Source organism: Periophthalmus magnuspinnatus, chromosome 7 (genome assembly GCF_009829125.3).
Source record: "Periophthalmus magnuspinnatus isolate fPerMag1 chromosome 7, fPerMag1.2.pri, whole genome shotgun sequence".
NCBI classification, from domain to species: Eukaryota; Metazoa; Chordata; class Actinopteri; order Gobiiformes; family Gobiidae; genus Periophthalmus; species Periophthalmus magnuspinnatus.
Window position 1 is genome coordinate 26,990,445 of NC_047132.1, and position 144,179 is coordinate 27,134,623.

At 39.3% G+C, this 144,179-nt stretch overlaps 10 protein-coding genes across 10 annotated transcripts; 4 read left to right on the plus strand and 6 right to left on the minus strand.

Moving 5' to 3' along the window:
• The first annotated feature begins 2,074 nt into the window (after positions 1-2,074).
• On the plus strand, positions 2,075-6,081 carry rbm15 (RNA binding motif protein 15). Its single transcript, XM_033969136.2, has one exon. It carries the CDS (start codon positions 2,223-2,225, stop codon positions 4,737-4,739), a length of 2,517 nt encoding a protein of 838 aa, XP_033825027.1. The 5' UTR covers positions 2,075-2,222; the 3' UTR covers positions 4,740-6,081.
• A 3,045-nt stretch (positions 6,082-9,126) lies between these two features.
• Positions 9,127-28,957, minus strand: slc16a4 (solute carrier family 16 member 4). Its single transcript, XM_033969653.2, has 11 exons — positions 28,607-28,957; positions 28,358-28,416; positions 26,545-26,633; positions 22,952-23,078; positions 22,720-22,852; positions 22,488-22,631; positions 22,251-22,412; positions 21,521-22,177; positions 17,125-17,336; positions 13,050-13,143; positions 9,127-10,916 (listed from the first exon to the last, which is right to left on the minus strand). The coding sequence occupies exons 4-11, from the start codon at positions 23,060-23,062 to the stop codon at positions 10,705-10,707; spliced, it is 1,725 nt and encodes a 574-aa protein (XP_033825544.1). The 5' UTR covers positions 23,063-23,078; positions 26,545-26,633; positions 28,358-28,416; positions 28,607-28,957; the 3' UTR covers positions 9,127-10,704.
• Positions 28,958-29,540: 583 nt separating this feature from the next.
• lamtor5 (late endosomal/lysosomal adaptor, MAPK and MTOR activator 5) lies at positions 29,541-31,444 on the minus strand. The gene is made up of 4 exons (XM_033970230.2): positions 31,330-31,444; positions 31,177-31,238; positions 30,144-30,261; positions 29,541-29,616 (listed from the first exon to the last, which is right to left on the minus strand). The coding sequence occupies exons 1-4, from the start codon at positions 31,362-31,364 to the stop codon at positions 29,556-29,558; spliced, it is 276 nt and encodes a 91-aa protein (XP_033826121.1). The 5' UTR covers positions 31,365-31,444; the 3' UTR covers positions 29,541-29,555.
• A 2,153-nt stretch (positions 31,445-33,597) lies between these two features.
• Positions 33,598-35,327, plus strand: prok1 (prokineticin 1). The gene is made up of 3 exons (XM_033970229.2): positions 33,598-33,733; positions 34,527-34,652; positions 35,082-35,327. The coding sequence occupies exons 1-3, from the start codon at positions 33,659-33,661 to the stop codon at positions 35,199-35,201; spliced, it is 321 nt and encodes a 106-aa protein (XP_033826120.1). The 5' UTR covers positions 33,598-33,658; the 3' UTR covers positions 35,202-35,327.
• A 1,267-nt stretch (positions 35,328-36,594) lies between these two features.
• LOC117374079 (pepsin A-like) lies at positions 36,595-40,438 on the plus strand. Its single transcript, XM_033970228.2, has 9 exons — positions 36,595-36,696; positions 36,959-37,100; positions 37,177-37,297; positions 37,811-37,929; positions 38,204-38,400; positions 38,806-38,922; positions 38,995-39,139; positions 39,351-39,449; positions 40,211-40,438. The coding sequence occupies exons 1-9, from the start codon at positions 36,638-36,640 to the stop codon at positions 40,346-40,348; spliced, it is 1,137 nt and encodes a 378-aa protein (XP_033826119.1). The 5' UTR covers positions 36,595-36,637; the 3' UTR covers positions 40,349-40,438.
• On the minus strand, positions 39,779-42,993 carry LOC129456390 (uncharacterized). The gene is made up of 6 exons (XM_055223069.1): positions 42,936-42,993; positions 42,540-42,845; positions 42,363-42,474; positions 41,818-41,930; positions 41,667-41,731; positions 39,779-41,195 (listed from the first exon to the last, which is right to left on the minus strand). The coding sequence occupies exons 1-6, from the start codon at positions 42,979-42,981 to the stop codon at positions 41,031-41,033; spliced, it is 807 nt and encodes a 268-aa protein (XP_055079044.1). The 5' UTR covers positions 42,982-42,993; the 3' UTR covers positions 39,779-41,030.
• A 681-nt stretch (positions 42,994-43,674) lies between these two features.
• Positions 43,675-54,375, minus strand: LOC117374077 (zinc finger protein 335-like). Its single transcript, XM_033970225.2, has 28 exons — positions 54,187-54,375; positions 52,793-52,986; positions 52,431-52,707; positions 52,278-52,355; positions 51,037-52,128; positions 49,986-50,162; positions 49,758-49,919; positions 49,428-49,683; positions 49,175-49,352; positions 48,997-49,106; positions 48,888-48,906; positions 48,688-48,804; positions 48,535-48,611; positions 48,291-48,451; positions 47,921-48,141; positions 47,749-47,845; positions 47,572-47,660; positions 47,258-47,508; positions 47,083-47,176; positions 46,800-46,997; positions 46,574-46,716; positions 45,925-46,058; positions 45,756-45,850; positions 45,604-45,678; positions 45,436-45,519; positions 45,300-45,362; positions 45,115-45,220; positions 43,675-44,275 (listed from the first exon to the last, which is right to left on the minus strand). Exons 2-28 carry the CDS (start codon positions 52,982-52,984, stop codon positions 44,154-44,156), a joined length of 4,668 nt encoding a protein of 1,555 aa, XP_033826116.1. The 5' UTR covers positions 52,985-52,986; positions 54,187-54,375; the 3' UTR covers positions 43,675-44,153.
• Positions 54,376-55,497: 1,122 nt separating this feature from the next.
• mmp9 (matrix metallopeptidase 9) lies at positions 55,498-59,249 on the minus strand. Its single transcript, XM_055222930.1, has 13 exons — positions 59,037-59,249; positions 58,690-58,928; positions 58,426-58,574; positions 58,223-58,351; positions 57,961-58,134; positions 57,703-57,876; positions 57,441-57,614; positions 57,191-57,346; positions 56,899-57,112; positions 56,681-56,817; positions 56,425-56,575; positions 56,239-56,342; positions 55,498-56,153 (listed from the first exon to the last, which is right to left on the minus strand). Exons 1-13 carry the CDS (start codon positions 59,172-59,174, stop codon positions 56,023-56,025), a joined length of 2,070 nt encoding a protein of 689 aa, XP_055078905.1. The 5' UTR covers positions 59,175-59,249; the 3' UTR covers positions 55,498-56,022.
• Positions 59,250-71,078: 11,829 nt separating this feature from the next.
• On the minus strand, positions 71,079-78,629 carry adora1b (adenosine A1 receptor b). Its single transcript, XM_033970365.2, has 2 exons — positions 77,731-78,629; positions 71,079-73,429 (listed from the first exon to the last, which is right to left on the minus strand). The coding sequence occupies exons 1-2, from the start codon at positions 78,069-78,071 to the stop codon at positions 72,667-72,669; spliced, it is 1,104 nt and encodes a 367-aa protein (XP_033826256.1). The 5' UTR covers positions 78,072-78,629; the 3' UTR covers positions 71,079-72,666.
• Positions 78,630-128,004: 49,375 nt separating this feature from the next.
• On the plus strand, positions 128,005-132,090 carry dclre1b (DNA cross-link repair 1B). Its single transcript, XM_033970250.2, has 4 exons — positions 128,005-128,551; positions 128,936-129,101; positions 129,197-129,379; positions 130,210-132,090. Exons 1-4 carry the CDS (start codon positions 128,360-128,362, stop codon positions 131,478-131,480), a joined length of 1,812 nt encoding a protein of 603 aa, XP_033826141.1. The 5' UTR covers positions 128,005-128,359; the 3' UTR covers positions 131,481-132,090.
• The last annotated feature ends 12,089 nt before the right edge of the window (positions 132,091-144,179 follow it).

Consider the following 144,179-nt stretch of genomic DNA (forward strand, 5'->3'; position numbering starts at 1 on the left):
ATTGGCAAACATTTCAATTTTTCTGACTTAAAAGAAACATCTTGTATCCAAAAATGCAAAAGTTGTGGTGGACAGAGCCTTCCCGAACTTCAAATATCTCCCCTGCAGTTTTCATTGCTTACGGGGGAATAGATCGGTTGGTCCCTTAAAGTCTTGTGTGATAGACTTGACATGTGTTTCCAATAGAGACGAACCAAAACGCTCTCCACACCCACTGCCTCGAATTCCAGCGCTGCCCGGAGAGACGGCAGCCTTACTGCAGTTACATAGCCCTGATTAGGTCCCAGATTAAGTGGACGAGATAAGGAGAGCTGTCAGTGCAATGAGGGACTATGGAGATGGACAAAATAGGAAAGAAATTTAGACTGGTGTTCAATTTAATTAGAAAAGTCATTGAGTATCATGCTGAGATTACGATTTTCAGATAAATGAACTCTAAAAAGCTTGTTTACATTGGTAACATTTTAAATACAAGTTTTACATTACCCATCCACCACTTGCCACTAATTGTCCCTATAACGTTTTTTGACAACAGGAGAATTTGGACATTATTTAATGTTATTCCTATTACTCCTATTACTGCTTAGATATAAATGCTGTGTGCTCTTGCTCACAAAATACTTCTACAGTATTATAAATCATACAATTATACTCTTAATTGAGTTTTTTTGCTATTGTAACCACATCTGTGTACAGAAGCATTTTTGTTCCATTGAACAACGGGGAAGAAAGACTTGCTTAAATATATAACCATATATTTTCTGTTTTTTAATAAAGATAAAACAGGTCATTGGCTTTGATCTGGATACACATATGTCAAGCTGCATACAAGACACTACAATATCAAGTAAATGAAAAAATGCTTTGGCCTGTTAATAACAAAGTGTCACCAAGTTAGGGTCAATAGGTGAAGACTGTCACAGGAAACTTGCGCCTAGCCTGATTATTAGACAGAAATATGACTTAATGCTCAATAAAACTACAGAGCTGCCGCTGGCCATTGTTAGAGCTTTGATCTCTACAAGATTTATCCAGTCGAGTGCAGTTGTCAAGGGCTGAAGAAGGATTGCTTTATTTGAAGTAGTTAAACTGCAGAACAATGGTCACACAAAGCAACTAATACACCTAAAACACCCAGTGAAGCAAGAGAAACCCGGTCCATTCATACTCACAGCCGTTTGTGCCATTTGTATTTCTTAAAGAGTAAACCTTCTGAACCTGGACTGAGCCTCTGTCATTTTTACCGCTACCCCCAGAACACAACGTAGAGACGTAGAGCCATATCAAAAGAGGTGGACCAGTTACATACACATCAGGTAAAACTAGTAATAGCCTTCTGCCTGAGGGATGCCTGCCAGCCTGCAGCAATGGCCTCTCCAATCACCATCAATAACACTGCATACATAAGACCTACACAAGTGAGGTCAGTGAAATGTCTTGCTCAAGGGCACAATTTAAACCTCCAACCTATACCTGCAAGTTGGCACTAATAAATAACTAGTAATTAAGTAGGCCTAGGACTAATCATAATTTATTCCCCAAAAACACAGCCCTGGCATCAGCAGCTTAACAGTGTTAGTTAGTTATGAATGTTTACTTTCATTTATCACCCTGCCAAAGAATCGTTGGAGACACACAACTATATCTACAGAGAGAGAGAGAGAGAGAGAGAGAGAGAGAGAGAGAGAGAGAGAGAGAGAGAGAGAGAGAGAGAGAGAGAGAGAGAGAGAGAGAGAGAGAGAGAGAGAGAGAGAGAGAGAGAGAGAGAGAGAGAGAGAGAGAGAGAGAAATGCAAAGTGTCTTTTAGTTTATGTTAAAATACTGCCCTCTTCTGGCCCTATTTTACAATGGCCCACACAGAGTTACAGAACATCAGTGACAATCAACACGTTTATCTGTGCAAGTCCCCTGCTGTAGTAATAGTTATAATGTTATTATGGTAATGTGTAAGTTTTATGTTATTTATTTTTTAGGACAGTAAATGAAGATAGTGTTCCACTTCGTGCAGATGATGGACATCCACCTCACGGCTCCCCTCCCTCATTTACACCAATCACAGCGGAAGGGCGGGATCACACAGTAGTTTTTACAAAATGGCGACTGTTGTTGTTTTTCCGTAGAGTCGGTCAAAAAAACGCGTATAATCCTTATTATTACGGCACAGTTTAGCAAAAAACATCTTAGATTTTGTGTCCCTGAAAGACACCGCGGCGTCACGTGAGATGAAAGGAAAGGACCGGTCGCCCATTAAAAAGCGCTCACGGGCCTTGGACGAGATCCGAGACCGGGGAGGATGCCACCTAAGCAGCAAGAAAATGGGGGTCGGCTCGGTCTCCGGCGGCAGCAATAACGGCACCAGCACAGCTAAAGGCGACGGTGGCTCAACCAGAAGAAGTTTAATGGGTGAAAAACGAGACAGAGACTTTGATGGCCACGGCCGGGTTGGTAATAATCATGGCTGCCCGGCGGGCGCTAGCTCCGGAGCTAAAAACCACAACCTGAGCCTCTCGCTCGATTTGACCGCCCCACGGAGCGCCTCGAGGGGCGAGCAGCGGGTCCAGGCGCCCGGCGCCGAGAGTGAGTACAAAACTCTCAAAATAAGCGACCTAGGCTCCCAGCTCAGCGACGAAGACATCGAGGACGGACTATTTCACGAGTTTAAGAAATTTGGAGACGTCAGCATTAAGATTAGCCGTAGCAACGAGGAACGTATAGCATTTGTCAATTTCAGAAAACCTGAGGACGCACGCGCTGCTAAGCACGCGCGTGGACGTCTGGTTCTTTATGATCGTCCTCTGAAGATCGAGCCCGTGTACATTAACAGGAGGAGAAGCCGTTCCCCGGTGGAGAGAGAGCTGTATGCAGCAGCGCCAGGCCACAGACACATGCAGAGGCCGCTGTCGCCCACGGGCCTCGGGTACAGGGACTACCGCCTGCAGCAGCTCGCTCTTGGACGCCTACCCCCGCCGCCGCCCCTGCCCCGGGAACTGGACCGGGACCGAGAGTTCGCCCTGCTTGAGGCCAGAGCACGCCCCGCTTTTGTCCCAGAGAGAGCCACTTTTCGTGAGGAGGACTTTATATCTCCAGAGGATGACCAAAGGGCCAACAGGACGTTGTTTTTAGGGAACCTGGACATTACCATTACTGAGCCAGACATAAGGAGGGCTTTTGACCGGTTCGGGGTCATCACAGAAGTGGACATTAAAAGGCCCAGTCGGGGCCAAACCAGCACATATGGATTTTTGAAATTTGAGAACCTTGACATGGCTCATCGTGCTAAACTTAGTATGTCTGGCAAGATAGTAGGTCGTAACCCTATAAAGATAGGCTATGGGAAAGCCACCCCCTCCACTCGCCTCTGGGTGGGTGGACTTGGACCCTGGGTGCCTGTAGCTGCCTTGGCCAGAGAGTTTGATCGCTTTGGCACCATAAGGACCATTGACTATAGAAAAGGGGACTCTTGGGCCTACATCCAATATGAAAGCTTAGATGCTGCACAGGCTGCATGCACACACATGAGGGGCTTCCCTTTGGGGGGTCATGACAGAAGACTGAGAGTAGACTTTGCTGAAACTGAGCATCGTTACCAACAGCAGTTCTTGCAGCCTCTCCCTATACCCCCCTTTGACATGGTAGCAGAGTCCTTTGTGCACAGGGCCACTGCGGAGCCCTTCAGGGTCCGAGAACGAACTCCTCCGCCTGTCCACTTCAGAGAAAGGGAACTGTTTCCTGCCAATGACTGGCCCAACCCTGCCTTTCGGGAGCGGGTCAGAGCCTCGCCCTTTGAACCGTTGGAACACTTGGACCGTGAGCGGAGAGCACGGGAGTCCTGGTCTTTGGAGAGGGAGCTGCAAAGTCGTGAACAAAGCAGGAAGCGGCGCACTATGGAGGACGGGCGGCATTTAGATCATTCTCCTGACAGCACTGAAAGGACAGCAAGGCGCAGACGTGCCTCTCCAGAGGGCAGCCCAGGGGGCAGCAGCAGAGACGGGGGGCGCTTCAGTGACTCGGAGCGCCCTCTACGGCCCGACAGACCCTCTCCAGCTCGAGAGTGCCACAGCAGCCTGGAGCGGGTCGGGGCCGAGCGGAGACTCAAAGGCCAGAGTGTCTCTGAGAAGTCGTCTGGCAGTGCGGCTCCTGTCGAACGCAAACGTAAATCTGGTGAGAGCAGCAAAGGCTCTGCTAAGCGTGAGCGCATGGACAACTCCAAGAGCCAGCTCTCCAAACAGGACAGCAAACAGAGTCCTGTGTGGAGCGGCATGCTGCTGCTCAAGAACAGCCACTTCCCTGCCCACATGCACCTCCTGGAGGGGGACCACAGCGTGCCCACCGACCTACTCCTGGACGCCTCTGCACGACCGCTGAGCGAGCTGAAGATCACCCAGCGTCTACGTCTGGACCAGCCCAAACTGGATGAGGTCTCCCGTCGGATCAAGGTGGCAGGACCCGGAGGATATGCCATTCTGTTAGCAGTGCCCGGGACCACGGAGGAGTCCACCTCTGATGCTGCATCAACTCAACGGCCACTTCGAAACCTGGTGTCCTACCTCAACCAAAAGCAGGCTGCTGGGGTCATCAGCCTGCCTGTAGGGGGCAGCAGAGAGAAGGACAGCACAGGGGTCCTTCATGCTTTCCCTCCCTGTGAATTCTCCAAGCAGTTCCTGGATTCCTCTGCTAAAGCTTTGGCTAAAAGTGAAGAGGACTATTTAGTAATGATTGTGGTCCGAGGAGCATCTTAAAAAAAAAAAAGAAAAAAGACCACACTAATTTGAAGTTGTTAACTATTGCATGCTGTGTGATCTGCATTATGGGGTACACTAGTACTTGATTTTCCAGTGTGTTTGTTGCCATGGCACCTAAGTTTAAGTATTTTCCCCAAAGATTGTGTGTTTAAATTTCATTGGCAGAACAAATTTAAAAGTGAGTTGTTTCACATTTACACTGAGTTTCAAGGTAAAAGGCAAGTCTGATTTTCTCTCATGTCAATAGCTAAATATTTTGGTTTCATGCAACATTAAAATCCTCATCACTTTAAATGACAATGCTGCTTGAAAAAAACATTACATTGGAGACAGCAGTCTAAATTGATATTGATCTGAATTAATCTGGTTAAAGAATAACAAATACCTGTAGCATATAAGAAACAGGACATGTTTTTCTTGTGTTTGGATGTGGCTTTGAGGTCAAATGAAAAGTTCCATAGAAATGTGTAGTCTAATTACTAAAAAGGTTACAATTTCTGCAGTTTTTGGTCAAAGTGTTTTGCATACGTTTGTTTTCTGTTCAAATGAATGTTCTTAACTAAACTAAACACAGAGTAGAGGATGGACACTTGCTCCTGGTAACACTAGACTGTGGGATCTTTGACCAGGTTGCAGACTATAAAACACTACACCAGACAAAGTACTAACTATTGTTTAATCTGTACAGCCGAACTCCTGATGTGGTTGTGGAATGTGATAAAAACTACAGTAGTGACTGATTCACATCTGAGGAGTGTGTGTTCATGTTCTGACAGTCCTTTTATTTCAGGTTTTCAATCATCAATATTTACTATCAGTAAAATGTCTGCAAAGTAACCAATCCCTGCTAATTGGCCAGCACCTTTGGCTCAGTTTGATATTTTTGGAGACATTTTTTATGTTTAAATTTTATTTGTATAAAATCGGACAGTGTTACACTTGCCTGTCCTTTCCCCTGGCCTATTGCAGTGGTTGGTTACATCCTTGTTTATCAAGCCTCACAGTCTGGCCTTTGTTTTGAGTTGTTTTGATTTTATCTGTCCTGAAGACGTTGATGTGAACGTGCTCCATGTGCAGCTCCTCTCTGGACTCAGGGGAGTCCTGACTGAGGCTCCTGACTGAGGCCTAGTGTGTGTTTGTTTCTGCTCACGGCCCTCTACATCTCACATGAGCTCTGTTTAAATGGAAAAGTCAGCACTGTACCTTTTGATCTCATGGGAAAGGAAGCCTATAGACCTGCAGCTGTTCTGCAAGTACACCTGGCACTTTCTGTGACCCATTATCAATAAATTGTTCATGTGAAGGAAACATGTTTCTTCGATGGATGTGATTGAAGAAACAGGCTGCCATACCTTATTGTGTTTCGAGGAGTTGTCACTTGTTTCTGCTCAGGAAAAGGGAGTTTTATTAGCCAAGAACACAGACCACTGTTTGATTTGAGGATCGCTCTTTGGTTCAGGCCTGTTCACTTCTGCTAAGATGCACATGTTTATTTACATTGACATGTTTAACACTGCTCGTGTGCGGCTCGATGCTTCAGAAGGAGCTTCTGCTGTTCAGACCAGAGTATGAGAGGCTCGGGTCCAGACAGAGACACCCACCTGACCTGATCAGGTCTGTCTCCACATGCCTCCACACGCCTCCACACTGGAAGCTGTGTGTTCGCTTTGAAGCTCGTGTTTTTGTGCTCCTCAGATCTGATGTGATTCACCTTTACACAGCTCAGAAGAGGATTGATTGACCCTTGACCACAGATAGGAATACGGTTTTCCAGTGTTTTGCGTTAGTGTTACCAGACCTTTAGGAGCTGCTGCTACTATACTTGCTCACCTGAGTCCTGCTCTAGGATGGAAGTGATTTGAACAGACGGCGTGATTTGTTTTTGTTATTTTTCAAACTGCTGTGAGGAATCCTCGCGCTGGACCTGGCCTCTCCAAGATTCCTCTGCATCAGACCTTTTTGTTCAGTCTAGTTCCAGTCCCACAGGAAATGGCTGTGAGTGTTTTCTACACCTTAGTGTTGTGAAGACAGTAGGTGTCCCGAGGAGGCTTCACTTCACACTGGCCTGAGGACCAGGGTGGGCCACGCTGATGACTGAAGAGCTCTGTCGTCATGGTGAGTACGAAGATGACATTCTGCCTGCCAGCTCTGTATCGATGGCATGGGCAGTTGGGTAAGTATCAGGTGTCAAAAACACTTGTCTGACAGAAGAACCACAAAAGCACGTTTGTTTTACAAACAACATGATTGGAACAGTGATCACAAACATTTAAATATTTACAATGATACATTTTGAAGATGATAGTTTTATAATAAATGTGTTTGCAGAATCCCTTTGTAACAATTAAGGTAAAACTAGTGCAGACTAGTCTAATATTTAAAAACTAGGCTTCTCTTAAAACAAAGGCATTCTATGGAATAAACTAGAGCTAACCCAAAATATATGTTCTTTCCTATGCAATAAATAAACTTAGTATTAGCAACATTTGCAACACAGTGCTACATTTATTCCCGGTTTCCAGAAACTAACGATGCATAAATATATAATGAAATAAGGAAAAGTTGCAATGGACCACATTGATCAATGGCATGTATCTGTCACATACAGACCAACAATTGCAAAGTAATTCAACATACTTGTCTCTTTCTTGCATACGTTTCCTCACAGCAATACAGAGGATTAATTGAAGCTAAAGATCACTAGCTCCAGTGGCCCACATGCAAATATTTGTCATTATGTCAAGAGATGGATGGTTGGCAAACATGAACCCCTCACCACAGTAGCCTACAGTGTTGAAATCTGCCCTGTGTTTATAGTACAGCTCGCTGGGATTATGCACGGCAGTAATATTTACACTACAAGTACTACCCAGAACATACTTAAATATTCAAACTGAGCTAGATAAGAAATTAGTAATCCAAAATAAATCCAGAAATGCATTATCAGATGCACACTGACAACAGGCAGGGGTCATGGTACAGATTTGCAGTTCAACCATAAGGCTGTAAAAAGCTAGGCAACAAGACAATCTAAATCATGACTTCACACCTCGAGGTGCATGCACTGCTAATATAAAACATGCACTGCTATGGTTATCCTCACAAGTCTAAGATCAATATCTAGATGGGTCCCCGAGTGCTGCACTGTGGTGCCCACTGTTGCTGGCAGGTTGCCCCCTGGGCATCCAGGGGTAAGTCAAATGCAAAAGCAAATGCAAAAACCTTAATTAATTGTTTAGAATAAAGGTGTACCATATTGTAGCCAGTAGGTCTCAAAACACTGTAGGGCTACTCCTATGTTAATTCATCTTGGCCTTTTTATGCCCAGATATCAGCCCTCCAGCAAGATATTTATTAAGGAAGAAATTGTATCCTTGATATGATTGAATAGTTCTCTTGAGAACTATAATAAAACTTGTTAACATAAACCACTTTTATGCTATGTTAAACCTTATCAACTAACTTTATAAATATTACATAAATTGTTATTCTATTTGATTTCAGATGCTTCATATCTGCAGACTCAGTTAGGCCTATCTATCAAAGTATGTTTTACTTATGACCAGTTTTTTGGTCATATGTAATAGAAAACAAACATAATGTGCACAGTAGTGTGATATTGTCATTTCAGTTTGTCTTTACTTGCAATACTTGTCTTTTGCCTTATTTCATAGGTTAAGCAGTGATTCAGCAGGACGACATGGTGAGAACAAACCAATGAGCCTCACTGCGACCACATTCTACTTCCAGTGTCATTATTAGCTCCCCATTAATATAAACATAATTGTCCACTGTCAGTAAATCACAATCAAATTTTTTTATTTTTATTTTTTTACAGTTTTCTCTGGTTGTGCAATCAGCTGTGGACTGATATTAGGCTGCAAATACCCCTCTGAATGTAAGTAAGAATCTTTTATTATTAGCTTTTAAAAGTGCACTATTCTGGTGGGTGTCTGACTCACAAATTTGAGCTTGAATTTTCAGCAGTATGGCATTAAACATATATGTCACATTTATTCAATTACAAGTGCTGTGAGGGGTGATTCATAGATCCCACTAGTAACTTGGCCTTTAAAGTTTAATGTCATACTGTGAAACATTCCAGGAAAAGCAATAACATCTCCATTGAGACAAACAGGTGGCACACCCTCGTACCAGAAAAGGTACATATTGCATGTTTAAGTTGACCTTGCATTAAACTGCATACTTTGGATGATTTTATGACAAAGCTGTATAATGTTTTGAGTTTTCTTGTATGTTCCAATAAAAATGCTAAAAGACTTCATGTGTATGGTTTCTTCTTAGAAACAAAGCTTAAGTAACAAGTGCTGAAAACAGTGCAGGAAAAGCAGACTGAGAAACAGGTCAGTTTATTGTAGTGGATCATTTTGATAAATATTTGAACTCTAAGGGACCAGGAGTGCTTAATCTCTGAACTTGAACATATTCAAAGTGGTAACAAAAATATTGCTCAAACCAAATGCAACTTTAGCAGCAGAAATATTTGAGTGATCCATTATAAACAAGAGCCCATTTTCCATTGAAGTATTTCTTTAACCAAATATCTAAGGAAAACCCCAAACCAAGACTACTTCAAAGCCTCATAAGTTTCATAGATGTGCTCTGGTATAAAATATTCAGTGTATTGAATAAACAGATGAACTCCTGACCCAATGGGCTTTTGTCCATGGCTCTCATTGACACAAAACAAAGAACCCTGCTCAGTATTGTGAAAGTGAGCTGAAGGGAACTAATTTGATGCTAATTGGAACAGAATTCTTTGTGAACAAACCTTTTAAGGCCACAAGAGGGCGCTGCAGCAAAGTGCTTCACCTTATGCTAGACTTGTCTAAATCCTCCAGGTCATGGCGAATGGCTTTGTGTCACAAATTTGACACCTTAAAATCACTATTTGATCAAATCGATTAAGGTGAACATAATGTGTCTTTGGCTGGCATCACAGTATACAAAAAGATACACTCCAGTATCTTAAGGCAAATAGTGGTGACAAACAAACATAATATTGATTTGACAAACAATAAGAGTCTTAAGTATTACACAACAACATGAGTTGCATAGCCAATAGTTGGCTGCCTGCAGGCACTGAGGAGGCTGTGCAACGATTCACCACAAAGTCCAGTCAGAGCACCGTAAAGAATATCGTTCACATAATTCAGCTACTCAATAAAACTTGGTCAGATTCACCAAAGCAAACATTGTAAAGAAAGAAAAAAATGGTTGTTGGCCATTGGCTAAAACAAGCCTCATAAAAACGCCATGGGCAAAAATGCCAAAACAGTTGTGTGTAGCAACTAACAAGTTAATCTTCTCAAACCACTATCAACATTGAGGTTTCCAGCTGAAGTTTAGAAAATGCTTGTTCATATGTTTCAAATGTGAGGCAACTTTTTGGCTTTTTGCTGATTACCACTTTCATTGTCTTCACTACTAGCAGAGTGAGGGAGCATGCAGCATTATAAAAGTTGGCTCAAAGTGCATATTTATAAGCACAGGCTTTCTTAGTGAAGAGGTTAAAAACATGTGCTATCTTAGGTTATATGTATGCATAGCTACTAGTTATCAGCAATACTATGTGCGTTATTACTATTACTGTATATAAACTTGCAGCTTAGTTACATTGTGCTGATGTAAAATGTACTTTTGCAGCATGTGCCTTTGAAGATAGATCTATAATATATTTATAATGATCTAAATACGTGTTTTCCAAAGAGATTCTCGCAAAAGGTTTGGCTTCAAGAGTTCAATCAGGATACTTATTGCCCCATACATGTATTCATAACAATCATGCAGCCAGCTTCTTGTTTCTGTTAAGACTGTGTATGACTGAAGGATGTTCTCCAGTTCTGACCCTACACCGGGGCCACATTCAAGTCTCAAGTCTCCAGTCCAAATAGAGTCTGAGCTGGTTTCATATAAAAGGCATTCCCTGGTTTTCGGAGGTCTACACGGCCCCATTGTGTGCCCGGTCGGGGGTGAAGCAGCCGTTGGTCCTGCAGCTGCTGCTCTCAGCTTTGGGAGACTGGACTCGTCTCTTGCGGGCCTTCCAGCGCTGGGCGAGGGGCTCCATGAAGAGGGACAGAGAAGAGAGCAAGTAGCACAGCCCGGCCAGGTAGAAGGAGCAGTCGTAGGTCTGTGTGTAATCATACAGGAAGCCTGAAACATATAGTTTAAAGGTAAGGTACGTTTCAGGGTAATGATAATATTACAGATCCGACTCAAACACTTATGTTTTTAGTGAAAGTCTATCATCCATTTACCAGAAGCAACCTTTGGGTTTAAAAATTACAGTGGTGACATTGGTGTTCTCCAATAATCATTTAACTGCATTTGAGTAAATGGTTTATATGATTTATTTATGATTTATACATTGTGTACAACAAAAATGACTCCCAGGAATACAGTTAATATTCACAAGGGTGCTTAAGTCATTCAGGGCAAAGTTAACTCAGCAACCTGTAACAATGTATAGTGAACAAGACTCCAGTCTCACAACCAGTCTATCAGGGTACACTCCTTTGTATCTTAATATGACAGTGTTATTACCATGTCAAATGTGTATCCAGGCACAATAGCCTTAGTGGGACTTCATGCTATAAAGCCTTTGTGGTTAGTCTGTACTTCTTTCAAAAACAATGTCTTTCCCAGCATCACTGAAGGATGAGTCAAATGCAGGGGACACATTTCTCCACTAAGACACTAAAGTTCACACAATATCTTGGACAGATAGTATACTTTTGCCTCAGTTTTATGAGACGGTGTATTTTCTCATTCGTCCAAGGGTGGTTCAATGTAGAGACTTTCAACGGTGGTCATCTGGACAAAAAAACACTGTCCAGATGACCATCGCTGAAACCATCTCTACATTACCTCAGCTGTAGTTAAAGGCAGACTAGTGATTTTGAGCTTGCACAAGTTGAACCAGGTAGAAAGAGCCCAGAGCCCCAGATAGTTGCTGACAGTTTTCTTTTTTTCTTTCTATATCTTTATTTATACAGGGAGAGCACAATTATAGTCTTTTTCATGAGCGCCCTATTAAAATACAGAACAATGCAAACAAAAAAAGCAAATAAAACAAATAACGACTTAGGCCCGTTTAAAACATTAACAAACATTTAAAACTAAATATTAAAAAGACGTGCAGGTGTGAAAGTACAGTTACAGTTACAGTTAAAGTACAGTTGGAGTGACTTGTGAGTGGACAGACAGATCGAAGAGTAAATCCCTTCACCTCAGACACGGAGCTTAGAGCCCAGAGCCCAGAGCCCAGAGCCTTAGCCTAATTTTGTGTGTTTGACAGTAACTGCAGGCAAGGTAAGAATGTAAACAGACCCTCATCCTATTTCCATACCAGCCTGAAGGGGCTCTTTGGTCACGTTTCAACACAATCCTCCACTCAGACATGGCCTAATACTGTCAAAATGGACCCCATCAGGAGGTTCAGGGGAGCCCCAACCACAAATATGTTAAGTAGGGCCAAATGTTGAGAAAATGTACACCTTTTGTAGAAGACTTATAGAAGAAATGGGGTTTGTGCAAAATACGCCATCAAATTCAAACTCAACAGGTGGAGATAAATTGAACAAAAAACCAAAAAAACAAAAACAAAACATGTGTATATTAAAACTTGTGTGTGTTTCAGTGTGTTATAACTAGGCCTAATATTACTACAACTTCAACACCACTGCTAACTTTAAGTAGACAGAGCACAAATTTCACTAAGCGTGCGTATGTCTCTGCAGAATCATATACGTTTAACCTATAAACACAAATCCAGTCAAACATGTAGCAACATTTATTGCCTTTCGTTCCTACACTTATCCTTCTAGTTGCGCATGAAAACAACCTGGTCTAACCCCTGACCTTGACATAGAAAAACACGCTCTATGCACATGAAGAATTTGGACTGACTTGCAAAGCAAGTGAAAATTGACCCAGTAACCTCTGTACACCTTTTCATCCCCAAATCTCAGCCGGTGTTGAAGGCTGCACTAACTATAGCTTGTTTTTCCCCTCTCTGCTGCACTTTCCCCACATTTCAGGCATGTTAAGGCAATGAAATCTGGGGCCTTCAGTGCAAAACATAGATGATCATTACAAAAGCATATCAGCCACTTGAGTACATTGCACATATATGCTACCTAGACTACAAAGTCCAGACAATAGTTAAAGCATACTAAACATTCCAACTTCCAATACTCACAGCTACAAATCAGTTCCAAAGATTTTTACATAATCCCCAATTGTAATTCTTTTCCATTGATGTGGTGCTTTCTCCCTGTTACTTACCAGCTAAAGGAGGCCCTGTGAGGCAGCCCAGTCCCACAAAGAACATAGAGAAACCCATGGAGTTATTGAGTTTGTCCGCTCCCACCAGGTCCACCTGCAGGACACAAACAATTAAACCATGAAGCTGTTTTTACAATCACACTTGTCTAAAATTCATAATATCTAAAGGTGCACTGTGTAACCTTTCTGAAGGGATGTTTGCTACCTTTTTGTTTCCATGCTTTACTAGGAATATTTCACAGTATGGAATAAATGTATCTATTTTGCTTTTATTAAATTACATGTGTTTTTTGCTCAAAAATACACATAAATAAAAAACAAGGTGCATTTGTATGGTGAGTGGGGTTACCTGTTTAACAGATCCAACCTCTAAGTTGGCCTGTGGACATCCTCTGCTTGTCTCCATACAAATGGAGTTTAATGCCGTACATTCCAAGCAAAGCAATAACAAGCAGGTAGCTGACACACCACTAGAAAAGTGCTCCTTTAAATAATATTGAATGATATAAGTTCAGTCCTTTTGTTCAAGTTATCTGGATTGTCTAAAACACATTCATCAAATTGTGGAACAGTCACAGCGTGTCAATGTTTCAACACACATTTCATGTCACATATTTGTCACATATATGCAGGTGTGCCTCTATAGAAACAATACTCTCAACAGTCCTGAACCTACTTTTTTCTAGATTTGATCAAAGCCTCCAACAGACTGAAATCCAAACATAGTTCAACCGACATTTTCCTGTCTGATCTGTCATGACCAAACTATGATGTCATTAGTTTGTGCTAGTGAGAGGGTTCATTTGTGCCCTGTGCGTTTTCTACTGGCCATATCGAGTTTGTCCAGCTGAAAATACACGACCGCCCGTTTACTGTTAAAGCCCGAGGCACATCCTAACCTTTGAGATCTCTAGACTTCGTTTGTGTGCAGGAGATGACCTCAAGACACTGGATATGCGCTGAAGTAATATGTAGTCCCACCCAATAAGGCAATGCTGTAAGCCTCTACAATGGTCTGCTCAGAGGATACCTTTCTCTGTCGTGTGGGACTGGGTGAGGTAATGAAAGCTCCTCACCTTTACCTGTGTCCCACCACACGCACATTCAAAAATAATCCCAGAACTGTGCGCCCATATCTGTACACTGACGTAATGGTTTGGGTCAAATGACTGACAGGACATTCAGTTGCTTTAGTATGAACGCACGAATACTGCTGGATGTTATTGCTTAAAGTGTATGGCAGGTTTTCATGATTTTAGAGTTATTTTAATTGTATTTTAACATCAGTAAGGGCAGTCTGAGATGACACACTGAAAGAAAAAAAGTTGAAAACTACAGGAAGTAATGCTGAATTCTAGAAAATAACTCCAACTATGTCCTCGACACATAAAGTTCCATCCAAAAGGCACTTTACGCACAAGGAAAACTTAAAAGTCAACAGAACTATTGTTTAATTTAGAAAGGAGGTCATGGAATTACTTCTACTTCTGTCACATAACACAACCAGGAAGTAAATGATAAACTATAAAATCAAACTTGAGAAAACTATATCTATGTTTTAGGTAAATGTGCAGTTTAGCCTGTCGCATACAGTTCAGTTGTACAATACATAGTAGAGTACCTGACTACATACAATGTTTTTTCCCTTGCCTTGAGGAAAACTGGTTGTCTTGTAGTTGCCTTGAGGCTTCTCCACCCTCTGAGGAGAGTGGAGCAAACAGGTCATAAGTGGGTAAGGTTTTGCATGATTTAACTACTCATCTCCTGCTGTGCATAGTAAGTCATAAAGCAGAATCCAACGGTGGTGGAAAATGTCATTCTCAGCTTTTTCACCATTTCCATAACTGCTCCTCCTTAGGGTTTGGAGATATGACAAAACAATTAATCATTCAGTCTTAATTGCTTGAACATTAACAATATAAAGCTGTAAATATGGCTGTTTAACACAAAATTGTTACATTTCTTCTTCCAAAGTCTTAACTCTGCTCCAGACCCCATGCTTTTCCTGACAGACTGGCTGTAGTTCTCTCAAATAAAAAAAAATCTTAGTTGATCACTAACAAGAAATTAACCTTGAAACTAGAAAACCTAATCTCACTTAAAATTTGATTAATTGCACAGCCATCTTCCACACCAAAGAGAACAATGTTTTATGTCTTTCCTGATACCAATTGTTACTTTGGGTTGACACCAACAGACTCTCTCGACTCTTTGGCTACAAACTCCGGTCAGAGTCATAGAGTCCTCACAATAACATGTGTTTGTACCTCCAACTATGGCTTGACATTATTAGTTATCAAATACTGATTACCTTCACTAAAATGTATTCTGTAACATATTCTATTATATGGCTGAATCTGTACTGTACAGTTCTGAATACTTTCACATTGAGCTGCATTATATTACATAAAAAGACAATATAAGATTATAAACAGCTTTATGCATTCTGAATACCACCAAATGAAACTTATTCTTAATATGTATTTTTGATACAAGTATTTAATTACACTGATTGTATAAAAAAGCAAGTGTTAAGAGAGAATAAAATTCTTATGAATTTTCTCTACCAGCATTTGGCAGCTTGAACTGAATTCATACTTCCTGGCTTGGTCCTAGTTTGATCCCAGTTTAATTCTGATGCAGAATTGGATTCATTCTAGTTCCAGTCAGGGACGTCACTAGACCCTTTTCAGTATAAATCAGCTGTGCCCCAGAATGGAAAGATCCAGTCCAACACTACACAGCAGGCAAGTGCCAAGAGCACATACTGATGTGAGGAGTGCCCTGCCCCTGTGTGCAGGTCACAGTATAAACTATACTATACATAGGTACAGATTATAGGTTACAGTTCTGTGATGTCGACTGTATCAGCATGTGGGTCAGATACAGCGTGTGCAGGTGGGCGGGGTCAGACCAATCCTCCTCTTTATTGTGGCAAGTCAGCACAATAAGCATCACCTGAAGCTTTGGAGCCAACTTACATGAACTTTCTTTAAGCAGTCAAGTGCATTTTAATAAAATGAAGGTCAAAACACAATAAAAATGAAATATTTTCTTGTTTCAAAACACAATAAAAATGAAATATTTTCTTGTTTTAGCCATAATTACTACAGATAATACTCAGATCAATCATGGGGCGCCCCAGCACAACAGTAGAGACAGCACCAGGGAAAGCTTTGTAAGTTCTGGATCTTGGTGGTGGAGTTTCAGGGGTGATTCGGCCCTTAATGATCATCCTAAATAACAGATGATTCACTTGGCCTTCATAATTCACATGTTTGAATGACTGTTGACGCATAAACACTTAACGCTTTTCTTTTGCAGAAGAATTTATTTTTATTAAAATTCTGAATGCTAGCACATTTGAGCTGGTCACAACACTCCAACTGTGACTATAAAAGTGACGCTCCAGCATGAAAAAACAAGTCACAGAACAAAGTCTGCTTGTGCACAGAGCATATAGTCAGGTCTCTCACCTGGACTCTAGAGCACGTTCACGCTGCATCAGGTTGGCTCCTACATGATCCAGGCTGCTACTCTCACACTCCTAAAAGCTTTAGCACTGTTTCCGGTGTGTGCGTCTACAGTTTCAAACAAGTCCATGGCCAGAGCTGCACTACTATGTACGACCTAGGTCCTATGGTACAGCAGAGAGCAGGAGAGGAGCTGGCACTGTGCTCGCTCTGAATGCATTAACACATGTTAAGTTTAATAAGAGTATCCTATAGTTTTACTATTAACAAAATAGGTAAAAGCCTATCTTGAGAGATAATTCTCAGTTAGACTGTTTATTCATCTGAAATCCACCAGATTGCAGGAAATTACATCTGTTTTCCTGTTTTCCCTATTAATTTCCTAATGGGAAATGCGATTGCACACAAAAAGGTATGCTACATCAGACTTTTGAGAACATTTTTTATATAAACCAAAGAGGTCGGTCCCAGCTGTAGGTCTAGTGATGTCCCTGGTCCCGGTGTAGTCTATACATATTTTTTTCTATTTGAACAACTATATCACTACACACAAGTATTTCAGTGTACACAGCTACTGTATTTAAATATGAACTGTAAAGTACCAGGACGGGCAGCAGCAGTGCCATGTATCCCCCACAGAAGATGGCAAAGAAGATGGCATACACCATGAGCAGGATGTAGGAGGTTGCTAGGGGTGACAGCAGGTTGACGAGCCCACACAGGATCAGGTAGGCTTTGTGGTAATGGTACTTGTGGAAAAGGTTTCTATCAGTGACCCAGCCCGAGGCCAGCTGAGCAATTGTCTCTGTAATACCTATAAAACAGACAACAGATGCTGAATAAGACATTTAAAAAGATAGTTGTCAAGTTAACGTCAAGTTAACATTTTAGTATTTATCAAATTAAAAACAATAACAGATTATCTGCTTATATCTACAATACATTTCAAATCAATACAAAGATAGTGGAACAACCTGCGCTTTTGTCTCTTAAGAGTATTATTAGTAAAATATGTATACATTTTTGGTTTTGATGGTAAAAGTGACAATTGTAAAGACAGCTTTAAAGGTAGGCTATGTAGGATGCACTGGTTTAAAAAAATACAATCACCACTAAACCAGGGTTGCCAGAGCAAGGTCTTTAGGGTTTATTTCCAGCTGGTTTTAGACATTCAAACTGGCAACCCAAAGTGAGGAGCTCATCATGTTTTATGCAGAGCCAAAACACTATTTTATTAGAATAGCTGAAATAATTTTTTAAGTTCAGAAAGGATGCAGAAAAGAACAAACAGAGACACAGTTGTTCAGTCTGAAGGTTGTTTAGTAAATGTAGCAGGAAGGATCTGAAGTCACAGTGGGAGCTAACACAATGAAATATTCAGGTTGCTACAGGAGGCTGCTCTGGTAATGGAGTTTGGATGGCCCCATGGTCTCCTCACATCTCGTCCTTAAATAAAGCTTCCTTGAATAATCCAAAGCACATTTATCATTTAGAAATTTGGCTTAAGAGAAGAGGTGGATGATATTGACAAAAAGGAATCTTGATTTTTTCTTTTTTTAAATTATCTTAACCATGATAGTCAGATGATATTTTAACATGGTATTAGACATGTGCTACAATGTGCCTGTAAATGTCGCAACACAACGTGGACTGAATGAAGCATACAATGAATCAAGAAGTGTAGAAATATCACTTTATACCTTTGTTTATTTCTGTTAATTTTATTTTTACTCGTCTTTTTTGCTGTAATGTTATTTTTTTCATTTATAGGCATATACTACTTAAAAGATACATGAGCATAACCACTAGTGAGCTAATAATATTATTCTGGTGGTTACAGTCATCTGTGGTTTTCAAATGAGGGCTATGGGAAGGTCAAGGGGAAAATGATTTTAGAAAAAATAAAGATTTGATGAGAGGATGGCTGTAATCTTTAGTGTTACAAATAGTTGTTGCGTAAATGACCAGACTTGTTACTTGACTATCTAAGAATTTGTGTGGGCTTACAATAACACAGCAGACAGGCAGGTACGTGTCCTTTGCAGACATGAGCGTACATATCCACTCTCTACATGTGAAGTTAGTCACAAAATCAGTTGGACTTATTTTAATTTGACCTCTTTCCCTTGTCACTACAGGGTGCGTTCTCACTTGTACACATACCACAGGAACTAAATGTGGACACTACCAGGATTAAACCAGGATTAAACCAGGGTTAGATGAAAAGAAAAACAGGACTGTGAGCACACCCTCTTCACTGTATCTTATATATTTACATGCTCAAGGACTCAAGGTGTAGCGGCTCACATTAAGATTCAAAGGCAGAGCAAAGTCAAGTGTACGTTTACCCCCAGGAGACTCAATTTGAGCTATCGACAACCTGTTTCTGATTCTGATGGGGTTGTTGTGTATCTCTTTGCAGAGGTATAGATGACCGAATAAGCTACTACTACAACTACTACCACTACTGCCACTACTACTATTTTTTGTTTTTTTAGATACTAGTCCAGAGTTACCCAGTGAGAAAAAAAGCTATGCCTCACTGTCGACTAATCACCTGATAAAAAGCTTAGGGATATGCCAACAGTGCTTCAAGAAACGTGATCCATTCTTCATTTGTTACTACTACTACTACTACTACTAATGGTGTCTGTTTTAATCTTTACATTGTGCTAGTGTATATGTATGTGTAAAACAGGTCTAGTTTATCCCTCAGAAGAGCTCCCAGTCCTCTGTGATATGAGCCCCATGCTGCCCATTGCAGACAGAGATGACAGGGAAGGCACATAGAGTATGCAGCCTTCTGTGCTGAGGTCAACGGGAATGTGAGAGGCAATGCGGAAACTGCATCGCTCTATTGACTGCTGCAGGAATAGCTCCAGGCATGCAACACTGAGCCCTGAATCAATGAAACAAACTGGTTCTAGGCAGACCTGTGTTATCTATCCCTTCAGCCTTTGCACCAAAACACAAGAGTAAATTTAGATACTGCAGTAATATCGAGGAGAGCGGCAAACTCTACTTCTATTTTTATCCAAGGCCCAATGTCCTTTTGTGACTGGCTGACAGGTAAGCATTAATTAACCATGACTGCACATGTTTCGCAGCTCATTCATCTAACTTACCAACCACTGCAACTATGGTTTAAATTAAATAACTTCACTGACCTTATAAAAAACTGCAAAATGCCTACCAATAAAGAAATAACTGAACTACATGTATAAATTGTGATGAACAAAATAATGATGTAATGTAAGATATTTCTGATATGACTCTAACTGAACAGTATTAACTATCTTCTTTTTGTTTATTTTAAGTAAGTTGAAATAATGTCCAGTTCGGCTCAGTACCTCCATATGTCTTATGTAATGCTGCAGTCTGGGTGACACCTTTGGCTCAGTGGGTCTGGGGGACACGGCTGAGGCAGCTGTGTAGTGTTTGTCTGTGCTCCAGGCCGACCCGCGCCGGTGGCCTGTGGAGTCTCATACACTCTGTTTATGTGTTTAAGCTCAGCAGGCTCATCCATGTCTGCAGCTGTGACAAAGGCCCTGCCCTACAGCCCCACAAGTTTAAAATGCACTTACAGGCCACACATCTGTATGCAAATATGAACATCAGCTCAACAGAAACACCGGACTAAATGACTTTTCGCACATATGTTGAACTTAACTGACAAACTATCACAGTAAAAAGCACACAGTGCTGCAATAATCATTGGTATTTGCTGCATTGGTAAGATAGATGTCAAAACAGATTTTGTCAAATTATTTCAAACCAGTTACTCTGTTTGAGTCTCAAATGTAAATCACAGAGCTTTGTTTACATTGAATTTGTATATAGACTGATATCAAACCATTGACAGTTAATATGATGATTCTTGTAGACAGAATGCTTCCAATGCTGTGCAGCCCACATTTCACATGACTTAAAAACATCAACCACTTCTCTACTCAACATCCACAAACTGAGACCCTCCATGCTGGTTGCTTAGTGACAGTGGTGGCATCACAGTGAGGGGATGTGGGTTTAGGAGGAGGCCATCCGGACGATAGCGCCCCCTGCATCAGCAGCACAGTCAATGAGATGACCAGAGCTATCCCAGAGAGAGGAGACATTAGGCCACAGCGGGACATGGAGAGGGGCTTTGTGCTGGGGGTGTTCCCCTGTGTCCACAGCTCTCTCTCTGTTCAGTCCTCTGAAAGCTCACATGGCAACACCAACATGTCTGAATTAAAATCGGCTTAGTTTCATTGACTTAAAGAGTTTATGTGGGGTACACATTCATGTACTAGTGGATGTTTTGATAAACATGTTAATATTATAATTTCGAAGTTTCCACATGAACCAATAGCATAAGATATAAATATAATATTTGCAGTACAGTGCATATTATCTCGCAAAATTTTGTTACAGTACTAATCAAAATCAAATATTTGTAGTTATGAAAATATTGTAAATTACATGTTTGTTAAAGCTTAATATTTTCAAGGCATATTTTTTATAGGCTTAATTAGGCTGTTGAACTACTAAATGCAAATTATTATATATGATGTCGCCTTGAAAATGATGATTAGAAATGACTAAATGGTGAATTATGTAGGAGCACATGTGTATATGACTTTCTATGGATGTCTGTAGCATTTGAGTAAATCCTGAGCATGTGTGTGCACACACTTTTATGACATTCGCATTGAGGGGCCTCATCAGTGGCACACAGCTGAACTCACCAGCTCTGACCAGTGGACCAAAGTTCAGCATTTATGTAAGCAGCACATTCATTACATAAGACTGCAGTCTGAGCAGCTCGCTTATTATTAATGCTTCAAAGTTGAGGAGTTTTTGAATGTTCCCCCATCTCAGGGGACGTAAGGACCTCCCCTGTCACTCCCACTGCACCACAAACCTGTCTGTGTCAGCACTCATGGGTAAGAGCTTTTCCTAACACTTAAGCTTTAACTTGTACATACTGATGTTGAATTAGCAGACTGTGAGGCTCACCTGCAACAGAGATGATGAAGGAAGCGTCCATGGCGTCGATGCCCAAGTTCCTGGCGCGAGCCGATAAGTGGAAATATGGTATGAAATAGGCCAGCTGACTGAAGACTAAGGACCAGGTGTAGATGCAAAAGAAAGGGTCTTTAAGCAGTGACCAATCCAGTACTTTGGTCTCTTTGATGGTCACCTCTGTGGGTGTACTGGCATGGGAAGGCAATCCCACTATTGTGGATCCGTTCAGGCTGTTGTTGAGTTCAGAGGTGTCCGGAGGAGAGCACTTTTCCTGGTGGGGCTCAAGTCCATTCAATCCATTTAGGACCAGTGGGTTCATCTCAGGGTTTGCCGGGTCATGAGAGCCTTGTTTCTGATAATAGTCTATGGTGGGGCAGGGGGAAGGTGGGGGGCACTTGGTGTTTCCGTTGGCAGAGATCCCGTTTGGGGAGATCCCATTTGAGGACACCCCATTTGAGGACACCCCATTGGACAAAGATCCGTTCACACAGGTTTTAGAGCAGTCCTTCTGTGAGGCGCTCCGAAGGGATAGGGCTGGGCTCTTTTGGACTGAGGTGTTGGGGGCTGCTGACTTCACTTTTATGGGTCTCAGTAACATCCCAGTGGCCACCAGGTTCAGCATTAGACCACCGAGAATCAGCAGTGCCCCTGTGGAACACATGGAGCTTAGGATATAACAATCATGCATTATATCAATAGTCTATCAGAGAGGTGGTGGTACCTTGCCAAGCATACTGGTCCAAAAGCAGCTGTGTGAAAGGAGCCAGAGCAAATGTCAGTCCCATCCCAGATCGGCCTATAGCGTATGCAGTCGCCAAACGTTTCTTAAAGTACATCGCCGTGACGACTGAGAAGGACTGGTACAGAAGTGCAAAGCCCATTCCTAACAGTTAAAATGTTATTACTGGAGCATGGATGGACAACTTCTCTTTAGCTATATAATCTGTAAATCACTCACCAACTACAACTCCCATGCTCAAGTAGAGGTACACAACGCTGTTGGCAAAGATACTCAAAAGGAAACCCCCACTGACCAGCAGCGCTCCAGTGATGGAGGTCACTCTGGTGCCCACTTTGGCACAGGCCACTGATGCAATGGGTGCTTTAAGGAAGAGAGGGATTATTAGGATTAGGAATTTTAAAGTCACAATACATTTTAATATATTAAAATGTAATGAGTGTAAATGTACCTCCAGAGAGTCGAAGGCTGGACATGATGGAACCAATCCAACTGATGCTCTCTGCTGAGCCCCCAAACTCATCTTGGAAAGCCACAAAGAAAATGCCAAAGCTCTTCAGTGTGCCCATAACAAGGACATTCACCTGCATTTGGAACATAGAACACAATCTGTTTTAGTTTATCAAGAAAGAAATAATAGAGATTAAATAAAGTATGCACGCAGAGTGAGTGAGTATACAGACCAGGAAACAGTGCAGCACAACCAGCCATCCCCAGCCACCATCCGGAGGGTCATCATACTGGACCACTTTCTCCTTCTTGGAGCTCATGGCGTCTTTCCTGAAAAGGTTCATCGTTGTCTCCAGGTTACTAAAAAGAAGAAAAGCTTGTCACAACAACATCTTTCTATCAGACATACAGTATATATAATTATAGTACTATTGTTTGCAGTCCACAGTATCAATTAACTTAGCTGAACTCTTGCACCTATTACAAGTGATACACAAAGCTAAAAGCACCATTAGGGTTTGCTGTAAGTACCTCTGTGGTTGCAACAGTGCAAATATTTAATGAAGTGAGTCTCAGGTCTCTATGTCAGCCTGTCCTTCTGATGCAACTGACTGTCTGCCATCACCATGCTTTGTTACTAATATAGATCATTCAAATCAGTAACTATGCAATATGTAAAGTAGTACAAATTTATCTATAGGACTGTACCCATGTCTCATACTGTCTAATATCACTACTGCTAATGTCTCATCAAGGTGCTCCTATAGGAGGACCAAGAACGTTTCTCTTACAGTGTACAGTGTAGTTTAAGGACTTGAAGAATGATTTGACCATTTATGCCATTTATGTTATTGTGAAATTTGAAATTATGAGTTTTGTAACCCAATGCTATATATTGTAATCATGCCCTTGGTCAGTATTTGGGGACAGGTTTGGATGAGTGGACGCTTTGACAACCATGCTACTAATGAAGATACAAACAGATAGATAATCCATTGCAGGATAAAGGTGGGAGCCAAGATAATCACTATACTAAAAACAATAAAACCACCTAATTTAATATTTGCACAATTATAGGGGGTTGTATCACAAACTGCCTGTGACAAGCTGTATAAACTTATTAAGTACAATGTTTGTTAGCTGTGCCAACATAATATATTCATTTAAATTTACATTCTTAGGGATTAGAGAACTTTGAACACAGGAAACGACAAGCTTTACCAGTCACAGGCAATGGCCACTGACTGATGGCTTTCATGTTGGCAGGTGTAACTGCACTCATTTACACACTAGAATATGAACTCTGCAATAACACTAATGAATTATTAGCAAAAAATTTAAAAAAAAAGTTAGAGAAATGTCATTGAAGGAGGAACAAACTACTATAGCACTGCATTATCTTTCTGTGATCCAAAGTAATGAGAAATTTGATTGTGAAAATGTTCAAATGTTACAATGTCACCTGTAACCAGTGCCACTTCTATAAATATGTTATTTAGTCTGCAATGGTTAGTTCACAGTGGAGTCTATTCGCACTCTCCAATACAATTTCTGTCTCTTGTTTTGATCTGCTGCCCTCAATGGAGACAGAGACACAAATTCACCACAGCTCATCTCAGCATCACAGTTCAAAACACACTCTAATTTTTAATGCAAAAAAAGCTTCTAGTAAAGATTGTATTAAATTTGTGGTATTGCACTGCTTAATGGACCTTCTACCACATGTATAAAGCACTACACTGGGCTCTTAAATAAATTATATTCAAATTTGCTAAGAGTTATCTTGTTTATTTCTGTTTCATGACTCATATTTATGTTTGAAAAAGGATAAAAGCAAAAGCACTATTTTATATTTTGGTCCTCAGACACTAATGGTACATTCGCATTTTTTATAAATGGCAAAGGAGGGTTAGATAGTTATTACTGTTGAATGAAAAAGCATTAAAAAATAAACATAGCTTGAATATTATTATCACTGAGTATATGTTTTAAAATGCCAAAAGCACACCTCAGTGTGACTATGTATAAGGATCCGGGACTAAAGCAGTTGGGGGCACAGAGCGGATTAAAAGTGAATGAATTGGGCCAGTGTACTGTGAGGAAACCATGTGCTGTTCACAGGTTGTCCTCAGAGTTTCTGTTAGTGAGTGTGCTGAGGGTCTAAGCATCAGACAACAATAGACCCCCAAATATCAACACAGCTCTGCACACCTGGACACTTCAAATATGTAGACCTGTAAGCCCTAAAATACATGGTTATAGACCAACGCAAAAGCTGTTTTACCAGTAGCAGGTGGCAAATGTGACATTAAAATATTTATCATTGTGCAAAGGTAAAATACATTTTAAAAACCCTGAATGTTGGCCAGTATGTCTAACAGCAGATCACTAAATGAATATGCTTTGGTGCAGGTTAAAACCCTAGACTTGACCAGACTTGAAGTGGTAATATTTTGGTCTCCTGGGTGCAGAAGTATCTGTATTTATATCCTACACAGTGGAGGGTAATGTAGCTGTTCATTAATGTTTTAAGAAGAACTCAATAGTGTTACACAAGGCACACTCGCCATACTTTTCTAAACATGAAAGCCTTGTGTTTTCTAGGAATGACACACTTTTTTTGGGCAGTTAACGTCACTGTGGTAGTTAACTTTGCCCAAATGAGAACGCAGAGGTCAACAGTAAAGCTACAGATATCCTACACTGAGGTGAAAGTCATTACCAACCAGTCTTTTCCTTTTGAGAATGACTCTATCAGCTAAATCAGAGAGGCAAATTCTTGTGTCTGGTGTGTGGCTGCTTAACCTCGCAAAACCTCATGAGGTGGGTTGAGAAGATACACACCTTTTAGAATTTAGGTCAGGAATCAATCATATGGAATCCTGTCAGTGGGAATTTCCTTTGCATTGCTAACTACATAATACTTCAGAGTTCAAAGAGAAATGAATGGTCTGCCCAACACTGTTTTATGTTCTGTTGTGTCTGAACAGGTTTTTCATGGAAAGGAGTGTCTGGTACTATCATTGAGCTTTAATCCCAATATCACGCTATTTTCAAGTTATAATTTTGTTCCAAAAACATACCCAGAGTTGTGTTTTGTTTCATTCACACATTTTAACACACAAACCCTGCATATTTAGGCTGAAATAATAATAATAAATCAAATGAAAAACACTCCATCTTGTGATGTCATGTGGTAAAACAGGAAGTGCTCCACTGTGTTTTTAAAATTCATACACCTTCACTAGAATATTTGGATGGTTTCAGTACTGGAATTGCCAATCACTACTGAAATAAAGGTAAAGGGTAGCTGTTAACGTGAAAGCTACCACTTCATGACATCACAAGGTGGAACGGAGTATTTTGAGCTTTGGAGATGTAAACTAAAGGGTTACTCAAACATGTGTGAATGAAAACAAAACACAATTCTGTGTATGTTTTTGATGAGGTAACAACATTATTACATGGCTTAAAACTCACAAGAATCCAATTTGTGTAATATTGTACCTTTGACTGTATAGAAAAAGATAAAAAAAAAAAAAAACAACAATAAAAATAAAGAGAAAAGATCTGGATGCCAATATATAAGAGATACGTTTTTTGTTAAAATTATGTTAAATATGTGTACATTTCTTAAAAGGAAGCCAAAGTTAACAGCTCTTCTTTTGGAATTTTAACTACCCAGTTTACTACTACTAGTTGCGCTAAATGAGTGGCGTCCTGGAGTCTAAAAGCATCATTAATTTTATGGGGTCTTTCTTCACTAGTTACAAGCGCTCCTTACATATGACCACAGAATAACAGTTCAGAGCAGAATTCCATTCACCTGTTTGTGGATTGAGCCTGAAAGAAGTAGAGATCAAGACCAACTTCTCATTCTCCCAAAATTATGCAACAAAATGTTGGTCTTCACACCTGAAATGACAAAATCAGATATTGGTGAGAAACCAAGGGATGTAAGATGATGGAATGGAGACAAAAGATGACAAAATATAAACAGCATTTAGACTGAGACCAGGGTTTGTGGCCAAATTTTCTTCTCAAATAAGGAACAAAACCAACTGTGCTGGGTCCAGGGCAGAGGGTGGACAGTCAGAAGAGCAAGGGATTGTGACGACAAACATCAAAAACAAGATGGGGCTGCACAATTTTGAAAACATACCTTGATTTTTCTGACTCATTGAGATTGAGATTAAATTTGTTTTTGATTTGATTTAGAGGGACATAACATAGCCTTTAATAACTATTACGTGCATACAAATATATCAACAATCACTGTTTGAATTTATTGAAAATTTGCCACTAACGAACAGCTGGCAATACTCTTGTAGTTTAATAATTATTTTATTACATTTTAAGGACATACATATTAAATAACACTGCTGTGTGAAACACTGAAAACAAATCTCCACTTGGTTCCAATAATTGCCTTACCCTAAATTCTTTGCCTTCTTTCTATGGCATTACACCTTAAAGAACTGATCAGCTTTAGTTGGACCCAGATGTCGCTCCGTTCTGACTCCTCCACACCTGCTCCAGCCAGGATACCCGTGCCCCCCCCTGCTGGCCCACTGCACATGGCTTTATGCACAGCTGCGCATTATAAAACTTTTCAAAAGCTATTGGATCACACACTGTGTGTACATTACAGAGATGCTTCACCATATGCTGCATATGATTAAATTGGATGGGTAAATGAATACAACCTTTACAGATGGAACTGTTAAAATGTTCTTGTTTGACACAGTTTCTGTGGAAGGCTGGTTTTTGATTTAGAGCTTAAGTGTGAAGTGGGTCAAATAAAGATCACTTACTGAAAAGTAGTTATACATTTGCAAGGTCGAGAGGTTTGTTTAATTTTGTTAGGTGCTTATTTATGACACCCAATCACATTATAAACTACTATTATTCATACACACTGTCTGTAATACTATCTGACCGCAATGGTTCAATAAATGCAATGTTATTCTTACATTGTGTACATTTACGTAAAATAAAACGGCTTGACAGAAAGAGCTGATGTGCTGTAACTCATCTTTGAGACAAAGTGAGGTAATTGATACTCATACTACATCTATTGCACCACGAGGATTTAGTCCTTCCATGTGCACACAATGATGATCTTAGCAGAACCCGATCCACCTTAAAGGATTACATTATTGTAGGTACTGATTTACCACTGGTTGAGTATATAGGTTTAACCCTGTCTCTGGGTGAACAGCTTAAAAATTACTTTATAGCAAACATATTTTCAGGAATTATTAAAAATCCCTGGTCAGTTTTATCATGGCCCTCTATTTAGGCCAAGGCTATAAATTTCAGACAAACTAAAAATATAGTATACGGGGAATGTGATATTGGTTTCTGTTAATTGGTCGTTAATGTTGGCACTTAGCTGAAGGGATTTCAGTTCACTGACACCAGGTTCAAACATAAATAATCTACAACTGTCGGCCAAAACATTTAAATGTACCTTTAATTTACAACCACCAGTGGCCTGACACAGAGGGCAAGTTTAAAACACAGAACATGCCACAGGTCTTGAGATTATATAGTAAATGTTAAAGCTTTTGGCCAAGACAGTACGCAAAAAAATGCGTACAGATCAAGTAGCGTGAAAGAAGTAAAGGTGTCCTTACCGTGTATCACTGAGCTGATATCCGCACTTGACAGGCCTGTTGCATCAGTCAAATTTATCCTGAGCAAGGAAACAAATATAAGAAACCTGACCATGCTTATAAATAGGCTCCAAATAACACTGACATTAGCTTATTCTAAAGTAGCACGACACATTCCTCAAGGGAGGGGCGACAAACACTGGACAATATTGAATAACGAATTTTAAACTTTTTTTTAAAACTTGCTCCAACTTGCCATCAACAACATACCTTTAGTTTTAACTGTAAAAAAAAAAAGAAAATTTAAAAAAACCCAAACAAACTTGTGCGTTTGAGCCGCACGTCCTGAATAGTCTTCAGCCGTCAGCAATCAAACGGGAAGATGCGCGGTGAGGACTTGTGGCACGGAGAAAGAGCAGCGAAAGGCGCGTTATAGTCCAAGGATGAACGGGCCATAACTTGCCTCTAGTGCAGAGTCCTTGTGCGCTCCCGCTCTCGCCTCTCAAAGCGTCACCATCGCAGACTGCATTGAGGAGGCGCTCGGCGCGGCCACGGCATTGAGGAGACACGTGACCCACCCGAGCGAGCTGCTGCAAACTTCAACTGAGGGCCCAGGGGAAAAGTAGGGAGTATAAACCTCTGCAGTTACTTTGGTCCGGACCTGGAGGAGGGAGGGAGGTGCCCCAACCAACAAGATGCAGTGCTGCGCTTAGGCATGGGAGGAGACACCGCAGAGGAGAGGTGTCTGTTTGCTCATTACAGGAGGCGCTTGTTCACTTGTACAATGCATAAGAAAAGCACTTAAGACTTGAGAGTATACGCCCATGCGCTATCTTTGTATCGTGTCAGTCTCAGACACCGGTGAGGGCTTTGATAGTTGACAGCAAAACCCCGCCCCAAAGGAAACACAAATACAAAAGCCTTCAACATGGTATTGACAACACAAACAAGCTGCGGGATGTAAAACTCAAAAATTGTGCAGTCAAAGAATCTCATTTCAGATTTTATTCAACACACTCACACTCATTTAAGAATCACTTTAAACAAAATACATAAAATAAAATACATTTCAAGTGTTATAAAGGCATAAACCATGAACCTGACCTGACCCAAGACTTGATGGAACAGATGTATTATTTACACTTTACAGAGCACAGCACACACATTTTTGTCAACTGCACTTGTTGACATGTTTATAACCGTGTTTGTTGGACAGTTCTCATGATGCAATCTTATGTACTGCCACTGTGATGGTCCCATGACTCCTAATCAGGATGTTTCTGAAAAAATAAAACACAGAGGTTTGAATTTTCAAAGGTATTTAGTCCAGGGTATGTCAAACTATGGCAGGTTGAACTCCTTTGGCTGGCACCTGGAATAGTTCTAATTTAGACTTGGTTTTAATTATTAAGTACTTGGAAAGCATACGATTTGTAAGATTGTACGAGTTGTGAATATTTTGTGATGCCTATGTTTGTCGACATTTGCAGCTCTCAAACCCCTCAAAAGGGCAAAATTGGTGCAATATCATGGAAAATTTTATTCAAGGTGAATGTCCAAACAATGTCATTTACCAGCTTATAAAGTGTTAAATTGAATGTCATACTAATCTCCAAGTAATTCATTTACAGTACGTTTTACTCTATTTTAATTATTGCTCAAGGTGAAGTAAGCCAGTGAACTGTGTACTTTTTTAAGAGAGAAAATAAACATCCAGTAGGTGGCAGCATGGTCACAGTGGTACAAATTTACCAATGAAGGCATTTCTCAAAAGTGTTATAAATGCTGCAATCAAACAGTGTCTTACCCGGACTCAGATTCCAGGCAAACTGTGGGGGTGTCTGTCGGGTCTCGGGTCAAACATGAAGCCTGTTTGGCCAAAACTGACACCACTCCTCCATGCTCATCTGACAGTGAACCACGGCCTGGAGATGAGGCAGAGCACAGAAGTAACAGTTAAATATTTGGCAAATGTATTGTTATAAGTGCACTATATATCTTATATATGTTTTTGTTGGAGGGTCCACCACCTGCTTGCCCCAAGGAGCTGCCTGGAATGTTGAACAGAACACTTTCACATCCATTTGGATTTCCTCAATTTAAAATAACTTAAAAAGCATGCATGAGTGGCTTGGTCTGTTGGCGTCACTTGCTTGCCGCCACGGATATATAGGTGCACATTTTAATAGTGTACTGTGGAACATTACAGGTAAAAAAAAAATAGCATCTCCTCTGACACAAACGGCACCCCACAAAAAATTACCTTTTCACCATAGTCTATCATAATTCAAGATTTATGGGGAAAATAGAACAGAAACCGCCTAAATAAAAAAAAAAAAAAAAAAAAGACTGATGGTAGTTGGTGCTTATTGGCTGTACAAATATTTCTGATTGGCATAGGGTGGAGCCAATTACACCTACAGATGCAGCAGGGTCTGGAAAATAGAGCGAGGTAGACTCAATTAGGCCAAATAGAGTTATGGTGTAAGGTTGACAAAATGTAAAACTTATTTTAAACTGTCCAGTGGTACATTACACCTGTTACCCTTCAAAGAATACAATGTCAGAGAATTTGCTGGCTCATGCAATTACAAAAATCAAGGGAGAGTGGATATTATGTGTGTATTAAAATGTGCTAAAAGACCACATTTTCTAGTTAATAAACGTTAATACTAAAGGAAAATTTATATAACTCTGAAAACATTTTAAATTGACAAAGTACGGGGACTGAAATGCGCGTTGATAGTAAATGTTGATAGTTAAATTAAAAGCAACCTGGCTCAATGGATTATATGGATATAACATAATCCCATACAATAAAATAAATAATAAAATCTTACACCCCAGATTATGGCCTTGTTGGTCCGTACAGAGCACTCCGACCACAGAGGGGTTTTTCATCCTGTAACGTAAACAGATGAGGAACACATTTAGTGAATTTAATATACGAAAAAAATGTGCACAGCCACTGATATACTTTTAAATCAACTTACGTATCATCCAAGTGCTGTTCGAGTGTCCATTCCATGGTTAAACTGGAAGGAAAAGTATTTTTGTTGTGTAATGTATTTTGTTTTGATCCGCTTCCCCTTTACTTCCGGTTAGAGTCAGCTGACTGTCATGTGATCTACGGAGTCCGTGAAGAAGAAAACGCGAACGTTTTTTTTTTAATCGATTTCTCCCCCCCCCCCCCCCACCGTCTCCCACGCATTTCCGTTTGGATCATTTTGTCAAGGTATGAGACATGGTGAGTGTGAAATAGGTCAGATGGCGAACAAACAATAGGCCTATATAATACTCCAATTCAGCAAATATAATTGGTGACTAAAGTGCCATGACTATATATGATAATAAAAAGTAGCCAATAGACACATTCATTTGTTTAGTCTTGAGAAATCTAGTTTTATAGTGTGTGCTGCTAAAATTGATACATAAGAACACCTCTTCACATCCTAGTACATCATTCACTTTCACGTGTCACTTTCTGATTTAATTATTTAGTGCTGCATAAATACAAAATGAGATTACAGAAGCAATTTTTTCCCATGAATATACTGCTAATGATCCAGTGCCAGAGCACACAAGGTCACAGTGAAATGAAACAAGATACTTCCTATAGTTTCTCATTATACATTTTGATTTTATAAACTTTTTTTTTTTTTATCATCAGTCTAGTTTATTAAGTTCTATTGTTAAGGCCTACTCTCTTGACTTCTTTATTCACTGTAGTTATTTGTAGAAATATTAAGTGCCTATTTGTTACAAAACACCAGCTGATTATGTTTTATCATAACTTATAAATTATTTATCAACTGGTATTTAGGCAGAATTTTGTCATATTTATTTTATTTATATATTTTTAGTATAGTAAGGGCTTAGTATAGCCTTTTGTGGATGCTTTTAATTAATATCAAAGTTGTGTGCAGGCTTCTCTTCCTGTTGGATGGTCCTAAAGCAGATGCTGACAGGGCAGAATTGAAGGGGTGTAATTATGGGCCCAGGCGTCACAGAGATCCATCACCTGCACACTAGCGTACAGCCCGCTGACTGGCCCATGAGGTACACTGCACTCTCTCCTCTCTCTCTCATATTTCTCCCTCAAACCTTAAATCACAGCCGGGCTATGGGTGCTGACAGACCCCTTCTTGTCACTGTTTCCCAACATGCACGAAGGCAAACACCCAGCTGCACGTGTTTCTCTAAAGGATGTGTCCCGTTCAAACAAATGACCAAATACTGTTTGAGAGAAAACCTGGCATATATTAAGTGGCAAAATTTACTGCAGATGGCTTTGAAAATGACAACAAATATAGAGGAAGTGTGAGCCAGATGTAGTCATCGCTCAGACTCTGTCCATGTTCTGCACTGTAGCCCATTTTTTATTTTTATTGAGCAGAACAACAAAGTTTAAACTTTCCAATGACGTACTGTGCAGTACTGTATTTTATTATTTAAATGCGCAATGTGGGTCAGGGCAGCTTGATTCCTTTTTCTGTAAAATAGATGCTAATTAATAAGTTTTTCCACATCATTTACTGCATGTAAGTATACAAATCTGGTCCCTTGTGTTCCAGTATTTCTAAGTATTAAATCTGTCCTGTCAACCACAGCACAGAGCTGTTCACCTCCACATCATGGACATCTCTTTAGCTCCAATTTTATGCAGGAACATGTCTTTGTGAATTGGAGGCAATGTATTAAGGCAATTTAATGCGTAAATAAAGTTTATAAAGTACTGTCAACCTTTTTATTTGGCTGGCTGGAAGAAATGTAAAGGTTAAAAACTATGCTGAATATACTGATCTAAACTTCAAGTAATTACATTTAAGCAAGTACAATAATTGAGATTAGCTCTTTTGACTTTATGTGCTCTTCAGTATATTTTTATCTAACCTTAGGTTGCCACACAATTCACAATTTTTTTTATTTATTTAAAAAAATTCTACATTCTGTTCGATGGTTTAACCTTTCTGAGGCCAATTTGTTCTACTGGTTATAGAATAGAAATGAGCTATCACGATTAAATTTATAAACCTATAAAATTATTGTCTTGTCACTAACTAACCTGGCTGAAGCTGACGCAAGTTTGTGACGACTGAGGTCCTGCAATCGTCATCATGTGAAGGGAGCTTGCATTGAGTCTTCCCAGGAGATAGAGAGGGGCGTGGGAAGATGGGGGAGCGAGGTGTGGGGGGGAGGGGGGTCGAGGTGGATAAAGGCAGGGGAGGGGTGTGTGTCTGCCCCTTTAGTTTTGGAGAGGCGCATGACACAGACTGGATCTGATCTGAGCAGTACCAGTCCAGTTCTCCTCCTGTTGCTGCAATGGGCTTCAGGGCCATGCTGCTGTCCGTGCTCCTGCTGTCCCTCCACTTGTCCAGGGCGGCTGTCATCACAGGGGTGAGTCCAGACCCACCTGGGTCACATGCATGTTCTGTGTCCTCACTATAAAATAGAAGACTAACATGCACCTTAAAAGTCATTGTTAAGGTGTTAAAGAAGAGAAAAATACTGTTCAGTAGTTCAAACCAAATAAAATAACAATCAAAAAACAAAAGTTACACCTGTGTGGGATGCTGCAGTCAGCTTTGAAATCTAACAGTATCACTGCAAACTGGCCACCACTTTAGATTAGCACATGCACAGATTTAACCAGCATTAGTAATCAGAGTGTTGAATATTGATTATTCTGTTGAATTTAACAGAAAATGTGTAGCATTTTGAATTGCATAACATGCGGTCAAACTCATTAAAACATTTATGCATTTGATGATAACAGTTATAGATAGTTATAATCAGTCATTTCTTACAGCTCTATTAATTAGGTGTGTTACCTCTGATGAACGTTGTAATTCTGGAGTAATAGAGCTGCCAATGGCCATATTCTCTGAAGTTTCTGCAGCAGAATCAGTTGTATATGGTAACTGTAGCATAGAAGAAGCATTGGCATCATCATTTGTAAGTGATCTGAATAGTTCAGGTCAATATAACTGCTGATTATTTCTAATTGGATAATAAATGATTGATGACAGAGCCCACATCCTCCTCCACTTCAGGGACTCTAGAGGAAATTATGCCATGGCCCGGACTGATCGTCATTACTAATTAGATTACAGAAATGATGGGCAGCAGATCACAAGTGTATGTTCATAAGTGCCATTATCTCATTATGTTTAAATGATGTGTATTTCAGGCATGTGAGCGGGACCTCCAGTGCGGGCTGGGTCTGTGCTGTGCCGTGAGTCTGTGGCTGAGGGGGCTCAGGATGTGTGTCCCGAGAGGAGTGGAGGGTGACGAGTGCCACCCCTTCAGCCACAAGGTAAAGACTGTACTATCTGTACTATCTAGTTTTGGTTCAGTTTGAGTTTTGATATGCTTTATGCTAAGGCTGTGCAGGGGATGTCATAATGTCATTCTCATAATCTTTGGAGTTAACCCTGCTAGGACGAGGGCACTGTTACATCTTACATTTTTAGTCTTTAAATTTTTAGTTCTATGTCCCAAAACAAGCAGTCTTGCTGGCAGGGTTCCACTAAAGCTTTCGTAAACTTGCTGATAACTGCAGAGGCTATTGATCGTCAGAGGGCAATCAGGGCTATGAATCAGGACTAACACCACATCCGTCTCTCAAATGTGTCGTTAAAAGAGCTGCTTTCTTACAGCTGCCCCTCAGCCTGTTAGCGCACTTGATGAACGGGTTTAAGCTGCCAGATTACACCTCCTCTTATATTGGGTTTCTGCATTTCAGGTGCCCTATCATGGAAAACGACTGCACCACACCTGCCCCTGCCTCCCTCACCTGGTCTGTACAAGATATGCCGACAACAAATACAAATGCACCGAGGACTTCAAAAACCTAGACTTTTGAGAAAAGCTTCATGGAATCTCCTGAGGAAACCGTCTCACTGACAACATGCCTCTATGCACTAAAGTCTACTGTATCAAAGAGCAAAAGTGCCACACATTCAGACTAGACACTTTATTTTTCTGTAAAATAAACATGTATACCTATAGCAAAAGAAAGATATTACATCTGTTAACCGGACAAAACGTAGGAGTTAAAACGCATTTTATCCAATTGACAGATTTAATATTTTTCTTTTGCTATGGATCAGACCTGAACGACTGAGGGATTACACAGATGTATACCTACGATATTCTTTTCACAATCATTTAATTTATTGAAAGAAGTGTACACATTATATTACAGTAAAACATTAATAAAATTGTGTTATGTGTGGATTTTTTTTTTGTGATTACATAAGAAAGATCATATGCATGTCCTTTCACCTTCAAAGTAAGTTATCTAAACCACGTGTCTAATTTTACCTAGAATATTATCAGCGTCGTTTCTTGTGAGGGACCAACATGAACAGCTATGACTGTAAATAATTTCTTGTTGCAAATTTGATAATCAAGTTATTTAGTCCTTTTCTTACAAGAGACAGTGCAAGCAGCGGATCTGGATAAATATTTTATGTAATTATAAGAATAACAATTTTCAATATTAAAAGTCTGATCAAGGAATAACTGGGAACGCATGGGCACTGACTGATGGGACTGAGCTTAGGAGATATTTTTCTTTACCAATATATGAAAAAAATGTATTTATTTATTCAATGTTTAACCAGGTGGGTCAATTGAGAACAACTTCTCATTTACAATGATGACCTGGATAGGCAGCAACAATAAAACACATAAAACACAAACGCAATTCACAAATCAAAGAATAAAACATTAAAAGGGGAAGGTAAAATAGTGGTTAAAAACATGTGCAATGATCTTTTAAAATTAAACAAATTGAGCTTTTAAAAACAGAGAGAGAAACAAAAGAACCAAGTTTTAAATCCTGCTGTAGATAGTTCCAGTCACTTGCTGAAAATCACCCAATATCAATGACATTGAAATAACCACCCATGTTTTGTTCATCACAATAAAACCTATACTTGTGTTGTGTAAGATTCCTCTCAGGTTCCAAATTTCCACAGCCAATCAAACAAAAGCTCTCAGTAAGGTCGACACACTGTAAATAACTTATCTCAAGGTTTGTTACACCTACAGTTAATGTGTGTATTTCCACTAACAATGTGACTTGTTTAACTGGTTGTGATAAGATGTAGATAAGAGCTTATGTTTCATTATGACACCCATACATTCACTAATTTTAATCTCAGGCTGATTTCATATCAAAGGGGAAGGAGACCGCAGTGTAAATAGAACCTTGGTGTGTCTTGGTGTATAAGGGGCGAAAGCAGTGGGAGAAACTTCACTCTTCTGAGTCCAACACTGAAGTCGCCCAACGCAATGAAGTGCCTAGTGATTGTGCTCCTGGCCCTCGTGACTCTGTCCGAATGCCTTCACAGGTCAGTAATACCTTATTGAGTGTCTGCACAGATAGATTTTTCTAAACCTCTTAAACCTGTTGCCATATTTGAACTTCTGCTGTATTTCAATCTTTTCAAAAATGTAACTATAACTTCTGAACACGCCACAAGCATGCTCCACAGCTGACAGTCCAAACCTGACAGTCCAAATGTTTCTGTGCTAGTGGTAGTGTAGTGAGTAGATGTATTAGATGTTTTCCACTGATTGTTGCAAAAAAACTGTTGCTGTTTCTGTGATTAGAATGCCGCTGATGAAGGGAAAGACTGCTCGGGAGCGTCTGATGGAGAGGGGTAAATGGGATGAGTACAGACGAAAGCATCCGTACAGCCCAATGGCCAAGTTCATGCAGACGGGAACCGAGCCAATGACCAACGATGCAGATGTGAGTGCATTTCATATACGCATTTCACAGCAGCAGTTTAAGACCTGTGACCTGTTCTAATACTGGCCCGTTACAGCTGTCCTACTATGGTGTGATCTCCATTGGCACCCCACCCCAGTCCTTCTCTGTCATCTTTGATACTGGCTCCTCCAACCTGTGGGTGCCATCTGTCTACTGCACCTCCAGCACAGCCTGTCGTATGTACTACCCGTAAACTGTATGCAAAGTATTTCTATATATAGTTTATGGTACTGTAGCACACATTGTATGGGTGTCATAATGAAACATAAGCTCTCAAATCCTTGGAAATGGTTGGAAATTTCATTGATTTCTGTTAGTATGCAAACATTTAACTGATAAAAAAAAAAAACACCTGGATTTCTGAAGGTGAAATGTAAATTTACCAACACCTCTGATGATGAGATTTAATAGGACTGGGCAATATAGGAATAAAAATGTCATTGGGATCTGATCAGATATTTTGGTGATATTATTATTTTGTGATTCACTGCTACCCTGTTTAATACAGCTCTATGTCCCTACACACTTTTCCCCATCCTTTCTTCCCATTGGTCGGTCTCTATCATACCAAGATACTACTACAAATGTTTGGCATATATCCTACCCCTAAGTGCTGCTGACTAAACACAATTGAAAAAGTTTACTGTGGACATAAATACTTTCCCTTTGCTCCTCTTTTTCTGTTGCAGAGAACCACAATCAGTTCAATCCCTCTAAGTCATCTACCTTTACTTGGGGAGGCCAGTCTCTTTCCATCCAGTACGGCACTGGGAGCATGAATGGATATTTGGGCAGCGATAATGTTGAGGTAACTCTATCCACAGGAGGGAGTAATAAATTACATTTTCTCCTATAATTTTAGGCTTGTTTTTTAATTTGTACATTTGATTAAGTATTCAGGCAACAGTTTCTGCTGTCCAGTGGACTACTAGGGAAATGACTATCGAATTTAATATACACTTCAGATATGACATTATATTTGCTAATACTTTATTAACACTTGATAGCAATTTGCATACATTGATGTCTAATAGCATTTCACAGTACAGTTTGAAACCAGTCTTGTCCCTGTGTTGCATTAGGTTGGGGGCATCACTGTGAAAAATCAAGTGTTTGGGTTGAGTCAGAGTGAGGCAGACTTCATGGCTGAGATGGCGGCAGACGGTATCCTGGGCCTGGCCTTCCAGTCCATTGCCTCTGACAACGTGATGCCAGTCTTCAAAAACATGGTCTCACAGAGCCTGGTGGCACAGCCCCTGTTCTCTGTCTATCTGAGCAGGTAATACTAACTTGCATACTCCAAATACTCTTCATGATAGAAGTCACTGCAGTGCAGATAGCCCCTCCTCTTCATAGTACAATTTCACCATAGAAAAGAGTGGAGTTTTATTTACATATTTATTGTTGACTACGTGACATGTCTGAAATGTACATGTATGACTCAGACTCTGAATTTGTTTTGCGACTATGTACAGAGCAGTGGGCAGAGATAAGGGGTAGGTGAAAACAGAACATTTTCAAGCACTCAAGCCTTGAATGCAGGACAATGCAGGATCACATGCATGAATCAATCAAAACTTTGAGTAAGGTAACGATAAGGGAACACTGTTATAACTAGGATAAAAGTTCACTGAAATAGATTTGACATATGCCTCCTATAATGTGCCATTTTTGTCACTGATAGCAATGATCAGCAGGGCAGTGAGGTGATCTTTGGAGGAGTTGACAGCACCCACTACACTGGGTCAATCACCTGGATCCCCCTGAGCTCTGCTACTTACTGGCAGATTAACATGGACAGGTACTCAGTGAAAATCCACCTCCAACATCGACCCGTTAAATGACCTCACTAATATGGTCTATTTGTTTTAAGTGTGACCATTAATGGACAGACCGTTGCCTGTTCCGGAGGCTGCCAGGCCATCATCGACACAGGCACCTCCCTCATCGTCGGCCCAAACACGGACATCAACAACATCAACTCCTGGGTCGGAGCATCAGTCAACCAGTACGGAGAGGTGAGTCATCCCATTATACCAGAACACTGACCACAATTTTCCATCGTTTCCTGGACCCAAAGTAAGCAAAAATCTTTACTCTGACGTCAAAAGTTTCAAATGAAAATAACTAATAAGACCTGGTAACTTGTGGTGGGGCTGGAAAGTTAAAGACACAAATAAATATATGAAAGGGCTTTAACACAGAGATCTTCTGTGCTTCATGTTATAGGCCATCGTGAACTGCCAGAACATCCAGAGCATGCCTGATGTTACCTTCAGTCTGAATGGAAGCTCCTTCACGGTCCCTGCCTCTGCCTACGTCTCCCAGGTGAAAACACTTAACTATCACGAGTTCCTCTTAACTGTGCAAAAAAATGGTTTAAATAATGTGGGTTTACTGCTTCTTTTTAGACCTTCTATATGACTGGGTTATTCTTGGTTAAATCCTGTTTTAGACTTGGATTTAAGCTTGATTACCTCTGGTGTAGAACTTGTTTCTACCTGGTCTGGTTTTGGCCCGGTTAAGTCTTTACTAGTTTATGAGTGTGTTGTTAGTTTGTTTCAACTTGATCTACTTGATCTGTCTCACCAAAACTTAGCCTGGTAACTAGTGTCAGCTGCTTGTCTCTAGGTTGGAAAAAATAAATACAACTTCATCGTGACAATTTTGCTTTAAATGCTTACTTTAAATCAGGGCTGTCCAAAAGTTTTGTCATTCAGGGCCACATATAAACATGCATGACGCAGAGTGCAACACCATTCTAAATGTTGCATTTGATGTAGGTTTGACTGAGCAACTGCACTTTTAATAAGGCACACAACATTAAAGTTATGTCAGTATCACATCACAATGTGTGTTATTTAGGTATCATATCATCCATCCATCCATCAATTTTCTTCCATCATATCATATCATTATTCAAACATTCAAGTACTACTATCACTACTACTACTTTGGATTATTTAGGCCAATTAAACAGGAAGCCTAAGGGCCAACAAAATGGGCCATAGTTTGTATACCACTGCTTTTAATTAATGAATAATGTAGTCAGTGTAAAAAAATACTGATTTTGCTATGCCTTTGTACAGAGCTCCAATAGCTGCTCCACTGGTTTTGGTCAAGGCGGAACTGAACCTCTCTGGATCCTGGGAGATGTCTTCATCAGGGAATACTATGCCATCTTTGACACACAGACCCAGTACATCGGATTGGCCAAGTCTGTGTAATCTGTTGGAGACTCTTAAACGTCTTTATGCAAATCATGGAACTGGACTGCATCTGTAGTGGTAGATTATATCAAATAAAAGCATTGGAAAAAAGTGAGTTCTCTGTTTGAATGTGAGTGGAGATACTAGAGGAAAATCTTTAGAAATCCTTTATCTTGTGTTGAAATGTCACACAATAATAAGTCTAGTCCAGCCTGGTCTTAAGAGACACCCACACCTCACCTCAGATTCATAATACTTCACTATCAGATTTAGGCGTAAAGAAAGACCAAGAATAGACTATATCATGTGGCTTTTGAGAACACCTCCCAGGGGGTCCAGAAGTTAAGAGAAGAGATGAACCAAAAAACAGATTTAACTAGAACTAGACTTAATTTTACATTCATAAAATCACTACTACAACTGGTTGCACAAAATATAAATTCTCACTATTTCAAAATAAAGGCCTAAACTGATCGGACTATGCATGCTCTGAACAAAGGCAAGATACAACAGAGAAGAAAAATAGGACTAGATAAGTCCCTAACAAAAAAAAACCAAAACAAAACAAAACACAAAAAAACACACAAAAACCAAAACAAAACACTGAATCACTCTACCATAAAAAATGTTCCTGTTCCTGTGGTTTCTGCACCCCATTGTAGAACCACTGATCCAGAGACAATGAAAAACTACCACTAAGTCATGGATGTTGATGGACTGCCAGTGTCGAGTACTCAACGTTGCCAGGATGTTGCGGGGCACGGTGACCTTCTTGTATTTTGGGCGCTCTCAAGTTTTCATATATTTGTGTGGGACTTTCGTGAGCTTTGAAATCCACTGTGGTGTAAACGATTGAACTGATTTCCTGAAACAGACAGAATGTCATCAGTTGGTATGGACAATTATCAATATAAAAAGATGCAAATTTCAATATCAGCCTTTAAAAAGAATTCAAACTTGTATTTATCCAGTACAGTATAGAATCAGAGTTAAAATAGACATAAAAGGACTGGGAATCCAAATATGTGGCTGGATGGTTACACACACTAAACACAACTAATTATATTATATCCCAAATAGATACATTATGTGATTATTACTATTATTTTACAAAAGTGAAAAGTTAATTTGTGAAGTTTATGGTTCCTGCAATAGAAAAAAAATATATTAATAACAACATCAGCAAATATAGCTTATTCCTAAAAGTAAGACAAATATTATACAATATAATGTAAATCATATAGGAGTATCTATGTGTCAGCTAACATTCTGAACCAAAAATAAGTGTATACATACTAGCACGTGTTTATGGTCAGATGATTGTGACTGCACTCACCACATGTTCCTGTTTCACACTCACTGAGGCTGTGTCTGTTAGAGGTGACTCAGCGTGCTTTGTATCTATAAAAACAACAGCTTGATAAGTGCTATTGGAAGTTGAATTATTTTGTGACAAACTTCAAACTCTATGTGTACATTGTGCTTACTGGACTGTTTCTGTTTTGCCTTCACGCAGCAGAAAACCAAAGCAGTCAGTGAAGAGATACAAATCACCGCTGCCATAGAGACAACAGCAGGGAGAGGGAAACTCCAGGGATCTCTTAAAACAAAATAATAGATCTTTTTAGTGCCAGATTAATACCTATGTTTAATATTTACATACAGCTTATGTGGAAATCCAGCTGATTTGATTTCAATGTGTTTTTTTATGTGACTGGACAATATTTGAATCACTCTTTTTGCTGCTATGACTGGTTTAGTAGAGGTACTCAATGTAACTTTTCTGGTGGGGGTCTGTTTGCAACGTAATGCAATTCCTTTGCCTGGAATGTCCCACCTTACAGCATTAACCATATCTATCTTTTATTTATTCAGCAAGTGTTTTTATTGCTCAAAATATGGGTTTCCTCTCCACAGATGGCCTTGTTGCTTCACCTGCTTGTTTTCAGGCAAACATTTCCATGAAAACAGGTTATCCCCACCAGCAATGTTCTGTATTGGACCTTTAAATAAAATTATATTCAGTAGACACCTGGGCAGATCACTCATGTCTTCATCCATGACAGGTTCAGTTGGCTCCAGGTCTGTAGCGATGCCATGAGCTTTAGTAGTGGTTTTATGGGATAGCAGATGATCAGAAGTATCTAACAAAACATATACAGATATTTAAATGAATAAATCAGTTTAAATAAAGAAATGGCATGCTTACCTTTCACTTCTACATAATAGTCTATGTAGATTGGGGTCCCCATAACAGTGCACCTGTAAAATCCCTGGTCACTGAACTGTGCATTTGAAATAGTGAACTGGAGCCAGCCGTCGCCCTGGCTCTGGGTCACTCTGCCTCTCAGAAAATCACACACGTATCCAGCACTGTTCAGCAGCAAGTAGCATCCTCCTGGATACAGCTTACAGCACGATTTGGAGTACGAGTTGTAAAATGGAGGAAAAGACAGTCTCAACGAAATGTTTGTGGCCTCCTCAAGGCTCTGCTGTCCATGTGCATAGGAAATGTCTACAGTAAAAGAAAAATACAAGATATAAAATGATTGTAGGAACATGGTAATTTTAAGAACCATTACAACATAGCCTGCAATATACTCACTCAGTAAAAGAAGGAAAACAAGAAGGAAAACAGAAGCAGACTTCATCTTGAATCGGCTACTTCTGTTTTTCAGTCTCATCTGCTCTGCCTTTAGTGTGCCGAGGTCTGAGGCCCCTCCTAAAAGGTTCAGAGAGCAAATATATTCTGCAGAAATAATCAAATATCATGTATATACCAATCCATGTATTTTTTCTCTTGGTGATAAGGTGTCATGGTACTCCCTTTTCCAAGTATTGTAAAACTCAAAAGCCTGTCATGATAACACATTTGGAAGGGCATTATATTGCTTAAGTAAATATAGATGATACAAAAAATATTCTTGATGTAAAATCCGTACAAAACACAAGCTGCAATAAATACATAACAGAATGCAACACTTACGAAGTCAGTTGATATTTATACAGTCATAGAAGTTTATAATTCAACTCTCTACAACTCAAATCTCATGATAGTACACAAATACTGTAACTCAATGAACCCACGATAACTACTGACCCCCAAAAAGTATTGTTCCACCTGTCCTGTACTGAACAATAAGTTGATATAGTAATTATCATGACAGGCCTAATAGTTTCTAACATGTTGAGTACATGTGAATGGTGGCATGAGGCTCTTTGATTCCTTGATTAGATTGGGCATTTCTTACAGTATTCCAGTCAAGTGTAGTGCACAAAATGTGTTTCAGATTTTACTCTCTCAGTTGATGAACATTACACAGCAATAATCAAGTCAATTGTCTACATAAAATGATTTATTTGGCATCATCTCTCCGGTTCTTATGAGTATGGACTAACTCAAACATATTTTCCCCCCCTTGAATAAATGAAAATGCAAAATCTATGTACATTATAATTAGCCAACACATTATCTTTCCACAATTAACATAAATAATCTTCTTATAAATCAAATATAAACACTCCTTTTGAGAACTTAAAAATCGCATATAGCCCATTTCTAAAACATTTCATCTCCTTTCAAAACATTGTCTTGCAAATGAAATCGTCCGAGGCACATAAACTCTTCATTAATTAAAAACAAGTTAAACAGCCCCATGATTAAGAGTAACAGGTGCAACATTTTCATTACAAAAGGCGATTTGTATTTTAACCAGTGCAACGCCCCCAGCAGGCGTGGAGGAGGCCCTTTAGTTCACAGTTTGTAGATGCATACGTAACAGGAGGTCTCTGCAGCTCTAGTGTTGTATGTTGTAGAAGTGGATCATTCGTCGGTGAAGGTGATGACATCATAGTGGATGCCTTGTCGCTGCAGCTGCTCCAGTTGTTCAGGTGTGGCCTCTGTGTAGACGGTCTGTGCCTGGGCCATAGCTGCATCTGCCACTGCTGAAATACACGATCACTTACAATGACCTGTGACCAATGTGACAATGACTCTGCTTAAAGAGCCTATATTATTCTATTTTCTGATCCATGTTATAATGTTGTTTCCTCAACAAAAACATTCCTGGAGTTGTGTTTTGTTTCATTCACACATGTAAAACACACAAACCCTGTGTGTTTAGGCTGAGTTCTTCTCTACACCTTATGACATCATGTGGTAAAACAGGAATTCTCCAATGTGTTTTAAACTCCATACACCTTGAGTAGAATCATTTGGATAATTTCACCCTGAATTGCCAATCTCTCCTGAACAAAAAGGAAATGGTAGCCATGCTGTATGCCCATTATTCAGAATAACAATAAGCAGATAAGCAGAGAACACTGGCCAGTTGTGAATGAAAGTGAAACATATTTTAGTTGAGTTGATAACACAAGCAACTGAGATAATATCCCACCAAACACTGGAACATTGGCAGAGGATAAATCCTGTTTTCTGATACTGTTATATGACATGAATTAAATAATGTATTAATGATATCTTCAGTACAATAAATTTTGCCTACAATGGTGAGAAAATGTGCACAGTTAAACAAATACAATTGATTTCTAGAATGATGATATAGTCCCAGATAGGGGTCAAGAGCTAGTTTTATTGTTGAATATGGTATTATTCATGATGAATACCCAAAAGAAAAATCCACCAATGTCTTTCTGAGGCCCTTGAACTCACTATATTAACAATTTTACTCAACCCTTAGCATTCTATTGGCTTATAATATTTAATGGAGATGAGATGTAAACCTGAAACTCAATAATAGTTGTACGATGCAGACAAATCTCACCTGTGACAGCCGAATGAGCTGCTGCCTCCAGTTCTTCTGCACTGACGACCTGCTGCTCTGACGTGACAGGAAGGTACTGGATCTGACCACCGTGACTCACCGCAATCTAAGCCAGAGCCATATCAGAATGAACGAGTATTTATTTACAATACCATAGCAACAACAACATATATATATTATCCCACCTTCTGCCCTTGCACAAAAGCTCTGTCCTGTTCTGAATACTGAATGATGTGTCCATCTGGCAGCTGACAGACAGAAACAGTTCAATCGCAGACACACTACATGATGACACTGGAGTGTAATTTCTCTAAAACAAACCTGGATCTGGTTCCCATCAGCTACCACAACATACTCCTGAGGAATTAAGTGCGAAACTCCATCTTGTGCAATGATGTATTGAACCTTTTGTTAGGCAAAAACAGGATTTTTTTTTTTTTTTTGTCAATTTAAAAATGAAACACAAACAAACAATGTAAAGTTATGTACCTCAGTCACTTGGTTGTCATCCGTCACTAGATGCTGAACTGCCTGCCCATCAATGGTTATGTATGGGCCTTCCTCCTGAACAAAAGCACTACACATTTAGGATTTGTTGGCTTTAATTGAAAGGTTATTAAAAATACAGAGCTCTTATACACCTGGTCCGATCCTGCCTGTTCCTGGGAGACAATGATGTGATCCTGTCCCAAAGCCTGGAGCCGCTCCGGAGAAATGACTGTCTGAGTCTGCAATGCTGTTTATCACACCACACAGGGAGATTAGCATTAGAGAGCTTATCAAATTGCAAATATGTTTATATGTTCTTACATTGAAGAGTGGCCAGAGCTTCCTCATCACTGTTAACTATTATTGTCTGTGTACTGGAGTTGCTCTTGCGAGTGTGATTGTCCTGGCTGTGGAGGCGCTCCATATGAAATTTCAGATGACCATTGCGTTTGAACCTAGGACATCAAAACCCTTTTTAACTATTCAAACAACTGATTTCAGACCAGTTTGAGTAAAATATATCAAAATGACAAGCTTTTCCAGGAAAACAAATTCTTGATTTTGTGAGTTCACAAACTCTTTCCTGTTTTGCACTCACCTGTGTGTTTCATAGTCATGTGGGAGACCAGAAACTCCTCTTTAGCTGTGGAATATTCATAGTAGTCGCATTTGAAGAATGTATTATTGGTGTGGGAGGGAAATGCTTTGTGTATTTGTGGACGAGTAAAATCCCTGTGCTTTTCCTTCAACTGGATTTAACTAAAATTTGATTTTTCAGCTTGTTCCACTGTTAGGACGCTTCAACCAAACAACATAAAACATTTGTTTGAACACTCCAATCATTGGTACCAATCACTTTCAGCAAGAGTTGTCACAGATTGATGTGTAGAACTCTATTCAGAGGGCTACACATGTCAATCTCGCGACAGCCAGGTTATAAAATGCCTGGAGGATTTACAATGATGCTTACCTTTGCCCACACTGATTACAAGAAAATGGTTTCTCATTGGTGTGAGTCATTATATGTCTCCGTAGGTCTTTCTTGTTTTTGGAGGCAAAGCTGCAGCTGGGACATTTGTGAGGACGTAAATAAGAATGCAGCTCCATGTGACTCTGAAATTATCAACATAAAAATGAATTAAGTAACTGCTAAACATTTAAAAGCCATAGCTGCTTACCGAAAGTGTAAACCATACCTTGACGTCCAACCAAGAGGCCGATGTAAAGTCACAGTCTGCACACTTAAATGTGTTGGGGTCTATGTGCGCCCTCTTGTGGTTCTCCATGTCAGAACGCCCTTGGAAGGACTCCATGCAGATGCGACAGGAAAACCTTTTGGTATTGAGACCTGGTGAGCTCACAGTTGAAGGGGAGACTGGGGCATCACTGCTCAACTGACAGAAAAAAACAAAAATAGGTTTGCGTATTTGATCTACACTTAATTGATGACTACAATGAAACAAAACAGCAATACAATACCTCAACTTGTTGCAAAACTCCTTCAGGCAGAGCTGCAGTGAGGTAGAACTTTTCATTTTTTGCATTGTCTTGTGATGGAGTCTTCTCATTAGCACTTAAAGAATATGATTCACAGTTAATGTCAATATGAAACTAATATGACATATTGCACTTTAAATGTTTAAATCTGACTGACCCAGAACTCTGAATGTCCTCAGCTGATTGCTCCACCACATTGTAGTCTTCGCTTTCATAGTCCCCGATCGTAATCTGAGTGATTTCTCCAGACTGGGAGGAAGTTTCTTCATAGGCTTCCTGTAGCACAGTCTCGCCATTCTCAGACACATGGACAGTGACGATCTTTGGTGCTAAACCAGAGGCTGTACCTGGAGCTGAAGTAACTGTCCATGTACCTTTTTCTTTACCATCAGGATTTAACACAGCAACCTACAAAAGATGGCCAATATTACACCCAGATATTGTCTAGGTAAAAAATTTAAAAAGACTTACCTGTAAGGAGTTTCCCACCAGTTCTCGTGCATTACTCATGTTAAGCAGCAGGTCAAGAGCATTCTGAGCTGAAAGGTCCCCAGATTCACCTAAAAAAGAAAGTGGATTAATCATAGTTACAAATGCAATTTTATCCTTTTTTAATTTTATGTATTTCTTTATTTTGTTTTTACAAACCTTGCTCATAGATAATAGTGTTTCCTAAAGCATCCTGGGTAACAGCAGCATTTTCCATGCCTTGTATTGCTTGTAGAGTTGATGGATCCACCGCAACCTTCAAATTTGTAGTAATAAGTAATTCATTGTAGGATTTGTATATATAGTGTTTCTTTATGCAGGAGACACTTACAATAGTGTTTTGCAGACCCTGTACATTCTCGTGCTGCTGTTTGAGCTCCTCAATTTGCTGCAGGGTAAAGAAGGGTTTGCGTCGTTTCTGGGTGGGCTCCTCGGGGTGAGCCTGGGACCACTCCTCAAATGCCTCTGGGTGCCGACACTGCACATGCAAACGCAGGTTCTTTCTGTGTTTGGTCATGAAGTGGCACATGCTGCAGGAGAAAGGCTTCTCCCCTAAAGAAATATGTTTGTTAACATCCACTTGGGCCAACCTTTTGAAAACTTTATTATGTTTATTCATTTGTTTCATGAGCTAATTATTAACAAACTTAAACCCAATTTTCCTGTGGCGCACACTATGGGCATTTTCCCCATGCACTCACCTGTGTGTTTGATAGCCATATGAGAGACCAGAAACTCCTCTTTAGCTGTGGCATATTTGCAGTAGTCACATTTGAAGGGTCTATCATTGGTGTGTGACAACTGATGGTTGAGAAGCATCTTCTTATTGTCACAGGTGTATTCGCAAAACTCACATTTGAATCTGAAAACAGACATGTGGCTAGACAAACCATGTGATGAAAGTAAAGCAAAATATATATAAAATATATATACACAATTCCTTACTTGTTCTCTCCAAGACTTTGGATGTGAGTCAGAAGGTGCATCTTAAATGTGTATCGTTTCTTAAAAGATTTCCCACACTAAAAAAAAAACAACAAAAACCGATGTATCATTAAATCATTATTAGAAATGTTACGTTAAGTCTTAAACACGGACCTTGTCACACATGTGAGGCTTCTCAGAGCTATGTGTCTTCATGTGCTGGGTCAGCCTCTTTTGCAGTGGATAAACCTTGTGACAGATAGGGCAGGGGAACTCTGATGTCTTTGAACCCTGTGAAAGTGTGATTTTTAATAAACATTTCCAAATTTAAAAGCAACAAAAGGTTCTGACCCTGAAGCAAAACATAACGTTACCATATCTGGTTTCTTTTTTCTGTAAAAAATAAACAAAAAAGATAAAATGCTATTAGTGTTGAAATTTTTTGTGTAAAATGTAACAGTATATTGTTGTAGAAGGAATTACACTTTTCTGTGGACAGCTGCATGACGAAGCACATCCTTCTTGTAGACACTTGTATAATCACACTCGTCACACTTGAAGGGCTTTGTACCTTCATGATTAAACATGTGTTCCTGCAATTTTAAAATGTTACACACTGTAGAAAAAAAATTCATAATATCTCAAAAACGTAATGGCGGACCTTTAGAGATGTCCACCGTTTGCAATGGTAGTTGCATTGGAGACATTTGAACAGCTCAGGATCATTGCCTTCATGGGAGTCTACATGGAATCTCAAATCTTCTTGAGTGAGGAACCGTGAACCACAAATCCAACAGTTGTGAGGTCTTTGCAGTGGCTTTAGGGATTTGTAGTACCGACTAAAGGGAAATAGAAACAGTGAATATGTAGATGCTCCATAAATTCAGAGTTAAAACGATAGCTTTTAAACTCACTTGCGATTAATATACTTCTTGTATTTCTTTCGCAGAAAATGTTTTGAGGGTCGTCCTCGTTTCTTTGGAAGGAATTCCTCCCCAGCCTGTGAGATGGAGGAAGGATCTTTGTTCTCAGAGTCTGACTGGCTTATGGCCATTTCTGCTGAATCTTCTGTAATCACTTCAGCAGGTCCATTGTCAACACCAGAGGAGCTAGCCTCTTCAGGGGCACTAGTGTCCATATGGCTCGACACTTTAGCAATACTGTCTGCTTCTGAAACAAATAGCATAAAATAATGAAAAAAACATAAATATATATTTAAGTTTAATGGATACAAGGAATCAAACCTTTGCTATTACAGCCTTCCTCTGGCGGAGTGTACTTTCGTGGTCGTCCCACTTTGCGTTTGGGACGGCCCTCAGTGGAGGATTTTGGTTGTGTAGGCCTTTTAAGCAGGGCAGGTGGTCTTCCTTTGCAGTCTTCGTCAACTGGGTTATAGTCACTATCCTCTGAAAGACAATACAATTTGTAAATGCACATGTGTTATATTTGGCAGTTCTGTCAGATCAAGCTACCTTCAGAATCATCTATGGCGCCAGCATCCACAATGTCATCGTCCTCCTCCTCTGCTGCCTGAGCCGCCTGCTCTTGCTTCGCCTTCATCTGCTCCACTCGCTCCAGCTCCGCCTGACGTCGGGCCAATGTTTCACTCTTTGAGGGCCGCCCACGTTTACGTTTCTTTGGCATATCTCCTTTACATCAAATATAGCAACACAACAATTATCATTACTTCATGTTTATAATAATCACTTGTATTTATATTACTACACAAGCTTGATAAGCTTCTCAAAGCTTATCAAGCCTCTACAGTATCACTATTGTAATATCTTAAGTAAATATAATATTCTGGATCTTGAAAGTTATCAGGTATTTGTGGATGATTGCCTTATTTTTAAAGTTTTAAATGGACTTGCTCCTCCACCATTAATGGATTTTATAAGTAAAAAAATGACTGACTGAGTTAATACCAGAGCATTGACCAGAGGAGACTGACATACAGAGACGCAGGACCAAATTTGGCCAAATGGTGACATCTGTCAGAGTATCACAGTCATGGAACGCATTACCGGCCCATGTCAGGAACTGTGGGTCCTTTTCAACCTTCAAGAACACTCTTAAACATTGGTTGAAAAATAATCAAACATGCTCACACATGTAGATTATTTTTCTCTTGGGGCATCTTAAACTCAGAATATGGTCTATTGTGGTTAACTTGCCGTCATGTCTATGTGCACTTTTGTCTCATCTGTGTGTTTCTCTAAATGTTCTGTTTCTGACCTGCCTTAGGACAATGGATGTAAAGTAGCTATTCTGCTAATTCCGGCATATTTACATTGATGCTGTTTGTTGACATGTTGATTAATATGCACTGTCCTAATTAAAATAAATAAATAAAATAAATAAAGTGTGAAGTTGTAGGTAATTACTTACTACCTCCCTGCACTGTGGTCTTAAGTTATTTCAGTAACCAAAGCTGCCTTGGGTCTTACTGATGGAAATGGCTGCTAATCTGTACTGGCTTCAACTACTACACTCTTCTCACCCCAAACTTTAAAACATTTTTACCTGCATTATTGAAGTGCTTGTCCCGCATGTGGTTAATGAGTGTATTTCTGGACGTACTTTTGTATGGACACATTTTGCATTTAAACTGTTGTACAATCACAACTTCCATCATGTCTTCCAGGTTAAGTGGCTGGTACCCTGAACCCTGTGCCATTGTGGATGTGTCTGTTTGCTGGGGTATCTCAGCCTCATGCTGTGGTCCTTGGGTGCCCTGATGTCCTTCTTGACTATATGAGCACTGAGGCGTGGGCTCCGGCTCTGTATGAGGGGTGTATGTGCAGCTGCTGCTGATGTAAGGTCCAGATTGGCTCTCGCTGCATTCAAGCGCCTCGGGAAGGCCACGGGAGCTGGCCGTGTCCGCCACAGGATGATCTGAAGAGGAGCTCTCCTCAGCATACAGAGAGGCCTCTGGGTCATTGCTGTTCTCAGTGTAACCGGAGTGCTGTGGTGGCTGCTGGGAGTGCTGGGGCTGGTCAGGGCCATCCATTTGCTCATCATCATCATCATCATCATCATCTTCATCTCGAGACTGGTACCGAGAACAGCCAGGTTGCTCTGAGTCCACACACCCCACTCCATATTCAGCTCCATACTGGCGACTGGAAGGAGCTTTGTGGTCCGCACTGCTGTCAATGTAACCGCGCAAATGGGTTTGCTCCTGATAACCCCTACTGCACTCCACCACATAGTGACTACGGCTGGTGGGGTTTGAGTCAGCTCCACTGCATTCTACATATCCAGGTAAGTCCTGGTCACTGTTATCTCCGCTGTAGTCAGGGAAACTAGACTGAGAGCGGGTCTGGTCCGGCTCCTGACCTGAACACCCTACATAGGAAGAGGAGGACTCTCCAGTCTGATCAGGGCCATCTGTGCTGCATTCTATGTACAGGGAGGGGTGAGAGTGTCCCGGCTGGTCCGGTTGACTGCTACTGTCCTCTGGGTAGCTCGAAGGTCCCGGCTGGTCGTCTGGTTCCAGGTTACGCTGCAGGTCTCTCTGGTCCAAACATGTGGATGTAGGGCCTTCACTGAGAGCTTCTATGGCTATGCGACCTGATAAGGCAGACGATGACATCTGGGTTGCCATAGGAGCACCTAATTAATTAAGAAACATAAAACAAATTTTAGTAATATGAATAATTAATAATAGTTATGTAAATATATACCATAGATTCCCTGAAAATGTCATGTCTAAAGTAATTTACAGTAGTCAAAGGATTTAAGGAAAAGATCAAAGTTCACACCATCATCTGGTCCTTGTAAAATTAAATACTGTGTTGTTTCTGCATCACCATCTTCAGCACTGGTGACAGCGATACAGCCTAAAAGTAAAAAGAATAAACTATATTTTGCTGGAAAAAGAATAAAAATTACATAAACATATTTTATCCTCATACCATTCATAATGTCAGGGCCAATGGTGGACTCTATGATCTTGTCGATGGCAGAGCCCAGGTCTGATGAGGTAGAAGCAGTTGAATCTGAAACCATCATGGCTCCATCTGGGACAGCGCTAGAGTGGACAAGGACCTGGGCCGACTCTGATACCAGCACAGACTGAGTGACTGTGGACACACTGGACACACTGGTGGACTGGGCGACCGACGAGGAGTCCGGAAGGTGCACTGACGATACTCGGGCATCTGTGCTGGAGCTTGTCTCTGGTATAAATACCTTCACAAAACAATAATGATTTAACTCCTCAGAATCATAGACATTGTGTGCAATACTGTTGATTTCCTATGAATCCGTTTCTAACCTCAAGCCCCTCTGAGCTCTGCCCTACATGGCAGTCAGACTCTGGGGCAGGTGTGTGGGAGGCAGCGGCATCACTGCTGTCTGCAGACATGGCCTCTGATGACTCCATGCCCATGCCACTCTCAGATGGCTCCTCCATCCCAGATGGCCCAGCATCACTACTGCTCTCCACCTCATTCTCCTCTGAATCCATCACTATCAGAAACACAAAACAGGACCTCATCATCAAGAATACATTTGCTGTTGCTTATACTTATGCAGCTGATGTAACATTATGTATTGTCTTCAATTATTGTCTACTGTGCTTAGATGTGAATAACATTTTTAAAAGGTCCTATATTAAACAAAACTGACTCTTATACCTTTAAACCATACCATAATGCTGTTGTGTTTGTGTTCTCTCTACAACTCCAAAGCTCAAAATGTTCTGTTCTACCCGGTGATGTCACGAAGCAGTGATTTTCAAGCTAACAGCAACCTTTTACCTTTAGTTCAGTAGAGATTGGCATTTGGGCTGAAATGATTCTAGTGAAGGTGTAAGGAGTTTAAAAACTCAGTGAAGCTTTTCTGTATTATCACATGACATCACAAGGTGGAACAGTGTTTTCAGTTTGAGAGAAGAACTTATCCTAAATATGCAGGGTTTGTGTGAAACAAAACACAACTTCAGGTATGTTTATGATGAGAAAACAACTTTATATATATCACAAAATTGTGTAATATGGGGCCTTTAAATTGTCCCACATCATCCTAATTAGATACATGGTTGAGCCCATTTCAAAGACTGTTAAAACAGTTTATGGAGTTGCGTTTTCCCATAGTGATGCGGTTTTGTGTTTCTTAGTTTGTTGCATTGTTCATGGGAAAGTCTCATTCGGGCATTGACAACATAAAATGTGGCCAAGTGCTCGCACAACAAAGTCAGCACAGTACAATGGAAACTGGTTTGTTGTTTTGTCTTTCGTGACAAATAAGGCTGAGGCTAGTGGTGGTAGATCCATGGTTAAAATGCTGAATGGGTGGTTGTTGTTGTTGTTGTTAGCCTTTAAGCTAGTCGTTGGCAGCTTTGTTGTTTGCTGCGGGTCCACGGATAGAAACCATACAACCAAAGAATAACACGACATGGATTTAGGAGCTTGTTCAGTGTTGTTAGCTGTAACCACATCAACACCAAACTACAGTGAGTGTGCTTGGAGAAAGGGGCCTAGCTGCCCTTCACCCTGCCTGCTCCGTGTCGCCATTTTACTCGGCTCCGTTTTCCACTCAGGCAATCTGAGAGTTCTACTGGGGACCTCAAGGGCCCGAGCGAGCTAACAGACCGCCCAAATACCGCCCCTGAAGAAAACTATTCATTATTCTCTCCGCGGCACAAGATGCACTGTTCTTTTATCTTACCGTGTATATAAAACTCGGCTGATCCTTTATGCAGAAGGTTGAAATTCAGCGGTTGTCTGTATAAGAAAATACTTGCTTCTTTCTAGTCGGTCGCCATGAGTATCCCCTAGCTTCCTGTGCGTGTAGCCGGATCTTATTTATGATTTTGTGTTTACATCGCTCAACTGTGGTTTATATAAGGGTCGGTTTAAGTAGAACACTCCGAGAGATGTCTCTGTAAACTTAGATAGTTGATCCGGTTGTTAAAACGGTTGTAATTTAAATTCAAACACACCAAAAGGACTATTGTTTTTAGTGGAAGGCGAATGACGCAATTGTTTGCGGAGTAATACTGTTGTGTCCGCTCGTTGCAGGACTTGAGTCTGTTACTTCTCAGTCAATAAAATAAAGATAACTCGCAGAATATTAGTGTAATTTTTATTTTAGGTACACTACAAACAGAAAGGTTAGCTTGTTTGTGGACAATAGCCAACTTTGTGTAAGACCATATTACAGAAAATATAAATTGTATGTTTTTATTAAATAATTCTGTGTTTTTTTGGCATTAGACCACATGCCGTCTGGTTACACAGTTACATAAAAGCTTGTTTGCAAAGATTTGGGCAGTTGATGTATTTTATAACAGTATTTTATAGCATTTTTTAAAATCTTGAAAATTAAATACAGTGTAATACAATTCACGAACACTGCATAATGCAGAATTTTATTTGTGCCAAAATGTATATTATGTTTAATAGGTAAAAACATAGTATAACAGCACCCATGTGTTCTAGCACAAGAAGAATCACCACAATCAATGCACATGGAGGAGGTGAGACCAACAGGCTTACTCAAGACTTGACTTCCCTTACTCCAGGTGCAGAGGTAAAATACTTACCTAACATGAGCAGCATTTCAAATGTTGTATTACATTACAGATATTCATAACACACATATGTTAACCTAAAATGCAATGAAAAAGAAAGAAACAAGGCTTGTTAATGTAGTTTCTTGTATTCTGTGGTAGAGGCTGTGTTCAAGCTGGTCTTAACCACAGAAAAAGGTGTAATTGTTTCACAAATCCTCAGTTTATGTAGTAGACAAGCCTATTGTAATATAAAACAATATTGAGAAATTTCAAATTTTCGAATCTTTGACCAACAGAGGTCGCCATTTTCTACAGAATATGAAAAATAATGTTTAATGTTAGCCCATTTGAGAGAAAATTGGTTAAAATAATAAAATATACACCAGATGCAATCAACTACAAATTAAGTGTTAAATGGTCATGTATTTGGGGAAGATTTATATTGAATACAAGTGTCAAGCTGCTTCATTTGTTAAATGTTTATTGCAATGAAACTTTAACATTTCATAAAAAAAAATCTGTGTCTTAAATACATTTGAAGGAGACACACATTGTCATCCAGTGCAAGTAACAGGTATCTGCCAGAAATACACAAACAAACAAACAAACACAAGATGGACACAATAAAATTAATAATCTTTTCCAGTTATAAATATTAACAATATTTCAATACTGTTTAGTCTGAACCCGGCAGACATTCTTAGTCAATCTGGACATGGCCAGAAATTATAAATATAAATTAGATTTTAGTTTGTACTTTTTGTAGCCACATCCAATAAATTCACAGATTACTAGGTAGAAAAGGGAGTATTGGTAGAACTGAAAATCTGCTTCTTGTTCCAGTTCTCGTTTTGGCCACTAGGGGTGTTCACATCCCAGAGGGCACACACGTCTTCAGGTGGTTACATTAATGGCATCACATTCTCCCAGTCTCCTACACATTGATGAAAAAGGCTTTGCCCCACAGTGGTGACAGTAGATTAAGCCTTTTAAGCCTCCCAGTAATGTCTTGAGGGGCTTGGGCACTGGAGCAGATCATACTTCACATATCCAACACGGTCCACCTGTCTCCTTGGGTTCATGCGCCAGTAGAAACTTTCACGGCAGAAATAGAAATGACCTAAGAGAAAAACAAAACGAAGGTGTAATTTCTCAATGACAAATGAAACATATAATAATCATTTGACCAAAGAGCAACAATGTACCTTTGTAGAGGAAAACATCATGTGCGTCATTGGGAACACCACCGAAAACTGAGTCTATGTAACGTGGGTATCCTTTGTCAATCTTCTGGGCCTTAACGTCAAGCCTGGAGCATACAGCAAACCATTACAGTTAATATATTTCCTCATATTGGGATTATAGGTGCCATATAAGTAGTCCTTTCTTACCTCCAGAAGTTCTCTCCACTGAACAGCAGGACTTTCCCTTTACCCCTCTGCAGAGCACCTTCAACCTTCTGTACGCTGTTGGGGAGACCAAGTTTCTCCACGCTTCGGGGGCCATGGGCATCCTTCCCGGTGTATACCCAGAACTGCCGACCTACAAAGAAAGGTACATTTTTAGAGCAATTCTTCTGCAAACCTTAGATATTATTTATTTAAAAGTGATTGCCTATGCTATACAAAATCTAATTTTATTGTGTACCTGAGAAGAAGTAGATTTTCTTGGTTAGAAGGTCCTCAAAGGCAGAATCAACTGAAGCTGGGAGTTTGGGCCATGTCTCAGAGGTAACAAATGGTCCCATGAGCTTTTTATGTTTACTGGACATTTTCCAATAATGTCTGTAAAGAAATGGATTTCAGTAACATTTGTAATGATTTTAATCTAGTAGAAAATGTAGGAATAAGTAGAAGTTTTCTTACCCATTGCTAAAGAAATGCAGGTCTCCTTCGATCACAGTAATGGTGTCAAACTTGTTGAGCTTGCAGGCATCCAGTGTGGGGTCCACGGAGGGAGTGGTGGTGGTGATTGTGGGCTCTGTGGGCTCCTCTGTCTCGTCTGTTTCGTCAGTGTCAGGGTAGTCTGTGGTGGTGGGAGTGGGCTGAGGAGTAGTAGGTTCTGGGCCTGTTCTGCCGCCTGGAGATGAAGCAATACACTTTGAGTTAAATACTGTGTGACAAGTTATATTGGTTTTGTATGTTGTCTAGAGCATACCATAGAGATACTGTATGCCTTCAATGTCATCTTCGTGCAGTGAGAAGTCCTCCACGTAGCTGTACATGGGGTACATGAGTGCCTCCCTGATGTTGGAGTGATCAAGACCAAGAGCATGTCCAAACTCATGAGCTGCCACAAGGAACAAACTGTAACCTGTAACATAGTAAAATCAAATTCAATAAAATTGAGTCCAAAAGACTAAAATAAAAAAATGTCATTATAAACATGCATTTTTGAAAAACCTTACCCTGGTCGGGACAGAATCCCCATTTCTGGTCCTGATCATAGCTGGCTGTGGTAGCACACCACAGTTTACCATCAGCGCGCCCCTCACTCGTGCAAGAGTCGTACTCTTTCCCCAAAAACACAAACGGAAAGTGGCATGGCTCTCCTTCAGCATTTCCGCCTGTTACAGCGGTATCTGCCAAAACAAAGACATATCAACATAAGCAACAAAACAACCGTGGCAGCACCCAACTGTGTTTACGAGGTGTGGTTTTGAGGCTCACCACGACTGGGACAGAAGCCATATTTCTTGTCCTTGTCAAAGTTGTCAGTGGTTGCACACCAGCGGTACTCATCACTGCGCCCCTCTGTGGTACAACTGTTGTATTCTTTTCCCAAAAAGACAAAGGGGAAGACACACTGTTTCCCATCCGAATTTCCTCCAATAGTATACAGCACTGTCAAACAGAGTAGTTTGTTTAGTTGAAAATTTGCATTTGAATAAATCCATATGAGCTCTATAACAGTGAAGTCAGACTCACATTCACTTGGACAAAAGCCATATTTCTTGTCCTTGTCATAGTCTTCCGTGGTGCCGCACCAGGGAAGATTGTCTGTCCGCCCCTCTGTGGTACAAGTGGTGTAGGCTTTGCCCTCAAATATGAAGGGAAAATGGCACAAGGCGCCATTGGCATTCCCATAACTTGTCTTTACAACTAGAATGAAAAATTTGTAATGTAGTTACTGAAACAAAACGTAATTGGAGAGCCCCCTTTTTAACCTGAAAGTCTTTGGCTCACTCACCTGCGCCTCTCCCCAGAGTCCAGTGCTCGTCATCATCAAAGTGTGCGTCTCCCTGCAGACCCTCACCCGGAGGATAAGCATGAGCCAGCAGGCCGTCCTTTCCATCAAAAGGGTACGGGTCTCCATGGTCTGTACAATAATAGCCCCACATTTACACTTATTCAAAAGAGCAGAGACTATGCTGTCTCATGGTAAACACTCACCCTTTTTCCCAAATGAGATCATGATATCTGCTGTTCCATCAAAGAGCCGTGTGAAACTCAGGGGGGTCACTGCGCTCCAAACTTTAAAAGCTCTGGCAAAAGCATCATCGATCAGAGAGCTCTCCATGTCTGGGGAATAGTTCAGGATCCTGGGGTAAACAAGAGGATATAATTTATTACATAGTCAATTGACACTGCTTTCACTGAGATACACTGTGCAATAATTGTCAGATATTAAAAGCTGTCATGCAGTATAATACTAGCCTGTAAGTGATGTCATGATGGTCCCATTTCAGATCCCCATCAAAGGTCTTGTAGTTGGCAACATCAGGGACTCCACAGCGAGGTCTCTTCATGGCGTCCAGGGTGGCTGGGTCCAGTTCTCCTGTTTCCTCCAATCCCATCTGTCTCTGCATGCGCTTCAGAGCTTTAGACGCAGACACCACTGGCTGAAAACCACTGCGCTTCACCGACTCCATGTAGCCAAATCTCTGCAGGTAATTCTGGAGTAGGATATACAATTAGTTAACGTAAAAAAAAAGAATATGAGGAAAACAAAAGCTAATCTCATCCTTTAGTTCTTATCTACACAAACTATCTAGTCTACTCACCTCTGCCAGCTCCATATCTGTCACGTTTTTGACAATGTCTCCAGGGAAGGTCACAAACACAGACTTGAGGGGAATGGTCCATCCATTCTGCAGACAGACTCCCAACAGTACGCACACAGCGAAAGCACGGCACCTCATGATGAGAGGTACAGGTCACTACTAAATGTTCAAATTAGGATCTTCTTCAACTGTCTCCTGGGTTTGTTGTTGTTCTGCTTGAAATGAGGCTGTGGACCTTGTATTTATGCCACACAACATCTTAGTCACTTAACACCGCCTCCCTCAAACCTCAGCCCTCCCTCTACGTCTGATTGTTTACACTTGCAAGGAAATTGGGGAATTTCCAAAATATCCACATTCAGCTTTACCAGGTAGTAAGTGTCACAGTTGATCTAGCATCATTTCACACAGGAAGCTGTACAGCACTCATTTCACCATCACTGCAATTACTCTTAATGTGACAAGCTTCTTTAAAAATATTAAATAAAATTTTAATGTTTTAACCAAAGACAATCATATAAAGTTATTATTGAAATCCTTCACTTAAACACATTATCTTTCATAAGGTTGTAAAAAAAAAAAACCTGATCAATACTCAAATTAGAATCAGACCTAGATAGTAATTTGTACTAATATTGATAAAAAAAAAAAAAAAAAAAAAAAAGTTTTACGATGGTTGTTCTATTTATAACAGAGCAAGTATAAGAGCGCGCATTAATATTGAAGAAACTTTTCAAATTTTGTTTATTTAGTATTATTTATTTATTGTATTTATTGTTTTGTATTTTTATCCATATCAAATCATAGTGTTGTGTCTTATCATATATAGAGTGTAAAGGTTGAAATGTTATTTTTGTGACAACACTAGGCCATTTATTAGTTTAATCAAGTTTCATAATGATCATTAATGGTGTAATTGTGCTATTGCATTTGATTTCCTGCCTGACATCTTGTGTAAATAATGCTTGTAAATGTCCCATAAATTTCATGTAAACCATACAAGGGATTTGCAGAACTTCAGAGTCCTAACACAGTGGAAGTGACTGCTATGTTGATATTTTGAGGCAAGCTTCAGCCTCTTTGTGGGCTGTGACGCTAAAACCAACACGCCCTGAGTCACTCTGACATGAAGCTGCACATCAGGGACTTTTTTACAATGAGCACACTGCTGACAGCTCCTCTTCAAACCCAAACATGGTCTGGAGGACTCATCTATAGCATCAATGGACTCTATTCAACACCACTATTCAATGGTTTCTAAAAATTTTAACATCAGGAAATTCCCCTGTATAATTAGAATTTGTCTAAACAAAACAATAATATGGATGATAATATAATAATAATATAATATGGATGCTAAAATGTTTTATCCTTGTATATTTCCCCCAATCATGTCTACTCTTGCCTTTTAGTGCGCAGTACATATATTAATATTTAGCATTGGTCTACTTGCCAGATGCCCCCATACTATTGCTATATGGACAAAGTTAAAATGAGTTAAGAATGTTTTATAATTGTATTAGTTCTAAGGGAGTCACCATCAATCTTTTACATTTTATTGACTTGCTTGCTTAAATTTCTTTCATTGCCAGTAGACTAATATTCTTTTACATCCTGCATATATTTACAGCAACTACTTCAAATACAATATTTTGTCTGTAAATTGGCATAAAAATAAATTGGCTAGTGAATAATTAAGCTCAGTTGAGTGTTTTTCCATTGAGCACAAATGGTGTTTATTCGCCCCAGATTAATGTCCTAATAAAGCCTGTTGTAATGTAATGGTGTAATGGTGTTTTGATGGAGATGTCATACTTCCTTAAATCTGAATTTGTGGTTTCCCGTTGTGGTCATATTCTATCCTGTATCTGACAAAAACATCACTAATCGCTCTTGAAAAAAACACTTTGGACTAATTTGACATGTTGTCATTCTTGGACCATTCACAGTGTGACCATAAAAATGTTCCTCTCATTTGTAGAGAGTAGCTTTTATTTATTGGTTACTACTTTGGTTGACCAAGATTACTATATGGACTCTCTAATAGTTTTATAATGCATAATACGGTGTTGACAAGTCTGCTGCTATTTTTAGAGCACATTGTATTTGGATAAGCAGGCTTTATTTACGCCTTTTAGCAACAGCCCAGAGTAGTTCCAGTCCATGTCTATATTATGGTCATGTTTTTGGATTCATGGATAATGTTTCACTTTGCGCTTTCCATCTTCAAACACCAGCTCTCTTTCATTTCATGCTTTTTATACTTATTCAGACACAATCCTAAGGTTATGTATGTTTATTTTTGGCTGCTCTGAGGATCCTTAGGCGTCCTTTGAAAACATCTGTCTTTGATTTTATATGGCGTCAAAGCCTTAATGAATACGGCTCCATGCATTTTAACAAATGCCACATTTCATTTGCCCTCACTGCCTCACTCCCTGAAAGACGCCTGGCACAAGACCCTGAAAATACATGGACTTAAGTGGTATTCTTCACCCAGTACTATAGACCTGTTGGCACTGCTGGGTTGTTCTCCATTTCATTTTCTCAGCGTTTGAAAATAATGTCTTGAACCCACAAAATGTATGTCTTGGAAGAGTGTTTTGGACATTTTCTAAATTAATCCTTTACTTGAGAACATAATACAGTAGACATAGTGTTACAGTTGTGTTTCTATGAGGAATAGTACGAGTAGCAGTGACGTTACATGTTTCACTTGAACATGAAATAGTAATATTACCCTCCTCCTTTTGAGTGTCTGTGAGCATTTTTGGTCATTTTAATAATAAAAAAATACCACTACTCAACAAAATTGAACAACCTATTTATCGTATATAGGTTTGGTTATGGGAGTTTTTTTTTAAGGAATTTTTGATTCTCTATCCTGGCACTCCCTCACTAGAAGAGATGCAGTGCTATGGTTGATACAACATTAATCAACATCATTCGCTGACACAGCTGAACTTATTCTAACCATCCCATTTTATGTCTTTTGAAGTATAAACAAAGGTGTCAGCACATAGACGGCTAACCATGGTGTTTTTGGCCCAACAAATCAAGCAGTTGTAGTGCTGGTTGTAGTCATAGTTTTTTTCCCTTGTCTGTTGGCACATGTAGTGCTGTGAGGTAGACACCTGCGTCATACTATTGAATAATATCAAATTTAAGCAACATCCAGTCTGATCTTCACGGCTAATTACTCTTTGATGATTCATAAACATCATATCTGAGGTGTGTGAGCCATCAACTACAGACATTTATTCTTTAGGTTTGCTCTAAGTATAAATCTTACAATTCACTGATGGTTAGTGAAAAAAGTTATTTTTCCAAGACTTCCAGCTAAACTCCTGGCCTTGTTTTCTTGGCCTACATTTCAGTGTTTGTTAACACTTTGGATCAGTTTTTTGCAATACTGTGCTTCTGCTTCTGCATATTGTGACATGGCCTGTTTAGATTGAAAGTGTCTCGTTAAAGAATAACTGTTTTGGTCTCATGGTATGCTTATAAATGCAAAAGTCACTTCCTGTCTGCTGTAGTTGATGTGGTTCTTGAGCCAAACCTGCTTCCTGAGCTGCGCACTTTTACAGTGACTGGTTTGTTGACTTTGTGGTGGGACAAAAAGCCTGGATAGTATGGGACTGTAACTGAGTTTGATGTGGGTTAAATAACCCCATCCAGGTACTTTATTTTTGCCTTGCAGCCATTTTAGACCCCATAAACCAGTAATATTCAAAATTGCTTTGGTGGGACTTTGGTGTTAGATTAGGCTCATATTTATTCTTGTTTAAATTTGAACTTCAGTGTGGATTAATGTAGTGCAGTGTTGTTGTTAGTTTAAACCTGTTCTGGTCCTATTTGAACCTATAGATTGTGTCCTTGTTTAGGCCTGGTTTAGTTTTGGATAAGTACAGTTACATTAGGTTTGAAGTCCTGATGCATCCTTCATGCAGTAATATGATACATATTGGTCCACTGACGCTCAATTGATCAGATTCTTTTTTCAGACCGATGTTTACTTTGTTTTCATACATGAGCATTTGAACTACTCTCTCACAGACTTCCTCAGAGTGGTGAAAACTTTGGAATGATAAAAGAATCTGTTAAAAAAAGCTACTGAAGCCCAAATTAACTTCATTGGACTTATGTATACTCAAGTCATGGATAACAAGAGAAAATATAATGATATACATATTTAGCTATGAATTGATTATTAATTATTTATTATTAAGAAGCAAAAGTTTTTGCATCTGTTTTAACTTGTTCAGTTTGGACAATGTAACCAACACAGCTGTGCTTAAGCAATGACTCCTTTATAACATTTTAATTTGCCGACAGATATGCAAACATGTGGTTGAGGACACTGGCATACAGACAAAACAAACATTCAACCAAACTCATTCATATATAACTGAGTGAATATTAGTCATAAGAGGCCTGATAACTTATATAAATATCCCACAATATAAAAGGCAGTCACCTGAATAGGAGAAGGATATGCCACTTCTGCTTCAGCATTAGAGCGAGACTATTACTCACATTTGGAAAGAAATCAGGCTAAATGTGTTGGACCATAAAATATATGCCACAGAATAACAAACCATAAATGTCTTGGCACGTGAGACGCTCATAATGAAAAGCAGTGCAGCTTAAACAGGCAACTGCTCAAGTTTGTACTGCCCACTGTGGCTGCTGCGATCGTACAAAATAAGAGATGGAAGGGGTTTTTTTTTAGGTTAAAATATTGCCCCTTGACTTATACGGCATCATTATGAACACGAAGTTGTCACCATAATTTCATTTGTTAAATATAGTCAGTGGTGGAAAGTACTGAAAGTATGTACTCGCTTGAGTTTACATGGTTCTAAAATTATTAAATTAAAAATACTACTGACAAAATTGTACTCAAGTAAAAGTACACAGTATGTATGAAAAGTTGTAGTCCTACTTTTAACATAATTTTACAAGCTCAAATGCAGTGCTTTAAAATCTACTCTTAGACAGTACAATACTCAACAAATCACAGGAGTCAAATCCCTTTATCTCTTGTGATTAAATAACCAGTTTCCTTTGCATTTTCACTATGTGTACAAAACAGTATTAAACTCTACATTGAAAAGAGCAAGGCAGTCTAAATCTGACTATGTAACTAGGACGCTAGCATAAAAGATGATATTGTGCCATACTATGCTAATAACATGCAGGCCAGTAGGAGCAGAGGGTTTGCTGTAGTGATTCCAGGTAGAACCAGCCCAAATGCTGAAGCAGCCAGTGACATGACAGACACTCACTCGGCCTCCAGGTACTCTACAGGATTGGGACATTTTGGTGTTTGGATACAGGATATGATAGAGTTGATTCTGTGTTTGTGTGTGTGTGTGTGTGTGTGGGGGGGGGTGTGTGTGTGTGTGTGGGGGGGGGTGGGTGTGTGTGTGTGTGTATACATATATATACACACACACACACACACCCCCACACACCCACACACACACACACACACACAGTCAATATTGGATTCTTATCATGGCATCTGACCTTTAGTTGAGCAATAGTACGGAGATGAGAGGAGCTCTATATCAAAAAATTACAATTGTGACGTTGTGGTTGATCTCTGACGTCAAAAACCAAACCCACAAGTGCACTCCAGAGACATCTGAGTCAAAACATTTGTCAATCCTACGAGAGATTTAATTATGTAATGTGGATGAGAAGGAGCAGGCCCGGAGCTGGAGGCGTGGGCTGGCAAAGGTCTGTGTTGACTTTATGGACAGCCATCTTTCACCGACTCTGTTAAAAGCTAATTACCAACACCCCACAGCAGTGGTCTCTCTAGGCGTGCCCTCCAAGTCTCCGCCACAAGGCCTGATGGGAAATCTGACTCGACCAAATATTGTTATTGCCTTTAAACTGCGTAGAGAGCAACGCCTTGAGAGTTATTTTTAAATGAGACACAATAACAGCAGTACTGTACTTCAAAACACAAAGGCAGGGTCAAACATCTTTTATGTCAATATTATATTTAAAAGTGAATGTAACTTTTCTGGTGAGAGAGTCTTTTTATGGTTTTCCTGTGAGAGGGGTTGCCTCTCCACAGATCTGACCAGTCCAGATCAAATTGACTGAGGGTCGTCAAAATAAATACAATCCTCTCACCAAGTTGAATTATTTTACCTGCTTAAAAAATTATATAAACCCTTTTAAATGAGGTTGCAAGGCACCCTGGAGACCTGGGCCTGGGTCTGACCTGTGATTTTGGCCCGGTGCCTGTAATCCCTCATCAACCAGGCAGGGTCCATAGCAAAAGAAAACTGAATTCTGTCTTTTTTCCACTTATTCAAGTAGCTGCTTCAGTTTGCCTCAGGCCATCACCCAGTTAATGCAATACTGTGGCACATTCCACGCAGAGCAATAACATCTGTATGGAGTCAAGTAGATGGCAGAACCTCTACCAGAAAAGTTACATAGTTCACCTTTAAAATTCCCTCTGATTTACAAAACCTGACCCAAATAGTTGCTCTAAAACTGTTGGAGGTCATGTACAGAGATGTCCATTCAAAAACATAGACAGAGAAGTGGGATTTTCCCCGTGTGATAAGGGACAGCAGCTGCTAGAACGAGGAAGTGAGTCAGCCTCAGCCTCGGAGCGCTCCTCAGACTTGTTGAGGCAGCACCATTCACCTTTCATGTGTCTGCATTGTGGTTTGAGTTCACCATAAATGCAATTCACTGGGTCAGCTTAAACTAACATCACATTAACATTATTTACCTGAAGTGGTGGGAAATGTTAGATCATTTGAACCCAAAACACAGTGTCATTTCCCTGTTGAAATGTAGTCCTCATCTTTGCTGTTAAACTTTCTAAAAATACCACATACATAGAGAAATAACACACAAATATATATGTATTCGGTTAAATCATTGTTGAATCCTACTGCTGTTGCTTTGTGCATGTGTTGGACTGGTTCAAAATCTCACTGAGCAATAAAAACTGCTCAAGTGTTTTTGAGGCAATTAATCTCCCTCTGGTACTTTGAAAAATATAAATTTAAATATAAAGAGTTAATGTTGAGCCAAGGAAGCATGCAGTTCTATAAGAGATTACAGTATTTGGAAACATTTGAACCCAACACAAACCCTTTCACTTTTCACTACATTCATTACATTTCATTACATTCAAGATTAGTTTGCATAATGTATATTTTACAGATTAATAGTAGTCAGTTTCTATTCCAGTTTTTGATCTAGTTCTAAAAAAGGGCTTTGGTCAGAGTATTTTTTTTTTCTCCAAAATAACCTAACAAGTGTTTTTCATCAAAAGTCTGTCTGAAGTGAAAAAAGTGACCTTGGTTACACTCTGCCCCAGTGTTTGGTTTGGCATCATCAACTAAAACCCCCTCTCTCCACCATCAGGGGGCACTGTTTCATAAATCCTAGTCCTTGATATCAGGCACTGAGGCTGAGGGAATTACTGCCAGGAGGAAAGAGAGCATTATCAAGCCCTAACAGCTACACAGTGTATGGTGGAAATCTGTGACATTCCCCAGGAAGCCAATAATGCACTAACGCAGCACAATGCCATCTCTGCCTCATAAAGCCTTTCTTCTTGTACATGAAATTCAATGAAGATTTTTATAGCCTTCTCTTGTCGAATGTGGGTTCACACTCGAGTCACTCCTCCCAGCGCCTGACAAGCGTGCACCGGGCCTATGTTTACCTCCCCGGGCGGTGATCTGATAGGAAAAGCAGATAAAATATTGATGTAGCTCTAATTTTGTGAGCTTGTTTGGTGAATAATTGATTGTCAGGGAAATTAGTTTGTTTTATTTGCAGCACTTAAATGTGGTCTCAATAAAGGTTATTTTACAAAGCCTCACTGAATAGAAGAAAGCTGGAGGATTTGTTAACACAATTGATCTCAAGGTCCGTTAGGTGCAATTCCCAGCATCCACTTTAGTTCAAAATCTGAGAAATCAGATCATTTGTAAATCTCTGTATCTATAGGTGTCTGCATTGGACTCAGATGCATTATAGGCATGCTTATGTCTTCTTAAATAATCTTGAATCGCCTTGAGAATAACTGCATGTTTCACAAACTGAAATTAAAAAAAACTTTCCAATAATGAGCTCTCAGAAAAAGTAAATGGATGAGGGGTTCTTGCTTGTTTAGTGCTTCCTGCAGTGGATGTTTTTGTGTAACTGAGGTCCCTGAAAATCAGAATTTAAGCCATGTTTTTGTTGGTGTCAAGAGCATCACTGTATCTGCCTGTTAAAATTTAGTATCTTTTATGATCGCACTCCAAAGTCACTTCAGAGACATGTACGAGCTGTTACCAAAGACACATCTTAATGGTGCAGTGTATATAGTGCAGTGACAGGAGGCCTGTACCTCGCTGCACTGGGGGCAACAACCTGGTTGCTTATTCATAACCTCTGATCAGAGCTCAGGTAGATCAAATCGCTCCTCCATATTTAATGAAAAAAGCCCTTCTGTGTGACATAAATATCATGCATGTTGCCTCTGCAGCACGCTCCTGCAGCTCAAAGAGCCTGAGAGTGCTAACTGGAGCTGTTGCAGCAAATGTGAGCAGGAAATTGAAGTACAACAAGGCAGAAGCCTCACACAGGTGCATTAGGACAGGCACATAATGGAGGTCATGCTTTTACTGCTCCAACACCAGCTATTCACCTTGTATTCAACAACAACATCCAAGAATTTCCTTTCAAAGTAAATACACAATCTGCCATATCCAACACAAAAATATACATTTCTCCCCTTTTATCTTCTTGTTTTTGAAAATGTGATTTACCACACATTTTTACACCTGATGCCCTTGCCACTGCAGCCTTTTCTCAACAGTTTTATTATGACTTTTTTGACAAAATTGACAGTATATCTTTATATGTTGAATCACCCAGCTAATCAGGCAGGACAACATTCTTCAATGATTTAAATAACAAATTTCATTCATAGATTTTGGATTAAATTTAATATTTGTTGACTCATTTGCATTTGCATCGGTCCCACTCGCCAGGAACAGTGACTGACCACAGGGTGGACCCATGTTTTGGGATTGAATAGAGATGATGTAGATACTTTATTCAAACAATTCAATAAAACTAATGAACATATTTTATGTTAGGTTTGCTTGTAAACAAAACCAAAGATCCTGCTGCCCCCTACTGTATGCACACACAATTAGTGAAAGTGTCTGTGTAATCCCTCAGTCGTCCAGGTCTGATCCATAGCAAAAGATGATGTTTAAATCTATCAACTGGACAAATTGTTGTAGGGGTGAAGACAGTTCAGTCAGAACTGAAGAAGCGGCTTGGATGAGCAGCAAAACATCTTCACTCCTACAACTGTCCAGTTGACAGATTTAAACTTCTATTTAACGTCTATTAATTATACATCTTATTGTATGCTGTAACTACTTTCATTACTGGACAGTGCAGTCGGCATTTGTGCGACAGAAGCAATTCCCTGAGGATCTATTGTTAATACTGTCAAGAGGCACAAGGACAACAGGTCGCAGTGAGGAAAGGTCACCTCTGTTACACAGCCACACAAGTATTTCCTTTCCTCCTATTTGTACTCCTTATCTCACTCTGCACCCACTTGATATTTAATCCAGGTCCTCTGTATCTCTGCCCGGAAAATACAAACAGTAATAGTAACCTATAGATCGCCATGTTTTTTTATAAGCATCTGTTTTTAAATATACAGTAAGATGCCTGGTCTGCATCCTATAGTAGTGATCAGGAGGCTTGATTGTGAGTTAGTGGAAAAAACACAATATTGATAATTGGGCTGCCACTGATTTACAAAAAAATTTACAAAATTCTTAAGTGAACCTAACACCAAATTTACCTCATGGTGTAATGAATTATGAATAGATTTAGCTATCATGAATGGACAGACCATGAAAATAAAAAAGAAGCTAGCAGCTGCACTTGGATTAAAGTCACTAGAAGAACTTTGTAAAAAAAAAAAAAATTTCTAAGAAGAGAAATGGGGCGTAAGAGCAGAGACGACTCTTAGCCTTATCTGGAGAGCACTAGCTGCATTATTGCACCGTGGTAATGAGGAATCCGCTGACTCCTTAGAGCTGCACATTGAGGCAGAGTACCACAGATACAATCCAGGCTGGTGGAATATAAGGAGCAATTATGATTTAGTGAACAGTGGCTTGGCAGGGTAACAGCGTAAGCCCTGTGCATTAATACTATTGGACAATATTGCACAAGGGTCCCCTCTTAAGTGCAGTTTCATTCAAATTTAATATTGTTTACATTTTGGATGCAATGTTTTCAAGTAGTTCAGTATATTATAAGGGGTTTAAGCTTACTTGTTATGGCCAAGGAAAACTATACAGAATTGATGACGCCCCTCAAGGTTGCTCAGGGAAACGCTTAACTAGTGATTTGGGACTGAAAATTGGTTATAAGTCACTTGAATGGAGTTTAAACATACCCAGAGTTGTGGGGGTTTTTTTTCATTCAAACATGATTAAAACACAAACCCTGCATGTTTAGGCTGAGTTCTTCTCTCAAACAGAAAACATGACATCACAAGGTGGAACAGAGCATTTGAGCTTTGGAGATATAGACAGACTTATAACAAAGTATTACTCAAACGTGTGAATGAAGCACATGTTTTTGATGAAGTAACAACATTATAACATGGGACCTTTAAACCTTCAGCCTTTTAAGTCATTGGAAGTGGTAATGAGGTAATCACTAAATGCATTATGAAAGGACAAAGAGATGAGATCTAAGTTGATATACAAGATACGGTAACAGAAAGTGATTATGACCTCTAATTATGTTTAATAAATAAACTGCATTTAATTTGATGTGAAACAAATTGGGTTGTTAGTGACATGGGGGCAGCATGTCAGTATTTATAGTGTCTTCTTTGCCCGAGTTACTGGTCATATATAATTCAAAATGGACTCTTTTTAGCTTTTAATCATGTTATAATGCTGTTACCTCCTCAAAAACCTCCCCAGAGTTATGTTTCTTTTTTTTTTCTTTTTTTTTTTTTTTTCTTTTTTTTACACATGTTTGAATAATACTCAAAATGCTCTGTTTCACCTTGTGATGTCATGAAGCGGTAGTTTTTATGTTAGCAACTGCCTCTTACCTTTAGTTCAATAGATTGGCAATTTCAGGGCTGAAATCATCCAAATTATTCTAGTGAAGCAATATGGAGTTTAAAAAGACAGTGGAGCACTTTGTTTATTACCACATGACGTCACAAGGTGGAACAGAGTGTTTTCTATTTGAGAGAAGAACTCAAGCCTAAATATGCAGGATTTTTGTGTTAAACATGAAACAAAACACAACTCTGGGTATGTTTTTGATGCAGAAACAACATTATAACATAGAAATGAAATGTACTGTCTGAACCAAGTGTATTGTTAGACGAAGACATTAGCCATTTAGTGTGTAATTAGAAGTTATCCACCTTGGTGATTTCACTTATCAACTCCTACCGCGCTTACTGGGATGCTTAGCTGCTTCAAACTAATGTACACTAAATATGCATGCACCTGGCATCTGTTTGCTGCACTGTTGGGAATTCAGTCGTCCTCTTCGGGGCCTCATTAGTTGCATTTCTGGCTGCAGCACAGACAGTTCATAATCTGTAAAGCTTTTCACCTTTGTCCTTTTTCTGGCGCAAAAATAAAAATAATAAAAAATAAAAAAATAAAATAAAAAATAGAAAATACGACAAGCTGAGGAGGTTGACAAAGGCGGACATTCAGCCAAGCTCCATAAACCAAATCCAGACACAAACAGAAGACAGACTGGTGTGTGGAGCTCGCATAGTAGAGACTGGAGCTGGCACTGCACAAGAATAATGCTCCAGTGGAGGTAAGATCCAATGGGATGACCAAGGGGAGCGAAGATAGACCAGGCTATAATTTAGGAAGTAAAATATATTCAGAGAGTTACAACCTTATTTTTTAAAGTCATTTGTAAAGTTGTATGTATGTTTTGATCATTTTAGCTATGCCAAAATTCACTCACACAAGGAATCTTCCAGCATGTAAAACTATATTTCAGTATTTATATAGCATTACATGTACAGTAGAAAGCACATTGTTACAGTATCATAATTATACATGTATTTTTCCAAGTTTAAATTTTTATCTCACTCCACTCTACACTGTGGTCACATCTGAGCTAATTACTGCAGTTAAGATTTGTTCATATACAGGCATAACACAATCCCTGTCTGTACCTGCCAGAGGTTGATATAAGTAAAAAAAAAAAAGAGATTGTCTTTTACTCAAGATAATGTAAATAATAAACTTAAGTTCTTACAAGAGACAAACCAAAAGTAATGTACATTCTCATAATAATAGTGGCTAGCGCTGGCAACATGACATCTACGCCCTATGTGGCAAAATGCAAAATAGAGGTCCCACAGTTAATATAATATACTCACAATCTTCATGTTTTTCTCTGTGGATTTTCACAAATAGATCACTTCAAAAATGTAAAATGAAAATGCCTCAGACTAAACAGTCTCTTGGTAAACTGCAAAATGTTTGAAGCACCACTTCCTTTCATATAAATAAGACAGAGATGATCTGATTAGCAGTGTGGACAAGACTAATGGCCCGTGATGGTACTGCAGTGCAATAAAACTAAATATATCTTCATTGACCATAACGAGATGGTTAGATGGGAACAACTTGCAGCTTCCACAGTGGCATTCTTTTAGCAAGACCCATTACTGTGATGTAGGATTTATAAATCCAATGAAGCGCAAAACAATTATGAAAACTGACAACTTCAAAAATATCTTTATGTTGTTACATTTGCTGTTTGTAATGCCACTTATGTGGGGAAAACATAATTGTTCAAATGATTTGTTCTGTAAACGACATTAATCTGAATTGAACCATGTTGCAGTTACTTTTCCGCTTTCTGATTCAAAACATTTTGCGTCCATTTTGGATCCACTCCCCTGTTTCATAATAGAGCCGTGGTCCCATTGCCAGCTGGCACTGGGAATGTGTAGATCAAGTCTTCTTAAGTGCATCATGTTCTGTGTTTCCCACGAGGAGCTGTCATCCTCACAGACTCTCCAGCAGGCAGAATGTCCTAAAGCTGCTGTAGTCTCCAGCTGCCTGCATGCTTATCCTTGTCCATCTTCTTCATAATGGATCCAGCACTGGGAATTTTCTGCTTCACTGGTGTTACCGGATTAGTCCATTCCATCACTCCTCCTCCAACTAAATATCTTTGCCTCACAAGTGTTGTGCGAATAGACCCTGAAAAAGCCATTAGTAAAAGTCTATTTACATAATTGTTACATTCAATCCATCCCAAACTCAGTAGTACGATCTTCAACACACATTATGCTGCCCTCATAATTTGTTCTAAACTTAATACTGACAATCCACCCACAATAACGTCATGCTACACTGCACCTGACTTCATGTGTTAGTCTTTTACTAAGAGTTGAACACAGTAGATAGTGAAATTGTAAAAGAAAATCTTATTACTGGCCACAGTTGGAGGAAATCCATTGCTCCTGAGTATTGGCAACTTTCCATTAGCTTTTGTAGCAGCCATTTTCACATCCTCATCGCAAAAAATGAGGTCTGGTTACAAAGGCCTATACAGCATTCTGTTCCAGTGCTTGCTCTTTGGGTTCTTGTTGTTCCTGGTTCCCCTTATCTCGTTGCCCGTTGTGGGGAGGGATGTCCAACTTGAGCATGGGTTTCTGCATGGAAGGAGGCGACTGGGGCATGTCTTTCCTGTCACTCGGCTGGATTTCTAAAATAGGGAGGTTCTTGCAACAGAAATACTGCTGCAAAATTTTCTGGAATGCTGTACGGAACTTTTTGATCCGGAACGCGTATATGATAGGGTTGACAGCGGAGTTGCCGTGAGTTAACAAGATGGCGACGTAGAGCAAAGCAATTGGTTTCTTGCACTCGGGACAGAAGAGGGTGATACAGTTGATGATGTGTAAGGGCAGCCAACTGATTGCGAACAAGAACAGGACAAGTGCCAAAGATTTTGCGAGGTTCAACTCTTTGTCGTAATACTTGTTTGGATCTGCGTGGCTTGTGTTGATCTTCTTGTTGTTGAGCTGCTTGTGGATCATGTAGAAGATCTCTGCATAGATAACAAGCATGAGGACCAGCGGGGGCAGAACCCATCCGAAAAAGTTGAAATACACCATGTAGTCCATACTGATGACTGTTTCAAACTGGCAGGTGATGATGAGGTCCGAGGAGATGTTAGAGGAATTTTGCTGCAGACGCCACAGGTTGTTCCAGCCCAACATCGGTGTCAGTCCCACGATGAAGGAGACGGTCCAGCAGAGAACTACGGCCAGTCCGGCTCTGCGAGGAGTCACCACGCGCTTGTACCTGCAGAGGACAAGAAAACACTTCAGATCACAGCTAGAGCTACATAGGACGGCAGCAGGTGAGGTGTAGGTCCTGGCTCATTTTTCATCTGGACACATGACAGAAGCAGTGCAGCTTTAGAATCCCTGTACACTCCAAGTACACCATTTAATTAACTATCCCTGTCATTTATTTCTGCATGAATTTCAATAACATGCTATTGCTGTTTTCATGAAAGTCTTTTATCAACTGTAAAATGTATTTAAACGGCATCTAATGTTCAATTCACTTTCCTCAGTGAGTGTTTTTAATATCAACAATGAGAGATTACATCAACTACTATTTATTCTAACTTTATTCTCTAATTCTATTGTATTGTTTAACTAATTTCCTCTTATTGTTTCCTTTTTTTACTATGCCTAAATGCCCATATTGGATGTAACGTGAGCTCTCCTGTTGATAATCGAATCCATCTTTGTCTCGAACAACAGCGTCATCAATGTCTGTCTATCTCTGTTACCTCCAGCTTTGGCTCTGACACAAAAGGCATAGGATGTTCTTATTTTTGACATTGTCTCATACAACTGACATTTAATATGAATGAATGTGAGATTTCATCAACTATGAATGTCTGGCATTTAATACGAGCTAGACAGGATATCTTGGTGTTTTAATGTTCTTTTTCTGTGTATTGTGTTGTCTGTATATTTGTTTTTTGTTGACTTTTATGTGAGGTACTTTGGGCAGCACAAGTTGTTTTAAATGTGCTATATAAATAAACTTGAATTGATTGCTCATTCTAACTATCCCCTTTTGTTCTCACTCTCTCAAATTTGAACTATTTTCATGTTGTTTAAAATGCCGTATCCATGTTGGATGTTCATCTTTCCTTCTTAACATCAAACATATGTCATTTTTTTGCAATATTTTTTTTTGTGTGATAGCAAAATCAAAATGATCTAAATCTAAAATATATATCCTGTTGTTAATCGTATCCATGCTTTGTTCATCACAAACAAAGCAGACATCAGTATCTTTTTAACTCTATTACTCTATTTCTCCATCTTTGACTCTAAGGAGGCTCCAGGCTCTTAAGCTTCAAGAAAAGCTGCTCTTATTTCTGACATAGTCTCATACACACTTGACATTTTCCCTTCACAGTCCCACCTGCCGTACACGCCTCTTCTACACTCTCCTCTGCGCTAGACTAATGACCCATGGTACTTATAATTCTGCACCTTCTTTCTCAAACCCTGCTTTCACTCGGGAATATAAATAACATTAAAATGACTGCCTTATCCAATTGTACACTTTGTAGATACTAAGGTTTTTATCTTATTCTAAATATTGAAGACAGACTTAAGCAAAAGACCACTTTTTGCCTGTGGTTATAGTGGATTATCCTCAACTGAAAACTAGCTCTATTATACAACACTTCATGGCCTCAGCTAACCCCAAAAGGCAACTCATATTTTATCATTTTAGGTGTTTAAAACTCAGACATTTTTTCTTGGGATTAATAATAAATGAATCACCTGCAACTATAAAAGTTTGGCTCAATAATTCTAATGGAACATCGATCACTTGAAGAAGAGTAGTTTGAGTATCCAATTAAAGGCATTTGATTTCTAGAGATAGGCATCTTAGTCCATCAGCGACCCAATGACACAAGAAGGCTCACTTTAATCCTTGCTTGCAGCGGGGATGAGAAAGTTGTTTAATGTGTTCTCGCTGTGGCTACTCAGATCAAGATGGCCACATTAGTTGACATTTATTAGGTGTAACACTGCTAATTGCCAGAGAACTCTTGGCTTTACTCCACCCTGACCTTTGATGGGAATACGCCCCTAGCCAAACAAATACTCTGACTTATCTGACCAATGGCAGTTGCGGTGGTACTATTGATTAGGGGATGTGTTTGTAGAAGTAGGCTGAATTATCGTGGTGAGATCGTTATTCTCACACTGAGACGGAGTAAGAAGAAAGAAATCAGATAATGTCTCAAACAGAGATGAGTGCATACGAACATTTAGCCAGACATGTGTTCTGCAACTAACTGTAACGCACAGTACATTTAGTCAGAGGGAAGAATCTATTGCAATCATGTTACAAAACACTGTCCCACTTAAGACTGGGAAGAGTCTGGGAGTGGCAGCTCTGACTCCCTTCTGGGGACAAGTCGTATTTTAAGATAGTGAGGAGGATGGAGCAGATGTTGAGAATATTTAAACAATACTGAACAATATTTCAAAACTGAACTTTGGATTGCACTGACTGCTGGTCCACTGAGGATATGTTGTGATGATAAACTGCCCTCTTCATTAAGCCTATCAGTGAGTGCCTCAGTCTCAGCGCTCCAGCTTTTGTTTCAGACTTAAGTGATAAATGCAACGAGAAACAAAACTGAACATGAAGATTTTGTAATACCCTTTAGGACATTAGTTGCAGTCAATCATTTGCCAGCTTCTATATAAATGATTTTAGTTCAAGTAACATTCAGTTGACATTCATGGCATAAAGCATATTATGATTATTGGCTATATTTAATTTACTGTTTTTAATGAAAACAAGCAGGTTTCCACAGTAAAAAACAAAAGCACCAATTTCCACTCATATCTCATGTGTGAAACCCGTATGGTTATTTGCAATCCAACCATTCGAAAAGGTCCCAAAATTGTCCCTTTAACTGCAGTATTAACTATTAAGGATGCAAGAGCACTGTGAAATCAGATTTAGCTTGCAATCATGAAATGAATATGCAAACTGCAAATGTTAATGCTCCTGGGCATGTCTCAAATTTAATCACAATGAAAACTCACAATTAGACATTTCCAAACAACTGCACAATACACTTCATAACAAGAGCATTGAAATCTCTGTCTTGGTACAAATCAGCCTCTAGGAGCCTATTCAGCTGTGCTTAGCAGAACAAGTGTTTACTACTTATAACACATATCTGACTCTCCATTACTGCTCAGCAGTTTCTGTTAACTGTGAAACATAAGGCTGACAAAGTGAGCCAAAACAGGGATTTTAGATTCCAGACTGACCCAATTCACTGAGCTGTAAAATCTAAGAATCTAACAAAAGCAGTCTATTGCAGTTTTTCATGATTCCTTTTAATACACAATATCTTCTGCACTGCATAGCTCACATTTGAGCTCTAGTGTAACTGATAGACACAGCTGCTCGATGAGGCTTTATTCTGTATCAGTATTTTAGTGCCATACTGTATCTACATGTTGTGACTGGGCTGGCACAGAGCGGGGGCAGGAAACAAGGCCCATGAGAAAATCAATGCCCAGATTCACAGAGAGGTGACTTCTAGTGAGTGTGAGCAGAGGGGGCTAGAAGAACAACTATCCACTATCTGATCAGGACTCTGGCAACTGATATGGTCTCCAAGATAATAACAAGCCTTTCATAGTGTTTCTCAGTTGGGAAAATAAATGATAATTTATGTTTTAAAAGACTGAAATATGAACAGCTAAACTATAACAATCTCCTGCATATCAGAACATGCACGATAAGGTCTACAGTAGGGTTAGCAGTTTAGACCCCAAAGAGACCACATGTTTTCATGTTTGCAGAGGCAATTATTTTACATAATAAATTGCAGTCTTTATGATTTTCTGATTGCCAATGTTCAAATTGTGTTTTTCGTAACTCTAAGATTAAAGCCCAATCTCCGTCTGTCAATCTGTTTAAATTGTGATGATAATGAGTAGTTTGAACACCCGCTCCCCACAGGGACCAAAACAGCTAATTATTTACTAAATCATTTTGATGACTGAGTTTTATCTGGTGCGTTAATATTGTTCTACTTTGATGTATGTGCCAAATGTTGTTAACAGCTGTTTGATTAGACACTGACTCTACAGTTAGTCTGAAGACGACATCCCAGCGCACACTATTCCCAATTATAAACAGACAATAGACTATACTTCCCACAAACATCCAATATTTCATCCCTAAGAGCAAAAACTTGCAGTCCTTGTGTTAAAAGTGAGTCTGTTGCAAGGTGATAAAGGATGTTGATTTGGTGTCTGAAAATGACATGTTGGTCTCCAGGCTGTAGATCCCCTGGAACAATGTCTCAGCATGTTAGCTGCTGTGGTGGCAGAAACTGATTAAGTGGTTTTGTAGTTCACAACCTAAAGGCACAGATGATGAAGGCCAACAGGGGATAGCACTTTGGGAGCTTTCCATCAATATACCACCAATATAACACACGTGCAGTAAATATGTAATAAAGGTTGCACTCTAGGAACCAGTCAAGAGAACATGCATGCTCCCATCTGTAGGTGATCTCTGTGTCCTACCTGGTGGGGATCTTGACCCTGAGGTAACGGTCAATAGCGATGGCCAGCAGCGCCAGGATTGAACTTTGTGTGAGCACCAGCACCGTGCACGCCACGAGCAGGCAGCTGTAGAAATGAGTTTGGAGTCCGATACTGATAGTGATTGCGAGGGGTATCACGAGGGCTCCTACTGCGATGTCCGCGAGCGCCAGAGACACAATGAAACAAAACGTGGTGTCTCTGAGTGATTTGTTTATCTTCACTGCCCAAACCACCATCACATTCCCGAGCACGGAGGAGACTGCGATCAGCACCTCCATCCCGATGTAGAAGGACTGCGCTGCTGTGAGTGTCCCGGGCATCCTGGCTACTGGAGGGGCGCCTGTGTCCTTGATCAGATTTTAAAGCTGTCCCGTCTTTTCCAAACGAGCGTCCATATGCGTCACGATGCCCACATTGCCGCTTGACAAATATGAGGTTAAACTTTGTGGTCTAATCCATGGAGAGTCCTAGTTTTAAACAGCATTTTGGATGTGAGCGTCTTCTCTTCTGGAGCAGGTGGCTATTGTGCGCTGCGCGTCTCCCCTCGCTTCATTACACCTGCCTCCATGGTGAGCTGGGCATCCTCTGGCGCAACGTCAACAGAAGCTGTGGTTAAAGCTTGGGGAGTAACAGAAGCGAAAGCGGCGATGTTTTGGATGAAACGCTGTGAGGAATGGTGTCAGCGCATTGATGGCTCCGCTCCCCTTCTTTCTCCGTCTTTCTCTCCCTCCTCTCCACCCCCTTCTCCACTCTTACAATAATGCAGCCTCCGAAAATAACTCTGATATTTGCCTTCTGTTGTTTATAAATGATCTATCGTCAGCGCCTGTGGTCTCATTCCAGTTCCCTTTCCCCCTGTTCTTCGTTGGAGCTTTGCGCAGCTTTACGCGGGACCGTCCCAAGAAACACACTGTTAGTGCAGAGGTCACAACGCCACACACGCCTTTCTCCCACGCCCTTTCTAATGCTAATGGACTTTGCTCTGTTTCCCATTATTCTGATAAGAGATGAGGCGGTGCATGGCATACTGTCGCTAAAAGCATATAAACCTGTTAATGTTTCATTTGGAACAATTTTGAAAACAATTAGATTAGCGAATCTCGCATTAGCTCTGAGAACAAACACATATTCAGGTCATTCTAAATATATCTGAAAACTTCAAAGATCTGCGTTTAGAAGCCTCAGGCCAGCCCCAGATCTTCCTAAATAATGAGAAATCTGCGTCAGCCAAACAGCAGTGCAGCCTATAGTGCCCATAGTCTTATTTTGTATCTCCACACAGTTTTAAAAGGACTTCAACATCTTTGACACCGCAACAACAACCATAAAGAGCAAAGGGTGCAGCACTGGAATGCTTTTGGGTCACTTTAGTTATGGGTAAGAAGTGAAAGTTAAGGATATATGCAAACCGTTAAACACAAACAACTTAGACAGAAATGTTTATTAAGATAAATATTATAGTTCACAAAACAATCTGTTCTTGTCCCAAAGATTTAATCCACTATATCCCGTCTTGTGTCTTGGTAAATCCTTATAAAGTCACTCTCTGGGGACAAATGCAGGTTGCACTTGAAAGAATTAAGGATTATGGAGATGTTTTCTAATCCCACTGTCTGCAAAAAATAATGTGATGCTGAGACTTGGAGTGTTTCAGAACTATGTGTTCATGTTCAAGAATCTCATCATTTCTAATGGAGGGTATTACATTACTGTTTTAATGCAGTCATTGCCAGAGATAAAAAATAAAAATAAAAATGGTGCCAGTTCCAGTCTGGCAGAAATGAAATGCAAAGGGTTCAGTCTGGAAGAATGTGTAAAATAATCTGTGCCAAATTTATCTGCACACCGCACATAAGGAAACACAGACAGGAAATCTGTCTAAAACTGTCTAATTGGAAGTTTTATTTATGCACAACTCCAACATGTAAACACACAATATAACCCTCATAAACATGCCCCATCCCAGGATTGAGAGATTCTTTGTGGTGAGGAAGTGGTCCCAGATGGTTCCCCCTGCTACATATATCACAAGATTTCTATAGAAGGAGATGGAGAGACTGATGGTATCTATAATGTCAGAGGCTGAGGATATTCTCAACAGGAGACCAGTGAAAAGGCTTTTTCCATGTGAATGTTCCATGTGTTTGAGTCACACTCATCACTGTGCAGCTCGGAGGTCAGTCACAGTGAGCAGCAGTAGACGAGCTGCCATATGGGCTAAAGCTGTGACTGGGATTTGATCCACTTGTGACGGTTTAATGAGCGCAACACATGAGGAATCAATCATTATAGAGCTCAGGGTGTAAGCTCAGACTCTGTACTACACTGAAACTGACTGAGACGGTCAAATGATGTTGGTAGTGAGCTGTCAGACTAGGGCTACTGTGTATTCTGCCTCTTAAAATCATACAGATGTTAATGCTTTTGTAAAAAGGCTTTGAGCAGCAGAAGATGTGAGTCCACACTGACTTTTAAGATGTGAGTCCTCTTCATTTTTCATTGTGCTTGGCTTTTGCACGTTTCAGCATGTAATGGGTATTAGAAGGTATTAGCTCATTAATGTTTAACAGGGAAATATATTGATTTACTAATCATTTTGACACGGTTGCAAATGTAATGAGAAAAAAAAATCAATTCAACTTGCAATTTTCAATATATTTAAGTGATACAATGCCCTGTTAAATGTGTGAAACCTGCTCAGACATCTATAAACACATGAATGTACATTAGTTAAACAGTTCTGTATCAAATCAGTGACAGTGTTTGGAGCACTTACCAACTCAAAGGTTGGTGGTTTGACCCCATGGACCAGTGAATGTTGTTGTTGTGTTACTGGATAAGCACTTCAGCCACCAACCCAGAGTATGTGTGAATGTGGTGAGTGAATGAGTGATCCGTGGATGTTGGTGGGACTAATGGTGCAGATTGGCAGCCTCACATTTGTCTGTCTGCCCCAGGGCAGCTGTAACAACAGTAGTTAATAGTAAGTTATTATTTACACCACCAGTCTATTATTTGGACACACCATCTCATTCAATGTTTTTGTTTTTTTTCTTATGTTTACTACTTTTTACTACTTTCTATAAAATATATGAAGCAAGATATGCAGAATTATGAACTAAAGAACAAATTTAAATAACTTTTCTAAGAATTTGAATATAAAATATATTTTAAAAATGTATTAAAGTTATTAAACTTTTTCCTTTGCTTTCTAATTGTATAGATCTTACTTCATACAGTCGATGTCTTCTGTATGTGTATTAAATGTAGAAAGAAACTAAGGAAAAAACCCCAAAAACAAAACATGGAATGAAGGTGTGTCCAAACTTTTGACTGGTAGTGTATATTACTTTAAGGATCTACTTTTTTACCAAGAACAACATTTAGCCTTTGACAGTGACAATATTCAGTTTATGTTGAGTAAACTGAATATTGTCACACATCACCAGTGTCTTGTTTGTGTAGTGTTACTCTGTTTCTCCAGTGTCTTGTTTGTGCAGTGTTACTCTGTTTCTTTGACATGTGTTTGAGTGGCTGTAGTAATAGTGTCAATCCTCAGTCGACAGTGACTTTAGGATGTGACTCTGCTGCTCTTGTTGTTATTGTAGTACTGAGCTGCTTAGCGGGAGTCCTGTCAAGAATAACACCAAATAAGACCTGGGAATGCAGCACTTTCTCTTTATAAGTTGTATTTTAAACACTTCTCCCAGAAATAGCCTGACATTTTTCAAGTACAGAAGCCTCTGGTGTGAGTTACAACAGGCCTGAGGTGCTGTGTTCTGACAGCTGAGTTTGGCTTGATAAAATGTAGCCCGTCCATAAGAGTGTGTGGTTTGAGAGACGTTCCCTTTTGGGGCGGTGTGACCAGTGAAGTGCACTCAGTTTTGTGACACTTGGCTGCACTCTCCCTACAGGAACTGGTGCACACGTCGTTACTACTGCCCACATCTACTGCTGTGTTTCTCAGTCACAGGAGACCAACTCTGATCTGACAGAAAGACTCACTAATAGGTGCTGCCGTGTACTGACTGCACCTCGGACTAAACACTTTATCAGACCCTTAAGTCCTGACAAAGCAGAGAGTGTCACTGCTCAGCGAAGCATGTCCATAAAATTCAAATGAGGAGATCACATCGTGTCCATGTCCCCAGTGTGGTGTCAGCTAAAAGGTCATGAAAAACAATATGGTGCAGTAATTAAGAGGGGCTCGAGCCATGAACTTCAGCAAATGCTCTCAGAGGAGCATTGAACGGCACGCGACAGCATGATTAAAACTGACAAAGAGAAGGGCTATGTCCTATTAGCCAGGAAGCCTCGAGGAAAACAGTTTAGACATTTCAAACAAGACCGGGTCCAACAAGGACCTAAAACACTATGCTATTACAAGCCACATTTCAGAGAAATAACAGGAGATGTATGGACCGAGCTGAGCAAAGACCTTCAATGAAAATTTCAGATAGGAAACAATATTGTGCGGTGCATTCAAGTGTCCTCTAGACAATCAAACAAGCTTTCAAACAGCGTATAAACTATTATAGCAGCTAGGGAATGAGTCGGGCATGCAGCCATTTACATGAGTCTCTGCAGAGCAGCGCACCATCAAGCACTTCAAAAAGGTCGTTATAGGACAATGTAAAACTACCTCACATATTCTATATTTTAATGAAAATCTGGAATGAGGCCTGCCTTAACACCCTCATTTTCTCTGCATAATTAAATCTGATCAAATTAGAGCTGCTATTATGCTGCGAGTCACAGTAAACTGCTGTACACAAGAGAATAGGAGACATTTGTATACTGCTGGATCTAAATTATCATTTAAACTAACCCACGGGCGACGTTGAAAGCAATACTGTGTGTCATTATCACAGAAAACCTCCAGCAACACCACTGCAGTGTGCTTTACTGTATGAATAAAATGCACATAAATTAGAAAACAAATCTATAGAAGAGCGTTAAAAACACTAGCTGTAACTCATAGTGGTAAATATTTAAATGAGCCACAAAACCCTCACATATCACTATGGTAAATATTCTGTCAAAATAGCATTTTAGTAGGCTATTTTCCCTGTCGCAAAATGGCATAACATTTCTGAAAACACTGCTGGATCTAAATGGACTAAATATATTCTTTTTAAACATTTTTTAATTTACGTATTTCACACTCTATCAGTGGAATCAACCAGCCAATCAGCCAATCAGTCAATATCTGTTCTGCGACTCAGTTTATCAATATCTGCCAGCGCTTTCACCTCTAATTGGCTGCTCTGCTCCTGTCCCTCTGGACCCTCAGTGCCTTGGACATTAGCACCGCACCCACTTGAGTCTATGGGGCAGAAGGAGGTGTCAGTTTTCCGCTAACCCTGTTTTCTCAATGGATGCTTTTGGCCCTCATAATAATGTGCATCATGAATGTGTTGTTTACTAGATTATATGGAGGCATCAGCCCTCTCAGCTCACCCCTCCGCTTACATGATAACCCTCCTTCCTAATGCAGGGTACACAGAAAACAAATGCATTATGGGATATCCAGTGAGCACGATCCATCCATGTTATTTTATAGGCTTGTCTCTTTGTAATATAAACTAGCGTATGCATAATTCATGGCATTTTATCTATTGAATCAATGAAAAGGTTGCTACTTATCTTTTTATCTTCCTTTTATCAGTTGGCCTGTTAATTTACTATGGACTTATGGTCGTCTATAGACAGCCATCACAGTATGGGCAGGTCTTTAGGCAAAATCCATCTTGGAGATTAGCAGAGAAAGCAGTACACTATTGAACTCATCCATGTTGGCTTTGCTAAACCAACAAAAACGAACTAATTGGCCAACAAAAAAAAATCTTTATTTCAATATATTTAAATCACTCTTGTTTACATTTGTATAAGATTAAGTTGAATAAGTAATAGTTAATTTGCTATATACAATATTTGTCCTAAACGTTAATTCAATTTGTCAGAAAAATGTTGCCAAGAAATAAATGTATTTTAGTGTAAAGTGTAAACCAGCATGTTACTTGGCTTATATGAAAATTTACCCTTTGATATTTTAGCCAAGTCATGAATAAAAAACAAAACAAAAAACAATGTCTTTGCAGTTGGCTACTTCAATAAAGACATTTTTAGCACGTTTCACGTTGCCATATGTTACAGTGACTGTGCCTTATGTTATGTCGTTTCATTCTGTAGAACCATGTCCTCGCTTCACTTGCACTTTACCTTAGGACACAGTAAAATGGTTTTCCCCTTTACATTGTTGTCTCTCTCTCTGTAGGAGCGCTACGTATAATCAAAGCGAAACCAACCAAAAAAAAAAAAAAAAAAAACACCAACTGCATCCTTCTTTCCTGCCTCTTGTAGGTGAGCTGTGAGCTGGGTCCCTCCACGTCAGCTGCTCCTCCACAAACAAGATTACCGAGCAAAAAATACTCGGCCTGTCAGAAACTGCACCCCATCCCCGCGGCTCCACTCGGCAACTGTCAACACTGAGAGAGGCAGACGGCGGCACAACGGCCTCATAACCCTCCAGACACCAAGGTTAGAATACAATGCTGTTGTGCAATCCCAGGCAGGTTTTTAGAAGACTCAGGGTCTGGCCCTATCTCGCAATCATAATGATATGGTGATCAGATGTGACACTTAATTACAGTGACATAATCATACAGGCATGGTGGGTGATGTCTTGCTCAAGGACATAATGAACGCTGGAGAGCAAGATTTGAACTAGTGACTCTACGTAAATTGGACAATCACATTAATTTCGGAGGACTGTTTTTTCAGTTCAGTTTCAGTTTTAATTCAACTAAAAATATTTAAAAACTCATAATCTGAATGCACTATATGTAGCCGGTGGTGCGTTGTTTCTATGCTGTGAACAACAAGTAACTACACGTGTTTTTTAATAAAGAACTCTTTGCTTATCTCACCTTCAAACCTATAAATCAAGTCTATTTAAAGCCTCTACCTACACAACTGTTACTGGATTCTGTATTGAAACAACACCTCCTCTTTTTGACTATTTATACTAACAGGTGCAAAGTAACTGAGTAAAAACTCCCCCTCCCCCTCAAAGGTGGCTGCTATATTTGGATCATGCTAATTTTGCGCTTCAAAGCTCACTAAGCCTAACAGTGTCTAAAGCAGTTGATCATGTGTGTGTTTTTTTTTTCTCTTGTAGTAGCACGCACATCACCTTTCTCTAATGACATGGAGTGTTCAATTCATTATTCCAACATATGATCCTATTAGGATAATTGGCTTCACTTTTGACAGCTGTGTATGCTATAACATAACGTAACATTACACATCTGATCCAAAGCCAGATGGAGCATTAACTATTGACAGTATGTGTTACATCCATTTATGGTATTCTTATTTGTTGCAATAATTAGAGAGGAAGGATGTTGTGCATATGCTTGTTAGTGCAGAAGAGGTACAGGGTAATTAGGTGAGTTTGTATTCGAATAGTGGAGTAAAAGAGACCTGAATAATTACTTCAAAACACAAGTCAGCATTCTCCTTTGAAAGCATTATCTAAACTCAGCTCTGGAGAAAGAGGCAGCACAAAGAGGGAATATCTAACAAAGGGAGAAAATAATGGAATTGAGGCATAGAACAATATCAGTTTGAACTACAGCAAGACACACATGATTAGAGGTGCTGGAAAACAGTGATAGACGGATGAGTAGCGAATCTCAATATATCAATGGTATCAAGAAGTATTGATTCTCTAACAAAAATATCGATACTTTAAATTTCTCCAAAAATTGCATTTTAACTCGAAAAGTCTATTTTTGAAAAACATAGTTATTATACCAAACACTTTGAAAAAGAGGGTATCGTACCAAAACAAGTCCATAAGAAGATGTTTCCAGTGTTCATGAAGCAACTGTTTACATAAATGGATAGCCACCGCATTCCAGTGAGCATGGGTGTGCTTCTGGGTCTAGTTCACTTCACATGGAAAAATGTCACCCCTCTTTCCGTAACTACTGCTGTCAGCCTCATCATTTTGCTCTTAAAATGTTCTCATTAACCCGCTCTACATGATCCTGGTATTTTTATTTCACTGTTGTGTCCGTAAATCAAGATATGAACATTAATAACAGAGAAATCAGGTGGTTTCTTTCCCTGAGGTTGCTCCCAGTAGCATTAGTAACAGCTTTGATAAACATCGTTGCTAAGTGTCCATTCTGTGCTAAAGCAGTGGTGCGGGCAGGAATGGGTGTTCTTCACCTGTTTCGCTCTGGATTGGCTCTTTGGTTGCTATGACACTTGTGGTCAGAAATCCAAATATGGAACTTGGCTCCAAATTCGCCCCAATAACTACTAGCCTCAATGTCGATAATATCAATTTAATTTTTAATCTTACTGCTATTAAAAAAGCAATGTGAATATTAAATTTGTAGTGCCCTGAGTCATGTCTGACCTCTAGCTTTTCATTAGGAACTATTAGCATAAAAAAAAAAAACTGTCCGTCTTTGAACGACTGCAGCACAATAGTCAAAGTACTTCTTAAAAATAGCAGATATGAATAAATACTTAATGATGCATGTCAGCACAGGCCTTTGAAAACAACTGAACTAAGCACTGAAGAAATCACAACATCACGACACAGAAGAGAAAATATAATTAGACTGAGATGTACAGGAGACCAACATCTGCCTAAAGCACGATGACACAAAAGATGAAAGAGAGGTGCTGGGGTATGTGTGAGTTAATGGATGAAATCTAGCTCAGGTGTGGTCCATGCTGCTTAAATCAAACGACTTAATATGGCCTCTTGTGCATTATCTTTTAAGTGGCGTCTGTTGTGGGCCCAGTCTGCTCTGATGTTTCAAGGCGTGTGAAAAGTGGGTCAAATGCACGGTTTGGGCTGGCACAGGAGGAGAATCCACTCCAGCCCCGGCGTCTTTGATCTCACCGCGGCCGTTTTTTGAAGATTGTCAGGCCCAGTCTTTGGGAAAAAAAGAATTAATAATCAAGCCTAATTCTGAAACGGGACACTTCAAAAGCCCACCAACTTAGATTGTCTGCATACCAAACACTGTAGGAGGATGTTCATTCTCATCACAGAAGTTCAGAGCCAAATTGGGCCTGGACTGAGGACTGGAGGTGGGTCCTGTGATCTGTCAGAGACACACACATGCTGCTAATCAGACAGTCACACTTGGGGGAGCAATGCATCAGACACAAACAAATCTCAGATGCAGATGAATAGACGGCACATTTCATCTCTTAATTAAATCTGATCACTCCACCATATGCAGCTCCTCCAATAATTACCTATCACCAGTCATGCATTATGCATTGTTGTTTGTTGATTTTCTGTTTCCACATTCACAGAACATTTAACACAGTCTTACTGTTGTTAACGCTTTCTACAATGATTCATTTGTATTGATTGATTGACCTTTTGTACCCTTCTATTGAACACCTTCATGTGTTTAAATGATCAACTCTTTTGTGAGCACATTAATATTGCTGAAAGGAAGAAATGTAATGATTCAAGACCCTTTGACCTCTAGGTTTTATAAGTTGCAGCATCAGTGGATGAAGCGCTGACTCCAGAAATCATTTGATTGTACAACATAAAATGACACGGCAAAAGTAGCGTTTGCTGTTACGTTGACATAATTTGCTCTATATCCTAATACATGGTGATGCTTCATTTTACAATGATCTGCAGTCTATTGACGGACACTTTCCAGTCTCCTCCAGATTTTCCTTTTGCCATTCTTGGAGTCACTGCCTTTTTTGTGAGACTGGTTGTAGCTAAAGTTGTCTTGATGTGTCTGAGCAGCAGCTCTACTCTGAGCTAAATTCTGCAGAGGACAACCTTGTAGATGCTTGTTGTGGGGCTCTTCCTTTCTGTTGTCACTGTAAATACAGTTGTTTTACTTGGCAAAAGCTAAATAATAAAACATGTGCCTTATGCAGGAGCTGTCTTTCCAGCCTGTTATTGTGCAATGAGATTTCTATTGTACTCCTGTTGAATTATTTTGATTCAGCCTGTGTTATTTCTATTGCTCCGATATCAGAATCCCCAAAGCTCTAGGAGGATTGGGAATATACACGTTGTGTTTGTCAGAAACATTTAAAATCTGTCAAATAGTGTTTAAAAAGGTACTAGTTATTTCTCAGCTCTGAGCAAAAGATCTGAATATGTTTTGCACTGTTTTGAGTTGTCCTTGCACAAAGGTGCAACCAAAACTAAATATTTTAAGGTCAAAACGCCTGTTAGTCATAATTACAAATGCCTGACGTGTGTGTTGTTTAAAATTCAACAGGCCTTCGGCTAAACAGAGATATGCACAACGGGGGGGAGGAGAGAAGCAGGCTCTGGAATATATTGTAGAAACATATTTGCAGCTTGTTCGATTCTGGTTTGGAGATGAATTTTAAAGTGCTCCAGTACAAACAGTTGAATAATGACACAAATCCCAGTGCTCTGTGGACACTTGCCATTTCAATGCCAGAGCAATTTGGCAAATGAAGAAAATGCCTGGTGGATCTGGGATTATAAATCACCATTTGGAGAGTGCTGCAAGCATGTTTACACAAATGGAGAGAGCTAGATTGGACAGAGTGCTGTAATAATAATTATACCAAATGTGGAATGCATATTTTAGTGCTTTGCAAATTTCTATAAATGCTCTCAAACATTCATGGTAGTTGCATAATAGCAGATGTTAATACCCCAGTATATACAGGTACTTTGCAACACATCAATACAAATCCAAATGTACGTTAATATATTTCCAGCATAAGCAGTTGCAGTCCCAGTTAACACACAATAAATACATTTGGAGATGAAATATGTATTCCAAAATAAACTTAAAGGTGTACTTTGGAACTTTATGTAGGACAGTCCATGACGGGCTTTTCTCATGAAGATATTATGGCTTTTTATTGTTAAAAATACTTGGTTTGCTGGTGTCACCTATATGTCTCCAAGGAAATTACTTTTTATGTCATTCTCTGGAACATACCAGGAAAAAACTATAGCATAGTATCTTTAAATGAAAAGTTAAAAATACAAATATTTAAAGGTAAAGTAAAAATGACTTTGATTACTAGACTGTCTTTCAGGATAGAGCACATTGCATTATTCAGTCAAGTATAAGCTGCACTGCAGTTGCAGCTTCCCTCCGGGCGAGGTTGCCAATCTGTGGCTCTGGCCCCTCCGGCCACCACCTGCCACTCACACACTACATTCTTACTCGGTGGATGAAGTGTCTTGCTTATGGAGACAGAGTCTGTATGCACAAATTTGAACAGGATTCGAACCAGTGAGCTACTGTCACTCTCAAAAAGCATTGCTTAATAAAGTTTAAGTTTACAGTAAGTGAAGTTTTGTCCTCTACAGGGCCCTCTGCAGGGCACTCTACAGTAGCATTTGATCACGCCTCATGACAGACTGTAATGAGACAGACCTGATTGATACGACTCACTCGACTTCACTATGAGCTGTGATGTTATGCTGCACTTTCCTTCAAAGCATAATGGAGTTTTAATGCCACAAAAGAGCCATATGTTTTAATAGTGTATTGTAATGTCATCTGTGGTTGATTGTTGTTGTTTTTCATCTAGGACTAATTGCATTCTTTCCTTCCTTATATCTATCATTTCTTCCTTCTGTTTATTTAATCCCATGCATTTAAGATTACACAACAATGCTGTTCTTTATCCAGCAGTAAATGAAGCATACAAAATAATTATAAATCCAAAAAAGCCGTTGACGTTGGCATTGAAGTTGAAGTGAAGGAAGCCACTTTTCCTCTTTGATAACTTGCCCAAAGTAGACACAGGTAGAGAACTACTTATTACTACTTATAAAAAACATACAAATAAAGGTTCTAAACTTAAATCAAATCGTTTCTAATATTAGATAAAAGATAGAAAAACTGTGATTGGTTTGTTCAAAATACTCAGATAAACACGAAGACAAAAAAGCAACTGCACTATTTACAAGGATACAGACTGCTTTATCTGAATTGTAAAGCCCATCATTTCTTTGTCTCACCGTACGATCATTGGGTCCTTGCCATGATTGCCCCATTCATTCATCTGCGCTGGGCCACTCTCCTTAAAGAACCTTTGTGCTGTCATTGATTTAAGTGGACACATCCCTAAGTCACTCCGTCCTGTTTGTATACTCACGGCTAGCTCTATTTACCACCTGGCACTTTGATAGATTGCAATATTCCACATAAGAGGTTAATATATATGCTCAAGTACTTATAGACCTCTCTGCACATATGCGTTTGGGGTTAGTGGTTTTATTTCCAGTACAAATACTCGGCGGTGGCATCTTGACCTGTTGGTTGAACCGTTGTGGAATGGAAAAGCCTTTGATTAACATGCTTTCTTCGGCGCTAAATGAATTTTGTTTATGCATGATCCATCATATGCATCCGTGTGGGAATTCATGTTACTATGGAAACGGATATCAATGTGGGAAGCAATGTATGGAGAACAAATAGCACTCGGGCAGAAGGAAATTAGAAAAGCACACAATATGAATAGTGGTATTTCAATCATCATATGACTAACAATATCTATATTACAATTTGTGGAATAATTATGATGTTTTTTTATTTAAATGTTGAAAATAAAATAAACATGTTACAGCCCTATTGGACCCTCTCGCTCCTATGGTACATTGGCCTTATGTTAATGGAGGTGAAGTGAAGCTGAAAGCTGTACTTTAGTAGGACATGGACAGTAAACATTGGGAACAGCTGTGATTTCCAGCACTGAACCACCTACAGTGCATTCGTTTGGCCTTAATCCTTTTAACCTCAGCATCTGGAGCATGGTTATAGCTCACCTTAAATGTTTAATGGCCGAGCCGAAGTCAATTGCAAAGAGGTGTAGACTTTGAGTAGATCCAGTGAAAAGTGGAAAGAAACATAAAGATTGCCCGAGGGGAACCTCTGCACACAGGTGAGTTGTGTGTTCAAATCAAATCACGGCTAACAGGGTCAGCTCGGAGCAGTGGGCTTCTGGATTAAAGATTCATTCTGGTTTAATTCAATTCATGAAAAAGCTTATTGGTCCTTGAGGCGTTCCTCCAAATCACTCAGGCTTCAAAACCCAAGGCACTGGAGGTCTGACCAGGTCCAGATATCAGCTACACAGGGCCAGGGGGTTGGTAAGGCCAAGGTGAAGCTTATGTTATTGTTCCAGTAGTGAATCGATTCTCTGTGTTTGAGTGGTCCTCTAATGCTGTTAGGTCAATCTGCAGGTGGCAATGAGAAACTGCACTATAGAAACCAGGGACGCTTATCACTAGTGCTGCTTCTCTGTGGTCCTGATATCAGCGTAGGGTTCACTCAGTGTCAGCTCTTACCTCATGTATGTAGGTTTGTTTGTGTTGTTTGTTTTGGTGTATCATTTGTTGTCAGTATCTATTGAGTATTGCGCTCTCAGATCAGCTGAAGCCAACCTCCTGTCTCCCCCCATCAGGACTAAACATCAGACCTGGGGGGACAGGGCCTTCTCCGTTGCCGCCCCCACCTTCTAGAAGTCTCTGCCCAAACACATCAGACACACATCCACACTCACTGTTTTCAAAAAAGACCTGAAAACTCACCTGTGCAAAACTTCACATAACTGTATCTCTGGTTCTTACATTTGTGTTTTGTCGTGAATTGTGTGAAGCATCTTTGAGTCTCATGAAAAGTGCTGTACAAGTGTTATGTATTATTATTATTACAAGTTAACATTCAGCAATGGAACTGTTTGGGTGGATGCGTAATGCCTTGGCATGGCTCTGTTTCTATAGCTGCTTATAATTGAGTAGTCCTGAATCTAATCACACACACAGGATAGACTGAACAAAAATTGCACAAAGAAGAGTGGACTAGTGCCTTACAAAAAAAAAGATTTATTCTCAAAATCCATGAATTTATGAACACTTGGGTGAGTTATAGAATTGAATTTTTCCAACTGCATTCCATCATCCAGAGGTGTTGTATTTTCATTTTCTTCAGATATATTCAGCTCCACTCTCAACAAAACAGCACATACAAACCTCAGTTTTAATCTTGCAGCAGATGTTGTCCAGGTGCACTCACTGGGTTTCAATAATACATGTTGATTTTGTTCTTTGTCGATGGTCCCACTTTTTCCAGCTTCTTCAAAAAGTCAACTTGAAGTCAGTGCACTTTCTGGCCGTGATGTTATTACAGTTTTGCAGAGCCTGTTTTATTCCTTCTATTGTTGGTGATACACTAGTGACACAGCATGGAGTAATTTGGCTTTTAACATGCCTTGATTGGACAGAAACGCTCCACTGTGAAAGATATAAGTGGTCTTTTCACTGAATGGACAATGGAGTCCTGTTTCATTACTTTGAAAAGTGCCACTACCCTGGAGAGTTTATCTGTCAGAGATGGTGTGAAGCGCATTAACTGCACTTCAGACCTCCGGACCATTTTCTGTGCCTCACTCTTAGGTGTTGGGGAACGGTAAAACAGCCAGTGGCGCCTTCCTTCTATATTAACATATTCATGCACAAGAATTTATTTCATTGGACACAGGCTGTGGCATCTAGCCCACACCACGTGATATAGTTGCACTTATTACAGAAATGCGCCTCTCAGATGAAATGTGCTTTGATGCATATGCACAAGCACTGAGGACAATTAAAAACCAGGCCTTTAATGTGTTTTGATCCAGATGAAGTAAATGACCCACTTAACTGCAGACTGGAACACCAAGCACTCTTTTGCACAAAGGTACGAAGGATGGATGACATCAGAGGCATTAGTTAGAGACCTAGGTCACAGCGTGTGCATGACAAAGAGCTGGCAAAACAGCTTTATTTCAATTACAGATCAAGGAACTTAACATTTTTCCACCTTTAAGCTAATTTGGACCAATTAGATGCTGTTTTTTATTCTGTCAGAGTGCCCATAATGAGTTGTTGTTTGTTGGTAAGACAAAAAAAAATATCACAGAAAAATGTCAAATTTTGATTAGTTCAGTATTTATTTCCCAGGGGATTCTGTTTCCTTATCAATTTGCAATTTATTTTACATCAGATGCCTTTTCATCTGACAAACCTTTATATTTAGCCCCTGCGGACCACACTTAAGAGACTTTAGTCTGCTTGTTGTTTTGTTATTATGTATTGCAGTAAGTCTTGTATGAGCAGTATATTTGGACGTGTGATGGCTGTTGTAGAGGTACATTTGTCAAAGCAGAAAAGGCATATTTGACCTTACCTATATCTGGCCTTATTTATACCATATATATTTTTCTGTAGTTGTCAGTAGTTGTCAGTAGTTTGCAGCTTACAACACCCAAGACCCACTTTTCTATTCTAACATTTATTGTTATTTCTACTTTCCTATAAAATACCACAAGTGAATCTGACCTCACAATAACTGTTGCTAACACTTTTGTAACATTATTCAAATCTTTGTTTTGTTATGTGTAGGTCTTAAAACATCTGTTGCCTGTATTTTAAAACAGGTCAATTATGCAAAACCAACTTTTCACAGCTTTTAATCATGTTCTCATGGACTTTTAACCATGTTCTCATTGACCTTCTCAAAGTTGTATTTGGGGTGATTCGTGCATGTTTGAGCAATCTTTAATCGATTATTTTCTAGATGCCATATTGCCGATCAAGTCCCACTTTTACTGCTACTGGCACACACCCACTGCTCTTATACACTTATATGCTTTTATTTTCTTAATCGATGATACCTATAGAATTTGGCAGTGTCGTGTTGTCATTTTGGTACAAATGAAAATAAAATCTGCTACTCGCTAGCGTGCATCTATCCACCGGCATCTGCTCCCATTGGGCACAATATGTCTGTTTTAATTCATTTTCGTACTATAGGTTGGTATTGCAATTTTCACTTTAGGTTGGTAATTTTGTGCTGAGAATATATTATTGGCTGTTTTTCTTACTCTCGACTAATGAGTTGGAAAAGTGCAGTTTCATTATTTTGTTTATTTTGACGAGGTAGAGTCCCTGAGAGGCCGAGACTGTGTATGAAGCGGTATAATTGCAAAGTGTTCAAGAGTGTCTTCATTATAAGTTAGAACACTCCTGGACACCTACCCAGACGCCAACATAAGATTAATAGAGGGGAAATTGATTTTTTTCTTTTTCTTTTTTACTTCAACCTGTGATGCCCCATTATTTATCAAAATTCAGCCCATCCTTATAAATCATTTTAGGATAAAGATAAATCACTCTGGTGCAGTGTGGCAGAAGGGTCTAAATAATCAGAAAAATACTGAGTGAATACTATCTGTCCTTGTTGTGCCTCTGCCATTTTACATTGTGAATGTTTAAAGGCTCCCCATCTGTTTCTCTCCATGGATATATTAATGCCTGGAAAGCTCAATAGTCTGCCAATAAACTTAACTATTTCCATGGTGACAAGTATACAATAGTTAATGCTGCCAGGCACCAGGTCAGATCTATAGAGAGGGGCACCTGCTCATAATATGAATGCATGTTTTCAAGGTATTTTTCCAGTGAATGAAAACACCTGTTATTGAATTAATGGAAGATGGATATGTTTAATGCCATACCATGGAGCATTCCTTTAGGGCTGTAGGTCCTTAATCTTTTAGTCGATTAATGGGCCATTGGAGTCTCAAGTAATCATTTTATTTAGATTACAAGGATTTATATGAGCAGATAACAACGGAAGGAGTGAGTTTAATAAGCATTTTTACACATAAATGCAGTTTCTTCTTACTTTTTCAGCATAAATAGTTGTTTTTAGATTAACTCTCGTGCAGATGTAGTCTTGTGAGTGCCGTTGGGGTCAGATACATGGAGATACGTAATAGTTTTCAGAGCTTTTGCCATGCTCCCTTTTTGGACTACAGCTCTATATTCCATGGGGATAAGCAGGTTACAGACCATCAGATACAAAACTTACATAGTGCAGAACATAAGTCTCTGGGAACAAGCCATCTACAAATTATGATTGAAATAAGTAGGGCGAGATGAGGAAAAAAAAAAAAGGTTAGTTCCAAATGAAATTGGACACATGGGCATGACAAGTCTCCAGTCGCTTCTATGTGAACTAATTTCATTGACTTGCCCATGTGACAGTGTGAGCTCATACAAAGACACGCTTCATATCTTCTTTGTGTAAACTGCAGAGATTTATAGCTGCTATCTCAATGAAGGTCGCTAGCTTCATGTTGGACTGAATATAAAGTGCACTATGTTTCTTTGTCATACACTGAGTTCAGGGCTGGTATAGCACATCCTAATGATCACTTAGGGCCACATATCCACAGTATAATGACTTGGCTTTTAACCCTGCAGGCAATCTTAGAAAGACAGGGATAAAAAATGGCGGCTGCGGAGGTGTGTGACGTTAACGACTGTCACAGAGAATGGATCCAGTCAGTACTAGCCATTATCTGATTCTTGTGGTGCATTAAACTGTGTCAGTGGAGTAGGCATTTACATACTTTGAAATGAAATTAATAGCCAAATATGTCGATCATCCATAACTCTATTCAATGCACACATCAGGGGGTCTTGACTAATAACTGGGCGATTAAATTAGATCTGCATCGCAGAGAACTCAACCCAATTAACCTAATTATCCCGTTAATGAGACAAATTACATGTTAACATACTAGCATGTATGGATGAGAAAATTACTCAAGTCAAGGTAAGATTATTTGTATAGCACAATCCGTACACAAAGTGATTCAGAATGCTTTACAGATTTAGCATAAATAATGATCATAAAAGTAACATTAAAAGAGAAAAGTGCAGAATATAAACCTTTCAGTCGTATGCACAGCTAAACACAACCTGTTTGAGCCTGGATTTAAACATTGTCAAAGTAAAGGTCTGTCTCACATCTTCAGGAAGCCTGTTCTAGGTTTTAGCTGCATAAAACTGAAACGCTGATTCTCCATGTTTAGTTCTGACTTTGGGAACCAGCAGGAGGCCGGTCCCTGAAGTCCTCAGAGCGCCAGACGGTTCATATGGCACTAACATGTCAGAGATGTACTTTGGAGTTAGGCCATGGAGAGATTTGAACTAATTAGCTGGCATGAGTAAGTGTGTGTGCAAAGATATAGCAACGACTTTACTTTCTTATGAGATTAGGGATGTTCAGTGTTAGCCAAGATATTATGGTGACTTTTTACAGAGCCACTATAAAATAAGGCCTACTGTGCTGGTGTCTGCTAAATAGTTTTAATCTATGACACCCATGGAGCATTATGTTAAAATTTGCACATTTAAATCACAGTTAAGTTGGCTGACTTCGTGTTAGAAAACTGCTGTGTCCAATGAGAGCAGATGTCGTCGTAAGCGTCATTGCAGCAAAGAGCTGTGAAGTTGTTTGTGTTATGGTCCTTCTACAGCCATGTGTCAAGTCTTTACTGCCGATCCCTCTTGTTTTTGTGTGCCAGCCTTGATCTGACAGCCCCTGCCGCTCCTTGCTGCTGATTTCTGTCTGTGAACAGCATGCCACGTTAGCTCAGTGTCTCCTGTTTAGTTTTTTGTAACCTTGTAAGCTGAGGCACTTGTAGTCTTTGTTCTGAGACTGGTTGGTTTTTGTGTTATTGTAATTTATATACGGAAGTTTGTTTACTTTATTACTTTTAGTTATGCATTTTACTACTATGTTAATCCTCATTTTTGTTTTTACCTTAACTTTCCTGTTAAATAAATTCTAACTTTAATTTGATCATTTTCTATTTTGGTTTGTTACTTCCCCTGTCACTTGCTCAGCTGGGATGTAACAGTCAGCTCTATGGATAGCGGCACATCACTGTAGCAAGTAGCAGATTTTTTTTTCATTTCATACCAAATGACTACACGATGCTGCCAAATCCTACATTTATCACTTATTAAGAAAATAAAACTGGAGAACTGGAGAAAAGTATGTTACGGTGGGCGTGGGCGTATGCTGGTGGCTGTAAAAACGGGGGTTGGAGTCTTGAAAATAAGTGATTAAAGATTGCTCAAGCATGCACGAATAACTCCAAAATACAAATTCAGAGGCTCAATGAGAAGGGTAAAAACTAAAACCTCTGAAAAGTCAATTTTGGTGAATAGATCTGCTTTAAGTCTAAGATATAGTTAGGAATGAATACTGTAGTTAGTTGATAAAACTGGCTGGTAATCACAATCAGAATACATTTTATGGACCATTGTCAGTGAACAAAATTCACAAACTAGAATTTGCTTCAACGAAATGCTGCCACAGAAAACAATGAATAATAATAATAACAGTGGATATAAGCTACAATGAAATAAAATGAAAACAGTGAGGTGTTACGTAAAAATAGACGTGAATGACTAATCGACTGCCGGAGATATATGGTTACTGTAAAACGCAGTACAGAAATAGGTTTAAACAGGTATAGAAACGTGATACTCCAGTCCATAAAATGATTTAACAGCATGGGCTGAGTCTGCAGAACTGTGTCAAGCCTGAGTGACATCGGAAATTGTTCAGATGTGATTCATGGTGGTTTTTGGCTTATGATGTCTTTTTTATGTATGGTTTATATGTTGTTTATATCTTGTCTTGTTTTCGGGAATGTAAATTACCCCTCCTCCAAGATAAATGTGTCAATAAAGAGACAAATTTCGCTTCAAAACGGGATAACCTTGAAACGTAAAATATCTCTGGATAGCTTATGCAACAGACTTTACAGTGTACATGAATAGATGCAATTGTTATCATCAAAATCATTCTATTGACAAAAGAGATTAACTAGCAGGAGATTTGACTGGGCAGCCAAAATGATTTACTTGTTGTCTATTCCATATCAAGGAAATCACTGACTTCCTCCATATGGAATACACGGGACATGGGACTAGAGTTTCTGAATATATGCAGTTATGTGCTGACTGTATATTTAAATGGACATAGCTAACCTGCTAGCCACAGCGTTCCAAATAGGAAGTGAGCATGGGCGCGGTTCCAGCTCCATCGGCTCCAATTCACTTTACATTGAAAAACTGTCACCCCTCTCTCTGTAATTGCTGCAGTGAGCCTGTTCCTTTTGGTCTTAAAATGTTCATATTAACCCGCTCTACGTGGTCCTGACATTTTTATTCATTATTGTAAATCAAGATATGAGCATTAATAACAGACAAATCAGGTGCCTACTTTCCCCAAGGTCGCTGCCAGTAGCATTAGCAACAGGTTTGAGTGACAGTATTGCTAAGCGCCTGCTCCCTACTAAACCAAGCGTGCAACAGCCTGGCTTCGGATTGGCTCTTTGGTTCATGATACTCACGGTCGGCACTTGATGAGCTTCATTTGACTGGAGCCGAACCGCGTCTTTATACAGTCTATGGTTGGTTTGCATGTAAGGACAAAGATAATTGAATCTATTGAGTTATAATTAAGATTGACGATGATTTGTTTATTTCAAGCACTGATCTAGGAACATTTTTAATACTTGTCCAAGGAGGGAAAAAAAAATGCATGAATACACTCGTATGTATGTATCTACAAAATGTCTTTAGACTAAATTCTGAGTGGGATGAAGTAATACTTATTTATTCCACCCTCGTGTTATGCAGGTAAAATACATTTCTAGTATGCTTCCTGTACATGCATTATAAAGTCACGCAAATCTCATAATATTAATATTCACACATTAAGGTTAAGCAAAAGTTTTGTTTCATTATTTTGTATCATCATCTGAACTAGTACACTGTTTTGAACTCCACAGCACAAACCACACTAAATGACTGAGGCAGATGCATGAACGTATTTTATTGTATATTGTTTTGAGGCATGAAGAAGTCACCTCAATACAAAAATCTATAATCAGGAAATTGTTTACAGTATCAGGGTAATTCTAATTATTATTACATTGCATCTACCAATCGATCTCAAACTGTTTTCCGAATATAGCCATTTTAATGAAACCTGGTAGATTTGAGGTTATGGGGGGAAACAGAGAATTATTATAATCCTGGACCTTGTCTCATTGTAAACTAATTGGATATAGATTATTCAGTATCCACCAATCACACTATAGGCTCAACAGATTATATTTCTTGCCTCCAGTGTCCTGGTGTTTGAGGTATTGATCATGCAAACAATATTTCAATACTCAATAGGCAATATTTCTCCCAAATGTAAAAACAAGCACTTCCTCTTTCATCAATACCCATCCAACCCTCATAGTGGCTTATATTATGGTCACGCTCACTATCAATCATTTTTAAAGCTTTGTGACAGTCCGGGTTGAGCAGCGATGGGCTTTTCCCGACGGGATTCATGTCCAAAGGTTTTCTGACAAATGAGGCGGCAGATTAAAACAGAGCAGACATGATGCTGGGATCCGCGTAATCCACTGGTGTTGAGGTATTGGCACGTTCCTTTGACCTGATACTGCCTTTGTGCTTCACTGTTGCGGTAATACAATGTAAATGTATGAAAACAAGCCCTCCTGAGTTATTGGCTGTTCCTTGTGGGATGATTGAAATGGTGTACTGGTTTGGATGCGCATGAATAATACATATCAAGGTCAAGGTCTAATATCAATATCAATTTGTTCTTAAGGACCTGCTCAAGTGCCCAGGTGCAGCGTCAAGGGCGACACAAGAAAATACAGCGAGAATACGCAATCCCAGGCTGATTGTAGAATGCATCAGCTATTCATGAGCTAACAGAGCAAGTTTTCCTCCCAGAGCCAAAATGTAGATAATATTAGAAGTTTAAGAGCTATTGTACTTGTGGCTATAGGAGCAGAAGGCCGGATTGAATGTGTTTTGTGGCCATGGGTGGATAGGACCATATTTCCCAGCTGCCACTGCTCCGCACTGGTCTTGATTACTTTCAGATAAACATTTTACAGCTCTGTGTGAATGTTCTCTCCCAGGGGCCCTGCACAGAAAAGACACATAATAGACACATTTACAGCGCTGAATTAAAATGTTTAGTGTAGATGGGGTTTTTTTGGGTTTTTTTTCCAGACCAAGGTTTAGTTTGTTTTCATATCTGACACTTGACTGCTCACTAATGGTCTTTCTCAGAGTGGTCACGTGATGTTGCTCTGATATATCCAGTTAGCTGACTTAAACAAGTTTTGGCCCTGTCTTTCTACCAGTGGAGGCAGGGCGACAGCGCCATCTGCAGTCGGACTTCTTCAGGACAGAATCCCAGGTGTGTGAGAGCACAAAGGCCCCCTCGTCCCGGTTTAAAGTCCTATAGGCATGTTTATGTATTTCAATTGCCTCCTTAATCCAGCAACTCTGTCCCAATGACGTTTGCTCCGTCCCAGATGGCGCTGTCGTCCTGCCTCCCCTGGTAGGAAGACAGCACCAAAACCAGCTGACCGGACGCATCACATCACGTGACCGCTAGTGAGCAGTCCAAACTGTCAGGTATCAAAACAAACTAAACCTTGGTCCGGATAAAGAATCTTTTAAAATAAATTAACCGAACAACCAGATGACCCTCGCTGGACTGTTTAGTGGAGGTGTTTTCATTGTATTTATTTATGTCCAAATAGATGTCATATTTTTCCTTTATAAGATTAAAAATTTTTGCTTTTCAGTGAATTGCGCCTCTTTTTGATAAAATAAGCCCTTAATGGACTCTGGATAATACATTTATGTTGCTGAGAGCCATTATTGTCACTGTGTTAGTCATCTCAAAACTCACTTTATATCAGCGCTCTTATATCCTCATTAGTGGCACATTTTATTAGAGAACATTAGATTATGAAAAAAGTGAGGGAATAATGAATCTAAATTAAAAAGGAGGGAACTTGGACTCCTCCTTTAGACTTGAAAATGTGAAACTGTAACTGTAGAATTAATTAAAAGATAACTCACGTGTTCTTTCCCATTTTGTGTTCATCTTAGGTAATCATCCTTTAACTGTGGTTATCCCTTTATTTGTCCAGACACACTGAATGATAGTGATTTGACTATAATGTTTGTACCTGATTCTCTTTCAGATGCATCCTTTTCCCTTTGTGATTGTATGAGGCCCTAATGGACAATTTTACAGTTATATCATTATTTAACCAGCAGCAAGTGTGTGTGTGTGTGTGTGTGTGTGTGTGTGTGTTTGCAGATACCCAAAGGTCAAATAGAGTTAATTAGCTCTTTACCAAAGAGAGCTGCATAGTGCACCTGATCCAAACCACTCTCCACAGCCCTGACCTGTCCACTGTGCCCGCTGCAGCCAGTCGCCCTGACAACAGGCCTGTGCAGAACAGGACTGGCTGATAAATTATAGATATTGGAACAACCCAGAGTACAGGTCTTGTCCTAATGGAGAACTTTTTACTGATGGGAAAGAGAGGAAGTTAAGAAAACACATTTATTTTGCAACAGAAAGATGATGGTTTAAAAGTACCACCACAGCCTACATACCATAACAAAAAGCTTTCTGAAGTACTTCTACAAATGACTTATATAGGGAAAACGGTCAGCTATATTTTTTTATGCCTGACAAAGTGACCATATACTAAGTATTTCTTTTTCATCATGGTACAAATCCCAAAAGGTAAGTCTTTTACCACTTGTTGACTTGTTTTTTCACCATATGCCAAAAACACTGGAATAAATGTGTTATTTTATAGTCCCTGCTGTGAAAGTTGTACGTTAAGCTACAAGTTCCTACAGTGCATAGGTCCTAAAATTTGAGTGCTTCCTCCACCCCGTATTGTAGCTATCGCCTTCATCTCATCTGTCAAAGTGTCTGCTCCAGCGTTCTGACCAATCACAGGTCTATAAGAGCCTCTGGCCTCAACACCCTCCAAACTGTAGACTGACACTGAAGGAGGAGGTTTTTTTCATTATTTCCAATTCCCATCTCCAGTGTCACTCTCTTCCGCCTTTGATTCCTCTCCTCAACATCACTATTTCATTTGACTTTTGCAGCTCTATAGATCCCTCTATTGCACTTGACTACCCGTCCTCCTTTGTGCATGCTAGTCTTTGATATTTTTCTATACTCTGTGCTATACTTCTAGCAGGCAGCAGCCATCCACCCACCACTGCCTAATATTTCACCACTCTCTAGTGCTATAACCTCCCTTCAGCTTAACTTTAGGTGTGGAAAGAACATGAAAAACTAAAAATCACATGTATTATTCACAATAGAATGATGGTATTATTATAAATTAGATGGTAACGAAGCATTTGAATAAAGGACACAAAAAAGAGTCCTAGTGTGATTCCCAGTACTTGTAAGATTAGGGTGTGTTCTGCCTAGTAGTAGAGTGGTTTAGGGTGCTGTACATATGTGGTTGTATCATGGGTACAACTCCTGAGCCTTTGCCAAATGTTGAGAGTGAATAATTAAAACTATACAAAAAATATTATAATTGTTTGTGTACTATCTTTCTATCTATCTGTGTTTATAGTATATGCAGTGTCCCAATAGACAAAGTGTGTATTCCAGCTCTACCCACACATATATTCTCCTTTTGTTGCATTTCAGGACCCTATATTTTCCTCCTTCCTTTCCCACGATTCCTTCTTTGGTTCTCTCTCCTACGTTCTCATACATCCTCCATCTCCCACAGCCCCCCCTTTACTCTCCTGTGTTTTATATTTTACCAGCTGCTGCCACTCACGCTAAGCACCGCACTCACACTGCCACGAGAGTAACGTAAATTAGACGGCAGCTGTAGCACAAAACTCTAAAGGGCGCTCAATGAGATGCTAAGTATAATTTTCTTCAGAATACAATCAGCGGTAACACTTGGCACGAAATGACATCCCTGAGATCCCTCATCTGAATGCCAAGTCAACGGTAATGGCAAAATATACTCGTCTTTGAAAATATTTGGAGATGGATGTTGCGATTCTCGTGTCAACATGTCTATCAAACGCCACTCGCTAATAGGTGCTAACATTTTCATCCTTGACATGCTGGCAGGTGTTATGCTCGCCTTTATTCCTGTGGCGCTGGTTGGTATGAGCACTCGGAGATGTGCCTGGCTGCCTCGCTAACCTTCTGCTACAAACCGACTGAGACATTTCCCCAGGGTCGCAGAGGCATCTTTGGACCAATGGCGTGTCATCACCTCAACATGCGGTGACTCTTTTAACCTTTCACCTGCACTTCATGTCCATTTACCAAACAGCCGGAAAAAACACTGCTCTGGTCTACTGCTCTGCACAGAAAGAAGAGGGTAGAGATGTTTAGGCCTGACAGGATAAATGCTGTATCGGCTTCAATACACAACAGATGGAAGGATTATTTTTGGTGGTTAATATTTATTTTCGGCACTTTTTTGTTATTTTTCTGTACTGTGATGAAATTTGAGCTGTAGAACGGTGAATTATGAACTTCTATCTTCATTATACTCACTAGCTACTGCATTCTGTTATTTATTACTGCTATTTTTTTAACAATTTTGTACATTTAAAATACTTTTGAGGGATAATTCAGCTCTTTGTTTTGGTTTCAATATTATCGTTAGTCATCTATATTTACTACAGCAATATATCGCACTTCAACATTTGTTATTGTGACTAGCCTAGATAAGTGTGAAAGCATTTAAGGCTGGCAAAAGATAATCCGATTTGACATGGAAAATACAGTGACTGACGGAGGGACCAAAGATACAGACTCAGGAAACAGTTCAGCAGAGTTTATTTGCAGATGCAGGAATGTGAATGAAGGTAGACAGAGCAGACAGTTGGGAGCGGTGTTGTAGGAAATAGTCTTGGAACAGGTTGTGGGTCGCAAGGTCAGAGGCTGGGGTGTTTGTACCGGTCGTGGAGAGCTGGGTCAGAGACGGAGGTGCAGAAGGGCTCCAAGGAGGGGGATCACGGTGGATACACGGACAAATAAACTGGAACTGCAACCCATGACATGAAGAAAATACTAGAAGGTGCCAAGACAATCTGGCCCAGAGTGTCGAGTCCTCAGTCCTTTAGTACTCACAGGTGGAGGCTTGATTGTTTGATCAGAAGCAGGTGTGTGGAGGTGGTGCCAGAGTCTCCGCCCAGCTCTGGGCTCAAACACAGAAGGGAGGGGGGAAAATAACACAGAACACACACACACACACACACACACAACAAATCCTGACACTGCCATTACTATTATGATTACTGTTTATTTATATCTCAATGTATCTACAATGTATCCAGTATCTGATAGTATGAGTATGATCAGTGGTGGATGAAGTACTCAGTTTTGTTACTTAAGTGAAAGTTCGCGAACAGGGGCAAAAATTTAAGTAAAAGTATGAAGTACCCTTTTAAAAATGTACTTAAAGAGATTATACATATTTTTGGTCAACAATAGTAATATGAATACATTTTGTGTATTTTTGTTCGCTCAACTCAAAAACTTTAGTCAGGATGTCACCACGAACATGGTAAAAATAACTCCTCAAATCATATGAAACTTATTTTTTACTTTTCAGTCCTATTCAAAAATGTAGTTCAGTATAAAGTACAGATACCGGCTCTAAAATGTAGTGAAGTAAAAGTAAGTAAGTACCCACTTTAAAATGTACTAAAAATACATATACTATACACAAAAATTCAACTTAAGTGCAGTACTTTGCTACTTTTACTTTGTTACCTTCTACCACTGACTATTATTATTGTGCTACTACTACATTTATAATTCACAATAATAAGTAGTAAGTATTTTCGATCCCACCACTGCTCCTGCTTCTGCTTACTTGACCTGCTGCATTTTTTCTGTAGAAATAGTTTTAGGCTACAGTAGTTAAATTAGACTTATCACTTAACAGCTTATCAGCAGCCAATTATAAGCTCAGGGCTAAGTGAATTGTAATGGGTGAATGGCTCCCTTTTTATGCTTCGTAACTTTATCAACCTTTTCTGCAAAAGACTCAGAGCTCAGACTAGAGATAAGCAAAATACCCAAACTAATCAAAGTGGCTTTAATCTGTTTAGGGGCAGATTATGTGAGAGCAGCCGACTCTTTACAAAGTAGTCTCCATTCGTTCTGAAAGGTGCTCTCAAATTCACATTTCACAGCATAATCCAGTGTGAATGCCCCCAGTAATACAAGCCTGGCACAGGTTTAGCCAGGTGTGGATCTCCATAGCAATGTTCAGTTCTTGAAATTGTTCAGACCTGAGAAATATAACTGTTTTTGTAGATCTGATTCAGTAGGGATCATCCATGCTCAGACTATACATGGACCATTGGGTTATAAAAGAATAGGTTTCAAACACTGAATTTGATTTTATGTTTAAAAAAGTCAACTGGCTGTGAAGACTATCAAGGCTGTTTTGCTTTGCTTGTTTTGTGGAACATATTTCAAGGACAAACAAAACTGGATACTTTAGTGCCACAAATGCAATTTAATAATCTGGTGATAAACATTTATATTCTCATCTGCTCCTGTTTTTAATGTTTTAAATGGACCTATATACTTATTAGTTTTGTTTGTTTTGTATTTTTTCTGTATTTGAACAGGGCACCCATGAAAAGGAGAGTGCTCTCAATGGGCTCTCCCTGTATAAATAAAGATAAGATAAAGTAAGTTAGAAGGATGTTGCATATAAAAGACGTTTTATTTACATCTGTTGCTTTCCTTGGAAATGGCAAGGCCTTCCCTGAGAGTAATAATTAAACCATTTATGCCATGTCTGTGAGGACTGGCTCTGGGCTCAAAATACCAGGTTTCAGATAACATCACAACATCTGTAGGGCAATAATATTTAATACAGGTGGGGGAAACTAAAATTAATATTGTTAAAATGCAGATTTTGTGGTAATACAGTGAGTTCTTGGATTTAGTCATGAATACAAATGATCTGGTTCAACATTTGTGCACTTGCCTTTTGGATATTCAACAGAAAGTACAATGTTATCAATAAGGAAATCTGACTTTTGCCCCCTGTGTGGGACAATGACATCATCACATTATAGCTTCTGAAAACCACCTACACTTACTCTCTCAGGACAATTACATAGAAGTGGCTAATTACTTACACATAACACGCACATATCACAAGCTGTTCTTATCACACATGCCACATAGATCTATACATCAAGGAAAGATAAGTGCTGCTGATCTCATGAATAATAAATGCACTCTCACGCCACTCTCAAAATAGTCCGTTGTGGATGTGGACATGGGGATATATATTCGATACAGGACACCGTCTCTTGTTTCCATGATCGATATCAGCCATGTCAGCAACTTCAGCCCCGTCACATCTGACACAGACGTGTACACAGCAAACTCAGGATTCAAGGTTAAGTGCAGGTGTACACTTTCAGCATTTTCTACTTGCAAAATTACTGAAATTATAAGTAAACTTTATTAAGCCTGTCACAATAATTACTATATCGACTTATTGTTCAGTACATGACAGATGGAACAACTATTTTTTGGGTCAATGTGTATCGTGGGGACTTTTTCCTTGTACTTGTGGGGAACTTTTTATTACTTTTCTGTTATACAATAAGAATTGACCTCTAGACGGTTGAATAAATAACTTCTATAGATATAAACGAACTACTGTTATCGTGTTATCATGACCTAGACTTCATAAAGATGATAAAGATGCATAAATAGACATGGGAGTTCTCTGCAAGGCAATCAGCCCTGCAGCTATTATTCACAATGGGCGAAATGTGTCTTTGTGGAGTTCTGATTAAGTACAAGCCGCCCTCCCTCGTGACCATTCTGGCTGTGGTTATAATAGGAGCTCTTAATGAGTGCAAGTGTGTGGGTTATAGCAAAAAAATAAATCCCTCCGTTCAAATAGAGAATAGTTGTGACCATTAAAGCCGAGACCAAGGCCAAGTTGGTGAAGTAATAAATGACTATGCTTGTTTGTGATCACAGGGCTGGCTGCTTTTAATCAGTCATCAGCTTGAAGGAAAATATGCTGCTGACGTTGAGTTAAAAAAAAAATTAAAACAGCCCATTTTTAAACTTGAGCATTACTTAAATCTCTTATATTACACAAAATTGTTTCTTGCGAGCTATAAGCGATGTTGTAATGTTGTATAATGTTTGAGTAATCTTTTATTGTTAGTCTGTCTACATCTCCAAAGCTCAAAATGCTCTGTTCCACTTCACAATATCATGTAGTGGTGGCTTTCGAGTTAACGTCCACCTTTTAGCTGTTCAGTCGAGATTGGCAATTCCAGGGCTGAAACCAACCAACAATCTACGGAGTTTTAAAATGTCCCGTATTACCACATGTCATCACAAGGTGGAACAGAGTGTTTCCCGTTTGAGAAAAGAACTTAGTCTAAACATGCAGGATTTGTCTGTTAAACATGTGAATGAAACAAAACACAACTCCAGGTATTTATTGATGAGGAAACAACATCGATCAGAAAATAGCGTAATACCTATGAATGCTTCACTGGTCATCTGCAAGACAAGATCACTTTGAATCTTCAAACCGCACCCTCAGATCTTCAGGTGGCATGCTCCTTCAGACCCCCCCCCACTAGGCTCCGTACAATGGGGGGCTGAGCCTTCTGTTCTGCTGCACCACGACTCTGGAATTGCCTCCCTGCACAACAGAACCTGGACTTTTTTTAAAGCTAATCTAAAGACCTTTATATTTAGAAAAGCTTATTGTTGAAGTTTTTTAGCATTTAGCAATTAGTATTGGTTTAAAGTTCTTGTTTTATTGTAGCACTTTGAGATTCTATGGAATGAAGAGTGCATTATACATAACCTTCTTCTTCTTCTTCTTCTTCTTCTTCTTCTTCTTCTTCTTCTTCTTCGTAGTAGTAGTAGTAGTAGTAGTAGTAGTAGTAGTAGTAGTAGTAGTAGTAGTAGTAGTAGTAGTAGTAGTAGTAGTAGTAGTAGTAGTAGTAGTAGTAGTAGTAGTAGTGGCCCTTTAATTCTTAGCAATCTCCACATGATCATGTTTTAGGCTGTGTGCTCTGTCTTGTTCGTTTCACTTTTCACACCCTTCCAGCATTCAAAAGAAACCTGAATATATTTGGTGATTGCTTTATTACTTGATTGCTTACTCTTATGCATTTCAAGCTGTATAGACTTTATCTAGATTGGCTGTTTCATTTTGCAAAGTTCTGGTGTAAGGTTGTTTATTTTTTTTGAACACAAGGGCTACTGTAGGACATAACTCATAAAAAAGCAGGAGCATTAACAACAAAAGGTGTCGACTCCGAACTAAACACAAAATATCAGTTCATTACAATATAAGAAAAGAAGGATCTCCACGCATTTAGACACAAATAGGCAGTGGTGATGTAATGCTTAAGTGGCCCACTCTTTTTCAGCTTGCGCTCTATTTCTGTTTTTATTGAACTGGTATAAAACTACGATTCAGCTACAATGCAGTGCAGGGGGGGGCGGTCCAGACCAAAAAGTCCAGAGCCATTTCTTGTCCCAGTCCAGCCCTGTTTCCACCATGCCAAATAGGTCAGACTGGAGTTAACTGAACAAAAATGAACGCTTTGTGAAATCACTTACATAAGCTACGGTTATTAAATTGGTTTCCTCTCCCCATGCAGAATGTATGTGTATATAACAGTGGGTTAACTAGCAAGAACAGAGCAAAGCAAGTCTAGAGAGATTCAGCTTGCCCTTTTCAAGTTACAAAATGGCAATGAGAGTGACCTAGATAACAGGTCTATCTCCACAGCCTCTGTACGTGACCTAATCCATTCTGTTCTCACACCCTCATATTAGTCCTGAAGATTGGAAAGGATCTGTCAGCATGGCACACACTTCAATTTGTGGAAAGCATTCTATAAACGCTTATATAATGTCATTTAGCCAGGCTTCTGTCAACTGAATAATAAGTGAGACTTTTGCTCATAGAGATAGGGTTCACTCTGCTCCCACAAAAATGCTGAAGGATCATTTTCTATTTTGGGTTTTTCTCACATTCTAGTTTCTTATCTGTTTCTGCACAGGAAGACATTCACGAAATATAACAATGACTTGAAGAGTTTGATCCTGTCGTGTTTGTTTTCCATTTTATTATGCTAACCTGTTCTTATTTTGTGATTTCTGTACCCATGTTTGAGTTTTGAGTTTTACTTCCTGTCATGTTGGCTGTTTGCCCCGCCCACATGTGTCTCACCTGTGTCACCTGTGTCTCACCATTAAGGATTTTTGCATTTGGTTTTACTTCAGGTTGTTGTTTTTGTTGCATTAAAGCACTTTTCAAGAGCAGTCCTGCATTTTGGGTCCTCCTTCTGTTTAAAATGTGACAGATCTGTAATTTTCTGTACTATCGCAACGGGATACACTATGAGCATAAACAGTTTTTCCTGGTTTTCTTATTCTGTAAAGCACTTAGAATTACTTTGTGTACAAATTGTGCTCTACAAATAAACTTGCCTTGCCTTGCCTAGTATAAAAGCCACATATTTAATGTCACACTGTGAAAACACTGTGGGTAGAACATTAACTTCTACATATTTTGGATTATTAACAGTTTTTTGGTTGAGTTAAGTTGAGTTTTTGGGTGTACCAGCTTAACACTATGAGTAATTCATTGAAATAAACAGCATAAATGACCTAGAGGCTTACTATAATGTTGTACCAGACTGCATGAAAAATAATTCCAGGGCCTTATTAGAAAATACTGTTCCTGTCGTACTACTAGGAATAGCTTCTAAAATAGTCTTCAGTTTCATACTCATTGATTTTTCCTTGCCCAATCAATACCAACTTTCAAGGTCCTATACCGGTGATATCTTCGTGACCAGATGTTGTGAAGGTGGAATTTTTCGTTCCTTTTAAAGTTAGAATGAATTAAGCTGAGGTGTAGCCTAATCTGATATCCTTTTCTATTTCTAGGACATTCTGCTGTCCAAGTCCCGGTGGAGAGGAGATCTGGAGGAGCGGGTGGGTACGGATGTGTTCCTAAGTTAATTCACTCCGGCAGCAGCAGCAGTAGTTGTAGGTGTGCAGGTCTGTGCCAAACACCTCTGCCAACTGGGGCTCATAAAAACATAATGAGAGCTGTGCTGTGCTCACAGTGATAGACCCACTAATACTGGCAGCACATCCAATCAGCTTATTTGACTGGTCCAAAAACGATGCATATGGAGACACAATTGGACCAGCAAAATATATTTCTGGTTCTGGTTTGATTCCAATCTGGCGAAATATGAGGTAAAAATTTTTTTAAAAGTGTTAATCGTTATTCTGAGTTTACCGTGGCATATTAGAAGTATCAATACTCTAAAAGTTTAAGCATTACTTCTTACAGTGGCCTTGCTTCTCAACAGATAACCAGTTTATGCCAACGGAGGTACAGTATAATACCGTACTGTGGAACACTCCAGACAACATTTTCTTAGAAACAGCCAGATAGTGGAAAAGTTCCCTAGCGTAGATTTAATTAGCGAATACTGCTTTAGTGCAAGTCTAGCTTCTCTCCACTTCAGCACTATTTTCTTGACAATCTCCATGACTTGATGAACACGCTGCTTGAAAATGACATGATCTTAACCTCTCTAAATTGGTCTTGAGCCCAAATGCATGTTCCCTGTTACCCGTGTTCATGTAGGCTTCAGACATATGCCAACAGCTCAGAAATCTCTTTTGCAGTCCCCAGTGTGCAGCCTTTTGTTAACACTAAGAACCTTGTGTAAGACCCGGGCCCCCTAGAGGTTTGCGGAGGTATTAATATTTCAGCCTCTGTACACAAGATCAAAGTAAAGAGCGCATCCATCTGACAGGGGCTGCTTACTCAAAGGGTTAGCAAATAACACTTGAGCTTGCTGTCTCCAATTGGCCTGATATACTCACTAGCACCTTTTTAGCTTCTTACAAAAGTACATAGTAGTACAACAAATTGAAAGTTAAGTTTGTGTATTGTAACCATAAACTGTGCATATAAATGGACATAGCTAGCCACTGTGTTTCAAATAAGAATTGAGCATGGGCACACTTCACTTTCTATTGAAAAACTGTCACCCCTCCCTCTTTAACTACTGCTGTCAGGCTCGTCATTTTTGGTCTTAAAATGTTCATATTAATCTGTGCTACATGATGCTGGTGTTTTTATTTGTCTCCTTTGTTCATAAATTAAGACAGGAACATTAATATTAGACAAGTGAGGCACCTTCATTCCCTGAGGGCTCTCCCGCTAGCATTAGCAATATGTTTGATTGACAACATTGCTAGGCTTTGCGAGCGGAAAGGGGCATTACCTTGAACAGCCTCCCTCAGGATTGGATCTCGGCTCCAAATTCTCCCTCATAACTGCCTCAACGAGCTCCATTTGGCTCGAGCCGAACACTATGGGTCGCGTCACACTCCCTTAGTCCACGTCTTTATACAGTCTATGGCAGGGCTGAGCAAACCAGGCCTTCAGTATATATATATATATATATATATATATATATATATATATATATATATATATATATATATATATATATATATATATATATATATATATATATATATATATATATATATATATATATATATATATAGTTATAACCTAAAACTAGTTAGACTATGGTATTCTTTTTATATATACGTGGGGAAAATTTACCTTCTACAAAGTAAGATTCTATCAAAAATGGTTTGGAAAATTGTATGAGAAAGCATGAATTGCATGAAATGCAACAGTATGTTTCTAGTCACCACCAACCTCTGAATCTTAAAATGCAGTTATGTAAAATGTTGCATAAAGTGGCTGTGGTGTTGTCATTTGGGGAGTACACTCTGTGATCCTTATACAGTGTAATTCCCAGTTCAACTCTCAGCTCAACCATTCCTCTTTCTTTGGTAGAAAAAATGTGCAAATAAGCCTGCACCACCCGCTGCTTTGGTTTAATCTGAACTCACTGAGTGTACACTCTGAACAGTAACTAGAAAATACCATTGAGTTTGAATATGTGGAGATCCCTGCAGCAGGACAAACCCAGGCTCCACCTGCCTATAAATAGCACCTGGTGGTATTGTCATTTCTATGCACCTCTGCTTCTCTGTCACCTCCACTGTCTAACTCTCAGCGGGAGATGGGAGTAGGAGGACATTAATCATCTTGTACTGTATTTCGCTATTACTGGTCAGAAATGAAGATGTTTTACTAAATCTAAAAAAGGCACTACTATTGTACAGTCATGTGGCCAGTGTTTAAGCCATAATGGAGAGGTTTGAATTAGGAAGGGCATCTGACTTAAAACTTATAACTTATAACATCAACAAATATGTCACTGCATACAAAATGGAGGTTAACTCTACAGCAAAATAATGGGAGCAACTACTGGACTAAAAAAGTTTGCATACAGTATTAGTTTAATAAAGATGTACTACATATCTTTTCTGGTAAGTGCGCCACATGTTTGTCTCCATGGAGATGCTATTGCTTTGTTATACTTTGGAACATTCCTGGCAATGCAATAATACTTCAGTAGAGACAAGTTACATAAAGAGGCGGTTTTAGAAAACTTTTTCAATTTCGTTATGACTTAGAACTTCATTTGATCCCCAGACAGACAAACAGACAGTCATATCAATTTCATTCACTTCATTTTAATAGAACTTAGTTTTCTATTTGTGTTTTTCCATGTATTTTCACTTGACATGTAGCACATCATATCATTAGTGCAAAGTATTTAGGAGTGAGTTTTGATACAAGATGCCTCATTGTGCTTTTTGTTTTTGCATTACCACTTTAATTTTGTATTTCAAAACCCAATGACGCAATTACAAGACGATAGCGCAACACTACCGTCCTAATAGAGTCTTTTTGGAGAGAAGTGATGCAAGATTTTCAGCTCAGTGCCACAGCCCCATCTTGTATAACTTGTATTTTAAAACCACACATTCTGCTGCCTGTCAAAATGGCAACCTTCTCATGAACGGACAAAAAGTGCTCACCTCCATTTTAACTTGGATTTTAGAGCAGGCAGACTAATGGAAGATGTACCAGGGAGCTGCAGTGCATTATGGTCCTTTAAGTGAGTTTATGGTGCTTTTAAACAACACAGCGAACATTTTCACTTAGTCCAATGTGAAACGCTAATTTGTATCTGGGGCATTTTAGGTTGAACATTTGTGTGAAAGATGGACCTCTCCAGCTCATTAAATACAAAACAGCAATGCAACCCAATGCAATCATTGGGCAATAAAAGCTAAAAGCAGAATTTGTCCTAGGAGATACATACATTTAAGCGAGTGGAAGGCACTGGTGGACATAGTCACTTACATTCAGGGGGCAGAGTGCAGACAGGCGTAACAAACAGCTGTAAGTAAATGCTGTAAAGGCTGTGGTCATGGGTTTTAAACATACATTTTAACCACAAAAGCAACAGAAACTACACATTCTGAACATGCCACTTGGATGAATGGCATTTAGCTTCAAAACTGTTTTAGATTCAAGCTGTGATATAAAAAAATATAAAAAATCAAACAAAACTCAATGCATTACACCACAGGATTGAACTTAAAGATGATCAATTGGTGTTTGCTATATAGTTATAATATATGACACAGATGTATCATTATGTTATCATTTGCACACTAAAAGAATGAAAGAAACAAGTCCATTAACTTTCCCCATGGAGAGCTGCACATCACACTAGCGAGCAGTGATTTTTTTTCCATTTGTTCCAAAATGACTATTGACAATACAATGTGTCATGACAATGCTGCCAAATCCTGCGCGTATCATCGATTAAGAAAATAAAATTGGAGAATGAAGTAAGTACAGAGCAGCGGGTTTATGCTGGTGGAGGTGAAAACAAGGATTGATTGGCGAAATGACATCTTGAAAATAAGCAATCAAAGATGACTCAAACATGCAGGAATCACTCCAAATACAACTTTGGGTGAGTAAATGTGAGGTGAAACGACTATAACACAGTTAAAAGCTCTGAAATGTTGATTTTGCATAATAGATCTGCTTTAAAGGGGACATATTATGCAAAATAACATTTAATGAGATTTTAACCTTGTTACCGTTCCCTTGTCGTTATCTTAAATTTGCATTTTAATTCATTCATGCATGTTTGAATAATCCTCAGAAAATTGCTGTTGTCACCTGCGCCTATCATCGCCCACATCCCCTGTACTTGATTATTATTATTATATGAAAGATTAAGACTCCGAGTCACATATGGCTCTAAAATGTCAAAAATAAAAGTAGCATTTCAGCGTAGTAAATGAAAATCTTACTGTGTTGAAATGCTACTTTGAAGAGGCAGGGCGAGTAGCAAAGAATCTGGTTTTCAGTTTGGAAGTCAGTGTTCCAATGTTAATAGTTAAGCAGTTTTAGATAAATTTTTACAAAGAACAAAATGTAAAATGATCTACCCATGAACAGTTTACCTCAATACTGTGCGCCTGTACCAGAAATTATCCACCAAACATCTTGTGAATGGATTGGGAATAATAATAATACAACTTTGCTTCCCAAATTCTACTGTGTAACCAAACACGAGCAGCAGACTACACACGCTTTATCTATTTTTTCCAGCAGCCATTAATTTAACAGCCCTAATTGCTCAGGGCAAAATGATGAAAATTGGTGTTTACAGGTTTGAATACGAGTCAAAGCAGGTCATTTTCTTGGAAGCAGTCCTCACTCCCTCATCTGTCGAGTATTACAGCGTTATTACTGTGCGTGCTGTAGTGCCACTCAGCTGGATTGTATGGGTCTATACGAGGGCACTGCCTGTGTATTTCCCATATATTTGTCCATTCACATATGACCTCTGTAGTGTTTCCTCAGCTCCCCTGTGACCCGGCACGATCCTGACCTCGGTTTCTCCTCGCTCGGCTGTGATGCTGCGTTCATTTACATTCATAGTGCTGACATGTGGAGGTGAGATAAAAGAGCATTCTTCAGTGAGTCCTGTCTCCGGTGTCACAGCTCAGGGATGTTTACCTGTGCTTTACATGCGTAACCATCTGCCCCTCCAAATATAGAAAAACAGCCTGAAAACGGCATTATTAGGGCCTTTTGAACTCAGCATTGGCTTATGGAAATGCAGCTGTCAATCTGGAACTATTTATGAACTTATTATGATTTTTCCTATACAGTTTGTTTGCATATTTAGTATCTTGGTATCACTTTACCTGAATCTGCTGCTTACATTTTCTTCAGTTCAGCTACTACTACTACTACTACTACTTCTGCTACTACTACTACTACTACTACTACTACTACTACTACTACTACTACTATTGTTATTGTTATTACAGTATAGAGCTGAGTAGGCTTATTCTTTTTTTATTGGCTTCCAGATAGAGAAGTTTGAGACTAATTGGGTATGTGATCTCATGATAAAACCTTAATTTCTGAAACCTTATAAACCAAAACGCTACAAAAAGTCCATATTTTGACATATTTTCAACAAACAAAGGTAATTACCGCTGTAACTGATGACAAAAATTATAGAAATCCCGAACCACTGTTGAGCGCCAGGAAAGAACCACTTTTATCACTTTGGCACCATTTCACCAAATGCATTCAGAGATTTAGAGGCTATAATAGATTACATAAAAGTGCCCAATTAATTTCAACCAACCAATGTAAATATGCTAGTCACATTAACGCTGATAGGACAGGAACAGTTAACAGAAAACAAACTTTATGTATTTATTCATGATGCTGAGTTGTGCATATTCTTGAAGGCTAATGCTGTCTGCTTTTAACAATTAGTGCAGCCGCATTGAAAGGGCCTACACACATGAGCGGGCCTGGTTATTAAAATGAAACAGCTAAAGAGAACAGAGCACTGTGAAGTCAGATGAAAAGGTCTTTGGCTGCAGAGACACAGCTCCAAAAGCATCATCGTGGGAGGAACCCGAGATGCCACGTAGTCTCTTTAAAGCCGGCCCAACTGGAGCCAGTTTCAGCCAAATAACAAACATTATCTCTGTGCACTGCAGTGTGAATTTACAATTTTTTTAAATCCTGACAAAAACAACAACAGAAGTGGCATAGCGTCTGAAGGAGTCGTTTGTTTTAGAGCGTACCTCATATGGTTTCTCCCAACCATCTGGCACCCGAGCAGTCGAATCTCTGTTCCCAATTAGCAGATAAACTCACTAATTTTCAGCTATTTCCAGAAAATATTGGGGGAAAAATGTCCCTCTGTGTTGGGGCTTCAAATGTGTTAAAAGTACAGTGTATAAAGCTTTGAATTGTGAAACGTGATTTGGTGGTAAATGGTCACCAAGGATACCACAGTTTCACATCAAAGGATCAAAAGAGCAGGGAGTGGAGACAAGGGCTTCAGTTCTGTGAAAATTTCAAAATAAATGTTAGAAGCAGAGGATCCTTTCAGTGTTTGTGACAAAGCAAGTGGTTTCAAAAACTTAAGAGACAGAACTAACATACATTTTTAAGGATATAGCGACAAATCCCTCCCTCCCTCTGAACCTGCAGTTTGAGCCTCTGCACTGCGGGAGTCTGTTTTGGTTTTTTAAATCTTTTGTCCCCTGTGCAGTTGACACCCTGAATGCAGCTGGAGTTGAAACACGAGACCCACAGAAATGAATGTTTTATAGCCTCTGTATTTTAAGCTGCTACTGCTTTTTTATTACGTCCTTGTGCTGTTTTATGTAGTGCTGAGCCAGAGATAAATTTCTACCTTGCCAGACAAAGTGACACTAATTGACCTAATGAAAATAATCTAAAAATGCTTTTATACACAGAGCATGGTCACTAATACAAGCTAATAATAGTTGTGTTCATGTTTATTGAGACCGTTATACATGTGAGAACTTGTTAACTTTAGCAATTTGAAGTGTCATCAAAAGTGGACACTAATAGAAACTTTTTTGCGAATATATAAACAATGACCATCTGTTCCATTACCTAAAACATCCAAATGAAAGTACTCCCTCCCGCAAATAAAACTCACTGTGTGCGTAACCGTCTGTAATATAGCCCCGCATTCGTTTTAGGACAATGTCATCATCTCATACATCACTCCGCCAACTGCCACATCCTGAGGCCAACCCTAGTTAAACAGATATCAAACTAATTGGCACCTATTTTGTATTTGATACTTAACCCCTTCACATATGCACTTAAGAGATTGCAGCAGCCAGAGTACTTGGCCAAGGTCAATCTGGGTGCTACTTCACAGAGCACATTACCATCAGCTGCAGAGCCTAAAGCCAGGTTGGGTCTTTAAACTCAGTGAGGTGGAGTGTCTCATTGATTAGATATGGAACAAAATGACTGTTGTACTCCTGCTTCGACTCCCTAAAAGAATACAGCAGGGATGGTGTATATTGATTGTCTTGCAGCTGTCGATTACTTCGCAGGACATCTCTCCTCTGTTGCAGGTACAGGTCCTATTAAAGTGCTTGTGTTGCCAGGTGGAGTATTGCATGCAGTCTAATGGGCCAAGTAATGAGCAGGCTGCTGCAGTGAGATACCTGACTTTACCCAGAGCCTTGAAGCCGGCGCTGTTCCTGTCTGGGACTTTGAGCCTTGTTAGTCTGTGTGTCTTTTTCCACAGCTCTACTCCCATTAATGGCAGCCCTCAGTTGTGTTTTGTGTTGATATTTGTCAGGCTCACTGGGCACTGGGCACTCTGTAATAGCGTTAACAAGATCAAATTGGCTTTTTCCTTTGCCTCCCAGCATCAAACCTGAATGACCACTGAGGACCACACAAAGGGCACTGACAGAGCTTCAAGGTTGCCCTCAGCAACAGTCCAGCAACACTCAATTAATCTGTCCTGTAGTGTGGGCACTGCTTCCAATGGGCAACCTGATAATATAAATAAACCTTTAATTTTAATTAATTTTAATTTTAATTTTAATTTTAATTTTAATTTTAATTTTAATTTTAATTTTAATTTTAATTTTAATTTTAATTTTAATTTTAATTTTAATTTTAATTTTTTATTTACACTCAATTTACACTCAATTACACTCAATTAATTTTTTATTTACACTTTATTTTTTATTTACACTCAATCAATCCGCCTTGTACTGTGGGCACTGCTTCCAATGGGCAACCTGATTTTATTTTTATTTGTATTTTTTATGTTTTTTATTTACACTCAACTAATCTGCCCTGTACTGTGGGCACTGCTTCCAAAGAGCAACCTGATTTTATTTTTTTATTTTTATTATTATTTTTTTTTAAATTATTTTTATTTTTATTTTTATTTTTATTTTTATTTTTATTTTTATTTTTATTTTTATTTTTATTTTTATTTTTATTTTTATTTTTATTTTTATTTTTATTTTTTTATTTTTTTATTTTTTATTTTATTTTTTTTTATTTTATTTTTTTTATTTTATTTTATTTTATTTATTTTATTTTATTTGTATTTACACTCATTTAATCCTCCAACTGTTTGGGCACTGCTTCTAATTTCTTATTTTTATTTTTTATTTTTTTTCATTTATTTATTTTTTAATTAAATTTTTTAAATTTTTTAAATTTTAAATTTTAATTATTAAAAAGACATTGTTTAAAATGAACCAGACCTTTTCCCATTAGTCTCCATAGTACCCTGCATAATCCGACATGCATATGTGTCCTTCCACTCTATAAATAATGTACATCTGAAGCACTTTACCGAATCACGACCCAAAGTGTAATTTGTCATGCATATTGATACACTGGAGCATATTGCGGACCAGGGAGCACAGTTTCTTTGGAGTCTCTCTTGGTCAATAATTGATAATGTCTTTTATAATGGTTTATGTGGCCAGCCGTGGCACGAAGGAGCACTACTGTAGCTCTGACTCATCTACTGCAGACTGGTGGATACATAAACATCTCAAAGTCCATCTACACTGTTCACTCATTTCACAAACTAGTCCCCAAATAATGGAGCTGCTGACGTTCTTGCTGAATACAAAGAGCTTTTTCTATGGTGAAATAAAGTCATGGTTTCTCAAGTGATTCAGCCTTTGTGCTCCGTCGTCTCTGGCTTTGTTCATGCTGTGTTGTAAACATTTGTCAATTCCTTTGTTTGGGGAGAATGCCCCGGCTCTATAAAAAGAGCAGTTATAAAGCCATAGAAGTGAGTGACAGACTGTAAAAAAGACATTCCCCCTTCTCCACTGAGGCAATGAGTGGGTGTTTTAACTGCTGCACTGACAGAGGCCTATGAGAGAGTTATCAGTGTCAGAAAGTATCACATGAACTGCAGCTGTTTGGTATCGGGTGGAAGAGGCTGGTGTTTATTGCATGGCTAAATGGTTTAGGGCTTAAAATACAAGGAGACAACCTCAAAAACAGTGCTGTCACGATACTAACATTTCAAACTTGATTTCAGTACTGAAGGAAAGCCCTGACATAACGATTCTGACACCATAAGGATAATAATAATGATGATGATGATTTTGGAAGGATTTTTACTTATTTTTTTACTACCAGGTGGTCTGATATAGAGCTAAATCTTTCTAAAACAATTCAGAAGTCATTTTTTTCAAGGTCCTGTTTATTTATTAGACTGGATCTCTTTCTCTGGATCTCTGGACTAATTTTAGCATAAATTAGTATCTGGATATTGATGACAGCTCTACTCAAAAGTCTGATTATGAACAGCCTCTTTAGAATCTTCGAAGTCAGCATTCACGCTGGGCCTTGATGACATGTTTTTTCACATTTTCTGGGAGCTGATGTCTTCATTAAACCACATCAATGGCGTTCTGGATTCCTGTTTTGTTTGCGGCCAACATTTCCGAGCGCATTATCCAAAAAGTGACGTCTGATGCTGTTTTACACATGAATCTTTCATACACAATGTTTTATTCTGTCTCTATTTGGTGAAAAACAGGAGCTTGTCTGCTGTATGATTTTCCCGAACAAATCAATGAGAATAGGGTCACGTCTTACTTTGTACTAATAATACCTGAAGAGGACATTGGTTCCTGCAGGAGGTTATATCTGTTTTAATTACACTGCGATACGCCTGATAAATGAACCATAGCCCCGTCCCTCCCTCAGATAAAAGACAGGGATTACTCACGCTCTCAGCAGCTCTTCCCAATCTGGTTAGCAGCTCCAGTTTTCAGGCCTCTTTACTTTGTTTTTCTCTCATAACTCCATCATAAAAGAGAAGCTGAGAGAGATTGGAGCTCTGCAGGGAGATAGTTCCAGACATCTCCCTCTCCTTATGTAGCACAGTCATAGCAGCAGGAGCACTATTTTATGCTGAATAGAAACCCAAAAGTCTGTCCTCCTTTGTCGCCCACTTAGCCCTCTCTCTCACCCACACTCAGGTCACCCGCTCTCCCCTTTCGCTCCACCTTCACCCACCTCTTTTACAGAACGTAGGACATGTATAGAATGCGTTAGAACAAACCTTTTACTGTTTCGCTAATGCGTTTTGTTTTGTTCTTTTTCCCAACAACCTGTCACCTTCAGCCTCCAAATGCATGCAAATTTTGATAGTCTATTGTTAATCTCCCATTTTGAATAAATAAGTGAAACCATTTGGCCACTTCCTGAGAAATTACACAGTTGGATTAAGTTCTCCTGGAAATTATATACTCAGCACAATTGAACGCTCATTATCACAAAATTAAAATTCACAGACACACTTGAAGTATTCTCAAGGTTTTCACGCAGCCACGAGAGCCTGTAGTCCTGTCGTGGTGTCGCCAGGTTGGAGAAGCAGATGTGACTAAATTGCCCAGGGACTTGAGTATGTAAATGGTGCATAATAAGGCCAGGGAAGTGCTCTTACCTAATACACTTCTGTTTTTGAGCGCCTCGGCTATATCCTGGAGCCATAAACATCTCCTTTTATCTCATTTTTGTTTTTTTTGTTTTTTTCTTCATATGGGATTTTGTTTTAAAATCATTTTCCTGGCCCAATTACAGCAAGACACTGTTATTGTTTTACCCCAGCCTTGCCAATTTGAGAATGTTTTGACGCAAATGGATCTAACAACTTTAAAAATCCAACTTAACCACCAGCTTGGATTCCTAACTGTGAAGTAAATAACGTGTAAACATCTTGAGACTGCACTCCTGCCGTAGTGTGATATAGTGTGCTGCGGGTTTGCTGGGCCCCCGCGAGTGTGAAACCAAAACACACAAAACACTGGTTAGAAAAAGGAGTGGGCTGATGACTGAAAATACTCTGGTGAAGAGTGAAAAGAACATCAAAACAAGATTTAACACTTAAGACATTTGGAAAGCTCTGACCTCCTCCTGGATTTGTCTCATTCATGTAATAGGAAAAACATGAAGCCCATCAAGTAGCAATTTTAGGTTTTTATAGAGCTATTTCTTGAACCACAAAAATGCGGCAAAAAAGGGCTAAATGCAATAAACCTTGTGACCTTAATATGTATCTCTCCAATCCTGGGGTGTATTTTACTAGCGTGGTTTTCAGAATGATGAGAAACTGAAAACAAAATATTACGTCCTTTGATAAAAACCCTCAGAATATTCCACATAACAGGAAGCGGAAAACCGTGAGCACTTAGAACGTCTTTGATAATGTAATTTGGGAGTAAAAACAAATTAAAATGATGCTCTTTTAAGCTGCGTCTTACAATAACAATAAAAAAACACCCTCACTAACCCCTTGAAAGGTAGTTTAAGGTCTTATATTACACAAAACTGACTCTTGTGAGAAAGTCTGAGTATCACTGTTTGCGTATTCCTTTAATATTAGTCTGTCTACATCTCCAAAGCTCAAAATGCCCTGTTCCACCTTGTGATGTCATGCAGTTGTAGCGTTCAAGTTAACAGCTACCTTTTACTTTTAGTTCAGTAATTCCAGCGCTGAAATGATCCAAGTGATTTTAGTGAAGGTGCGTGGAGTTTAAAACACAATAGAGCACTTCCTGTATTACCACACAATGACATCACAAGGTGGAACAGAGTGTTTTCTGTTTGAAAGGGTGCAGGGTTTGTGCGTTAAAAACGTCTGAATGAAACAAAGCACAACTCCAGGTCTGTTTGTAGTGAGGAAACAACATTATAACAGATCAGAAAATAGCGTAATATGAGCCCTTTAACCATTTACCGAAACAGATATGAAAAACGCTTGGCCCGGTAGTTTTCTCAGACACTTTTGGCTTATCTCGGTTGCACACTGACAACCGCGGACATCAGAAATCGCCCTTTGGCATGGTTACCAATGTGATCGCATGCCCAAACAGCTGTGTCTTCTGCCGCCAACCTCTTCAGCCAGCTCCTGCCCTGGGGATGTGGTGTAGCTGTACAGTAAACAGAAAGGACAGGAGCCAACGCAACCCCAGAAACCCCTCCAGAGACCACCACCTCTGTACAAATGTGTTGAGTCAGAGCACTGCAGGCGAGGAACAACTGGCCCTCTGTATTACTACCGCCAGATCAATAAACGGTGATTTTGAAATATTGGAGCGGGGACGCCAAGACAATTCAGATTATAATTCAGAAATACTGCAATCTTTTGTGGATCTGTTATGTTTGATGCTTCAGCTGTCTCCAGAGATGGGAGCTATGTCAGAAAATGGATAACATTTCATTTGTTGTTCTGGGGATTTGCAGAATTAGATTATCAAGTACAATGAAACTATTACAACTGACAGCAAAAAGAGAAATGTCTAGTGTAATATTTCAAAGTACAGGGTGTCCATGAAGTTTCTTTGCAAATTTAAAATGTAATTATAAAAGCAGTTGATAAGGTTTACTTGTTAGATTTATTCGATTGTACTCAGTGGTTATAAAAGTTTTTAACCACATTGCGTTTTTGTATTTCAGGTATTCTGTTGATTAAAGAAGCATCCTTTTGAATGAACCCGTGAGAAATGATTACTTTGTGTATCACAGGTTTTATCAAGCTAAAATTAAAAAATATTGTGTATTGAATAAAGATACGGGACATTACTGAAATAAAACAAATGATAACAGATGTGATTTCAACCAGGCTACAAGAAATCCAGTACTGTCTTTGTGTGCTTCATGTGATAAATGAGGTAAAACAAAAACAAAACAAAACTTTATACTTCTTATCAATTTCCTTTGTAATGCATTTTTTAATTGTAAGGAGACTTTATAAACACCCTGTATAAACTGATATTTTTGCAGTTTAGTGGTTAATTTCAGGGCTCATTCACATTTTGTCAAGATAATGCAGAAGAAAACAGACGTACATTTGTGTCAATATATGTCTTTCACCGTGTCTTAAGGAGCTGACAGGAGAACTAAGTTAAATGTGTGATACTAGAAGTGGGTCATATACATCATACAGAACAGAAATAATAACACAGGTTCATTTGTGCGTTACAGAGCAGATTTATGCTTCATTTCGCCGCAGGCAGAAAATTCTCTTTGCTTCATTCTCCCAGCCTTCACACTTAAACACATAATCGTCTTAGATAAAAGAAAATAGTCAACACCCGCACAAGATTCTTAGCTTTAGCCTACAGATTTCAGACTTCGCCAACTCATGTACACAGTTATTTTAATTGTATACTGCTAAATATGCACATCGAATAGAGGATTTCAATTTTATACATATTACGGCATTTTCTGATCTATGTTTTAATGTTGTTTCCTCATCACAAACAGACCTGGAGTTGTGTTTTGTTGCTTCACTGGAATAATTTGGATCATTTCAGCTCTGGAATTGCCAATCTCTACTGAACTAAAGGCTGTCAACTTGAAAACTACCACCACTTCATGACATCACAAGGTGGGACTGAGCATTTTGAGCTTTGGAGATGTATGCAGGATTATTCAAACATGTGTGAATGAAACAAAACACAATTCCAGACATGTTTTTGAGGAGGTAACAGCATTATAACATGGCTTAAAGCTCATCAATTTTGCACAATATAGGACCTTTAATGGCAACATGTCATCATCGTGATAGACACAACAAAAAACTGGAGAAGTGAAAATAGATATTTGGAAACCTAAACTGTATAAAGTATAGATTTTAGTTCATTATAAATATTTATATATATATACTTTTCCTCTACTGTGTTTCTATAATGTAACTTGGTGTGGCATTGTTCCCATGGAGAGGTAATTGCTTTGCCTTTAATGTTACACAGTATGGGATTGAACATGTCTACCTCCATGGAAACAAGCAAGACCAAGTGTTTTTATAGCAGTAAAAATGCCTCAAATTGTTTATTGCTATACAGTATAAAATTCCAGGCAAAGCAACAACCATGGAGATACGCATATGGCACACCCAACCAGAAAAGTTACTTAATGCACTTTTAATAGCATTTCCCCTTTACTTTTTGCAGTATGATCACACGTTTTCTCTTAGGCCTTGCAACACTGTCAAAACTCCTTTAACTGCAATGCCAAATCTGTTAAAGTTACAGTATTACACAAGAATGAGTGTTGTGAGCTTTCAGCCATGTTATAATGTTGTTGCCTCATCCAAAACAAACCCAGAGTTGTGTTTTATTTCATTCACACATGTTTGAGTAATCCTGCATAATCTGAATACATCTCCAAATCACAAAATGCTCTGTTCCACCTTGTAATGTCATGAATGAAGTTAACCACTACTTTTAATCTTTAGTTCAGTAGAGATAAGCAATTCCAGGGCTGAAATGACTCAAACGACTCTAATGAAGGTGTGTGGAGTTTAAAAACACAGTGGAGCACTTCCTGTATTACCACATGACATCACAAGTGTGGAACAGCGTGTTTTCCATTTGTGAGAATAACTCAGCCTAAATATGCAAGGTTGGATTAAACATAACTCCAGGTATGTTTTTAATGAAGAAACATTATAACATACATCAGAAAATAGAAATTTAGAGTAATACAGACACATCACACACCTCCCGTGATTCAAATTCATTAGTTGCTATGTATAGAAGAAGTTATGTCAGCTTGTGAGGGTCAGTAAAAGTTAAAAAAGCAGAATGTTGTGAAGGCGTGCCGGAGACGAGCAGCGGCAGATCTCAGACTGAGCTGCCATCTGTCCCTATCACACACATAAACCCGTCCACTGATACTGCGGCTGAGGCTGGGGCTGAGGGTGAGGATGAGGCTGGGACTGCGGCTAAGGTCAGGGCTGGAGCTCAGGATGAGGCTGGAGCTGAGGCTGGGGGTGGAGCTGAGGCTGAAACTGGGGCTGAGGATGAGGCTGAGGATGAGGCTCGGGCTGAGGCTGGAGCTGACAGCGGCTTGTTTTCATGCTACAATAACGTTCTGACAGGAAACCATGTCATCATCTAACCCCAGTCCTCCTGAAGAGAACACTGCAAACAGATTGGCTTTTGGTACTTCTGATGCTGTGTCATTTATTGTTCTGGTTCAAAAGGATGAGTTGTATCATGAGTCAGAAGCTGTGTTTGATCAGGCTTTTGACAGTAGCTATTTTAAAGTCCGTCGTAAGCTTTTATGATTTTGTACTATGTGCAAATACTGTTCAGTTCACCCTCTCTTCAAGTATCACAGCCTCATTTATGGCAGTGCTGACCTTTTCACTTAGTCCATAAGTGGAATCATGACATTTAGTGATTGGATTAGCACGTCTATGATCAGTGTAAGAAAGAATACTTTGAAAATATATTTACAAAAAGAATACTGACTACTTCCAATGAGCTGGATTTTGTAATTTATTCTTACTGTGAGCGGGTTTGCATCTCCACAAACCTGACTCTTATTTGGCACAGAGGAGGGCCTTTTCCTGCCTGTTTCCATGGAAATGTTGGTCCTTTGGCTATAATCTTCCACAGTATGGCATGAAACATATCCATGGAGAATGTTTCAAATGTGTTAACTTTTACCTTGGGCGACAGTAGCTCAGTTGGTAGTGGAGTTCAACTGATCTGAAAGTTTGTGGTTTGAATCTTGACATAAACATCGTTGGAGTGGTCCAGCTCCAACAAATGAATACTGTTGTTCTGTCCTTGGGCAAGTAATTTAACCCCCCTTGCCCCCAGTGTCTGCGTACACTGTTTTATGAACCTGTGTGTGAATCGGTAAGTGTTTTTTTTTTTTAAATGTAAACCGCTTTGAGTTCCTCGAAGGTGGAAAAACTCAATATAAAAATGACCACTTTAAAATAATTGTGTTGCATTATATTATAAACATAACCTAGGATTAAAAGAGCTTTACATTTGTTTAATTGTTTCTTCATTTATTTATCATTACCATAGAATGAAAGAGTAACTTTAACAGAATACACTTACAGTTAGTGCTGCTGCTGATCTGAAGACATATTTTTATTACTTGGCTCAGTTATAAGCAGGAATCATTTCAACTAATCCCCAATAAAGGTGTGATTTCACAATAAGGATTATAGACTGTATCTTTGTGAAGCAGTGGTTCTCCAGCCAGATGCCGAACCATTAAAGTCAAAAGATTAGTACATGTACCTCCTCTTACTTTAACAGCACATTTATGCAAGAAGGGAAAAAAACACTCAGAGTATAGTGAGTGGGTTTGGGTTGATGTGGCATCTCACTTTCTCATAGTGACTTCTGAACAGTGAATCTGCACCTTTTCCAACACCTTTCAGATCATGAATAGATTACATTAATATTCTCTCACCCACAGGAGCCTTGACTGATGGAAGCTAATGTTCTCTCATAATTCTACCATTTCTAAGCAATACATCAATAGGCATGTATAATTCAAAGAACAGTGGAATATCTTTTTACTATCTGGGCCGAGATTTTCATTATTTTTGTGCCATGGGACAAGCCGGGTCATTACATAGGTCTATATTCTCAGTAGTATAATTTTACTGGGTTTCTAAGGATGACCAGTTAAAGGTCCTGTATTACATAAAATTAATTCTTGTGAGCTGTAATCCATGTGAGAACATACCCGGAGTTGTTTTTTTTTTTTGTTTTTTTTTTCAGTCTTGCATGTTAGAGTAATCCTGGATTATTAATCTTTCTGCATCTCCAAACCTTAAAAGGCTCTGTTCAACTTTGTGATGTCATGTAGTGATAGTTTTCAAGTTAGCAGCTTCCTTTTACCTTTAGTTCAGTAGAGATAGACAATTCCATGGCTGAAATCATCCAAATGATTGTAGTGAAGGTGTGTGGAGTTTTGTGTGTGTGTGTGGGGGGGGGGGGCGTGGGGGTGTGTGTGTGCGTGTGTGTGTGTGTGTTAAACATGTGTGAAAAAAAAAAAAAAAAACTCCAGGTAGGTTTTGATGAAAAAACAACATTATAACACAGATCAGAAAACAGCATAATATAGGCACTTTAATAATCTCTGTCTCATCCCATGCATGAGATTTGTATGAGTTGGGAGTATTTCTGTGCAGCGAGCGTGTGCATGTGTGTGCTTAATTCTAGTTTTATAATTAACTGAGTGTATCTGATTAATCTGCTCTTGCTGTAGACCGTGCAGCAGAGGTGCATGCTGGGTGATCAGACAGTGATGTGCAGAGATGACAGGTGTAATCCAGAAAGTGTGCAGCGGGGAAAGGGTGAGCATCAGGGTGGAGGGATGTTATGTGTGACAGCATCACCAAGGCAACGCTCCCATTTAGTAGCACCCTGCCCTACTCAGACGTAATACTGACTCAAATTTGGATTATATGGGTAATATACAAGTGTTATGAGGGAAAGGAATAGCATACTTAAAGTAATGGAAAGAATAAAGTCAGTTTGATTTTAAATGATTTACAAGGATATAAGGGTATATAAGGATTTAAGCCAAATTGCAGTGTACTTTCACAATAAATAAATAAATATATATATATACATTTCCATAATAGCTTCTTGGTGCATTTGTCTTATTTAAATAGGCCTTCGTTATGAAATGAATGTGGAACAATTAGACCTGCTGTATTTGTTTAAATTGCTAAATGCTGTTTTGAAGTGCCCTACTTGCTGTATACCCTGTGAAGCCTGGTGCCTGTAATAAAATGACAAATGTTCTTTAAACTAATGAAAATGGGGAAAAAAATATGTGTTTTCCTCTGCTGCCCTCTTCTGGCGTAAAGCCAAAAAAAACCCCATCACAGAATATGTTATTTTTTTAAGTTTTAAGTAGGTAATGACAACCTCCTAAGCAAAATGAAAGCTGAAAATAAGTCCATCCACGTGTTTCGTGTTTGTTTCTTTGTGTGAGATTTTGTGTTAGGCTATTATTTTCAGATTAAAGAAATAGAAAGAATACATGCTTTTAAAATAAAATCTATACACACACATAAAGGTAAATACATTTAATTAAAATTACAGACAGAAATTAATAGATCAACCAACCGAATACAAAATGAAAACAAAGAGAAGAAACTAAACACAGAAACAATACAAAAAGAGTCTAAAAGTCTAAATAAATGAGACATTGAAATGCATCTTAAATCTTAGCAGCAGTAAGATGCCATCACTTGTAAACACTTTCCTCTCCTCATGTAGGACAGATGTTTACACCTGGCGCCAGGAACTCTCACCAGTAGGCGGCAGTAACGACTCAACAAACACAGTGTGGACCGTAGAAGCAGAACGGGAAGCGGCCTAGCTCAAATTTAAACACAAGTCACTTCGCGCTAATTACGCACGCAACTGCAAAGATTAAAAAGATGAAACTGTGCAAATGTCGAGACGCTTTGTGGATCAAGGCTGCGTTAAAATGGCGATGTCCTGTAACGTAAGCGCGGACATATTATGAAGAATTATACCCGAAGCTAACCTGCTCGGAGCATTTTGCTACACAAATCAAGCTAGACATGTATTTCTGATAAATACTTAAACAACACCGCGTCATTCTGCGTTAGTCTGCTGCAGTCTGCTCCTGCACATGATCTGCGGGGATAAACTGATGTACAGTGAACAAAATGAATGGAAAAGTGATCCCACACACTCCGCTGGCCGTGGACTTCTGGCAGGTCCGAAAATGTCCCGAGACCCGACTGTTCTTCTTGTCCCACATGCACAGCGATCACACCGTGGGCCTGTCCTCCACCTGGAACAACCGACCCATCTACTGCTCCCCTGTCACTGCCACACTGCTCCAGCTCAAACTCAAGGTACACGCCAAACACTCATCACCACTGTATTTGTCAGAGGTTTAAGGCTGACTGATGTTATTCTAAACATTGACTTTGTTATTGTAGTGCTTCAGTGGTTTTATTTAATGCAGCTCTGTGCTCTAACTTTCATCATCCTCTAGTCTTCATCCTGTTGTGGAGTGAGTGACAAGTGGATTAATCAATCATAGTGATGTGTAAACTCTTAGAGGAAGCAGTTTTTTAGTTTCCTCTGAAAGGCATTGTACCTTACTAAATATATGAATTGTGATCATAGAAAAATCATAAAATTATTTGGTTTATTGCCAATTAGTTATAGTTACAGTAAATTATGAACATGTATAACTTTACATATTGCTTATTAGAGTTTCTTGTGCTTTTTAGGTGAAGGAGCAGTGGATCCACCCTCTGGAGCTGGGGGAACCGTACCTCCTGCCGCTGGATGACATTGGGAAAGAGATGATGACTGTGACACTGATCAATGCAAACCACTGTCCAGGAGCTGTCATGTTTCTGTTTGAAGGATACTTTGGCTCCATACTCTACACTGGTCAGTGTCTGTGGAGTTATATTAGACCTGACTTCATTGCATGCACATATATAAACTTAATACAGCAGAAAGTAACCACATAGTGTTCATTGCAGGTGATTTTCGATACACTCCTTCCATGCTGCGAGAGCCTGGTCTGAGAACAAACACTACTATTGATGTCCTGTACCTGGACAACACTAACTGTGACCCCAATCGCACCCTCCCCTCCAGGAAGACGGCCACTCAGCAAATCAAAGAGATCATCCGCAGCCACCCAAACCACAATGTGGTCATAGGTAACTTTATATATATATATTATGATATAGATTCTGAATTCAAATCTCTTCTCATTGTGAATGAAGATGACAGTGAAAAGTCATTTTCCAGAGTTATGTCATGTTTCCATAGGCCCTTATACTCTGACATCATTTTACTTTATTATTTAATTATATTTGTTTAACTTGTGAAAGACAATGAATAAATAATTGAATAGTTGAAATTGAAATCATAATATCATATCATATAATTCCTAACGGTAGTATATATGGTAGTATGTATAGTGTATTTGTTCAATATGCCATAAACATATTTTATTTCTAAATGAAAATATTAGTTTTACCGATCATAAGTCACAATTCTAGAAATAATTTTATTTCAGTTGGTTGTCTAACCAGTTATCCAGTCTGAAAATCAAATCAGATCTTTACTTTATTCTTTATTTTGGATAGCCCCTTGACATGTGTCATCGCAGTTTGAAGGGGATCCACTTTTGTTTGCCAGATTCTATGAAAAAGGAAAAAAAAAAGTTCACATAAAATGCCTCTATGATATGAGAGACAATTTCATTAAAACTGTAGGAAGAAAGTAGATCCACATAGCAATAGCACCGCTGGGTTTTTGGAGCCGGCATCCAGGCGTGACAGTTTATGAATGTGTGTGTCTCTGTCTACATTACACTGGAGAATTTAATACTACCACTTGGAGGAGGTTATGTTACAACTATTACCTTTTTAATGCTGCAGAGTTTTTTCTGACCTTTCTGCGACACAATTGTTCCCTTAGGCATAAATAAGCAACTTTAGAATGTAACTGCTCTTTTAATAGTTTGTTATAATCCTCTTACCAGGCCTCTATACCCTGGGTAAGGAGTCTCTTCTGGTGGAGCTAGCCCTAGAGTTTAAGAGTTGGGTGGAGGTGAGTGTGGGCCGTATGGAAACCCTGAAAGCTCTGGAGCTGCCGGATGTGTTCACCACAGAGAGAGGGGCAGGGCGTTTCCGAGTGGTGGACCAATCACAGATCTCCCATACCTCCATGCTGCAGTTCAACAATGAACAACCTACTCTGGCCATTTTACCGACCAGCCGTCCTCTGGTATCCTTCCACCCGAATGTCCATATAGTGCCGTACTCTGACCACTCCTCCTATCAAGAGCTGGAGGACTTTGTGTCTGCTATTAAACCCAGGTCTATAGTGTCAATCCTGGGTCGCTGTGTCCCCGGTGGTCTGTCTGCCTTACTACCAAACCGAAAGCACCATGAGTTCTTAGTTCCTGAATCAGTTCGAATTTACATGTCAAGGCACAGCAACAACATCGACAACCAGGTGAGCACATCTGGATATAACAACTTTCACCGCAAGCTCCTCCCTCTGCCACCAAAAGGGGTGATATTTGAGTCACCAGAAAAGGGTGATGGAGGGTGGCAATCAGAAAGTACCCATCTCTCAGAGGAAGAAGACATGGACACAGACACTATTGATAAAGATGATGATTCTCTTGTAATTGACTTATCCAAGCAATACTCCTATAACAACAACAAAAGGAGAGATGTGGATTTGTGGAGCCTAAACATAGTTCAAACTGTATCAGAGGAAGTGGCAGTGGCCGAATCTGTGCCATTTAGTCAGTTTAGCCAAGGAAACTTTGGTCCAGTGGAGATTCTGACCAGCCCCAAGGTCAGCCTAAAGCCAAGCAGTAAAACCAGAAGAGCATGTGAAACCAGTGACAACCTAATCAATGAGGAAATGGACAGGGATCAGCAATATGGCGATGGGATTGATAACCGCAGCCAACCGCCGGACAGAGAGCGCACGAGTCAGCAAAATGACAATGACCTCATGTCTGGGGACACAAGTCCGAGTCAGCACAATGGATCTGACTTTGAACCTGTCAACAGTGAAAAAACAATGCAAAAATGCTATGATAATGTGTTCTGTATTCCGAATAATAAAAAAGTATTTAAACATCAATATTTAGAGGAACTGGAAGATGCTCTCCTGAAGAATCTCCCATTCTCTGAAGAGGATCTGACCTGTCTGCCTCTGTTTGAGCCACATCTTCTCCAGATCTTTACACACAGTCATTCGTACACAGTGGGTTCTACATGTGCTTCCACTTAGGTGTTATTTTCATGTTGCAATACCAGCAGATTGCTCCTACCTTTTGGACAGTCTATGTGGTCTTTTCAATGCTGATTCATGCCTTTTATTTCCTTGTCAAGTGCTATTATGTTATTAAGGTTGAGCCTGGCCATTGTCTTTATTTTGTCCTAAATTACGTTAGCCTTTCAAAGGTATCTGTGTTTCCTAAAGAATATTTTATATAAAAATGTGGTTGAAAACATAAAACAGAAAGATGTTTTCAGTTGGCTGCATTTAAAAAAAAAAGTCAACAAACTTTACCTAGTTTCCATGGAGACATGTATTTGGCCTGTCCACCTGAAATCTTACAAGGTGCTGCTTTAAATGCAAGTTGTGTGTCTGTTTCATACATGGACAGTATAGCCATTTGCAGTGTTTGAAGATTATCATGCCTAATCTGTTTTGTTGCAGTCTAACCAGCCAGTTACTACATTGGATGCCATTGTTTGTCAGATACGTTCTTTATTTTTCTGAATTAAAAAAAAGCCTAATATTGTGTCTTGTAAACATTTTTAAATCTCTCTGTGAAGTATTTTTGCTGCTGTTTCTTGATAAATCTTGTTTAACAATAAAGTATTATTCAAGAAGTACTATGTTTTGTTTTGTTTTTTTTCCCCTCGGGTGTTTAGTATTAAACAATAACTTGCATCATGAGTTTACCCTGTGAACCATATTGTCTATATTACCTGTATTTATCTAAAACAGCTTGAGAAAGAAGAGAAACCTGTTTTGTTTAGCACTTCACTTTAGCAAGCAGCGGATTCCTATTTGTGATTTTATTGCTGAAAAATGTAGGACAGCATGTACATCTATGGTACATGTAGGACTTAAATTTTGTATTATTTTTTTTAGGTGAAAATTGAAATCATCAGAGCGCTTGAGCTGCCAATGCAGGACAAAGCAGGTTAGCTCAATCTAAATTTTGAGTAAGCTGATGACAGAACAACTTTTATAATATGGCTAAAAGTAGATTTTACTTAAAATGTCCACTTTAAAGAATTTAAAATTACCTTGTATTTTTTAAAATATATAAATCTAGACAATATAATTACAATAGCCTATATCTTTATTATTGTAAAATCAAATGGAGGAGGAATGAAATCCACTGCACTGTCACTGCAAATAAAACGCTTTGCTGTAATGCCTTGGTTTAACCTTAAGATGGCAGTAGTTCATTTTGAATTTAACATATCGTTTGGAGTTTAGGAGGTACTGTATGAGGAAATCCATATGGATAGTATGTAGTGACTTCTTACATCCATAATGTATAATTAACATGGTATTTGAGTAGTAGAGAGGCCTTTGTGCAGTGCTTGAGTCTGTAGCTGAAGTCAAATCTCATCTTGTTTGTGTAATCCCTGTGTGGAGGCTGCATTCAGGTCTGACCATTGCCCTACATGACCACAGAGCAGCTCGACCTGTCACTCATTTTCACTGAGAGAAGTTCAGGTTTTCCAGTTGCTCCGGGCAGCAGCCAACACCAGTTTAATTCACAACAGAAATAAAGGAAACGCTTTCTAGTGCAGACCAGCTTTTATTTTTAAAAGGTCTTGGATGTCAGCAAACTGTTATGAAGACATTGCAATAATGTTTACAGTGGAAAGCAGAAGGTTAAACTAAAGTTATAAAAGGCTGCCTTAGGATCAGGCTGCAGCTTGTTTCTTTTGAACTCCGTATTGGCACACACACAAATAAAATCTGTACTTTTTTTCTTCACTTGGGTGATCTGCAGAAAATAATCCATTTCTTACTATGCAGTGATTTGTATTAGTGTTGTTTTGTTTTTCAGTATTGATACTTGTTCGAATGAATATCTAGTTTCACTGCTAGTTTTAGTATCAATATATCTGGGTACGATACCTCTGACCACTCTATCTGACACCACCTTGTTTCATTTTATCCATGCCTGGGACTGGCATATGAAGCCTTGCTCGGACTGTCACTTTGAATGCTGCGGTGAGAACATTTATATTTGACCCTGATCCACTTGGCTGCTCTGTAAAATGGTCCGTTCATAAAGTCCACCAGGCGTCTTGCTGAGACATCATAGCGTCAGCATCAGTGGGATGTCAGATTGACATGAGGTTCTCACCACTCTCTCCACGGGTGGGAAGAGAGGGGAGAGCTGGCATTAGCAGTCAAACTCAGGCCTAAGACAGAGGAACAGCATACAGATGACAGAGGAGTACCACAGGGGTCGGACATGGGACCACTGCTCTAACACGTGCCTGTCCAAACAGAGAGGGGTGTGACCCAGAATGTGTCGGAAAGAAGATGGGCCAGTGATGATCAGGTGAAAGCTCATGGGATAAAAAAGTGGTTGTATTGACCTTGTTTCATAAAAGTAAATGTCATGATATCAAATACATTTACTGATTATTGTGATGTCAGGGGGGAAAAATCACAACTTTACATGTATTCACAATTATTTTTGGCACAATGAGCAAAAAAAATAGTACAATTCATTCATATGTTTTATGGCCATTCCTCATTTCTCCTTATATAATAACACCATGGACAGATAAAAACACTTTATATTCAGGTTTGCTTTGTGGTGCCTTGTTTGATTAAAAATTTAAAACAATTCCCCTTAATGTTTATTACTTTTTGGTTTTTACAACAGGCTTGGGTCTACAGAGGTGCAAAAGGGTGCATTGCAACCTCATTTTAAAATGCTTGCACTCTCCTTTTAGGCAGGTTAAATGATGACACCTAATGAAACAGTATTGTCTTTGAAACTCATATGCAGCCTCAGTCAGTCTGTCCTGGACCTGCCGCTATCTTATGATTATATTGTGACCCAAATTATCACAATTATCAATTTATCCAGTAATTTTGCCATCTATACTTCAGACTTTTCTTGCAAAAGTTTACTGTGAATAGTATCTTTGATTACATGTAATGGTATTTTGACTATAGCACTTCTAGTTTTAATGTTTGATTCATTTTCTGCATTTATATAGTCACCTATTTACCTAATGTGAACAGTGGGAGGATGTCAGATACATATCTTCTTGCTTTGAAACTAGCTGCAGGGCTAGTACTAGAGAAAGTGTTTGAATTACATTAAATCAAATAAATGTGAGCCATATTCAACAACATACTCTACAATAAATACTACAAAAAAATTAATGGGTTGATTCTCTTCTTTACACATCTCTTTCATCTTGGCTCAAAAGTGGATCAGATATTTCTAGGTCAAAACCTCAGCTCAAGTGGGACCCTCTATAAATTACCCTGTGAAAAATGAGTTTTAAAAAATCAATACTTTAGGAGTGAGTGTGGAAATAACGGCTTCACATTAATCTCCTAATCTCTCCTGGCAGCTGGGAAAATAGACTCCTGTATTCTTCAGATGTGATGAAATGCAATCAGGACAAGACTATGCCCAGGAATGAATTTGCATTAAGAATCCTGCATATTTTTACCCAATCCTACATCCCCCCCACAGCCCCCAAAGCTATTTTAAGTCCGAGGCACTTAACAGAAAAACACAGCGCGCGTTTGTGAGTGAAAAATGATTGGGGCGAATGTGATGCCTTCAGAAGTGAGTCCAGGAAATGAGAGGAAATGTAGTGTGTCTGGCGGCCCGGGAGCGGCGCAGCAGGGCACAGGCTACAGTAATGGATTCCTGACACACACCATTACTCCAGTGGGAATAATAAGGATGTCACCTGCAAGACCCACCCCCCACAGGTGCAAAATGGAGATGAGGGTGTGAGTGCAACACACTTACAGGCCAACAGAGCTTCTCATTTTCAGCAAAAGAGTAGAACATTCAAATGCATATATTGATTGTTTAGTGAAAAACAAAAAAAAGTGTTGGCAGGTTTAAATCCCTCTCCACTGATTATATCCTGAAGTTGTGCTCTTAAAAGTAAAGTACTCAACTTTATTACAATTTATAATCTGTTTTCTTACAGCCTCCTACACACTGTTTTCATCTAACTATAAAACATTTTATATTTGCACAATTGTTATGAAGAGCTATATGGGTGTAACCTTGTGCAGAAATCTCATGAGCATCATGAGATACTCCAGCAGTGAGCAGACCAATCAAAGAGCAGCTTTGAGGTTTGTGCAGAAGCCAAGAGAGAAGAGCCCAAGCAAACCTAAACAAACATGACGACACCAACAGACGTACTTCAGCCTATTTTAGCAGAATTATGGACTATTTTAATTGTGAAAACTGTGCAGAAGGTAAGAACTGAAGATGTCTGTGCTTTTCTCTCAACTGGATGTAACAAAAGTTTTTTTTTTTTTTATTGTTTCGCTTTTGTAACTTTTCAACCAATCAGATTCTAATATTCATCATGACGAGTTTCCTTGATTCAGTAAGAGTCATTCCAGACGGATAAGATGCAGACGACAATCTGTCGGGAGTCAGGTTAATATAAGTCACTACATGAAGATTTGGGATGAGCTGATTGGCTGTGCAAGAGTGGTCCAACCTTCTTCACTTCTCTGCTGGACTTGTGTTAAAAAAATTAAAAAAATTAAAAATACATGTGAATATTAACAATGTGCCAAAACGTTTTTTGAGAGCAAGGAACTAGTTGGAGAAATGTAAATGCTTCCTAATTTGATAGTTTGCAAATCAAATACCCCATCTTTAACCATCTTCACACACCTCGCCTGTGTGAACGTGCTCGTATCATGTGCTGGTGATTGTGAAAACTGCAGGGAGAATAGCTGCCATCTTAAAGTCAGTTTGCAACAGGGCAGCTGTGGCAGTATCTCATCTTGACCAATAAATGAAAGTCTTATGTTATATTAATTATCACAAAGTCCAAAGTCCTTAATCAAAATGTGCCTTTAAGGCTAGCGACTAAAAATATGCCCCTATATGAGATTAAAAGTAGCCTTTAGCTCTAATGAGTTCTTTTTTAGGGTCCATAACTGCTTATCAAAACTATTCAAAATCTATCTGTATTGTCTACTACCTTATATTATATATACATCAATAACTACACTCACTAATCTGACTTTCAAAAGCAGACTAAAAACCTTCTGACATTGGGTTTATCTCGTTGTCTCTCCTTGTACAGCGGGGCGACTGGATGGATCCTGGAGTGTAATTTATAGCTCTGTTACAGCAAATACATTCTTCTGCTGTGTCTGGGGACTCCACCAAACTGCCTTCAACTGCCACAAATAACACCGTGAGAACATGACAAGCAACTCCCAAACTTCTGCTGCGGGCGTCGGGGCGCTACATCACACAGCCCTGGATTTGTCAGCGGATTGATGTCTTCGACTTGGTGTCAAAGTTATTGTTGGTAAAGTATATCAGTGTAAACGCTGCTACAGAGAAGTGTATGTGTTCAACTGTGTGTACCATCAAGCGTGTTTTCTACACTGATTAAAAAGTAATCTCCAATATACAGTCTATACTGTAGGTGAATTCCTATAGACAGTCAAATGTATAATATAATACTTTCATTAGCATAAAAGGCAAGAAGCAATTGTCAGGGGATTAGTAATGCCTGACTGATCGGAGGACATTACTATACCCTTTGCATATGACACATACCTCATTAAGTTCACACAACATGGAAACCAGCCTCTCTTATTCCCAACCTTTCTTTATATACATGCTTTTACATGTTGTTACATGACTGGCTCAGTACATTTAATCATGCCCTGTTTCCTATTTATCATCTTATTAGCAAGTCTTTTTTGAAGTTGAACATCTTATATTTTAATGAATAGATGTGACCACAGCCAATCATCAACCTTAATTTGCACAGAGAGCATGCTTATGTGAGCCATGACATTATTTTCCCACCAGTGACAGATATAGAATAATGCAAACATTATGACACTGACTTAATGTAACCATAGTTGGCATAATGTATTCTGAAATGTTTAAATTTACCATCTATTAATTTCTAAATAACTCATTTGCATTAGGTCTGTATAATAGTGAGAACTGAGCTCTCTGGAGAAGCACCATTAGTCACAGTGTAGCAGCTGTAGTATTTCAGCACCACGGACAGCACTCCATATGTTTACATCATGTTGCCTCTCTGCGACAGCCCATCTTTTCCCTCATTTATTTATTTTTCAGGCAATATAGAGAACTGTGCAAAGAAAGTCTTTTCCAGAGTGTTGGCTCATAGACACTCATCCCCAACGAAGAGGCAATCCTGGCCGCACTCAAGCGTCTCCTCCCACTGTTGCGTGAAGTTAGCTTTAACCAAATGCATCACTTTGAAGGACCATTTGAATTTCAGCTCAAGTTAAGGAGAAACAAACTGTACTTTTTACCTCTGGCCTCTTTGAAAACCCTGCCTTTTTTTCCAGACATCTCTACTTTAATGTGGGAAAGTGCTGAGTCTGTCGGAAGGTAGAGCTTCAAAGACAATGCCTGCTGCCAGAATACAGTAGAGAAGCAGAGGCTGATATTAGGCGAGGACAGGCCCATCACTTGTGTCAGTAGACAATAAGACCAGCCCAGACTCGGGAGAATGGTTCTTCCTAAAGTGCTGGAGAGACAGAGCTGCACTGTGTCACACCCACACAATAAGCCCTTATCATGGAGCTCCCAGTCCCCAGCTCAGCAGCCTACAGCCTCAGCCAGTGGTGCAGTGAGTGGAGGAAATAAGATGTTTATGTATTGATGTGCAGAATGGTGGGTCGAAACAGCATTCACTAAGTTGTGTTTATCAAACTAAGCTTTGGGATTTGTAACAATACGTGTACTTTCTATTTAGTACTTTGCACAAGCCAGGTTTTATCTCTGTGAGTGGATTTACTCCAGCTGTTCAGACATCCATCTAAAGTAAACACATGGGTACAGTAGATAAATTGGAGAATACACATTTCCCAAATGAATCCCTATGGCAATGTCTGTCGGTATGTAATTCCCAAATAGTTCCTTGCTTAATATTGCAGGGATATGTTCTAGTCTGAGGAGAAAATTCACCCACATTGTATGCAAATATCACTGGTTACAACAGGACAAGGCAAGAAAAACTGTCAAATTATTGTGTGAAAGCATTTTGGCTATCATTTTGCATGTAGTAGTTGCCTAGTCTTTCTTAACTATCTCAATTCCCCCATCAAAAACATTCACATTTAAAAATCCAAACAGATTTTACCTGCTTTGTAAAGGAGACAGATTTTTGCAAACATTTGGAATAGAGGACAGACATTTCAGAGTGAAGGTAATCACGGTCATTATTTAAAAAAACACAGCTGTGACTTAGAGACTCTCATATTGCGTATTTCTCTCATTTGAACACGATACTCCACAGATATTACATATGCTCATGTGTTACTAGCTGAGGGCGATCATTAGATATAGTGAGACTGCAGTGGTAGTGAATGGCGGTACAGTTCGCTCACATCAAAAGCCTCTCATCAGCAGTAGATTCCTTTCTTTGGACCTAAAGTCATTCATCACGTCTTTGTTAACGTCTCTCGAGGCTGCTCTGGACCATATCCAGAGGGGAAACCTGATATGTTGGAAACACACACTTATCTGACCCAGATAGGACTGTGCCTGTCTAAGTATTACAGCATTAGAGACACTTTGGTCAAATCTATATCTTTAAGTGAAGCACAGGGGCGTTTAATGGTATATTTTTAGCCATATGTAAGTTGATCTGTTTTTTATATATTCTTGTTCCAGTAAATAGTTTACCTCCCTCCAACCCTTTGGCTGCAACTACAACAACATATCCACCCCAGTGCCCTTTGACCCCATCATTCATACTACTGCTCTGTGTCTCTATCTTGGATCAGTCTCCAAACATTTAACATCATTTTTTGGCACAGTAGGAAAATTTGTACTTTGCATTTTTTTGTCTTTCTTTCTTTATCTTTATTTATACAGGGGATTAAAAATACAGTACAAGCAGAAAAACAAACAAGTATACAAGGCCATATGAAACATTAAAAACTGGTGCAGGTGTGACTATAAAAGTTTGTTACCAGATTATTAAATTGCCATTGTGCCATTATCCAGTTTTGCTTTTCCTTGGAGCGTATTCCATTTTTGTGAAGCAAAACAGCTAAAAACCCTCTTTCCCATCTCAGTTTAGGTGTGGCTCGTCCTTAGCCTTATGGGGTCATATGATCTGGTGTTAAATGTCCTAGTATCAATGATTAACAAGGACGTGAGGTATTCTGGCATTCTTGTACGAAAGTTTAAGTTTATGTCAAATATAGTATTTTACCAAAAAGGCAAGGCAAGTTTATTTGTATAGTACAATTCAAGGTTGTTCAAAGTGCTTAACAGAATTAGAAAGACATTAAAATCACAATACAACAAATCAAAACATAAATAATCACAGATAATCATCACAAAATTAACATTAAGGTGAAAAGGACAGAAAAAAGTTTTGTTTTTTACAGTCATCAGGATGCTCTGAATAATTCAAGAAATGTACTCCTTGTGCAAAACCAAGTGTATAATGAAGAATGTATTGGATGGTTACTTGCATTTGAGAAGTTAATGAGATACCCACATATACTACATAGTGTTGTGCAGTATGAACATATGGTATGGAGGATTGTATATATTCCTTATTATCAAAAATGACAGTGTGCAACCAGTATGCAAATTTTAAGTTTTACTTCAACTACTTTTGAATGATGACACTGTTAAGAAGAGATTTACGCTCTTATAAAACTTACTTATGTTGTACACACTATAACCAACCCAGCTGCTTGTGTCTACAATGTCCCTCCTATTAATCCCTCTTTCGGTGGTCCACTAATCCCCTCACTCACTCTCCTCCCTCTCTCTCTTTCTTTCTCTCCCCACCTGTCAGCAGCTTTTCCTCGCTCTCCCCCTTCCTCTTTAATGTCTCTACTTGTTTGCTCTTTTGGCCCTTGCTCATCTGCCCCCTCCTGCTCTCTGACTGCTCTCCCTCCACTCCACAGATTAGGTCCGGAGCAGTAAACAGGAGCAGGGGGCAGACAGGCTGAGGTGATGGAAGAAGTATTATCTTCTCTCTGTGAGCAACTTTCACTTGTGTCCAGCCTCTAAAGGAAATAGAGAGAGTGTTGGCGTTGAACGTGGCGGCTTTGTGCAGTCTGAGGTCCGAGGTAAATGACACGCATCAACACGGAGAGTTCCATCAGTCTGTGTAATGGCTCAGGGCTTTTCTCATCACCGCAGCTACTGGAGGGACAACGCCAGGTACCAGGTTTAGACTTGAGAGAAATACTTGATTTTTATGGTGTAAGAATCTAGAAAGGAGGGTTTGACATGTAAAATTCACTACATTTATACATCTGTTTTTAGTATTTCATTTTCTTTTGCGTTCTAACGCCTTCATCAGCTCATGCAAAACAAATAAATTAATATGAATAGCTTTGAAATAAACTTAATATATAGTCAACCTTGTGGACTAGGGTTTATTCTGTAAGTCCTTGAGAGATGGGAGGAAAACAAAGAGAACCTGCAGACTCCACCTCTCTTTCTTCTCTCTCTCTTACCTGACGATATGACACAACGCTACATAAAAACTATATAAAAGAAAAGAAGAAAACATTCAATCCTTGCAGTTAAACACATTCTTGAGCAAATAATTAATGATGGAGACTTAAAATGTGCCTCACCCTTGGCCTGTAATCCCTGTAGAAGTGACAATTGTGGCCCCTCGATATATAAAAAATGTAACCATTTTTACACAAAGTATTCCAAAATGACAATTTTTTTCAAAACTGTTCAGCGTTTTTTACATTTCCTCAAGCTATCGCTAAACATTGTCGCAGCTAATCAACAATTGAAATAAAATTGTGGACCTTGTGGACTAGTGCAGTTTATTTTGTATATCCTTGGGAGATGAGAGGAATAGAGAGAGGACCTTACCTGCCAATAAGACACAAAGCTATGTAAAAGAAAGAAAACAGCATGTAAATCCTTTTGTGTAAGAAAAGGTGGGACATGAGCTTGAACACTCAACATGAATTAAAATCTTTGCAGTTAAAACACATTCTTGTGCTTCTGAAATGTGCTAAACTAAAAAAAAAAGAATAAAGCAAGCATAGAAATAGTTTGTCAACGTTTTTCCATGATTGAAAAATGACTTCTGAAAATTGGAGATGAAACTGTGCAGACGAGCAGATTGTTTCATTTGAAAGAAAATTGGATTATCTCATGTTTAAAAAAAACCTTTCAGCCGCAGAAAAAAATGAGTGTTATAATCACAAAGCCTGACTTTACAGAATGAGGTTTACAGGTTCGGGGTGGCTTCATCCCATTTACTCACATCAAATACAATCGGTTCTGTGGTTTCAGATTATCATCACAGTTTAGATTTTTATATGGGACTACCATCGTTTCTACACCCGCAGCTATTACATTTTAAAGGAGTGATAATGACAAATCTGTCTTATTACAGGGTTTATCAGTAGTATTCCCAGTCCATTAGTTCAGTGCTCTGCTTTCCCCACACCCACAGAATCAAATATAATCACTAAAATATCCCTGACATTTTCAATTCCACTGTTGTTTTGTCCATAATGGAAATGCATTTTTGTAGAGACCAGCCTGTTCCAATATGCAGCAACAGTAAATAAGGCCCTCTGTGAGTGTAATGTTATTCAGAGCTCTGGGCTCCCTCCTGCAGTGAGCATACGGGCTCCACTTTGTTATTTTCTCTGGTCACTTCAGAAAGTTTGATCATTTAAATGTTTACTTTGAGAAATGTTAAAATAACTGTAGTAGTAGTATGAAGTAATGAAATATAAATGCTTTGGCCAAAACATACGGACAGCAGGTAAACAGGTGCATTTCTTGTGGTCTGTTTTATTTATTATGACACAATAATGAAGGCGATTCATCACTATTTGGTTCTATATGGACCTTAGTGGCTGACAAATGTCCGACAGGTTCTTTCATATGGGGCCAAATGGAAACCACCCACTGATCCACTTGGGTTCGATTACAGAGCTCAGAAACTCACTCATTCTCCTAATATGATTCTTTATGGCCTTAAATGATGATTTATTGGCAATAGCAGAGCGGGCGGTGACTCGCCGTGCTGAGTGGATTTGAACTGTTGAGTGAATCTGTGACTCCCCCAAGGTGAATGCAGTTCATTTGTTACAGCAGACACAGGACTGCACTTACACTCTCAGAGAGGAGAAACACCCATGATTCTCTCTCAAATCTGAACAGAAATCGTTTACTTTTGATGGACTTGAGATCTACAAATTGTCAGCTCTTTGAAGACTGACAGTGAAATAATGGGAGGTCTCTCAGGCTGTGCTTTTAATTGGCCAGTTCAAAACGCTGGGCTTTAACAGTGGAAAGACCCTGGCTGTGTTCAGCTGGAGAGTCGATACCATGACACAGTGATCTCTGATCAGAGGAAGACCACACTCTACTGAACATGTTCAAACCACAGGCATCGACAGACCAGGACATCCTGACTGCACCGTGTCTGTGAAGCACATCGAGGAAATGTGTCAGCTCTGAATTTATGTTTATTTATGTTTAAAGGTTCATTATGTAACTTTTCTGATGGAGAATTCACCACCTGCTTGTCAGTGTTTTGTGTATTTCACAGGATGCACAGTCACAAACTGATTTATCTCCATGGAGATGAGCAGATGACGCCACTAGGCTAGATATGTGGAGAGGTGAGCCCACTCACAATATGAATGTTTTTCAAGATATTTTTAGCATGAAAAACACTTGCACATAATGGAATACACGCAAACTAATAACATCTCCATGAGCAAAAGGAGATAATGGACGGTCAACCAGAGAAATGACACTCTGACCTTGAAGTTAACCACACATAATGAAAAGTTGCCTTGTGGGCCCATAAAATACTTGACAACTCATTAAAGAGAAAGTGCAAACTGCAAGTGGTGCAGAGCTACAAAGAGGATCTGGACTGGATCTGTAATGTACACTGGCAATAGAAGCTGTGTGTAAATAAAACAGAGAAGATATGGGATTTTCTACATCTAATTGGCTCATGTTCTCAAAGAAACAGTGAAAAGTACTCTGCTTTATTGGACTTGCAGGTCAGTGTGGAGTGTGCTGCACTTTTTAAAAAGCCAGTTTGCTAAAGTATTTGATTTTGTGATTGTGATAATTTCATTTAACTCATATTTTTTCCACTTAGCTGTAACTGAAGATGGCAGACAATAAGAGAAGCTATGCATGGGTCAACAAGTCCCTGTGCTATGGGACAATAACACACTGCCTCTCTGATGAACAGTTACTTAATAAACACTCTGTAGTGACATAAGAGATTTAACCACTGAATAAAAGTGAATCGTGCCTGTTTTCCAGCAGACTCACAGTGCACAGGCCTGCTCGGTCCACCTCTGTTGAAAAGGAAAGTACTGGCTGCCACAGTGCCATGTAATTGGTGTAATTCCCCTGAAGCTGCAGACTCTTATGACTGATTTATGCTTATAATACATGACCTGGCGAAGATAAGAGCCCTATAATTCTATGTCATTAGCTGCCAGAGCTCTTCCTGCAGCCAGTGGTGGTCTATTGTCTGGGCCATGAGGGGGTGGACCGGGAGGACACTGGAGCTAACTGAGGATGCTAATTTATGCTTCCAGATGATGTCTCCCTCGCCCCAGGTGGACTGCTTGATTTGTCAGCAGTGCATCTCATTAGGGGCTGAAAAACGCGCATTTCTGGGGGGAACAGGTTGAGGGGTGGGGGGATTTGAGGAGGATTTGGGGGGGGAG

Bases quoted from the DNA above. Each gene is read 5' to 3' on its own strand.
- rbm15 (XM_033969136.2), top strand. From the start codon at position 2,223: ATGAAAGGAAAGGACCGGTCGCCCATTAAAAAGCGCTCACGGGCCTTG.
- LOC129456390 (XM_055223069.1), bottom strand. From the start codon at position 42,981: ATGAAGTCTGCTTCTGTTTTCCTTCTTGTTTTCCTTCTTTTACTGA. The intron at 42,475-42,539 runs GTAAGCATGCCA...ATGTTTTGTTAG, and splicing joins CTATTATGTAGAAGTGAAAG to ATACTTCTGATCATCTGCTA. The intron at 41,931-42,362 runs GTGTCTACTGAA...TTTTGTTTTAAG, and splicing joins GACATGAGTGATCTGCCCAG to AGATCCCTGGAGTTTCCCTC.
- adora1b (XM_033970365.2), bottom strand. From the start codon at position 78,071: ATGCCCGGGACACTCACAGCAGCGCAGTCCTTCTACATCGGGATGGAG. The intron at 73,430-77,730 runs GTAGGACACAGA...TGTCCTCTGCAG, and splicing joins AGGGTCAAGATCCCCACCAG to GTACAAGCGCGTGGTGACTC.
- LOC117374077 (XM_033970225.2), bottom strand. From the start codon at position 52,984: ATGGATTCAGAGGAGAATGAGGTGGAGAGCAGTAGTGATGCTGGGCCA. The intron at 52,708-52,792 runs GTTAGAAACGGA...TGTTTTGTGAAG, and splicing joins AGAGCTCAGAGGGGCTTGAG to GTATTTATACCAGAGACAAG. The intron at 49,353-49,427 runs GTGAGTTTAAAA...ATTTCCCTTTAG, and splicing joins AAGAAGTATATTAATCGCAA to TCGGTACTACAAATCCCTAA.
- slc16a4 (XM_033969653.2), bottom strand. From the start codon at position 23,062: ATGAACCTTTTCAGGAAAGACGCCATGAGCTCCAAGAAGGAGAAAGTG. The intron at 22,632-22,719 runs GTACATTTACAC...TCTTCCTTAAAG, and splicing joins CAGCCTTCGACTCTCTGGAG to CACCCATTGCATCAGTGGCC. The intron at 22,178-22,250 runs GTACCACCACCT...TGTGTTCCACAG, and splicing joins GGACCAGTATGCTTGGCAAG to GGGCACTGCTGATTCTCGGT.
- lamtor5 (XM_033970230.2), bottom strand. From the start codon at position 31,364: ATGGAATGGACACTCGAACAGCACTTGGATGATAC. The intron at 31,239-31,329 runs GTAAGTTGATTT...TTTACGTTACAG, and splicing joins GAACAGCACTTGGATGATAC to GATGAAAAACCCCTCTGTGG. The intron at 29,617-30,143 runs GTAAGACACTGT...TTATTTTTTCAG, and splicing joins TGCCTGGAATCTGAGTCCGG to AAACATCCTGATTAGGAGTC.
- mmp9 (XM_055222930.1), bottom strand. From the start codon at position 59,174: ATGAGGTGCCGTGCTTTCGCTGTGTGCGTACTGTTGGGAGTCTGTCTG. The intron at 57,615-57,702 runs GTGAGCCTCAAA...TTGTTTTGGCAG, and splicing joins TGGCTTCTGTCCCAGTCGTG to ATACCGCTGTAACAGGCGGA. The intron at 56,576-56,680 runs GTACACAATAAA...CTTTCTTTGTAG, and splicing joins GAAAATCTACTTCTTCTCAG to GTCGGCAGTTCTGGGTATAC.
- prok1 (XM_033970229.2), top strand. From the start codon at position 33,659: ATGGGCTTCAGGGCCATGCTGCTGTCCGTGCTCCTGCTGTCCCTCCAC. The intron at 33,734-34,526 runs GTGAGTCCAGAC...TGTGTATTTCAG, and splicing joins GGGCGGCTGTCATCACAGGG to GCATGTGAGCGGGACCTCCA. The intron at 34,653-35,081 runs GTAAAGACTGTA...TCTGCATTTCAG, and splicing joins GCCACCCCTTCAGCCACAAG to GTGCCCTATCATGGAAAACG.
- dclre1b (XM_033970250.2), top strand. From the start codon at position 128,360: ATGAATGGAAAAGTGATCCCACACACTCCGCTGGCCGTGGACTTCTGG. The intron at 129,102-129,196 runs GTCAGTGTCTGT...TGTTCATTGCAG, and splicing joins TGGCTCCATACTCTACACTG to GTGATTTTCGATACACTCCT. The intron at 129,380-130,209 runs GTAACTTTATAT...TCCTCTTACCAG, and splicing joins AAACCACAATGTGGTCATAG to GCCTCTATACCCTGGGTAAG.
- LOC117374079 (XM_033970228.2), top strand. From the start codon at position 36,638: ATGAAGTGCCTAGTGATTGTGCTCCTGGCCCTCGTGACTCTGTCCGAA. The intron at 37,101-37,176 runs GTGAGTGCATTT...GGCCCGTTACAG, and splicing joins CAATGACCAACGATGCAGAT to CTGTCCTACTATGGTGTGAT. The intron at 38,401-38,805 runs GTAATACTAACT...TGTCACTGATAG, and splicing joins TTCTCTGTCTATCTGAGCAG to CAATGATCAGCAGGGCAGTG.